Raw genomic sequence first — 144,179 nt, forward strand, 5'->3', positions numbered from 1 at the left:
GCGTATGGTCCCTAGAAATATGTTCTAGTCTGCCGTCCGGCGGCCGCGAAGGGGGCTCCTCCGTGATGCATGCAGCGGCGGCGCTGCTCGCAGTCGGAGCGCGGCCAGCCAGTGTCGGCCTGGGGAGCAATGCAGCGGACGGCGCTTCGCTGTGCGGCATTCGTAATTTCGTAGGTATGGGCGCTTTCAGCCAATTTTGAGGGCGCATTTTCGTCCTCTACGAAACAGATTAGCCAAATAAATTGGTTCCTACGAATACGAAGAGTTTGTGAATTGATGCCAGTACGTTTTTTGCGAATTGAGAACGATCGAGCCGCCAAACCATGAAATCGTGTCACTGCGCTCTATCCTCGATATCCTCTTCCAGGGAAAAGGTTTCTACACATTCTGGGGGGCATCGGAAACACTTTCGGCACGAAATCTTTTGCTAGCTGGGGCACATCACACGGCATTTCCTAACCTAACAAAGAAGCGGTTTTGTGTATACCCCCGCCGTACACTGCCGTGGATATATAATTGATTAATTGTAGGGTTTAACGCGCCCGCACAACGCAGGCGATGAGGCGCGCCGTTCTGGAGGGCTCCGGATTAATTTTTACCACCTGGGGATCTTTAATATGCGCCGAAATCACGTACACACGGGCGTTTTTGCTTTTCACCTCCATCAGAAAAGCGGCCGCCACGGCCCGGAATCGAACCCGCGACCTCGTGGATATATAAGAGCGTGAAAATATTTGTGCTGTAGTAGGGTGCTTCATAATTTTTTTTGAGGCGCTTTGGAACCCTCGTCACTTCTCTTTGCTTGCGAGTCAAATACAGTATTCCCTCGTTATGACGAGATCGCTTTATTCGAAATATCGCTTTATTCGAAATTTCTTCTGGTCCCAACCCAAACGCATGCTTTTTAGGCCGCATTACTCGAAGCGCTCGAAGAGCCTGACCCGCATAGAGCGAAGTGTCGAGCGGAGGCGTCGCCCATTGGCGGCGACCCATCGGCAAGTCAGGCGGTCAACACGGCCGGTCCACGCAAGCTTGTCTTTCCCCGCGATTTTCTGGAGTCAGTTCATGCTCGATTTGCGTCATCCGACTTTAGACAAACGATCCAACTGCGTGGTACGGTCCTTAAATTTTGTTCCTAGACATTGGTCAGCGGCGTGGCCGCAACGGTGTGCGAACACCGACACTCGAACCGTAGAATTAGCAGTGTCGTTGACAAGGGAACGCCGAAAAGGGCTTGTTTTGCAAACTTCACGGCTGCACACCTCGAGGGAAATTTTCCCAGTGATCATGCTAAGCCTCTGGTGCGAAAACCGTCAGTTTTTGTGATTGCGCTGTGTACCCAGAGTGAGCGGGTAATCGTTTTTTGAGCGCAACAAGCACAACTCTAGCCACGGCATTTGCGGCGGTTTCCAGCGCGAAATTCGCGTATCATTCCGTGACGCCCGCACGCCTCCCTATAAATTGGCCACAGCCACTGCCACTTTTATGGGCGACGACCACGGTCTCATGCATTGCTGGTCAAATCGGAGATGGGGTTGCTGGTGCCCGACAAAAACTTGAAACAGCCAAAACTCACTTCCCTTTTTGCAACCGAATAAAGTTGTTCTTCTCTGAATACATTGTGTTTTGGTTCCTTGCAGTTGTGGCGCAATTACAGCTCAATCGCTTAAGCTCTTCTCGAGCGGTTGCTTATATCAAAATACCCCTTATAACGAAATTTTCCGCCGTCCTGCTGACTTCGTTATAACGAGGAATTACTGTATACGCTTTGAAGCTTGAACGGAATCTGACCAATTCGCATCGATCATTAATTAGGCCCAATCGCACGTCGAGCGCTGCCTCCTCAGTTGGCAATATCTGTTAAATGTAAATGCCGAATAAAAGTAATAAGAATGTACGCACGCATATGATGTTTTTAGCACTTTCAATCAACATGCAGAAACTGGGGTACTAGCTTCTATTTTGCGCGCCTGTAATTTTTGTGAATTCCACGATTTGGGAAATTCGTTAACTTGAAGAGTGCGGGAAACTTTTTCACTAGAATCAGGCTGCCAAACAGTAACTGCGCTTGCATTCTTCATTACACAGGGCTTTCTTTTTTTTTTTTTTGATCTCCCGCATACTCGGAGTGAATCGCGAGACGCACGCAGGGAAAGCAACAAGGGAGAGCATCTGTGTTATGTCCAATCATTTTACTTGCGGCTGTTTGAAATAAAAAGATCAGCTCTTAAGGCTTATTTATTTCAATGACCATATGCCTTGCTTTAACATCCCCCCTCCCTAGGGGAAGTAGGAGGGCTCGGCCAGAAGTATTTAGGAACGGGTTTTTTGGTAAAGCATTTCACTACAGCTTTTTTTTTCTTTTTTCTCGAGTCAGCCAGGACGGGTACATGCAGACCACCTTCAATACATGACGTTCGGGCTTAACCACGCAGTTTTCACAATTAGCACAAACACTGCCCCAGACAACGCACATACATCCTAGGTAAGTTCGAGGGATGTCCCACCTGGGAGTTTGGGAACTCCCAGGGACATCCCACTTAAGTTCCAAAAACATCCCAAGTGATACAAAAAAAGACCTCGCTGGGATGTCCCAGACTAAGACTTCGCTGGGATGTCTGACATCCCATGTAGAACGAAAAAAGGAAACTTTTGGGATGTTCCAAAAAGGTGCTCGTAGGTCCTTTTGAGGACACGTTTGATTAATGCTTGTGGTTATAGCTCAACATTTCATTGCAATGGAGCTTTTCCTCCACTCAGGTGCACAATTAGAACTCTGCAAAACCTTGCAAAACCATTTTATTGGACGAATTTCGTACATAACAGCGATCAGTGGCAAAATCAAGCAGCACTCGTCTTAAAGGTGGACTATACTCTTCTCACACCACAAATAAAAGTTCTTTATAGCTTCACACATGACTTTGCTTCTGTTTCTGACAACAAATTTGACTAGCAGAAGTAAAATTTCACACGAAAAATGTCTAAAGGTAGCACGAGTTCTGTACAGAAAGATAAGAATCGTCTTTTCTCTTCTACATCAGAAATGCGCCATACACCTGAATAATTGATTTACAAAATAGGGTCAGCCTAATCCCTAAGCAATTTATAGCATAAAGAATGAGGTCTGAAAGTGCGGTACTTTCTGAAATACGAAAAGGTGAAACATGTTACACGACACAGGAAAAGCATATTAGTGCACAAAAAGTTACTGAAAACCATTAAAAGGGCCATGCAGACAAAACACAAGTTTGGTCCATTAGAAAGATTGCCTCGATATAATCATACTGACACGACTTTAAAGGGGCCATGAAGACAAAATACAAATTTATTTCATTCGAAAGATTTCGTGTTCTATAGTGCCCCCAGTGCTTGTCCAGAAGCAAACAATGCTTTATTCACTGTGAAATTTTTTTAAGCTAAAATTTTGATTCTCATGCCAAAACGTGTGTTTGATTGACGTTTAGAGATATAAAAACAGGTCTTTCAACTAAACTTGGTGTGGAGCGGAGACTTGTTTACTGTTAGTCAACCAAGATGGAACCACCACACCGCGGCAAGCAGTTTTCTGTTTTTGGTTTGTTTGTAACCGTATTAAAACCTGGCTTGTTTTTGTTCATTGAGAAAATAATCGTTTCATGAAACATCGTGCTCACTCGACTGATATGGTCACGCAAGACACATCGCTCGCGTCAATCGGCGAGTATAGTCTGAGACAACGCCAAAGCCCCGCAGTGCTGTGCATCTAAACCAAGCATACTGCGAGCAGTACTGACAGAAATGCGCATCGGTACTTCTTTGTTTACGTGTGCTTTCGTTGAAGTTGTTTGTCCCACCATTCTTACTGATATAAAAAGAATGTGCCCTAAATTTAAGCTCGAATAGCTCGTTCGGCAAGCTTATAAGTTCTGCCTAATTTGAGTTTGCTTTTGCCGGCCTCTGCCAATTGCACAGCTGGCTCGTATGACATCATCGGTTCTGTTGCGGGAAATGAGCTATTGGGTCGCATGGCCATTCTTTTTTTCCCCAATTATAAGCACATTTGAGTGAAGTTTACGTTAAAAGTGGTGTCTGCATGATTCTAACGAGGCAATCTTTTGAAAATGTAAACTTCGCTCAATAAGCTACATAATTAGGAAAAAAGGGAATTGCCGTGCGACTCACTAGCTCACTTCCCGCACTAGGACATATGACACCATACGCACAGCCGTGCGATTGACTGAGGCCAGCAAAAGCAGACTCAGGTTAGGCAGGGCTTATAAGCTTGCAATATGAGCTATTTTCGCTTAAGTTTAATGTATATTCATTTTATAGCAGTAAGAATGGTGGGGTGAAACAATGGAAGTTACGAAAGAAGAACCAGTGCATACTGTTTTTGGTACTGCACGCACTATGCTTGTTATAGCAGCACAGCAGTGCAGCACTGTTGGATTGTCTCAGACGACGCTGACCGATCGGTGTAAGCGACATTGTCTTATGTGACTAATAGTCAACGTACCTCATGTTTCGCGAAACAATTAGTACCTACCATAATAAACCAAGTCAGGTGCAAATACAGTAAAAAACAAAGCACAGGTGAAGAGCAGTGAGGAGCAGTACGGTGCGGACACTTAGGATTGATGGTAAACAAGGCTCCGCAGTCCGCTGCAGACGGGACGGCGCACTTGAAATTCGCTTGAAGACCCTTCCTTGTGTTGTCATGGCAGACGGCACAAAACATACGATTTGGTGGAAGAATCAAAATTTTAACTTGAATTGATTAATTTCTTGGCGAATAAAGCATCATTTGCTGCCCGACACGCGCTAAGGGCACTACAAAACCCCATATCTTTCGAATAAAACAAACTTGTATTTTGTCTGCATGGCCCCTTAATGTGGCAGTCACACTCCCTCAGGCTGTGCGGCCACTTTTGAACAATATGGGGCTACCGTGAGGCATCACTTTGCACCACACACATAGAAACCATTTGAAAGGCCAGCTGATCTAGTTCTGATTGACATAAAATACTATTTTTAAAATTTGCTGCAAATTAAAAAAAAGGTCATAATTTTAAACTTGTAAAATCAAATTTTGGATCACGTGTACCTACATTCGAAAAGAATTATGTAAAACTATTCAACGTAAACGGAGGCCATTTGCTGTGTGCTTAGAAGACATGCCAATTGGCCACATGATGATAAAATTGTTCTCAGCCAAATAGGTTTTCACCTGTCGGCTAAAAGGCAAATAAAAGCTAGCAGATGAAAATCGATGAACAGGTAACATTACACGACTTAGAGCAGAAGAATAACAGGATGCACGTGTTGGCTGTACGCATATTTTCCTACCTTTAAAATTTGGCTGCATTTTGTTACCATTTTCCGTACTGAGGTCTTAGTGTGGAAATATATGTGCATTGAAAAGTTAGCGCTGAAAATGTGGGACTGTGTAAGGATGTATATTGCAATATTTAACCTTCGCAATTGAAAAAAAATCGAAATAAATGCAGCCAAATTTTGATGGCAAAAAATTCAGTCTACAGCCAACGTGTACAAAATCTATCACTGCTATGCACTCAGTCATGTGAATATCAGGTAGACAATTCCCCTTTTTAGCAGAAATATGAAGAAATTTTGGAAACCAATTGAATTCCATCATGCAGCCACTAATCGGTATGTATTATGAATGCACATCAAACTATCCAATTTCTGTTTAATTGTTTTCTATAACTCTTCGAAAATACAGAGGCAAGTGAAGCAAAGTAAGATTTCTAGAGTTTGAAATTAGAATTTGTCTCTCATGCAATAAGATAAATAATATTGGTATCACTCAAAACCAGACAGGCTGCACTTTGTAATAGTACATTAGCCATATATCTGGTGCTAACTGACATACAGCAGAGACCATACAAACGTCCAAATGGACAACCACACCCTGAGAGAGTACTGGTGCCATACACCTTATTCTGGGATGACGCCCTGAATTCCATTTTTTTCCCCACACACAAAAAGCATAGTTTAGATTAGTGTCAGGAAAATATACATGAGCAATCAAGAAAATGAGATTAAACGACTTTCATATCATCCCTCGGCAGTGACAGCATTACAGCTCCAAGGGTTTTCTAGTGTGCCGCAGCTCTTTCTGCAGCACGTCAGAACCGTGTTGCTGTCTTATCCTTTGGAGTTCCGTGTGGCTGGGGAGGCTTTCCATGGTCCATGAAGCTGCCTGCACACAATTTATAAAACAACTTGTAATGAATTCAATGAACAGTGCAGACACCGGCTAGCTTGAACACTGCCAGTAAGGAAACACAACTCGGGCATAACCGAAGTGTACAGATAACAAGGCATGTTTAGCAAGGCTTTACTTACCATAATGTTAAGAACATGTAGCAGGCACAGCAACAACAAACACAATGTTAATGTGGTGATTTCACACCATGGGTAAAACGGCATGCTTACAAGTACAAGCTGAGCTTCGCTGATCTCTCACAATGCCCGTCCTGATTCATGCTCTCGTGATTGCACTAGTCAAAATAAACCCCGCAGCCAGAACTCTCACAACACTCCAGCAGCCCGCTGCCATGTGAAACCTTGAGGAGCTTGCGGGTTATTTTGTGCAAAGATTTGATGTGTGATAGAAATTTTGCTATTTGGATTTGTGAACGATCACTTTAGTTCTGTTTTATCGACATGACCTTTACATTCCGTGATTGCTCAAACATGTCACCTGCTTGAGATAGAAATGAACGTTTTCCTATATAATTTTCATTCAAGAGATTTTGAACTGGCTCTTACAATCACACTTGTTGGCACTCCGCATCAGACACACGCAAGCTACTGCAGCCATTTATCATTAAATATTTGTCAAATGCGCCATTACATTAGTCTTCCCTGGGATCCAATGGTGCAAAGCACAATGGAATATAACAGAGTAACAGTAACAAGGGCGACACTAGACATGGGAGTCGTAGTTTTCCGGTAATGCCCACCAGGTTTAAAGCTACCTGTAAAAAGTGCTAACTGCATCTCTGAGTCTCTGCTTGCCGACAAAAGACTACAGGAAACTGGCAAAAAAAATTGCTTGGCAGTTAAAGATTGACTGCAATACCTATATTCAGAGCATATCGTGCAATTTGAGAAAGATTACAAACAAAATGAGTGAAAGGTTGTTTTTAATGCTCATGAAAAATTGTTATGGCTTTTTAAGAGTAACCGCACCATGAAGCCAGCCTTGCAGCCCTTTAAACATGGTGCACAACTACCCCAACAGTGCCCAATTCTTTAAAACAGTCGTCAAAGCAGCCCAGATCTGGGTATTCAAAGCGGCCCAGATCGCGTTGCCATTTGTTGCATAGTTTGCCGGAATTCTCTTTGCTGAGGAGGTTGCGTAGTCACCAACATGCCCGTCCACAAACGGCCGCAAAGTTGCAGCAGCAAGCCACATTTATACACCGGCTACAATAGCGTCCGAATGTCATTTGACTCAAATGGGGTGCTTCGAATGCCATTCAGAATCCACCATGCTACACTACAATCCCAATGGCATTTGAAAGCTTTCACAATTGCTCGCCGTGCTGTAGTGGCCATGGAGTTTCATACTAAATATATTAGTATGAAACTCTATGGTAGTGGCACTGTTTGTTGTCGCCCCGTTGTATTTTCGTTCAATAACACAGCAATCAAATTTAGGAGCAGTCTAATGTAGTAAAATGATATCAAATTAGAAGAGACACCAGTTCTGACTCTAATGTGGTGGCTGTTTGCGAAGTTTTAGTTTTTTTTCTGCAACTGACCCACTGGTTTTGAGAGTACGAAAATTAAATATATTGATTACATATTTTAACTAAATGAACAGTGAACAAAGTTCCACAAACAAAAATATTTTGTTTGTTTTACGTACGGAAGTATTATATTTTTCATTGCCGATCGAACACGCTGCGTGCGAGAGTGCTAGAAATGGCATTTGAAATCCCAAATGTCTCTCTCGGTGCTCATTTGGCTCGAATGTCATTTGAGCCGATGGCATTTCAAAACCTAGTGTAGCAGCACAACTTGGCATGCGAGTGAAATGGTATTTGGTTCAAATGACATTCGGACGCTAGTGTAGCATGGGTATTAGATTGCAGCACAGTCATTACCACATACACGGGCAGGCGATCACGCGAGCTGAGTAAATTGAGCACATCACACACTGACATGCTACTCAGTGAAAACTGTTAAACGCGTAAATTATAACGCGTAATGCCTGCGCTATGCCGCTCTACCATTGCTGCAAAAAAGAAAAAAAGAAAAACGCAGTCAGTACCGAGGACTGTCACTGGACTGTCGCACGTGTTGACAAAACCCGAGACGGGGTTCCATCTAAATACATGCGAGAAATGAGTGATTTCGTTCCGGGTAGCGCGGGACTGATGATTGAGGCCTAGAACCAAGAACTAAGCTACGCTAGAAGTTTTAGTTAGTGTCTCTTTGTCTAGAGTTGTCCTTGCTCAGCTTTCCGGAACCTGCGGCGTTTTTTTTTATCTGTTGCAGTGATGCCCCTTCTACACTAGTTGTATTATAAAGTCATGTAAAAATAATCAACAGCTAGAGGTACGAAACAAGTTGAGCGACGCGAAAAAGTGCATCAAACGTTGCAACTTTTCCCGCCAGCCCGGGAGAAACCTTTCGACCGTTTCCGCAGTGCGTACCCACTTTCGACCACAGAGCAAGAAATCATGCATAATACACAAGAAGGGCATTGGAAAGGTTTACACACTGAGTGGTACTTATAAACAACTTGCAATAGTTACCTTGTGAAATGTCGTTCCAGCAGCACGGCGCGACGGCGAGACATTTGCCATCCGCGGGCGGCCATGTTTATAAAACTGCGATGGCTGAATCGGCTGAATCAGTTTCGTAGAAAGTACACAGACGTCTCTAATAAGCTTTAAAATGTATTGAGATATAATTAAAATAAAATAAAAAAATTAATTTTTAACTTATAGTTTTAAATATTGTACATAAATACGAAATAAAATAGCAACAAGGCAGACGGGCAGACCGAGCTGTGACCAAGCCAACCAAGCAGCAGGCCATCTGAGCGGGACGGTTCTTTCCTTCCTTAGCAGGTTGCGGTGCGCAAAAGCAGCGTTTTCAGTTGGTTTAATCAGTGCAATAGCCTGTCTCTGAAGCACATCCTGTAACAATCACGCGCTACCTACGGGTGTCCTTTATTTTATAGGTCGACGCGCGAGACATTTGCTGTACGGCTGTACCTCCTTCACGCGCATTATGCGCGCCTATGCGTTTTATTCTTCTATACCCAAAAATAAAACATTGGGCTGACCTAATCAACATAAAAGCACGCATGCGCTTCAGCGTACATCCTAATCGCAGCCATTCTTGGACATTTTTAGGACTCTCCCAGCGCGGAAGTCCCCGGGATGTCCATAGGCTGAGCTGTTCGGGACATGGGATTTAGGTCCTTTTTTGGGACGTCCTTAGGATGTTTGGTGTTGTCTGGGGCGTGTGGCGCCTCCAGGCTCCCCTGGAACGGATCTCACTGTCTCAACAATGCGCGAAATAATGGTACCAGCGGTTGTAGCGAAACGGCTACTCTCGTTGCTGCGGTTTCATCCTTCGGTCTCACTCGCGAAGGTAAGCGTCCGTAGGCTTTGTAGCCCGATTCGCGAAAAATTCGGGCCACCGAAATTAAAAGGACCTATAGTAGTTCTATCGCAGCTTCAATTGTGAGCTGATGTACCCCGAGCCGCTGGATTTCACCGCTCTAACTGGCCGTAAAACCCCCATGCGCGCCCGCTCTCCGCGGCAGTAGCGCGCGGCACAGGCCGGCCGGCGGCCGCTCTCGCTTTCGCCGCTCGGGCGCTCCGATTGCTGGCAGCGCCCTCTGCGCAGCGCTGCGCAGTGGCTAGAAGAGGGAAGTGTGATTACCGCCGGTGGGCTCCTATGGCCACCGCCGTCGCCGCTTTTCATGCATCCGCGAGATGGCGCTAGCGGTCGTTTACACGTCGATCTGAGCGCGCGATACATGGCCGCAAGCGCGTTTTGCGATCTTTTCGTTCTAAATTTTTATCGCGCTTCGTCAGAGTTATGCTAGATGTGGTGCTGAAATTTTGTCTGGGATAAGCCGCTGCCTTTAGAGTCACTGTTTTGTGCTTGGTTGCACGACGGGTAATAATTTGCATGGTTCCAGAAGTTGCTTTTCGGGGTGTCGGAAGGCGAGTAAACGTGGCTCAATGGCAGGGCAACACACCTCGAGCCAACAAGCCGCTCGAGCATTTCGATCCGCAGTTAGCGTCGCGCGTCAATTTGAACGCAACACCCAAGGTAAAATGCTGCGCTGGTGCACCATCTCACCTTGAATGTTGTGCATGCATGCCGTTTCTCCAGCCGGATGCGAGCCCAACGACAAACGTGCCACATTGCCTCTCAAAGCCAGTGCCCAAGAAGAGAAAACCGAAGGGAACGTTGGAAAAACAAATAAAGTTGCGCCTCCACAAAAATAAGCCGCAAATATGAAATTGTCACTGGACGAATTAAACGACGCCCCCGCGCATAATGCCATTATTGCCGCGCATAATGCCATAATGTCATTATTCAAGCACATTTTTAGAACATTTATTTCACCGCAGGGCATAACTGAAAGGGTTCGGTTAAATTAGGATGAGGAATTGAAGAGTAATTAGGTGAATATAAAATTTTAATGCTTTCTCTGAAAAACTGTGAGCGGTGAGGATTTGTCAAACTGACTTTTTGCTTATTGTTTGTGGTAATTATAAACGGAGAAGTATGCGAATAAACGAAACATTTATTGTTCTCATTATTACTTACATAACAATTAGCAGGCGTCAATTAAGCGTCGCCGTTGGTTTTATCATTTCTTCAATTACGTATCGTAATATGAATTTCTTCATTCTTCAGGCAAACCTATTTATAAAACAAATTGAATTTAAAGGGGTTTCTTTTGGTCTTGTCAATTATGCTTTCCTAATATGAATTTATTCAATCAAACCTTTTATGCTTGTCAAATAATCGTGTTTGACTTAATTAGTGTCTCAAAAAAGCGAAACGAGCACGAAACTAATATGTGTTTTCTTAGCTGAATGCAGCCACAACCGACAGTATGGAAAGTACAGTGATTGATAAAACATTCAGCCGTTGCTGTAACATTTCGATAACTACACCCGGTTTCATTAAATTTAATCGGCATAGAAAACTGTCCAATAAATTGTGCAGAAATGTAAATATTCAGTGAACTATCCATGCCAAAGAATTCAATATTCTAATTGCAACTTCCCTTTCACGGACCGCTTTTTGTTTCGGGGCTGTGCCTTCGCCTTCGCATGTGTGCGCGAAAAGCGACTGTAATGAAGCGAAACTCAGAAGTTTCCCGGCTGGCCGCTTGCGCGAGAGCCTGTCACGACAGCATATATTTCGAGACAAATAACGTGTTCTGTAATAGGAAGCGCATATTATCATATAGTTGCTGCAATTGTGAAATAATCTGAGGTAAAAAAAATGCGTCGCAAACCACGGAGCTTATCGGACTGCAACTGACGCGGCGTTGACCGGCACGTCGGGCGACGTGAAAACGAGCGTCAGCGCCACCGCGCGGTTGCATCCAAGAAGCGCACGCGAGCCGCGGCGCCTTCGTCACATTCCCTATTCTAGCCACTGCAGCGAGGCTCCGGAACGATCGCCGGGTGGCGCTGCACTCTCCCCGGAGGTAAAGCCCGGAGGGGGAGTACGCCGGGGCGGCGGCCTATTCGGCACGTGCTTTTTTCGCTGCGCGCGTGCTGCATTTCTCGCGCTAGGAAGAGGGCTGGGTAAAATTTTCTTTCGACTTATGAAAGCATACACATTAGCACGTGTCCAGCAAGTTCGGTTTACACGTAGAGTAGCTACTGGGTCCATTTTTGCCGGTGCTTGTCTTGTCGTCGGCTAGAGACGCGTCGTCTGCTACGTGCCAGTCTAACGGCCGAGCGCCCCGGTGGTTTCACGGGATAAAGAGTGCTCTTGTAGGCGACCATTGGTTGGTCTTACCACCTCAGCCATCGCGAAACGAATGCGCCTGGTGAACGGCTTTTCAGCGCCCTAAGCAGACGCCGCTCGGCCCGCTCCTCCGCGTCTGGCAAGTGCACGCGCAGCTCGCGCTGTCTCCCGCACCGCCTGAGGCATCCAGCCTCCTACTCACGAATGCGACAAAGAGACCGCCGGCTGCGCGAGCCACTTAAGCCAGCACGTACAAAGAGCGGCGGGAACACTCCTCAAGAGCCCGAAACGAAAAGATGAAACTGAAAGCGAAAAAAAAACCCATATTGTTGCATGGTCAGCTGCCACGACAGTAACAAGGCGAAAGAAGAGGATCCATTCGTTAAATTCTGCATATTCCCCGCGAAAGCGCACCAAAAGGATAGACGGTAAGCATGGATCACTGCAGTTCGAAAGGTGAAATAAGTTGACACATTTTTGTTTGTATCTTTGTGCTTTCAGTTTACATTACCCGGCTTTGAAAATGCGAACTAGTGTTCTAACGAGTCCTCCCCTCTACACTTTTTTTAATGCATGCTGCCAATGATTGTTTTCCGCTATAATAAATGAACTTCGGAGTTGTTTAGCTGGTGCCGTTCGATATCGTCCATATATAACACAATAGGTTGACATTTTGCATGGGTGAAGAAAAAAAATAGTTTCTAGCGATTTACCCGGCTGTAGTAGCTCTGGTCCATCTTGTCATTGTGACTTGTGTTCTGGACGGGATTGCTGCGTTGTTCGCTTTTTTCCCACATTTAGAAATACTGGTAATTAAAAGAGGTATACACCAAATTCTGTATATTATAGTAATTAAAAGTTATATGTCACAAGCTGTTCTGTTGTTTCCGCGAACTGTCACGCTAACCCATACTTGTACTCCAAGCGGGTGACAAACATTGCGAACAAAAATTTCTTCAAGGACAAGTAAAATGGAAATGCGGCGCTGTCAGCGCACGCCTTAATTAGCGTGTGCCTTTCTAATGCGTTTTTATAAGATGCAGCTGATTGTTTCAAGAGTAAGGAACAACCTATTAACCATAATCAATCACGTTTATCTTACAATTCTTGCAAGCGTCAGTGTTTCTGCAGTCCAGAAAGTCCGGATGTCAGAAGCGCGAGCACGCGAAGGGAGTAACAAACAAGAGAAAAGTACGCTGTGACCAGCTGAACAGCTGTCGCGTTGCAGAAGAAAAGAGCAACCGACGACCGCCGAACAACGCGTTTCCTCCCTTAAAATCGTCGGGGCAGTCTGCCGGTCGAGCGGCGGGAAGCAGGCGGCGCGTCTGTAGCAGACGACAAGACAAACGTCGACAAAAATGGACCAAGTAGCTACTCTACGTGTAAACCGAACTTGCTGGACACGTGCTAATGTGTATGCTTTCATAAGTCGAAAGAAAATTTTACCCAGCCCTCTTCCTAGCGCGAGAAATGCAGCACGCGCGCAGCGAAAAAAGCACGTGCCGAATAGGCCGCCGCCCCGGCGTACTCCCCCTCCGGGGAGAGGGCAGCGCTTCCCTCGCCCGGCAAACTTTAGCTTCGCCTAGCTCACATTCTAGGGACCATAACCGGCGGGTGAAATCCGGCGCGGTTGAGAGCGCATCGGATTGTACGATGGCTGCGTATATGCCGCCTGTGTTTGCAATTTTGTTGGAGCTGCTGGAGGAGGATCCCGTGCCTGAGCGTCGACTGAGCGACGGCGACTTTCAGCGCCGTTTCCGTGTCAACAAGGGCCCGACGCGGATGCTGTGACGAGCACGTTAGGCCTCGAGGTGCGACGGGGCCATCTACGGAAGCGAACGTGATGTGCGCGCTGAGGTTCTTCGCTACCGGCAGCTTTCAACAGATTGTCGGTAGCGGTGATACTCTCGGCGTGACGCAATCGTCTGTCAGCCGCAGTGATGCCAATTTAGCGGATTTTCCGCTAAATCTGGCGCATTTCATTTTGTTCTGACGGGGAAAAAATTAGTCTAGCGGCTAGTGGATTTTTTGGCGGGCCATTTTCATACATAGCGGATATCTGGCGGATACCTCACGCAGTGCACCGATTCAAAATCGCCCTGCAAGAAAGACCTTATGACTTTGCTTTCAAGCTTGGTTAAAAAAGTCGTAATTCCGACAGAGCAGATTGACGTTCTGACGTGCAGACTTGAGGACCACTTGAACCCCAAGCCATATCTGGGCTACGTGTTTGAGACGTACGTTAACGTGAAAGCTCAGAAGACCGACGGGTTCTCTCTCGCAGATGAAGCTGTGATGCGAGAAAGCTGCATAAGGTTTATCACCACGCTAGTAGATCAAATCAGACAGCGACTTCCCTGCAAGATCACAGTTCTCCAGGAAACATCACTCTTATCGATCGAAAACGCTTTGTGCGTCGTGAAGGAGCCGTTAATTCCTCTGCTGGAAGCAATGGCAGTGCCCCCTGAGACAATAGAAAAAATTTAAAACCAGTGGAGCAAAATCACCCTCCTGAATGGAGGCAAATATCATCCACGCAGTCGTTCTGGTGTGAAGTTCACTCCTGTAAGGACGCCTGCGGCGAAAACCTGTTCGCCGAGCTGGCCAGATTTGCCATGTCGATGCTCGTGCTGCCGTATTCAAATGCCGAAGTAGAGAGGACGTTTAGTCAGCTTAAAATACTAAAATCCAAGCTGCGGAACAAGATGAAGCCTGAAACTAGAAACGCCATCTTCGTCGTAAGAGCGGGGCTAAAGCGACACTAGAAACGTTGTTTTGATTACGAACTTCCCGCGGCAGTTCTTAGTGCCATCGGGACATCTGCAACGTATGTGCAACCAAGTCTCCTTTCTGGTCCCTGAACAAGTACCTGAACAAGTTCCTGTAGAGATGATATCAGACGACGACAGCGGCGACGAAGACCTCGATGTGTTTTCTGTTGACCTGTGAGTTCTTTTTTTCATCAGTGTGAACATTTATAACTTTTAGCCTCATCTGTGATGAGGTTGACAAATGACGACCACCGCCGCACTGAAGCTTCAAGTGTTCTAGTTAGACTCCTTGGAAGACTTTTATATGTTATTTCAGCTCTCGCAGTTTTGGGGAGATTCTAAGAATGATAAAGGTATTTATCATACGAAATTGCACTGTTTTTCTAATAAAATAGGCCCTAGCGGGAAATTTAGCGGATATGTTTTAGAATCTAGCGGAATCTGGCGGATTTCTTATGGCTTTTTAGTGGATATCGTACGCCCAGCGGTGGCAACACTGGTCAGCCGCACCATTCACGCCGTTGCCAAGGCGCTGAAATTGGAAGCCCTTATGGGCCATCGAGGTGCAGCGACGTGTCAACAGATACGAGGGTGCTGCGCGTGCTGTGTCCCTCTTCGCAACTGACAGTTTGCAAAGCGTTTTGTGCCACCATGAAACACTGTCGCACCCCGCCGCCAGTCGCATCGTTCACACTGTGGTGTCGGCACTGACGGAGCTCCGACACACGAGGGTTTTGGATACCCCGCCGACGTAAGCATGGTGTAAGTACTACTTGTTTCTGGCTACGTTTGTTAAGGAAGCAAAAAATGATGTAGCCTCATTGTTTTGCATCGAAGGGAAAAGGAGCGCGATGTCTGAAAAGCAGTCACTGAAATGCGTTTGTTTTGAGCGGTTTCGTGTGGTGGCAGTGATCTCCCATAAATTTCGCAATTGTGAATGATCAAATAGTGTATCAAAAAAAAAAACAACTTCGCAGATGCATGCATATGTAAATAATCTTTTAACTCTCCGGCCTATGTTCGCTTAAGTGAAATGATATCGAAAAGGTATGTCAATAAATGTAGCTAAAATGAACACGTTTAGAGGTATCGAATAGGGTGGCGTCTTGAAAGAAAAAATGCTTATAAAGAAAGATAAACAGGTGTATCGTGTTGGGCGTCTAACTGACTTCATAACGAACCGTGTAATATATGCTTAACGTATATCGCCCTAACCCCGCCCCCCATCGTGTGTCAACTGCTTCGGTGCCTTGTCACTTCGGCTGACATGTTTTCCCCTCCTTGACACCTAGTGAAAACGTGACAAGTTCAGCTTGTCGGCTCGTTTTAAGGGTTTATCGATTTCGAAATGCGGGGTGGGGAGGGTAGGGGTTGTATTTCGCAGTTGTACCGCATAGATGAGTGGGAGGGCCCTTATCTATAGTTGTAAGTAACCAATTTTCCTCTCAGGTTGCCTGCATGCTCTAATTCCCCTACTACGCGAAACAACGACGATTAAAGAAAAGGCACATACAACACGGCGACGTCATTCGTCGTTGCATGCAGTTGCAGAATGAATTAGTTCCAAGTAACCCAGTTCTTTGTATTCTTGCTCTTGTTTATTACCTTTTCTTTTTTTCAAACTGTGTACTTGTTTATTGCTTTAGTACATATTTGTGTTATGTATTTCTTTTAGGTGTGCGACGACAGTATGAAGGCCCTGACCGTGATTGCCGACTACAGTGCCTTTGTGTGACTGTTGCCCGTGACGTGTAAAGCTTGGCGAGTTCTGGGGTTGATGGTGGCCACCTGCTCGAGTCGTGGCTCATGACACCCCCTGCTCGTCATCCAGGCCCCAGACACTTGAAGAAAAGTACAATGCCGCACATGCTTCGATGTGGTCTGTCGTGAAGTGCAACATTGCATTTATCAAGAGCTGTTTTCCTTGCCTGCAGTAGCACCAGCATTTCTTCATAGGCCTCTCCTGGCAGCCAACATTGTCAGAGTGTGTTGTGTGGCTGCCTGTTGGAACGACTGACGACAATAGCTGCAGCAGCAGCAAGTGGACGAGGGCAGTGATGCAGACGACGCGGCTGAGGAGGTGCCTGCTCCCGGCACGTTGATTCTTGTTCCTGAAGGACAGGCAGGTGCAGAGCAGGGCAACCAACGCATCTTCAGACAGCTTGGTGGCACTGAACATGCATTTTTTACTTTCTTTTCTGATTGTGTGTGGTGTGCGGTGTTTGTTTTGTCGGGAGAAAGTTGTTTTGTTGTTGTTTCAAGCAGCATATACTATGCCCTGACGCGACATTGTTTCCTGTAGAGAAGCTTCTTGTCGTTTTGGGGTTGACATGGTTTTGCTTTCGACCACTATATACTATGTCTTGACACGGTGTTGCTTGATATGGGATAGCCAGTGACTACTGCTTTGATGGGTCGTGAGGCCTTGTTGTGATTATATAGACGGGGCAAGATTCTCTTCAGAAAATTCTGTTTATTACACTGTAAGCGTCATTCTGCTGTGAAGCAAAGAATGATGATGCATGTACCACAAAAAAAAAATCAGTATACTGCGGACTCTTCTGGACACATTTAGTTAAGTCCTGTCAAGAGTTATATTATGACATAGCACAACCATTGCACGTTGACTTTGTTTGGCAATCTCTGACAGATCATTTTACTTAAAGGAGCACTGACACGAAAATTTTATGTTACACTTTTATTGCCCTTATCGATGCTTAATGGTCTGGCCAACCTGAAACAGCACTTCAAATACTTCAGCGCGCGATAGTTAATTACATTGAACGGCCTGAAAATCGTTTGTTTCAAATTCCCGCGCTTTCATGCCGAACGGCGCATATGACAGACTCCCTGCCTGACCTCACCACTTTGTGCGGAAGTCACCGGCGCCCGCTTGAAAGGGTGTTGCGCCCGCTCGCCGCTCGTGGGGTCGCGCGCGTGAAGTGACGTCCCGAGTTTTTGACGAGCGCTTTCGCGTCACTTCTTTTTCCTCTCCTGGAGTGATGTCACGCTGATGTCCATTTGCTGAGTGCCGCTCCGCGCGCTGCTCCGTCGGCGCGATAAATGAGATCCAATTGAACTATGTTCTTCGCGTCGCAGGCCGCTCATATTTCAGCCAGGGTATTCTGTTGAGTGAAGGAAGCGAACTGTGCAATTATATTAACGCTAAAAATTGGTGTCAGTGCTCCTTTAAGAGAACACGATATGCCAGTATGCACCTCCACTGTTGATACAAAAAACTAAACATGCTTAAAATGTTGGAGGCTGTCTCTTAACACAGAGTTCACTGTCATGGTTTACTCTGACATTGTCATGATCAGTGGAAAAATGGCCACAAAAGTTTCATTTACCCCATAGTCGCCTGTATTCTAGCACTCAGTGCTTTGATGACTGCTTGCTTAGGTTTGTGAAGAGTGATATTGCGATTTTTCTATCATGTAGGGCACCTGCTTGTAAAAAAAAAATTATGTGCCAACAGCAGCATCTACAAAGGTGTATTGAATTTTTCCTCAATAAATAAGAGTGTGACAAGTTATGTTGAACTGTTTCCTTTTCCCCTGCATGCAGCAGCACCGTCCAAGAGTAACCAACACTGGGAAAAAATAATCGTGACAAAATCAACTATAGCATTTCTGTAGTGATGGTACACAGCCTTATTTAAAGTGCACAGAGACCAATGCTATCTTCATTGCAAAAATAAAGAAGGGCACATTGATGTGTGATGCAATGCCAAAACTGCTTTCTCTACTCCAGCTTGTTAAAGTGCTCATAGTTGGCACCTATTCTTGTCGATGCCCACAGTACTGCTTGCTCGTTCAGGGCCTTCCACGTCCAGCAGCTTTCCAGATGCAGTGTGTCTGAAAATGTGTTCATTATGAGCTTAACTCCCAAACAACAACAAAGGGTTGGAAATTTGGTCTCTATCTTAGTTACCGAAGCGTATTGCGATATGCTTTACCTATTTAACCCTCAAGGATAGCGGCATTAAATAGGGAAGTGGAATTACAAAATATGCAAAAGTAAGGATACAATGCAGGTGCTCAATTACAAAAATTACACCTCATTCCACAGTTGTACCTATGCTTGTAGAAAGAAGTGGTTATCGCGGATGAAAACAATACCTGCGGGAAGGCGGTTTGATTCTCGGGTGTTTTAAGAAAAAAAACTGAGCAAACTACTTCAAGTTGCATGATTAAACACAAAATTTGTGGGCGTGGTCAATGTGACGTGATACATGCTGAGGCTGTTAGAGCAGTTCGTCACGCAGAATAGCCTGTTAATATAGCTCATGAAACAAAGCTAGGCGGGTAACGTATCCTCGGGACGCTAAAGATTGGAGGTCAGTACTATTTTTCATTGACGTTGCACTTACAGCCCTGCTTTCATTAAAAAAATTAAAACGAGCTTGCCATGATATTGCTGCGAACCATGTATGGGTTTGTTTATTGTTTGTTTTTACCGCCCGGCCACGCCTGCCTCTGTTATCTGTGTCCGCGAAGCGCGTCTTCCATTCTTTATTTTTATGCCGCACGGGCTATCTCATTCAAATAAGCAGACTGTTTCGCCCTAACGTCACTAGCCCAGAATAATCTTCTCTGATATACAATGTCCTGGATTTCAATGGACGGTTCGAGAAACACTTGCGCCGAAAGATAAATGCGTGCAGAGCAGACGCCGCGGCATTCGATTCGACGACACTCGCCTGAGCAAGTCACTTTGTTGACCGCTGCTTCGCCGCTTCTGTATTCTTTTGAGTTGTTAGGGGGGCACAAGTTCACTACAATAAATTTGTTTCTCCTTCAAGACAACTGCGTCATCCTTGGCTTCGTGACAATATAAGTACGCAATCTGATCGTGCGCAAAACACGCACACATACGTTTTGAAAAACGGTTTTAATTCACCCCACAAGCGAGAGTGGCCGAACAATGACATGGCGTTAGAAAATCGATGAAAATATCGTACTCACGTCACAGTCTTCGTTTATATAACTGCCGGGCAACAGTTTTTTCTCCCACTCGGGAGTTGGCGCTGAAGTCTCTGAAAACGATGGAATGGCCCTCTACAAGCTGCACGAGAAAGCGCACTACCGTTACGTCGCTCTTCGTCCCACGAGAACGCCCTTGTGGGACATCTTTGTGCAGCAACTGTACTGAGCGTTCAAATTCCCTCCTTTAAAAACAGCTGTACCGTGCACAGCGCTCCCAGGCGCCTCATAACGAAACATAGTAAAAAAATAAATGCGTGTAAACCTGTTAAACTAGCATTAACAGCGACAAAACTACCCGTGAAAATACAGAAACAGAAGCGGCTTTGTTATGTCTAAACGATTTTATTAATTTCGCTGTAGCAGCATTTAAAAGTTATGAGATTGTCCCCGAAGGCGTTGACACGCACTTCCGGACATGACGTACTACCCGCGATCTCCGAGGCATGCTCCGAGGGCGGAGCGCTGGCTATTTTTTACGTCATTTTGACGTCACGAGCATCCGAGGCGCATCGGATCAGCAGAATACGGCCCCAGTCGAACATATGAACGCGCACTCGCCGTCTGGCTATCACCCACCGAAAGTTTGCTCAAGCGTCCGCGGGGCGGCCCTGGGTGTACTTTTTCGTCGCGCCCTCTCAGCAGTGACCGGTCCCTACAGATAGTACTCTTTCCACCGGGTGCCGGTTCACGGTGTTACAACTCAAAATGTAACGTTAGGCCTAACGTCCCAAACCTCCAGATGCGACGTTAGGCCTAACATCCTGGGGTTAATATCCTTAGGCACGCACAGAGCAGCGTCGTTCTCATCCTGCGTCGAGCTTTGGGTAACCGCTGTCGTCGTTCACCTCGGAACATGACGTTAGGCCTGCATACGTCGCGCCGTCGCACGCCTATGTCACCTTCTACCCCTGCGGCACATCAACCATTAGCGGAGAGGGCCTAACGGAGGTGTTGCCCAGCTTTGCAAGGAAGTGTTTTAATTTTTTTTGCACTTCACCCATAATCATCATCATTGTCGATAAAGTTGGCTTTCGTGAGTGCGTTTTCGCGCACGGACATCATCAGTGAGAGGCTGACAGCTTCTCACAAGCGTGCCAATACTGATGCTGGGTAAATCTACAGCCTTGAAGTCTTGACGCTACCTCTACGTCATTACTCTAACAAATATTGAGGTGATTATTTAGTCATTCGTTTACATATTTTAGACTCTGATATGTACCAATACATGTCGCCGCGTACGTGTGGTGACAGGGTCGTTAACTTTTCGCGTGATCTTTCCGCTTGGTGTGGAACCATAAACATCCACCCCATTTCTTCCATCAGCTTTTCCAGCCGTGAGCGGAGTGCAGGAATTATACGTAAAGTGGTGAAACAGCGGCCAAAACGGAACCCATAAGTCAGACGGGTGAGCCTAAAAACGTGAATGTCTTTGTGCTGCTCCCACTGACATCGCCTATCCTGCGCCATACAACTCCTTGTGTACAAGAACGGACACCATCAACGTTCTAAGTGCTCCTGGCATCGAAACTGGTACTTGGGTGGGCACTGCGGTTCCCACCGCCTTCTGCAACGAATGCCTTGCCTCGCCGCTTCAAGATCTGCGAACGCCGGCAGATATCTGCCGCTGGTGCACGTGCTACTAGTCCTACTCCACGAAGCTGGCTACTCTGGCATGCCGGCGGGCGCGCGTGGGCTAGCGCCCCTTTTACTGACTCCTTTGTCGGTGGAAAAGGGTTCGCCCATGGAACATGCCTCATCGATGTCGGGCCTGGCCCCGGAGTTTTTGACAGCACTGGAATTTGTGTCGTTGAATTCCGACCAGCTCCGAGGTACTCCAACGTTTCCTGCAACTAAGCCGCGTCCTATGGAGCCGATGCAACGTCCGCCGGTATCAGCATCCCACCTTAACTCCCAAGATCGCGAAGCCGAGCGCCAGTGCCAGACACTCCCATCAACTGGTCTCCTGACATCTGCAGGGTCGTACAAGGTAGTGGGCAAGCCACGCTGAGGCTATGTCGAAATTGGCAAGAAGTCACACAACGCAATCTGGATGCTTGTCTCGGCACCACAGGGTATAGTCGCTACACTTACCAGCGCACCACCAACACGATCTCTGTGTGGGTGCCTGCCCGATACGCTGCCGCCAAATTGCAGACCGTCCAATCAATACCGGTCACAGAAGCGTTTACACTCCCAGTCCAAGGCTACTTCACCTCCGGAAGCGACCTCAAACGGTACCTGGCAAATGGAGTAGATGTCAGGCAGGACCAAGCGACTCTAAGTGCGGACCTCAGCTGTCCCACTCGTGAGGTGGCGTCACGCGATACCTTGGGCATAACCGTACATGCCTCGTCACCCTGACCGCGGGAACCACCTTCGTGCCTTTATTACATTATATGCATACTTCGACTTCGCACGTACCGCCCGTCCGCGATATTCTGCTACCAGTGTTTACGTCCTCCACATATTAAAGCCTCTTGTATGCCTCCTCCAAACGACGCGGATATCGAGGCCCTGACAACGCCGGAATATTGCTGGTCATCGTGCCCCAGCAACAATGACGACATAACGTCTGTGAAGTGCCCAACAAAGTGCCGCGCAACCGAAAAGCCGCGGGAATCCCTACGGCAAACGCGTCGAAACCAAGCTACCATAGACACTGGCACTGCTCTAGCCCTGTCGAACAGGTTTGAAGGGCTAGCGGAAGACCAGGAATGCGATGAATCGACGGAACCAAATGGGAGCCAACCACTCGGCGATCACACCTACGCTAGTGCGGTGAACTGACACGTAATACCCGCGAGGAACCACCGCCTTAAACAACGAATTGCTCGAACAGCTCAGCCACTCTGGACCAGTGATGGGAAGAGTTACAAGCAGAAATCAAGCGTATTCGGAAACGTTGTGCAACACTTCAACACCTGTCACTTCAGTGCAACGTTGCTCGCTCTTTGTGCAACGGGTACAACACCAGAATGCAGCTGCACCTCCACCTGCAACTTCAGCGCCACTTCAGCAATTATCTCCTCATTCTTCTCGCATTACGGCCACGGATCGGCTGGCTTTTGTGGCTGAACAACTGCAACATCGGGCAACGGTTCTAGCGGCACACCTGCGTCCATGATGCCTTCAGTGGCCCCTCAAGGTGTGAATGCCTCCTCAGACCCCCCTGCGACACGACTGTGTACTTCAATGAAACTGCAAAGGTCTAGCGACCAAGGTAGGATAGCTCCAAACTCGCCTCCGCATAGGCCAACTTCAAGAAGTGGGCTGTGCTGTCGCAGTAGACCAGTTCTATGCCACGAATTACGGGATTCACTGCGTACTCTTCACCTACCATTCCGTACCGCCCTTGCAGCAATGCATCTGGTCCACCTGGTAAAGTGGCAGTGTAAGTAGCTCCCCTGTTACCCCCAGACGCAAGTGGCGTTGGTGTCTTGGTATAGTACGTCGCAAGAAGTGGTTGCCGTGTTGGTTCGCCTGCGCCGCACAGACGGGATTCTGGTGTCGTGTTATGTGCTTCCATATAGTGGCAGTGCACCCCGACTTGCTCACCTTCGCCGTACGTACCAGGATGCCCAGTGCAGGGGACTTTAATGCGCCTCATGAGGCATGGGGTTACCCTTCGTACAGTGTGGGTGGCATTGCAGTGTTAGACACACATTCACAAGTCAGTAGCTTGTGCTGCTCAATGCTCCGCAAACATCGACACGTTGCTGGGATCATCCTCGCGCGCCCCCTTATGCCATGGACCTCTCCTGGTCGACGGGCGTAAATCCTGTCTCATGGGACCGTGAGATAGACTGTTGGGGCAGTGACCACTATCCCCTACGTCTTGGTTTGACTGCAGAATCCCAATCATGCCTACTGTGCCGCTTTTGTGTGACTGACTGGGACTTGTTTAGGAGGGTGTTGGATACCTCCTACCCGGAATCCTATGCTACGCAGTGCGTGTTTTATGTGGCGTCCTTAAGGATGCAACGCGGACACCTTGGCTGACTGGTCAAGACTGGAAAATCTTGACCAGAATACAACATAATCACCTAGAATCCTGGACGTCTGCTCTCACCAAGGGATGATTTCGGCGCTGTCGCTGATGTGTCTTTTGAAACCACTACAGATTATTAGGTGTCTCCTCGGGGCAAAGTGGATTATAGCTAGCTATAGTCCACTCTGTTTCGATTAAACACCGCCATTATACGGTGCAACAAAAAAATCAACCCAGAAGTAATTGGAAGTTGCTCGGCGAGCCTGCATACGGCGGCCATATTGGCCCTTTTCGACATTGTTGCCAGTCTATATTACGAGTTTCAGTTGTGAACACAGAGGAACAGGACACAGTTGCGCAATTTAAAATTTTATATATCCATGGACGGCATCGATTTGTGCGCGTTTAAGTCCGTGATCTTGGGAGCGGTAGCCTTGCTTCCACGCTGTCGCCAGATGAAACGCTCCGCCGGCTGATCGCCGTTACCTGCGAAGACAGTTGCACATACATGCTTTAATTAACAATCCACACACGCGACACCTTCCAAAACGATGAGCGTTTGCGAAAAAGCGTCATGTGGTAAACGGGAGTCCCACTGCCGCACTTTGCTCATCACCAACACATCTCTCGTTGGTTCCTTGACAAAAACCAAGTGACAAGGCGAACTTCCTTGGTTACTTTGAACGGTGCCCGTAAAGACCTAACGGTAACGTTTTGGAGGCGCTACTTTCCTCGTTTAAGAAAGTATGCACCTTGAAAGAGCTACAGAAAACTGTCCATTGGAATTGAAGAAAAAATCCATGAACACTGTTTTTGAACAGTTAAAGAAAACTGTATGTCTGTGGGCATCGAACAAAACCTCCATGGACATTGTTTTTTTAGTTGAATACATTAAGTGGCTCGATCATTGAGTGAAAAAGCTCCCGTGCAACCGCAACAGATAAATTACGGTTGATTAGAAGAAACGCAGCTTCGATAATTAGGGCTGGGCGTAGGTTAAAATTTTAATTCCGATTAATCGGTAGGCTTTAATCGGTTAACAGGTCCATTAATCGGTTGCGTTGGCTTAGGAAGACAAAGATGAAAAACAATATTTCAATGATAATCATAGCAATGCAATATTAAAAAGCAATATCATTATGCTCCTCGGCCTGGTAAAAAGACATTTGAGATGAGGTAAGCAGATTCCCATAATGGCGCTGATGAGGGTAGGACGCTTATCGCTGCATTCGTCACTCGCGCTGTTTATAGAAACAGGAACATTGGCACTCGCCGTCATTTCAAAAATGCCTATTAATCCTGGTTTATTTACTCCTGAGTTAGTTTATGCAATGCTAAAACGGTGCTAGTTCCTGCTCGCCGTTCTTGCTACCACGTATATTTTTTAATTAAAAGTAGCCATTTTACCGTCTGTCTTGGCATACAGCTGGCAGTTTTACTCCCGATCATCTCTGAGCATATTTGCATCGTTTTCTGTTTAACGCAAGGCTGGTTATTTGAACATGAATAAGATCCGCGACACGCTTGTGCACAGTTTCAACAAAAATGTGACCCCTGTTTTATTTTGTTCACTCGACGGGAATGAATTAACCAGTAAAAAATGTGACTAATCGATTAATCGGAAGGTTAATCGACCAATCGCCCACCACGCCCCTTTTGCGCGAACAAAGCACAGCGGGGGATGGGCCGACGTGAGCATGCGACGGCCCGACGTTAGGCCTAACGTCACGTTTTGCGGTCTATATATATAATGTCGTAAACCGGTTCCAGGAGCTTGACGTGCTATGAGTGTGACGTCGCTCGGCATGTCATTAGGATCAGAGCTAAGGCTACCTAACATTAAGCATAAGATCAGGGTTAGCTGATTTTTACATTGATATGCTCCGCATGCACGCGCACGTGCACACAAACAAACAAAAAGGGCACTGTTTTTTGTTGGCTCCCCTTAAATTCCTTGGTTATTTTGTAAACGCATGTGAATACCACGCAGTATTATGGGCGACACGCCGTGAACGTGCCTATACTTGCCTTGTTGCCTCAGCAAACGTCATTCTCAGCACCTCTCTGCGCGACCAGCGCTATCTGAAACACACGCAGAGCAACAGGGGTCACTGATCACTGACGTCATTCCAACTCTCCCCAAGCAGCCACTCTTGCATGCCGCTGAACACCCCTGTACCTTGTCAGGGTTAAAGGGACACTGCAACACTTCCGATAAACGCTTTCACTCTTTCTTTCCCGTGTCGAAGCAGTGTGAAATTTGCCTGCGTAAGCACTACGTAATTTGCTCGTCGCAGCAAATGTGCCTTCCGTTTCTTCTTTGCTTTTGTGGCTTTCCTTCAAAGTGGATATGGAATTCACTCATTGCTGCAACTGAAGGAAATGCACCTTCTACTCCGAAGTGAAATTTCAGTGGTGCTCGACAGTGCAAGAGATACGTCTAAATAACAGGAATGTCTACATAGCGTTGTTACTGGGTAATTCGCTCCGCATTTCTACGGCTAATGGAACACAGGGAAACGAAAATGTGGCTAATTGTGTAACAACATTCTGATATAGTGAGTACGATTAGCTTCGCGTGAATGATGAGGCGGTAGCTGGGAGGCACACGTCCTTGCCCATGTTTACATCCAATTGTGATGGCGAATTCCCCCTCAACATTCCGCCATAATTCACGGTCAAGTACCTGTAGCTTTCCTGTACTCGCACAGTTAAGTGGTTAAGCACTCCCCCATTTATTTTATTGTATTTTTTATTTGAAAATACTGTGAGATCCTGTGACTACAATCTCAGTACTTTGGCTTATGTTACCAGCGCTTCTTCATAATGAGCCACTGTCATCAGGGGTAGCCCCAATGACCTAGGCATAATCATCACCTGTACATAGTAATCATCACCGCTTGTTTGGGTCCTTGGCCCGAGTACTGAAATAAACGGCCACGCCAAACGTCGTCTCTCAATACTTTAAAGGCCCAAATTCCAGGGCATTGAGTAACGCAGGTAACAAAATGCAGGCGTCGCAACAGAATTAGAAGGTAACATGAAATTCAGAATATATAAAAAATGGAGTACGTGATCACACGTTATATGTCAGCAAATTTATTATTAAATAAAGATAATGCACAAAAAACGTCATTACAAGTTACACATTGAAACAGTGGGGATAAACAGCATGAAGAAATAAGTATTCGAGTGAAGCGCCTACAATGCAACCTGTGCAAGTTTAGCAAACGCGGGATTTACGTTGGTAACATAACCTGTCGGTGCGGTAAGACACATTTTTTATTGCGCGAAGCAGGTGGAGATGATGATGAGAGACATACCCTAGCAGTGCCATCTGGAGACGAAGGCAACCAGGCAGGTGAGGCCCAGCAGCGACATCACCGTGAGAGGACTCATCCCGGCGCTGCCGCCCATGCCCGAGTCGCCGCCTCCTTGAACTGGATGATGAGAACAAATGCAATGTGGCACCTTCTAAATTTAGTCGCACTACGCGAATTACTCCCATGATGGGTACTCGTATCAGGCTAGTGTCACTGTCAGGCTAAGGCGCAAGACGGTGGTAGGAACGACAACAAACTTAGTAAGACATGATTACAAGAATTACTCGACAAAGGCGTGAAGAAGGAAGACTGAATGACGCTAGTACTGTGGCACTTAAGATAAGATAAGAAGTTTATTCGTCCAAATAAAATATACATGTGCATATCCAGCCAGCATAAGCCCTGAGGCTTGTGCACTTCTTAAAGGGACACTGAAGTGAATTTGTCAAGCTCCCGTTTTTGCTTGCATTGCGTAGACTGGCTCAAATTAGCACACTTTTCATCGTTTATCCGGTCGACAAATCGGTAATTATTTTACAAAGCGCGAAAGAAGAAAAACTACCATGCGCGGTTTGCGGCGGCCGCACCAACTAAGGCTGTGACGTTGAGAGGAGGGGCGCCGTGATTGGACGATGCCCAAGGTTAGCAATCACACAAGTTTCGGTTTCGGTTTCGGTTCTGTAAAACATAACCAATGGCTTTGTTGGATGGGCATTCTCAATATCTCAGTAATCATCGTACCGCGCTTCTGCCATGTTGTCGGCTGTAAAATGCACAAGATAAGCCTCCCAGGACGGCTTGTAGTCGTAGCATTCACTAGCCGATACCTACGCAGTGCATGAACGCCCTCCGCGTACCCGCAGACGCCCAAATGTCATGCGCTTTTTCCCCATATTTGGAGCTTGCCTCCCTCATGCCTGTATCGTAAAAAGCGTGTTCGCAGCAGGCCAAGGGTCTGTTCATTCTGGCCTGTGCCCACTGCCTGCAAGCAGTCGGTGCTTATGGCAACAGCACGCCAACGAGAACTCGCTAGCGCGGCACTGCCAGCCTGCGCGCGTTTTGTGAACTAGTTCGTGTAGCCATGAACGTTGTGGCCCCAAAAAAGGTGAACTCAATATAGAAAACATCGGCGGAAAACAAAAAAGTTAACTTACAAAAAAAAAAAAAGCACGTACCCGCGGGGATTCGAACTAGTGACTCACAAAACATTTGGGGTGATTTCCTAGCGCCCCAGACTGCTAGGCCACGGAGCGGGACGGGAATGCCTTGCTAATATAGGGTATATATTGTACAACCGGTTTACACTTTTATTTAGTTTTGGCATTTCAAGCCGCTTAGGTGACTATTTGTTGTACTGCGATCGTGCAGTAAGCGTCGCCCGAGTTTCCACAGTAGCTCACGCCTAGCAATTGCATTTCGTAGACGGAAAAGCGTTCGCAGATGCGTAGTCGTGCTGCTGACCGCTGTGCTTGTTCGCCCAGCGCAAAAACGTGCTTCCCGCGCCCTAGTTTTACGCTGTACGGTAAAAATATCAGTTGATTTTATTTGCTTAGTACCTATATTGACTTCGCTGACTCTTCTCCCGCCTTCAAGAGGCCTTATATTTTCCTACTGGCGTACCAGTCAGCGAAGCGTCGCATGTGCAGCGCTTGTGTGAAGCGACCTTGACTTGGAGCTAGATACAGTGTACAAACAAACCAACTAAAGAAAGACACATTCTTCCATTCACAAACGTGTCCTGGCTTCGTTTCAACTAAGCGAACGAATTGCGACCAAGCAATTTTTTTTTAACCTCCTTGATTGCGACGACCCGCCGGCGGCCGGCGGACGAAACGCTGGGCCGACTGACTCTGTCGGCCGGGGAGCCGTGCAGTAGCGCAGCCGTGGCGCAGCCAATTGCCAGCTCATCCCCTCCTGACGTCACACGAAAACGCCACAGAAAATGGGCGAGCGTAAAGAGAGGAGGACAGCGTTTTCGAATTAGTTTTTCTACTAAATAAAATCGCGTAAACGCGCCTAGAGTGGTCGAAACATGGCCTGGGGACTCCGGACTACAATTTGCGCTAGTAATCCCGCAATGTTTACATATCACTTCAGTGTCCCTTTAAGCCCTTGCTCGGCTTTCTGCCGTAAGCCTAGCTCGGCTTTCTGCCGTAACTTGCAAGCTAACTTAACCGCCACCAGTCGCCTGCTGTGCTCATTCTATGAGCGTGTTCCTCTTCACCCGACAAGGCCATGAGCTGGTGCACGGTCGCTCAAAGCGAGCAGGCTTCAATTCGAAGATTAAGGGGCTCTAATTAGCGTGAACTGGTCTGAGGCTAGTAGTCGAGCCTCTCGCGGCGGTGGTGCATGACGCCTCAAGCTCTCGCCCAATCTCCCAGCTGCAGGAAACAGAACGCCCGGTGCCTGCCGTTTTTCGCTCGGCCACCGTCAAAGCAGTCTGTCGGGTGAAACATGGTGTAGACCAAGGATGTGGTTGCAAGGTAAGAGTTTAGTTATTGCAGGAGGGGGGCGTGTAGCGAGTAGAGTTGCCACCGTCTGCTTCCTGCGCTGATTGCGTAGTTTGCAAGCAAAGTAACGGGGCGTGACGTCACTGACGGGGAATAGTTCATTGTAGTTTTAGGGGGCGTGGCCAGAAGGGATGTTTCGGTGTCAGAACAGCCACAGAAATTCCTTCGCTCCTTCCAGGTTTTTTTTCTGCCACGCAATGTGGACACGGCATTGATAAATTACAATATAAAAAACTGGAAATTAGAGCGTTGATTTTTTAACACTAATCAATCCTCAGAGCCCTGTGTGCACTTGTATTTTTAGCAGTTATTTTTAGTAGTAGCTTTAAAAAAGCCCAGTGACTTGAGAAGAAATATTGCTAAGATATTGTTTGGGTGCACACTCTTTTGGTTATTTTACGGGTGGCCTTATAACCCCTCCCTCCGAAAAATATTTCTGGCTACAGCACTGGTAGTCCTGGTTAGACTAAGGTCATGTGTCACGAGCTAAGCACACTAAATTAGAATGTCACGGCCGCAGAAGTATGCAGTTGACATGGGGAGATGGGCTAGTCATGAGAGATTGCGAAGGATGCGAAGATGGCTAAGACGATATTGTCTGTACTTGGCGAATTTCCCGTTTCCTTTTCACAGTAATGTTTCCGATCGCCAAGATGTGCGCCACATATAGTACACATGAGCGCGAGAAACACTACAAGCCAACTGCTGAACTATATACCTGATCAAGTTTTGTTTTTGTGGAGAGACAGGTTAATTGGCATAGAGTAGTATTTTCTGCGCTATTTCAGTTTCCCGGCTACAGTATGTTTCCAACGGCGGTCATTAAATGACCCGAAACATATTTGACATCTTCACAACGTGTGATTTACGAGGTGTCTTCACGCACACATTTGAAGAAATGCTGTTATATGCCAACGAAGTGCTCTTTTTTGTCATCAACGAGAACGTGTGTCATCAACGAGAACGCTCAGGGAAAACAGAAAAAAGAGCACACATTATTAAGGCCACGACTTTTTTTCCACATTTATATTAATGCGAAACTTTCTTTCGTACCCATTCTGAAAAGAAAAATGTTTTCATCCACAACGTATGTCTGGCTACTGCAGTGGCCGTGAGTGCAGTCAGGAAACACGTGGCGGGACTGTACGTACCGTTCCTCTTGGACACTTTGGACATTGGCGCGTGCACGGGAAGCTTCTCGGCCACGCTGGTGTCGACGTAGACGTCCCCGTAGCTCTCGCCGCTGCCGTCGAAGTTGTACACAGTGAACCACTTGTACTCGTTCCAGTGGTGCCCCTCCGGAAGCCTCAGCGTGATGGTCCTCGCTGGCTGGTACGCGCCAAGCCTGGAGTTCCTGCAAAGGTTAGGCGTACTCAGCGTTCGCGAAGCAAGTGGAGCCATTAAGCAAGTGAAGATACTGTCCCTTAATTACGTATCAAGCGCCGCTTCACAACACTGAACGGCACTGGCATCACTGGCAGTGTCGTGACACCCCACCGCAGCCCCAACATCATCCCTTCTTCTATATGTCGCTACCTTTCTATTATCCAACAGGAGAGCGCCAAGGGTTGGTGCTACAAATGAAGAGAAAAGAATCAGAGCACTCCCATCCTGTGAAGAGGGAAGCCAGCGAAGCTGATGCGCGGGTGGGATTTACATACAATGTTTAAGTTTAGCTATATTGGGGTTTACTATGTTGAATTATAAGGTCAGCGGCCCGATATGTACGTCGCAGACTAAGCCTGGAAACATCATCATTGGTGGGTAGGGACGACGACGTTCTATTGGTAGCGCGGCTTCGCCAATAACGCCACCGGCAAGGAGCGCGCGGCATTGCGCAATGTCAGATAGAGTGACGCCGTGTGTATCTAGCACTATACACGACTCGGGAACGAGGCGGCGGCTGTTGCGGATAGTATAAAAGGGGGGCTAAACGTATACTCCCTCCGAAGGTGGCCGTGCTTCGCTGGGCAACACGATGTGGGAAAGCCAGCGTACAAAGGCCAAGCTTTCGTCGATCCCGTTAAAGCAGGCTTAACATCTAAGCGCGAATGCATTGCCGGGAAGAGAATTTTCCAGGGACAATATAACCTGCATTTAATCAAAACATGTATGTCTTTAAACCTTCTTCTTCTTCCTTCTTTATTACATGGAAAAAAGAATAGAAGTGGTTGATGCCATGTATGAGCGCCGGCTTCTTGTCACGTAAGGTAAATGCTCTTATGAAGATACTGCAACACGGCCATAGACTTTGCACAGTTCTGCAAAGCTGAACGCTTCTGATAAAGTCAATGCAAAGTTCTTTGAGTTATGAACAGTCTTAGAGAGGAGAACAAGCTCCCGCAAAGCGCAAAAAATACACCGAAGACACCAATTTGACCATTGAAACAAGTAAGTGGATACAAGTTCAGATGGTAAGAGGAAGAAACGGGCCAGGACGAGTTCGTATAAAAATACGAATGGATTCAAAGTACAGACTACCCTCAAGAGAAGAGACGATATATAATACAGACGGAGGAGGGAAGGAAACCGAGGAGAAAATGTAGCTGCTCCCATCTGGTTTATGGTTAAATTCCCAGCTGGAGCCAGCTAAGACCAGCCAGGCCCAACTGGGAATTTAACCATAAACCAGCTGGGACCAGCTACCATTTTTTCTTGGGAACTGCACAATGACATACACTATACAAGACCTTTGTTTTTTTATGAACTTTCCCATACGCTGAACACACGCAGTAAATTTTTTTCCGCGGTGCGATAACCTGGGATTTTAACCAAAAACAGCTTCACTGAAATAAAGCATGGCAGAATTTTACCCTGTGTTTCACACGAAATACTGGAAGGCACAGCCACAACACGAGCCGAAAGGCGAGCTCCCGTACACAAGACGGTATCCAGCAGTAGCCGCGGGCACCCGGACGCGTGATTCCAAACACTTGGCTGCACAGAGCACTTACGTGACATGTGTGATGTCCCTGCGTGCGCTATTCTTTTGAGCGCATGCTAAAACAAGCCCCCCGTTCGCTCTATGTGGCCTCAACGTAAAGGGACCAGTACTGATGCTGAAGGTTTTGGTTCGAGCCCCAGCAGGACTATCTCTTCGTTTTTTTTTTCCATTGCCTAACTTTTTTTCTAAATTTCTAAACTCAAATCTACAGGTTGTTTTTGTTAATAATAGTGATTTGGTATGTTTTAGGTCGCTTTAGGTTTGGGGCGCAGCCAAAGACGACGTTTAATTACCGTTCTGCATCGCGCAAACAGACGTGTCCCGTGGGTGCCCTGTGAAGCGAAGCTTTTGGAAATACGCCACCCGGACAACGTTTGAAGATGCCGGTGCTTTGTCACCGAGGTTGCTGGCGCAAGCAAGCACGCCTAACTGCGAGTGTGCGTGCATGTCACCGCCCATTCTGTCGCCCTCAGCGGCCGTTTTGCGACTGGTTTAAGACAAACTTAATATTTAGCTCATTTACAGCGGTATCATAAAACGATATTGCGAAATAGCACCGTTCGATAATGAGGTGGAATTTCGTAAGTATCAGCAACGTTTTAAGTCGGCGCCGCGCACGGCGGAATTCAACGACAAAATTAAATGCACTTCTAGCCAATGAAGCGGCCTCGCAGCCGTCGGAAGGTTTTCTTTGAAACCTGGCGGAAATTGTTTTTTCAGTGTCGGTACCACTTGTACAGTAAAGAAAGACCGTAGGAGAACAGAGCAGTTACTATATCAGGCGTAGCCTTCAGCTAATCACAACATTTTTTGCGCGAATTAATAGACAAATAAAAGTTGAGAAAAGCTGCTATAAAGGCGCGGAGAAATGAATACATTAATATACGCGCAGGACGGGTCATGTCACGTAGGGTCTCTAACCAGAAATGGAAAAAGAAGTGCCAGCAAATAAGGCAGCCCGCACTGCTTGCGCCAAAGAAATTTATCTCCTTAGAAGGAGACAAACTTTTGTGTGCAATTGTATTGATTACTTGATACCTTTTGATATTTTCTGCCTGCTTTCTTATGAGGTATCGCACGAGCGTGCCAATAGTTTCCGTATCAGCAACTTCTCCATTCACAGCGCTCGTCCTGCGGTCTCGTTCCGTTCCGTAAGTGTTTTTGGCGCTGTTTCTCGAACACGCACCGTAGCGATAACGGTTACTCGCCACATTAGCACGCCTAACAAGTTTTCCAGCCTCCGGATTCTTTGTTGTTCCCGCAACTGTCGTTATCGCCCTCGTTCATGGATGAAGGCCAACAAGCCGCCACGCCCACTCTCGCGGTCTACACAGCCTCGCCCCGTCGGGTCACCTCGTCAGACAAGTCTCCACGCACGAGACGGCATCCAGACAGCCGCAGGTAGGTCGGTGCAGTGCAGCGCCCATGGAATGTTTTCCACTGGTGCGGGTGAGGATGTCGGAAAAACTTTCCGTGAGCGACCGGAGGCCGCTTTCGCTGTTCCGTTATTGCACTGGCGGTGTTGCCCACATCGAAAACATACGCCCATTTTGCGCGTAGTTTCTCCTTGGGCGGTATTTTGTGCGTACGCCCTGTTGTACATGCCGTACCTTAAAGCGCCTTGATTAGCCTTAACAGATATGCAAACGCGTAAATGTAACACGCACGTAAATATACCCAAGACGCTCGAAACATTGTGTGTTTTCTGCTCCAAGTATTTGTCACTTTGTGAAATCTTCAAGGTACCTTTGCCGCAGGGAGGAAATTTTGAGCGTTGTTCATTCTTTTTGTTAATTTCACGCCAGTTGCTTCGTCCGCTTCAAGAAAGCTCAGTGTGAAACTACAGCGCCTGTTTAAAGGGACGCGAAATGGACATTTTTTTTTATAAGTGATAGTATTATCTTTGGGTACCTAAGTCAAAAATTTGGGTCTGTCTCTCTGTTTGTCTGTGTGTATGCCTCTCAATTTAGCCACCCGGCCAAAAGAAAAAGGAATTCTCAAACCAGATTTATGCAGCAGATACTTCCAAAACTACTAAATCTGCTTGCATACTTTATTCGTGGCAACATTGTTTGAGCAAAAGGAAAACATTACGCATATGTGAAGCAAAACGAAAATTCATAATTTAAACTAGAGGCTTTATTTTAATTCAAAATAGGCCTGTTTTTTATTTTTGCGATAGCAAATTAACAAGAGGCGCCGAAAACGAAGTTTTGTCTTACTCTACAAAAAGGGGCCGCGCTATAGCCTAGACCTGGAGGCGTCATTCCAAGCGCAACTGTAACGGACGGTGTCAACAGACGGCACGAAAGCAGTCTGAACGCCCAAAATCGAATTGACTGGAGCGACCCTCCACCTTGTTAATCGTGAAACGAGCGAGACGGATGGGGGAGGACGTGATAGGTGGGCGGGTGAACTAAAAGGGGCATTTAACGCCATTCACGACGAAGTAAGCAGATACGCGGCCAGTTTTTTAAACGGGCCAAGTCGCATTACCGCCCCAGGACGCGGTGATTTTTCAGGCAGGCTGGCTATTTATACATTTCAACGAGGTGGTTCGGAGCCATCGGCGGGGCAAATGGGGGAAGATAAACCACTTTGAAGCGAGATAAAAGGGCACTTCCTGTTCCTCTTGTCTCCCATCTCCTCCGCGTCGTCGGAAGGGCGCAGTCAAAGCAAGGAGAAAACGAGCACAGGAGGAGGCCTCTCTGCTAAACTCTTTCTTCTTTGAGTACACCACAATACGGACACAAAAAAAGCATCCGGCCAGGCGAGTTTAGCAATTCACGCAGCGTAATCATCTTCGCGCGTAGTGTAGTTTCACTGTGGGTAAACATGCCTGCCTGATTCTACATCAAGTGATCGTCCTATACAACCAGTACCTGAAATTGACTAAAGGGTCCGTCGAGCCATACCCTGCATCCGGCATAAGTGCTTGTCCGTGTCATTTCTTGTCGCCCCCTGTTTAACCGTGGGGCTTTCCACGTCCTGCTATTGGTACCAATAGTAGCCAGAGCTTGTATTACTCACGACAAAGGAGTCTTTATATAACCCGCCGCGGTAGATCAAAGCCTCAGCCACAAGGACACGGTGTTTTGATTCCGTGCCGAGGCCGCGGTATTTATTTGTTGTGTGGTGAGGCGAACACCAAGCAATTACGCCAGCTTCACGGCCTTAACATAATGACCGCTACCATTAACAAAGCTGCCTGGCGTTCTCTAATCGCAGGGCTAAGGTTCATAGAACTTCTGGAAGCCAACAGATCAATTTCAATTGGCACCAACTCATTTTTGCCGTGTTCCGCTGCTCGCGCCATCACACGGAACATTTTTTTTTTTCACTTTTCAACTTGGAATGCTGCCACAAGGGGGCGCCGCTGGCGCTTGTTGTTTTCTCGCGGCGAACTTATTTATTTGCTGTAGCAAAAGCCCCAGAGGGATATATTTTTAATAAAAGAACAATGCAGATATCACTTAAGTAGAGATGTCTTACCTCAAATATGCTAAATGGCTTTCTTTTTTCTCAACAGTGCTCGTAGAAGCGTTGCCACGAAATTTTGTAGTTTGGAAAAACTTTCCCTATATGAGCGTCTCGGTCAAGAATTCTGGTAAGTTGCTGCACATGTGCTTGGCGCTTGCTGTTCGCCTCTGTAGGTTATAGCCTCTCCTCGTCACTGCGACAGCATTACCATATTTTGTCCCATGAAAGTTTTGACCAAGCCCAACTTCGCTGTTAAAAACTTTGTGCGTACAAATTTTCGAAGCAGGTGAGTCTCCCTTTGAGACACGATTCATAGCCCAGGTGTGGTGAGGATAAAAGCTCGACTTGTGAGTAAAGGTGTGGCAGGTTGTGAGAGATTGAAATGTAAGTACAACAGATACAACAGATGGCCTGTTTAGTCGTCTAATTTCACGCGAATAAAAAATAGAACGTGACAAGTGCAGCACCTGTAAGGTTGTGGGCCACGCGATGAGCAACAAGAAAGACGAATATTTCAACTACACCTGAAATTGACCGGTGAAGCGACAGCCAACAAAACACGAACTGCGTGATGAGGGCGAATGAAGTGCCACGATATATTGAAAAGGGGAAGCCAAGCGTTTTTACGGTACCATGCAGTGCCCCAATAAATCGCAGGTCTTTGACAAAGGCATACACATAAGATGTAACGAGCAGTGGGAGGCCGCATCGCTCAGCTCTCCTCGCGGGATGCAGGCTGCTATCATCCAACTGGCAAGGATACCGCCATGGACCATGGGTTGCTGACCGACTGCCGTCTGATGGGACGAAGACATCGGACATTCCCTATCGGTGCATTTGTCTTTAAAATGAATGACAACAATGCTTGTTCTCTCTCTCTCTCCGTCCCCCTCTCTCTCTCGAACTCTTTCTCTCTCTCTCTCCGTCCCCCTTTTTATCTCTCTCTCTCTCTGACCCTCTCTATCTCCATCTCCCTTATTCTCACTCTCTCTCTCTGTCCCTCTCCGTCCCTCTCTCTCTCATTCTCTCTCTGTGTCCATCTCTCTCTCATTCTCTCTCTATGTCCATCTCTCTCTCATCCTCTCTCATCCTATCTCTCTCTCTCTCTCTCTCTCTCTCCGGCGCACGTTAACGAGCCCCACGTGGTCTGTATTATTCCGCAGCCCTCCACTACGGCGCATATCATCGCATGTTAAACATCTATCAATCTCTCTCTAGTGGTCAGGCGAGTTTGATGAGCGAATGATCGCTTTACGACGAATAGCAAGAAGTTTCAGATTTTTTTCACTTTCTTAGCGCGTCACATTATGGTCAGTCCAGCAGCTTATAACTACAAATCCCCCTTACGCTTTGCTGATTTTGAACACCGGTCTGTTTAAGTTATGCCGCATTTCGAAAAGTGGCTTGGGAATAATACCATCGTTTTGCTTTCGTTTTCACACAAAAATGTTTTATGCCGGGGTACACAAACCTCACCGACGTCATATCCGTCACGGTAACGACATCACCAGAAAAAGTTCCATACGCCCGGCGGCGCCAGGATTCGAGCCCACGATCCCTCAGGCCGCAACGGGAAGTGTGAAGCGCTCTACCGACTGAGCCGCCATCAAGTCATGCCCTGGTAGCGGTACGAACGCGCCTTATGTCCTTCCCTCTAACTTGTCCATTCAGATGGTTCTGCCGTCTACGAGAGGGGAAGCGAAGTAGTGCGTCATTGACGCTAACGAGCGCCGATAGTTGGCGCCTCGATAGGGCAGCATGTAGCAGCAGAAGCTGCTGTGTTTACCCCTGTCCGCCGCCTATGTGAAACGCCGCACAGCTTGTGGAACAACGCCGCCGCCGCGTTCCACAAGCTGAGCTCGTCGCAACGCAAGCGTCTGGCGTACACGCCACGGAGCACGACCAATGTGGTCGTACCTTTGCCTAAGCGACCCGCCAGCAGGACGTCGCTCGCCAAGCACACCCACGAGACTGCTGCCGACCCACAAATCATGCTCCTTTCGCTGTGACGTACTGTGACTTAACCAAACGATTCGCCCTCAGTCCCTTAGGATTCGTTCGCACGGCTTGCGAGCGCCTGGAATTTCAATCGAATTTACGCGATGCTCCGGCGCGTGTAATGCAGTGTCTAATGTTGATGCGTCTAACGGTGCCATATATACCAACGAAATATAAAACAGCGACGTGAAAGTTCATATCTACGTACAATAAACATTCAAATGCTCCTGCGAAGGAACATTTCCCTTCGGTGTTTTACAGATTCCGATGAAAGAAGGATCAACCACATTTTTTTTCTGTTTCAATCACCCGAGAACGAAAAACTCGATCATAATGGAACGGACCAGGCAGGCAGGCAGCAATGAGTCCCACTTGCTCTCTCAAATCAGTTGCGTGCATGCACAAGTGAGGCAAAGTCAAGGTACCGATACTTTATGGGCTTCATGCGAATCAATGGGAGGTGGCGCATAAAAGTGACGAATAGACGAGTATCCACGATCTATTCACTCCTTTCAACTTGGAAGTGTGGGTTCCAAAGCCCCAGAATTTGTTAGGAGCCATACACAAAGCACCGTAAACTAATCACGTCAACATTCGATCGATCGATCTACGGATCAATCAATCAATCAATCAATCAATCAATCAATCAATCAATCAATCAATCAATCAATCAATCAATCAATCAATCAATCAATCAATCAATCAATCAATCAATCAATCAATCAATCAATCAATCAATTAAGCAATAATACCCGATTACGCACCAGACGTGGCTGTATACTGCTTTGAAACCCAGGGTAAGTCGTGTACAACTTAAGAACGGCAACGCAAGTTTCCTCTGTGCCTCGTCAACGCAGCCGGACGTTACTCCTCGCGGCGCAAGTAGTGCGTTACTGGGGAAATTTTTAACATGGCACGGGCCGTTTCCGTGATTCTTTGGACTTGATATGCTTATAAACTACTGCATTGACGACAAACTACGTGAGAAAAGGCAGACGATATCGCGCATTCATAGCAACCTCCTTTCAAAACGCACGCGCCCGTTGTAATCTGGGTCCATCGCTCGGGCGGGGGGATACCGTACATGAGCTAGTGCCGTTCGTAACTTGTTCCCGAGCATAGTGCTGTTTCTTTATATTTTTATAATCAAATGTACGGGGATCTGGTCCTGATACAGCTGACCTAGTTACATCACCTGTTGGTTTCTGTGTGGTGAAAGGACGCACGACTGGCGCTCCTACTCGCATTTTTACGAGCAGTACACCTCGCTTCAACTTCCTGGGAATACTGGGTCGTTGCTACCACCACATCCGGCAGCGGAGGTTCGAGTTCCTCAATTGCCAAACATTAGGGGCATGGTTCGCTTCCATGAGCATCCGCAACGCGGAACGCGCCCACCGGACGATGACGTTTTATATTCCACGCCAGGCTACGAGTGCGCCCAAAATAAGGAAATGAGGATTCAAAATAAAGTTGATCTCTCTTCCTTGATCTATGTCATTGGTTTGGGTGTTGGTAGACAGAGTTCCCGCATTATATGTGAAGGCCACCTTTTTGTAGGGACCATGATAAAAATATTGTTTGGTTCATTAAAACTACAGATTTACACAATAAAACTTATACCAACCTTAAGTAAAAATCGAAACAATTAGGCTAATGTGAAAAATGAGCTCAGCTTCAGTGACCTCACGTCGCGACCGGCTATACTAACAGCTAAGCTGCCTGGCATTCCATAATGGCAATGCTAAGCTTCATAGAACTTCTGAGCAGATCGATTCTCCTTCGTGCCAATTTAATTTTGCTGTGCTCCACTGCTGGCGCCATCTACTGGAAGCTTGTGTTAGTTTAGAACTTGGAACACTGCCACCAGGAGGCGCCTCGAGTGCGTTGCTTTTTTTTCACGGCATGACTTTTATTCGCTTTCGCAAAAATCGAGCAACCATGTATATTAATTAAAATAATAATATAAAAATCACTCCTGTATTATTGTCCTGCCTCAAATGTATTTAATTTTTTCTTTCTGCCCAACAATGTTGACAAGTATAAACATTGCCACCAGACCTAGTAGTTTAGAAAACCTTTGCTCATATAAAAGTGTCGCGTTCAAGCGTTCCTTTACCTTGCATGTGTGCTTGGCGCTTGCTTTCTTCCTCGCTAGGCTATGCCATCTCCACATCGCTGCGACATCATTACCACATTTCGTCCTACGGATGCCCCAACCGAGATGACGTAGTGCCGTCTCATCAGCCACTCTATCGGCTGGTGATCAGCCTTATGACTTTAAAAGGGCCCTGGAACACTTTTTTCAACTCTTTTTGACAAAACGTAGTCACCCAACACAACCAGTACTTAGATTAGGGGTCGCAAAATACTTAAGCCAGAAATTACTGCTCTGTGCCCATCAGATAGCTTGTAAGCCCCTGGAGGTACTACTTTACAAATTTATACAGACTCCACGGTGGCCATACGTAATTTACGTCGAGTGAATAACAACTCGGCTATCTCGAGGGACATTCATGACATACTGGATACGCACCCCTGCCCTCTGCGGCTCTCGTGGGTCCGGCGAAATACGCTTCCCACTCACATTGCGGCGGATGGTGCCTGCCACACTGCATTTGTTCCACGACCATTGCCTTTACTGACATTAGATACCCCAGGACAGTTTTTACAAAGGAAAGAAGATCTTCGTCGCGCCACACGAGCTCTAATTCCACCGTGTGGAACGGACCTCCCTAGCCGACTCGCTCGCTGGGAGGAGGTCTTGCTGCGAAGACTTCGTGTTGGTGTAGCCCTCTCTCCCGCTGTTACCCGGGAGTGGCCACCACGCTACCATGCCCCGTTCGACCAGAGCTGCCCCTTCTGCACGGCTCCTGCCGAAGATGCCGACACAGAACATTTGCTGTGGACGTGCCCTTCATTGCAAGCGGCCAGAACACGACACCTTCGAGGCACAGGCCTCCACCCTGGCAGACCACCTGACCTCCATCGGTGGATATCGGGACCCCACCACCGCTCCCTCCTTGCGTTTGTTCGCGAAACGGGAGTTAACCTATACTTGTAGCATAGTATTTATGCCAACGGGCATACTGTCGCAAAAAAAAAAAAAGCTTGTAAACTCGCTCAAAATATTTTTCTCTCTTTTCCGGTCTTGACGTTCTTCCACGGTTCGAATTGCGTCACTAAGGCCTGTTGGCCGGTTCTTCAGTTGCAGCAATGAACGATTTTTTATAGCAGCTTTAAAAAAAGCCACAAAAACAAAGCAGAAACGGAAGGCGTATCAGGTGCGACGACCAAATCCCGCAGTGCTACTCCGTGCTGGCGATAACTGTAGCTTTCGCAGTGGGTCCAGACGCGAAGGAAAGAATGAAAGCTCTTATCGAAAGTGTTGCAGGGTCCCTTAAGGCTGACTTTATCAAACTTATGACGTCGGAGGAACTTGTGCGGTTGACGGCAGCCAATCAAAGTCGCCACCAAGAAACATGACTGTGCGATTGCAGTGGTGCCCTCAGTTCCATTTGGTCGGGCCGCTTCAATGCTAACGTGCAGCTAATACACCAATGTTGGGTCACAGATTAAATCGTACCCACCGAAATTTCACAAAAGTGTTCAAAACAGAACAAAACCGTTCCGGGCGGCACTGGAGTTGAGTAAGTTGCCAATGGCGAGTTCTTTCCTCCAATAAGACAAGGTTGCATGTGGTCACTATGGACTTTTTAGGCTGGTAACTGCAACACTGCATGCTCTCTCCCACACTTCATCATCGTCATCAGCCTGTCTAAGCCCACTGCAGGGCAAAGGCATCTCCCATGAATCCGCAACTATCTCAGTCCTGTGCTAACTGCGACCAAATTATTCCCGCAAACTCACTGACGTCATCTGCCCGTCTAACTTTCTGCCGCCTCCTGCCACGTGCGCCTTTTTAGGGATCCACTCTGATGCCCTTAATGACCAACGGTTATCGTGCCTTGGCATTGCATGCCATACCGATTTATTCTTAATTTCTACTATTATGTCCTTAACACGCGTTTGTTCCCTGGCCCACTCCGCTCTCTTGTCCCGTAACGTTACACCTACCATCTTCCGTTTCATTGCTGGTTGAGTCCCACACTTGCTGTTGTTTAATTCCACAAGGAGGAAACCAGATTCGGACGTTCATAAACATACCTGGACTGATGAACCAAGGTACCTGTCTTCCCACCTTTGGTTCAAACGAAAGGTTTCGAGAGCCCAAGGTGCACCCAGCCAAATCATGCTCACCTGCCGTTCTCGTCTGCGAGCTTGGTGAGCCTGTCCTTGGAGTCGTCCCTGTTGGCTCCCACCGCGAAGTAGACGTCTGCCAAAGAAAGCAAGTCACCGCTTAGCGCGAAGCTCTCTACGGACGTCCACTACTGTGTTGGCACGCTTCATGTTCGGCTACGTACAAGACGAAAAAAAAAGGCAGGAAACAACGGTTGTTTTGTTATTACACCCCTCTGTGAGACACAAGTGTCATGAGAGTAAATAAAAGAATTAGTGATGCGGTAAAATAGTACGACCTGTATTTCGTTACCGTTCTGATTCCAATGGGGTCCGAGTTAACCTGGTGACCAGAAGGTATGACGGCTGTTACGAATCGAATGCTGTGCGTGCTCATCCACTGAAACAGCGCGCAGGCTTCAGTAGCGCTCAGCGCCCCGACGCGCCGTCTTGCTTTCCCTCGAAGCCTCATTGAAGTGACGCGAAGACCTCCTAAAGAACTGAACCGTGCAGGTCGGTACATGCTGAGGCTCTCATGCGACATCGAGAATGCGGCAAGGCCCGAACGACCCTGCGCATACGCGGTCTTGCCGTGGCGGCTGTTGAGGCGTCATGGCCACCTCGACTCCGCGAGAGTGCTTTTGCTTGTATGCTTTTGACTCGGCTTCGAACGTGTCGGCACTTATTTTAAGCGTTTCTTTGGAGACAAAGCTCTCTTTCTGACCAGCCACCCAGTCATCTTTAGCTCCGCGGAGTACGTTTCTCTGCCCATTCGAGTTATGATGTTTTGAGCGCACCAGTGAACCTGTACCGTCGCTTTTAGCTACTCGCGATGTATTAATCAATTTAAGTTTGGGCATTGGCCTCTTGGTCATCCGAACGGAGGCAGATATATGCTGCACGCAGCCGCTCATCAACCCCGCTGACACAACAGGAGGGTTCGTAGTCACACGCCTTCCCCGTGCAACACGGCATAAGCGACCGCGACCGCGATTGAGGCATGAGGATATCGTACATGAAGCGCAGTGTACCCACTTCTGCGCATGATAAGGGTATCAGCCAAATTATAAGTGCGAATCTTAGCAGTGTGCTTAAAAGTACTTTCTTTTTTTTTTTTTTTTGTCTAATTGCACAGAGGGAACGGCCGTGTACAACCGAGAGGAAAGGTTTCGAACACATTAGAACACCAGTTTCCAATTATTTATTTTCACCATTGGAGCTGAAATCCCTTGCTGCGCTTTGTGGTTGTTATCACCACAAGTATCCTAAGCACAGCCACATTAGCTGCCGCGCTGTCACGCGAAAGGGAAATTGCCCTTCACTGTGTCTCGCATGGTCCGTAAACTTCTGATCATAACTCTTCGGCAATGCACTGTTACCCTTATTCGCGGTGTAGTTCCATACGGGGAACAATTTTTAGGCTCTGCGTCATGCTTTAGTTCCACCCTACTTCTTTAAGTAATTCCGAAGCGAGATCGAAATGAAAATTATTTTTTGTGAGCGTCCGTGTCGCTCGTCCCTGTGACTTAATAATGCGTGCTTTTTCCTGCGGCTTCAAGTTCTTTGCAACGCAGTAGTGCCAGAAACGCTTCCGAATTCCAGCTTATTGTGGTGTGCGTCGCAAGGCTTCACCGAACCTCGGTGAAGCCTTCACCGAACCTCGGTTTTAGACCTCGGAATACTGTGCTTGACGATGTCGGGGAGCTTTAGGTACACTACCAGAAGTCCGGATTTTGGTATCGGTCCCATTTAGCCTCGGTAAAAACCAACGTAATTTTACTCGAACATCGTCTAAGGAGCGGTACCACCGGAGTTTTGTATCTGCTAGTTTATTGGCGTTGAGATGTTTGAGTGGCACCGCCTGGCTCTGACGTAGGCTTAGGGACTCGCGCCGCTGTCGTCTGCTACATTCCGGTTGTGACGTGCAGCAGTGCCTGTAATAGAAATCGCCCGCTTTTATGCTTCAGTCTATTAAAAAGGGCATTTCTAGTAATTCCATTATTTTGCCAGCCTCTGACGTAACAATTTCAGGCTGTATCCCCCACAAGTTTGCAACACACGAGGAGAGAGAGAGAACAACTCTCTTCAGAACATCGGTCAGAACATCGTGTGTAACTGTTCCTTTCTAGCTTATTCGCGAGGTTCAATGCTCAGAGCTCCTCCATAAGTATTCAGAATGCGTAGGCTTCCCTACAGTATTTTTGATATGCTCTTATGAAGACTCAACAGTCTAATGCTACGTACCAAGCAGCGGGCCCTTACACGCTCATCGCACGGCAGGAAATAAACCGGCTGTCTTCTATTTCTTTCATTGTTGCTGACTTGTATCCTATTAATGTTTTTTTTGTCTGCGCCCAACGGATTAATGCTTCTGCAACGTCATAAACGTGTTATTACCAGGTTTCGGGTTGTTTGGGAGGCTCAAAAAGATCGTTTGGATATTTTCGTCAGGCTTTATGGCGTAAATTCACTTCAAAAATTGGCTTTCGTTGTGGCTGCGTGCAAGAAGGTGCATATCCGCAGCAGGGGGATAAAGCGAGCTCCGAGACCGTACGAATCGTGGGCGCTGACATGATACAATTCCCATGGTTGCCAGTTCAATTGTATTCAGCCTGCTAAAAAGTTGTTCCGTAATTATTTAACTAAAACAAAGGACTGAAGCAAAATTGTTACAAATATTTGCTTCAGTAATTAACACTAGCTGTATTACAAACTTTTACTGTAATTAAGCTCAAATTAGCGAACGAAAAGTAATTGCGTAGTATAGTTTTGGTTTCGATTGGCAAGGCCCTTCCGCCTGCCTTATGCCTGCCTTGCGCAGTGTGTGTGTGTGTGTGTGTGTGTGTGTGTGTGTGTGCAGTCTCCAGCTCAGATCTGCGTGCGTGCAAAACGTGCAACTGGTAAAACTCGGATGCACGCGCTGAGCAAGTGCCTCCGCGGGCGCTTGCGAGGCTGTCATTCGTTTCTTCACGTTAAGCACCCTATCTATTGCCCCTGAACTGACGCCGGAACAGCGATTCCGATCTTACCTTGACTACCGCAAGTTCACTACAGGCTACGGAGTGGCAGCCAGCGATCGTTCCCGTTGGAAGAGAAATAAAAGGAGCTTTATAATCGTTCGGTTTCCGTTGTTTTATTCATGGTACTTCTTACAGCTCTTCGTGCTTCGAACTTTTGCACAAACGTTCGGGAAGGTAGAACGAAAAAATAGGTAACGAAATGCGGTTTCTTTTTTAATCACTCACAATAAGTCCATGTTCTCTCCTCGCGCGCTCTGTGCGGCAAATCACTGCCCATTCAGTCCCGCAAGCTTTCCCTTTGAAGTGGTGGAAAGCAGCTAAAACTTGACGAATACAGACAGAAAGGAAAACGGGACACGCCGCTGACTGTATTTCGCATACTCCCTTGGCATGCATTCTGCCACTCCGTTGGCCTGCGATCGACCGCGCTCTTTCGTTCCTGTGCTTCAAAGGGCCGCGACTCACCGGCAATATCAGCGTTGGCCCGTGCGATAACGTTTTGTGTGTTTGTGTGTGTGTGTGTGTGTGTGTGTGTGTGTGTGTGTGTGTGTGTGTGTGTGTGTGTGTGTGTGTGTGTGTGTGTGTGTGTGTGTGTGTGTGTGTGTGTGTGTGTGTGTGTGTGTGTGTGTGTGTGTGTGTGTGTGTGTGTGTGTGTGTGTGTGTGTGTGTGTGTGTGTGTGTGTGTGTGTGTGTGTGTGTGTGTGTGTGTGTGTGTGTGTCAATAAACGTTTCACATATTCAGCTAAAGACACAGTTCACTTCACTTCGTTTGAAAAGCATTGAGCGCCTCGCAAAAAGTCACAGAATGGCAAATAAAGCGGCACAGCGCAAAAATGCACGGATATCATGACGGAGATTCATTTTTCTGTGCGCCCCAGTACGGATCAGCTGATCCCTTGGCATCCTCCCGCATGCGATCAGTCGAATTCGAGCTTGCGCGAGCGTTGTGTGAGCGTTGCCACATCTTGCTCAAATAGTCTCAGTACATATAAGTCACACGCTAAACCGAAAACACGTCGGTTACCTACCCACAGGAGATAAACTACGCAATGCTGTCTACGCCGCCTAAACAGAATCCGCCTGGCCAGCGGTCCGCCATGTTACAATTAATCCCGGCATGCTTCGCTAGCCGGTCGCGGAAACGCCACAGTAGCACGTTGCCAGATTACAACCCATCGCTTTGGCCGTTTTCAGTAAGCAAAAGCTCAGCTGGCAACCTTCAAATCGTTGTATCATGTCTGCCACTATGTGTCGTACGGTTCCAATGCATTGGCTCAGCGGCGCGCTTTCCCTCTAGAGTCAGTATATTATCTCTATGATCCGCAGCGTGCGTTGTTTATTCACATGGAAATGCCATGAGAAGGTTTGTAAATGAGAAGGTTTGTGCTACACCATCGCGATCGTGCCCCAGACAAGATTGTCCAGAGCACTCGAAGCCGGCTTTTGTAACACGAATTTCCATCGCATCGTTATGATAAAGAACTTACTCTCAACTCGAACAGTAATGGCATGATTACGGGGTTAAAGGGTTCATATAACCGCTACCGAACGCAATAAATAGTATACGTGGATATATTAACAGAATCGAAACCGATGAACATTACCAATAGCAGCTCTTTATTGTTTTGCAACCCTTCCAGGCGTAAAGAACAAATCCTGGTCTACTCAGAATGGCTTTATATGAACTGAAGAGAATTACTCCTACTCTCTTGTCCTGGACTGAGGACCCGGCCCACTAATGAGCTCGATTTTATTGTTAAAGTTTTCTTCTCCTCCTAATCCTCCTTTTGCTGTTGAGTGCAGTTTTCCTACAATGCATATCTGAATATTGGGAAGATATGGCTGTGGGAAATGTACCGAAATATCCCTCCATGTCTGAACAAACATAGTGTTACTTCATCTTTACCGTAGACGTGACTCGTTTTGCTCCATTTGTTTGAAAGATTGCTTGATACAGAAGCTGACGCCTAGCTCTGACCCTTCGCGCTCCGCACAGGACCGGCTTCGCAAGGAATGGGGTGACACCGGCAATGTTTCTTCCGTAGCGGTATCCAGAACTATTGTTTAACTCATGCCTTGAGCTAGTGTATGCGATTTTAGGTCTATTACTATTATAAAAAGTTATGCACGAGCAAAATCTGGTGCTGACAAGCATCAGACGTCAACCGAGCGCGAAGAAACAACGGGGAGAGCGAACCCGAGTGAAGCAGACGAAAAATGTGAAAATCCCTCAGCCAACGTCACGGAGGCGCGCTTCGCAGCGCCGCCCGTGGTCGCGCTCACCGCCAAAAGACATCCTCTGCCGCAGTGGCTTAGAGCTGTGCAGTTTTGAACAAGCCACTTTAGTAATGCAAGGTGGTAGTAGCAATTTGTATAGATTGGCACACCAAAACCTTCCGCGCAGGGGCTGCGACGTAACCCGGTATTCGTTTTCTGCAGTCATTTCATTCCGCTTCGTGCCTGAGGATAGCACTCAGACTACCCTAGGACTGTCCAGTGCAGGCAAATAGGCGAGGTCCGGTGTTGGGGCTTATGTGCGAGGAAATGCTATGCGAAAGTAACACACACCTCCACTGTGACAACCGCGCCAGACAATACAAGTACAACAAAAGAGGAAACACAAAACAAGGTGATGGTTTATATTTTATCTTTTGTTAGCCTTAGATCTTAGTCTTTGTTTGCGCTGTTGTCACCAACATGAGCGCACACCAACACGCGAAGTTCATCGCACTCGTTGACACTCACCGCCGCCCTGACCGTCGTACTCGAAGTCCCTCAGCTCGATAGTGGCGCTGTCCTTGAGGATGACCTCGTTGGCTTTGACGCCGTTCTTCTTGGTCGGCATAGGCCCAAGCCTCTGCTCCATGGGAAGTTCTACGTTTCTAAACATCACGTGGCCGAAGTTGGCCTGTAAATAATGCCACACGAAATGTGATAACGATGCCTTGTGTTAAGGGACTAAGGGGTACTTTTGCGAAATAGTAATAAACTTCATTGTCGAAGGGAGTTTGTATACGTGTGAAGACATTACATTATATTACTGGACCAGAAGACCGACACCCCAACGCCCTCTCAGATCACTTCAAAAAACGAGCAAATTGCAGAACGAAAAGTTTAAACCGGCAGTTTCATACACCCCCTAAGAATGCATTTATTGTTCCAGTACAGCCAAATGCAAATTCTGCAATCGATAAGGCACGCCACGCCACATCATAGTTGACTGCAAGGAAAACCCAAAATCACTTCCAATTCCCCTCTTCCCTGAGCAGTGGAAGATACTGTTGATCAGACGTCGCCTGGAGGGCCAAACGCGTTTGGTAACCCGGGCTACTACGGTGCACCCGACGTGCAAAAGCTTTCTATTGGCCTCGAGGACATACCGTGGCGCCACCTACGAGTGACGTCACTTGTAGGACGCCGAATCGTGTTGTCGTCTGCTACAACACATTTCCCGTGCGTACGCGGAAGCGTGTTGTTTTGTTGTGACCACCGTCTCGCCCGCTCCTTGTGTATTTGATGCAAATTAACAAAAAAGTTGTATGTAAACCAAATAATTCGGGAAAGCAATCAGCGACTCGCGTGTTCCCGGCGACACCGCCGCGTTTTGGTAGTTGTTACCATCGCGACCCACAGCTCTTACATACGCAGCCAGCTAACGCCAAGGACGATGCAACTGATGCCGAGAAAAGTACGCTGTAAATTCATTCTGAAATACTTGTGACGGGACATGTGCAAAGGCGACGGAAACGCGTCGTAACCTTGTAACAGCGACAGAAACGCGTCGCTCACTTATGATCTCACCGCGCGAACTGCTCGTATTGCCTGGTAAATGAATGACGCGAGAACGGTGATCAGATTGCTTCGCCACTCATGCTTAAAAGTATTGTTATGGTCTACAGTTTGGCTTAATCAGTGCCTATTTCCCCTGCCGTAGCCTGTACTGCCGTAGCAGTACAGGCTGCCGTGGCCTGTACTCTGCACGGCTAATGTTTACTTTTTACGACTTGTCCGCAATGTATGAACGGTATGAACGCGAGTTTTCAATGCCTTCGAGCGGGTTCGGACAAGGCTATATTTAGTTTTCATTAGGTGCTCGGCGTGGTAATTTATAATTGCAGCGTGTTTTGTATGTTTACAGTGAGCCGGCATTTCTCAAACATCAATTTCGAAACTCACGACTGCTGACAGAAGGCCAGGCTGCGTACGAGGCGGAACACGTCGTTAATGATTTCGGGTAATGGGGATATTTAGAATAGGAGAACCGAGCGCTGGGGGCCCCCAAGAAGTTAGAGGAACCCAAACGCATCACGCGCGTGCGCGACGGGAGGGCCTTCACCAACAGCTCGCAGCCGGCTTCGGATGCACGTAATCGGATGTTGGGAACTTTAGGCTTGGCATCGCAGCAGATATTTCATCGCCGTTAGAGTTGCGAGTGACAGTCCCTAACAGGACGTTTCACCGCGCTGGAAACTCTGTAAGCGCGGTGATTTCCGTTGAAGCGATCGGCGATACCTGCGCGGCCTCCGCCGATTCTTGCGCGCAAGCATAGCCATCGTTCGGCCGCTCGCCGCAGCGTGCGTGAACGGGCCGGCGCTGCCGGGACCGACCTCCGCGGCCGGCCGGCGTAAATCGCGGCAGATATTTGAGCATCGCTTTGAAAACCACAGCTGATGACACTACCTATCAGAATTTTTCATCACACTAACATCCACTTTCACCAATCTGGAACTTCTTTTCCACGATTTGTGTGATTTTAAAAAGCGGCGACAAGTTGTTGCTGCCGCGACCTGCGTCGGTTCGAGCCGCACCGTCGGCTGTGCGGGCAGGCACGGCGGGTGCGTGTGCTTCTGCGAGCACTTAACGCTTCACGATTTTCTGCTTTATACATTTCTTGCAAACAAGGGAACTAGAAACTTCACTCGGCGATCGTCGCAGTCCACATTGTTGATCGGGGAAACAAGCCGCTGCTTACGCTTCGGTCGCATGCGTAATACACCACCACGCTCATGGTATTTGCGGATAATCTATCGCAGTTGATGCGGTTATAGTCACCATTAGGTCGAACTGCGCTTGACGCCCTGAGAATTAACTTCAAACGAAAGAAATTACCACGAAAATACTTTTAGAACGCGCTTCCTAAGCGAAGTGTCACGCGCTGCAAGCCAACTACGCAGCAAGATAGGAACGGTGATCCTATAAGTGACGTCAAAACGATCGCAGCGCCGGCCTCTCCAGTGGTGGGCCTCGCGGCCAATATAGAATAATGACCTACTCCTCTTTGTAAAGCTCAGTAAACATCGTCCCTCATTCCCTTCCGCTCCTTTGGGAAATCTGCTGCGTGGGTGCACAATGTAAGGTACCATCTTTGTTAGGAAGAAATACACCGCACAAGAATTGCTCGGTAAGTGGGGAAAAAAATTGAGGTTATGGAATAGTGCCCGAATGGCAAGTTTGAACTCAAACTTGGGCCTCTCGTGGAAACTATAGAAAACTGATTATAGAGAAAACATCAAGGGGCAGTGAAAGTGTAATACCGCAAACTTCTTGCAGTAAATGCCCAGGTAGTCGTACTCGGTGATCTTCTTCGGCAGACGCAGGAGCACGAGGGAGTTGTCGTACCTCTGCAGGACTTTTGAGCTGCAACGCGAGACGAACGATTCAGCTTCTCAACCACGCGTCTTTTGAAAAATCAGGCTTTGTTAGAGGTGCTCGGGAACCGCGAATCGATGCTACCTAGCTTACAACGGCAGCTTTTTTAAATGGATGCTAACAGTGAGGGCCCCCTTGTACAAGAGTTCGGCGCATGTTGAAAATTACAGAGTGGATTGAACTGAGGCGATCCCAAACACCAAGGTGCAGCGTCTAAACAATCTCTCACCTTCAAGTGCCTGTGATTGGAAGATCCATTAGTAGAAATTTCGCGCTTTCAGGACTCAAAGTGGCTGCTGAACTCAAATTGTTAGCTTAGGTTGCATTCGGAATACGGCAAACACTCGGTGAGGAATGGGTGCGGTAGAGAAAGAAAGGTTTAGGCGGCCAGTCCTTAAATCAAGACAGAGAAAAAAATCCCGGGGCACTTATTCGCTATGGATACTTGGCTGTGTACGAGCCCTAGATCGATAAAGCTTTGCACAGCCGAAATTACGCACGAACAACGTGGAAACTCTAGGATACTTTGATTAACAAGGCGTGGTTATTATGCAGAAATAGATTGAAGCAAGCAACAGGCCGTAACTTCACTTTCTTTTTACTGTTCCCTTAATTGCGGTATGTAGTGTGGGGGAAAATTTGGAATGGACACAAGGAATACGTGTGTGCATTGTATTCACCCTGACATGCACCGAAGAGGACTACGGTAGGCTTTAAGCGCATCAGTTTGTATCAGCAGCCAGGGACAGTTTTTAGTTATCAGTAGCGCATGCTCGGAATTTCAAGATCGCGCTTTTCATTTCACATAATAAAGACCACCCGTTCATGCAAAAGATAATGGCTGTAGGGGAACTAAATTTGTACCCGCCAAGAAAGAAGGAGGTGAGAACCCCAGGCTGATTTATTACATGGGGTTTTGATAACACACGGAACCAAACACACACACACACACACACACACACACACACACACACACACACACACACACACACACACACACACACACACACACACACACACACATGCACGCACATGCGCAGTGCACGCACGCGCACACATACACACCAACGCATGCACGCACGCACGCGCAAGCAATTTTTGTGGTCAGGTAAACCTTGCAGCGTCAAAACGCAGTGGCGCAGAGTGGAAAACGGACGTTGAACTTGGGCAGCCTTGAAACTATGCGAGGTTCAATACCTTTCTGAAGTATACAATAACTTAATCGAAGTGTGCGCAAGGTACACATTTGTCGCATTTGCAAACACTGAGAACCCCATTTTTATTGCCCTATTTGAGAGCGATGCATTGCCACACAACACTCTAAACAACACCACACTGGCAGTCTCAGCGAACACCTCGGAGGAATGCGTGTTCTCTCTCTCTCACCTGTTGTCTTCATCCGGCACGGCGCTGCCCTGGTTGTCAGGCTCGGCACCCTTGCCGGCCCAGAAATAGGCCGCTGGGTCAAAAAGAGACACAATCATCGACCCGCACGCTAACGGCGTATAAGAAGTGCCCAAAGAACAAGTGCCGTTCGGTTTTCTATGCTTCATTTCACAAGCTGCGTGCACCAATGCGGAGGCTACGGAGCAGCCGGCTGATGTGCCTCTAACTTACAGTCACATCCTACGGACGTCAGCTAGAGAGAAGGAGAAGATAACTTTTATTGCCAAAAGGATTAAGGCGTAGGGGGCGCTGCCCAGGTGGTCGCGACGACTTCAGCCACTCGAGTCATGAGCTCCTACTGGAGCTGGGGGTCCGAGTGACCCAACGCCTCCATGCACTGGCCAGGGGAAGTAATGGTATGAATGGGTCCTCTGAACGATGCCATTTTTGGTGTTGAACTGCGGCCATTGCAGCGGGGGCGGAGTGGCGATTTGGTGTTGTTGTTGTTTTTGATAAACTTCAAAGAACAAAAGAAAAGAGGGCTAAGCAGACGGCAGGGCCTGACGATTGTTAGCTACAGAAGCTCCGCCACTAGGCCGCCCTGTCCGTTCCCTCTGGCGGGGCACGCTAGTTTTGTAGAGAAGAAACCGGGGGGGAGGGGCTTCAAGTAGAGTTGAAGGTCACAGTTACGAACAAAAACAGTCCCAAAGGACATGCGGCGTATTTGGAAAGCCGGAACACTGGGGGCACCGTGCAGAGCTGCGATGGCCTTCTAATCGATGTAGTAGGGTAGGTGGGCTGTCCGTTTGCTTTTGCCAGATGACGCAAGCATCTGCCTGTAGTAAAAAGTGTAAGCGAAAAGGAAATCCTGCTGATGCTTGACTAACTCTCGTAGTCTGGCATTGAAGTAGACGGCATCGCCGCGCCTGCGTGGGCGGGTGGAAAGCTATTGCTATACCAGGTGGTGTCCGAGTCTTCCGGTTGGGCGGAGCACGGGAGAGCTGACTGGCCAGCTCGTTGCCCGGGATTCCTGCGTGACCATTGACCCCGCCTAGCACATAGCTAGTACCGGGGCGTTGGGCCAGATGAGTGTGGAGTAGTGCAGTACACGCAGCCTATCGATGGGAAGCAACTATTGCTGGAACACGGGGAGAGCATCCTGACTGTCCCTGACTGTCATTAGACTGGTAAACTGACTGTTTACCAGGGACTAATGATAAGATTGCGTCAGTGACTACCTGTGTCTCGAGTGGGCGTTACTAGAGATAAGGGCGTAAAGGATGCAGGACAACTCTTTAAGGCAGAGCTTCTGTTTATAGTTGACGCCAGATGTGTTTCTCCTCATGTGTGAGGGACTAGTGTGCTTGCAAAAGGAGAGGCGGCAATGCTGTGTGAGCTCTCTAAGGGTGAAGGGACTATACCTGGTGGATGTGGCCCTATGGATGGAAGAGTCCACATAGCACCCCCGGATAGGAAAGGAGGACATGAACGATGGGCCTTGGGAGGTCATTTCCACGCCCCAACTTACAGGTGGAACTGCTTCACTACGCTGGTCTCCGTAGAAATTGTCACGGTGAGTTAGAAAAGCATTTTCTCATCGCGCTGTAGCCGTTTCAGTGGTGCACTCAGTTTTTGAAATGAACCTTAGCATTAGTAAATGTGGTTCACTGAGGAGGAGTTACCCTGGCATAAAATCGGCGATTCCCGTGTTCCCGTCACACCATACGGTATCATTTTTTACACCGCATCAAAAACTAAGATGCACTTGGCACTATACTTTTGCAAGAAATCCTTGATTGGTGGGATCATACCAATTCACACTTAACTTTTGCAAGAAATACCTGACTGGTGCGGTCACACACGGAGAGAGTACTTGTATGCCGATGAGGTTGACAAAATGACAGGCACAAAAACGAAGTCAGATTTTGTGCGCTCGCCGTAACGACGCCCCTCACAGCTCCATTTAAAAAAAATGAGGTGTGGCAGTTGATGAATGACCCTGGTAGGCACTTTTATATTGTTTCAGGCGCACATAGAAGACTGTTTAAACTTTAAACGACATGAGGCTAACTTTCACGCACGCGGATAGGCCCAGCTTCACAACTAAACCATCTTGGTTAGTAAACAGAATACGGCGGTATTTGAATGCACACCTTGTCGTCTTCCTTGCGCTCACTTTCAGATGCTTTAAAAAATCCGGACCAGCGCTGGGGATTGCTTTAAATTCTTAAAACATTTCTTTCTCTGTTTATTAAGAGCCCTGCGTACAAAACGAACAAGAAGTGCCCGTACAAAATTATTCCTGATTTTTTTTGCTTTCTCTCCTTCTTGTGGATACGGTTAATTTATTTGATTGGTTATGAGGTTTAACGCGCCGAACCTACACAGGCAATGAGGCACGCCGTAGTGGATGGTTCGGGTATAATTTTGACCATTTGGGAGCTTTAATGTACGCCGAAACCACAGTTAAATGATCAGGCACACGTATCAAGCCAGCAGCAAGTCTCTGACAATATTTGAAGTCTTTAAATGCCACCGTGAACATGGCTTGTAGCTAGAAACCGGACGCACGGCACACGTTACTGAAAGACAGTAACCGATTCCAATTAAACTTACAGCCTTAAAAAGTAATCGATAAATTACTCTAGAGTAATCGATTATTTCTCACATAATTTTCATACAACATCTTTATGACGGTACCCCATATTACCAACACAGCGTGGCATAAACAGAGAGGCACTCTAACATGGACGCAGTCTAATTCTAATTTCAATCCAGTCTAATTCCAAGTCTAATCCCTCAAAAAAAAAAAAGAGCGTTGTTTGTAGACGGTAATAACAAAAGGTGGGATAAGGTAAGTTTTTTTGTTCCCGGAGGTAGTATCAGGTGTACCGAAAAACAAGATATCAGGAAACAAACCATAGTGATGTGGCGTACTATTCTTCTACGTTCCGGGCTTAGTGGTTTCCCAAATGAAAAAAAAAAAGTCGGCCGCGTATAAGCTTCTTTGACCGCAAACGACGTCGAAGGATAATAGTTGTCTGCCGTGCCTGCCACGTAACCCCTTTCCCGTTTTGCGCTTCCTGCCCTCGTGCTTCACTGCTCCCCTCTCGCACTTCTCGGTATAAATTGAATTGGGGTTGTTCAATAAAGTTCAATTTTCCCGCCTTCGCATTGTTCGCGCGCCATGCGCTGCAATAGCGCGCATCTTTTTTTCTTTGTTTTGCTTCTTGTTCTACGTGGAACACGAGGGGCGAGAGTACTGCTTTCTTGTGCTTGCGTTCATCTCGCACGTGCTGCAGCCGTTATGCGCCATTTTTAAAGCGCCGCTTTTCTAACTTGCAATCGCAAAATTCAACCATCGTATATTCCTTACAAAAAGAACTCTGGGACTACAGGTTGTGAACTTACATTCTGCCTCAAGTGGGCCTGACGTTTTGTAATTACGGTGAATAATTCGGACATGTATGACCAAAAAACAGCAGTTTCCAGAGTTTTGAACTGGTTCTGACAGTGTATATATGTGTTTATAACGAATTATTCCAAATTTTGGCCGGAAGGCTGAATCGAGGGACAGACCGACAGACACATCAAAATTTCGTCGTTTGAGTGGCCTAAGAAAGACTTCATTCTATAAAAGAAAGTGGCACAGCTTCCACTATTGGTTCAAGGCTGAGAAAAAAGCGGCTCTGTCGGCCCCTCCCCCTTCATCGGATGCTTGGCTGTTGCACCTTACATGGGTTTGTAAGCTCGACGCTCAAAGTTCTCCATGACTGGCAGGCCAGAATAGTCTTCTGCGGAGGCTTTCACATCTCTGCCAAAGTGGATCGCATTAGCACGCGCTAGAACCGGCGGCAACCAGCTTCGCGAAATCGGCGTCTGTAGTGCGAACTCCGCGTCTGTGCTCACCCCTCCAGGCGGGAACGCACGTGAACTGCCGAGGATAAAACCACGCGAGAGATCACGCCACGAACGCTGGCCAGAGTGTTCTCGAAGGTCGACCGGTTCCGTCGTGCGCGATGTCGTCATAGCTAGGCTCTGCTTGGCCCTGCTTACGCGGCTGGGCGAAGGTCGACCTAGTCTTGGAGGAGTTTTTTGTAGCGTAAGCTACACTGGACGAGGTTGAGCGGTTTCGCGTGTGCCGTGAAGGGCCGTTCTGAGCAAGCGCGAGAAGCATTGGATTGGTTTGGATCGGATCGGATCGGATTGGCGTGGATTGCATTTGATTTGGAATAAATTGGATTGTGTTGAATTGAAATCCAATCCAATCGGAGTACGGGAGCTGAACCTTAGCTCACGCTACGTATATCCTGGCATAGCCGAGCTAAGCCACTGCTAATTATTTTGGGGTACTTTTTTGGGAACGCCAACGGACCAGAGTCAATCTTAAACGGCTTTGCTGTTAAAAAGCATTGACTTTTTTCTCCCAGAACTGAGTGGTTACAGCACATCTAACTCCCCTCGCAAAACACAATAAGAGTGGAGAAAAATAGTAATGGATAACACAGGAGGAAATTGCATTGCAAGGATGATGATTACACCTTCACGGAATTGAAGCATTACAAAATTACTGTAAAATGTAATCAACTACACGCACTCCATTGCTCGTAGCGAGTTATGCAGAATTCCGGTATATAGTTGAGCGAGAGCCCGTATACGCACCCGGTCCCTGGCCGTCGTAGCTCATTTCGGCGATGTAGACCTGATTTTCGCTGACAGCGTACACTTTGCCTTTGAAGTCGTGTGCGTTGGTCTTGATGTTGCCGATAAATTTGCCGTAGTATTCGGCCAGAATGCCTGCAAGCAGAAAAGAAGAGCGCCACTGTGAATGTTGCGCCAGGTCTGGGCTAGCCCTATTATGTAGCATGTATTCACCGTAACCCTTCATTGTGCAATACCGGAACATTAGGCAACAATACAGGCTCGAACATATAACTTATCTACCGTAAAAACCGCAATAAAAAAGGCCAAACACTTCGCTTACCAGCACGTTTCGTCACCAAGTCCGGTTCCATATGGAGTATACCCGCAATCAGCATTCACCTCAATGCAAGCACTGTGGAAGTTCAGGCTCCCTTTACCCACAGTCTAAGAGTGTAGCCAAAACCAGGACCCGCCCCGCTCTTCCCTAACCTCGAGGAATGGAAGACCGCGCTGACCAACGCACGCCTCGCTCACAGGGTTATGCTGACGGTGAGGCCAGGACTTGCGAAAACGACTCTCGGAGTTCTTTACCGTGAAGCCACCAGTACGCATAGAAATGTTCAATATTACAGCGAAACTGTATATGTCTTGGTTCACCCATTAGGGCGCGGGGAGAAATCCGCGTAAAATAGAGATTTTCACGTAGGAAGTATGGTTAGAGAAGAAGGTTGTAACTCGCGTTTCGTCAAAACTATTATACCACAATTGGCAGCTAAGACGACTCTATTAATACAGCGAGTTTCGTTTACTCTTCTTAATTACCTTTTTCGTAATAAAGTTGTAAGTATTGTGGAATGCCCATCTGCTGCCAATATATTGGAACCTACGGGAGGACAACGGACAACCCCACGTTTTTGCGCTAGAATAAAGATCTACCCATTCAAGTTTTATCCATCTCGTTAACTTTAAAGTGGCATCATCATCATAATCACCATCATAATCATCATCATCTTCTTCAGCCTATCTACGCCCAATGAAGGGCAAAGGCCTCTCCCATAGATATCCAATTATTCCGGTCCTGTGCTAACTGCGACCAATTGATCCCTGCAAACTTCTTGATCTCATCTGCCCACCTAACTTTCTACCCCGCCCCCTTCCGCGCTTGCCTTCTCTAGGGATCTTTAATATGTGCTCATTGGAAAATCAGAAACAAACATGTTTTGCTTAGCCCACTTTATGGACTGCGCCCTGCTTCGCCAATAGTCTTTCTTCACAGAGTGGAAGGACACTGAAATATTTTGAGGTCTCTTTTTCTCCAGGGCTGCAAATTTGACGCAACCGCAAGACCGGAAAGAAAATTTTTGCTACCGGATGTACATTCCACTGAGTGAGAGATTTGTTACATTCATTGGTATACAACATACTTAACCAAACTTTTGGAACTAATTCTCTCTCTCTCGCTCTCTCTTCTTCTCTCTCCCCCACCCTTTCACATTTGTGGAAAACGTCAGAAAAGCTTCAGAAATTAGAAAAATCTTTAGTAGCAGCTTCATGTTCTCCAATTTCCCGCTTATGTTTAAGATCACCCGACCGCGAAGCATAGAAATTAATTGGTAATGGTGGACAGAGGTTTTCCCTAATCGGCTGCTCTATTTACTCCATGCTTCGGGTGAACGAACGTCACCAGTCGGGTATTCCAGTTAGATGAAATCTTGAATCTAACCAAAACACATTTCTGGCAAAAGTTATCAATTTCTTATTTGGTAGCGGCCTAAGAGTTTTGCAAAAGCGACCGGCTGATAATTTCTAATTATCGCCCCATCTCCATTCTTACCACCATTAGTAAATTAATTGAGCATTTATTCGCTAAACGCCTTAATAGCTGTTTATCTAAATTCAGTCTCCGGAGTGATTGACAGTTTGGTCTCCGATCGCGGCGTTTCGCTAACCTAGCCTTACTTTACTTAACAGATTATATAAAAAAAAAATCAATCGACACCAGAAATTTTGTGGGTTCAGTTTTTTTAGATTTCAGTAACGCATTTTATACGATTAATCACGATGTTTTGTTCCAGAATTTTTTTTTAATTGCGACAGTATGCCCTTTGGCATAAGTTCCTACAGGTACAAGTTTGCACCCGTTTCCCGGATGAAGTCCAGAAGAGAAATTAGAAGCATATGGGGTAACAGGGTCACCTCTAAGATTATTAAAAAGCTATTTTCTCAACAGGCAGTACTAAGTATATGTGGCTGATACCTTCTCTGAAACCATAACATTTAACCTAGGCATACGCCAGGGTTCGATTTTGGGCCTGCTGCTCTTTATTTTATATAATAATAACCTTACAAATTTACTTCATTCCTTTCATTGTGTCCTGTATGCTGATGATACCACAATATCTTCTTCATGCGATACAGCAATAACTTTTCTCGCCTCCAAGCTGAATACTGTGCTCAATAACGTCATTAACCCACAATAAAGTTATTAACCCACAAAAAGCTAAATTCATGATTTTCAGGACTTCCAATATGCAGACCAGCATCCTCCCCATCATAATGCTCGGATCCCACACCAGTTTATCCGAACATTCATATTTTTTTGGCATCGAACTCGACACTCACGTTTTGTTGTTTTGCCTTACGTTTTGCTTTCATTTTTGACAACTTAAAGGAGCCATGAAGAGAAAACACAAGTTTGGTTCATTCAAAAGATTGTCCCGTTAGAATCATACTGACACCACTTTTAACGTAAACTTCGCTCAAATAAGCTACATAATTAGGAAAAACGGGAATGGTCATGCGACCCACCAGCTCATCTCCCGCAACAGAACCTATGATGTCACATCAGCTAAGCTCTGCGATTGGCGGAGGCTGGCAGAAGCTGACGCAAATTAGGTAGAGCTTACAAACTAGGCGAACGAGCGATTTGCGCTTAAATTTAGGGCACATTCTTTACAAAGCAATAAGAATGATGGGACAAACAGTGGAAGTTACGAAAGCACATGTAAACATAGAAGTACTGATGCGTTCTGCTGTTCGTACTGCGCACAGCATGCTTGGTTTAGCTGCACAGCACTACGGGGCTGTCTCAGACGACACTGGCCGATTGACGCAAGCAACGGTGTCTTACGTGACCCCATTTGTCGAGCGAGCACTGTTTCAGGGAACGAATATTTTCTCCCAGAACAAAAACAAGCCAGGTTTAAATGCGGGCAAAAACAAACCAAACGCTTGCCACGGTATGGTGGCGCCATCTAGGTTACGGAACGTAAAGAAACGCGGGAACAAACCAACACCGCTGTACAGGGTGGAGACAACCTTTGAACGGTCCCGTGCCGCCGCAATTGGGCCAACGGGCTCAACGCGTTATTCTGTTCGTTTCCCACGAGACCTAGCAACGCGAAACAGACAATATGATTCAAACTTCTTCAGTAAACCGCGTTGCGGCGATAATTTTAGCGCGGTTTTGACACAATGACTTGCTTCGGCGGCGAGCGAGCAACCGAAAATGGCGGCGCCAGCGTATACGTGTCTCTACCCTGTACGGCGGATGCGTGGATGAAGGTATTCTAGGCTGCAGAGCGGTCGGTTCCTGTGATGTCATTTGGGACCACGAAAACGCAAGATTGAGCGGGAAAATCAAAATTTTAACCTAAATTGTTTAATTTCTCAGCGAATAAAGCACCGGCTGTATCCGGACAAGCGCTGGGGGCACTATAAAACACGAAATCTTTCGAATAAAACCAACTTGCATTTTCTCTTCATGGCTCCTTTAAGCAGAAAGCCACATTTGGCATCCGCAAATTATTGCATCCGCGAATTGCATCCGCGAAGGCGCGCTTCGAAGAAAACGTCAATTTCACCGCTTGTTTAAGGCCCACAATGACCCGTCTGCTCTCGCTAGCTTCAGAGAATGGCGCTACTCAGTGAAAAAGCTCCTTGCCCGGGATAAAAAGATGTTTACGGACTACTCTTAAACATCTCTTACCCACTCCCCTCGGGAGTTTTGGCGGTACGTCAAATTCCGCACACGTCATGCACGCGAAAGCATAACCCTTCATGATGGTGACAAGATTGTGTCTGACCCTGAAGGCGTGTGTGAACTTTTCGCACGTCATTTTTCTTCGACATACTCGATCTCTCACGACAGCGGCAGCGAACTGGATTTCGATTCTCACGGTCCTGTATTGCCAATCCCCAACGTAACCGAAAACGATGTTGTGTCCGCCATCCGCAAACTCCCATCGAAAAAGTCGGCAGGTTGTGACAGCACCCCTTGCTTCATCGTGAAGGGTTGTTGCACTGTTTTTGCCCCTTTGCTCTGTCACATCATACGTATGTCACTGGTTGAGCAACATTTTCCAACTGACTGGAAAATTGGTTCCGTCTTCCCCTTGCACAAATCCGGAAGGGCCACAATCCCAGCAAACTATAGGCCAATCTCTCTTCTGTCTTCATTTTCCAAAGTCTTCGAAAAGATCTTGCATCGATACCTTTTATCAGCTATGCATCCACTAATTCATTTCAACCAACACGGCTTCATGCCCGGAAGGTCGGTAGATTCAAATCTTGCCTGTTTTCTAAACGACATCGGCCCTCCAGTACTGTCTCGCCAACAGGTAGATACAGTATATTTTGACTGTAGCAAGGCCTTCGACATGGTTAATCACGATCTACTACTTCGCAAATTGTCCGCATACGGTCTTTCCCTTGAGTTCTGCCAGTGGTTCGGCAGCTACTTAAGAGGCAGGTCCAATTGTGTTAGTTACGAAGGCGCTACTTCCCGGCCCTTCCCGATGACCTCAGGGGTACCTCAAGGCTCGACACTGGGCCCTCTCCTTTTTAACATTTTTGTTAATGACATACACCCCGCTATTAAGTACTGTTCGCTCTCCCAGTATGCCGACGATATGAAGCTCTATCGCACTATTTCTTCACCTTATGATCGTGTACTGCTGCAAAATGACATCAACGCAGTTTCTGCATGGTGTGACTGCAACTATTTAAAACTTAACCTCTCGAAAACCATCGTAATATCATACACTCGCAAGTCTTCCCCGCTCACTTTTACGTACTTGCTGCTCGGTGAACCTGTAAAACGCGCTACCGTAGTGCGCGATTTGGGCGTAATGATGGATGCGAAACTGCTTTTTAACGCGCATGTGAACTATCTGACCAACTCCTGTCTCCGTACGCTTGGCGTAATTTCCCTCGCGACCAGAGATTTCACCGACCGATCATGCTTTGTTCCACTGTATCGCGCTCTCATTTTGCCCAAGCTCGACTTTGCTAGTGCAATTTGGAATTGTTTAAGCCCTTCGTCCTCCCTTCGACTAGAAAGGATTCAGAAGCGCTTTACTAGAACCGTATTTTCTCGCCACGCACCTATGAGCCGATATGAGCACGGTGGGCTTCTGAAGATCTTGAATTTAGATGAGCTATCAGCGAGGCGCTCCAGGCGCGACCTGGCTTTTCTGTTTAATTGTATTCACTCGAAGTTCGACTGCCCTTGCCTCGTAACCTCTGTCCATCTGCGAGTGCCAAGCAGACCACTACAGCCGCATGGATGCTTTGATGTAGACAGATCAATGAGTTTTGCACCAGCCAGCCGGTGCCAGCTCACCTATAACAGTCTGTTTCTATCTCCTACAGACGTTTTATGCAGCGATTTGGTACTGTTTAAGCGCTCTCTGAAATGTATGATATTTTGAATACGCATGCTGTGGAGAGGTCGCTCCTGCACTTCTCTCCCTGCTCTCGTGTTTCCTCACATACAGCGCTACCTTGTCTATGTTCGTACGTGTTCTCCTGTGCATACTCCAGACACGTCCTCCGACTTTACCGTTCAAAAATGTTTGTGTCTCCTTCGATAACACTACACTTTTGTATATATTTATCTGCACTTCCACATTTACAATTTTAAGTGCAATGCACTTCTTAAGCGACCTGAACCTGCGTCCACCGGCGATGTCCACGCACGTGGAGATGGGCGCGCGCAGCCTGGCCGCTGACATAGCACATACCCACGTGGGGGATTGGCCAGGAATCTCCTCGTCTTCCTTGGCAACGGGGGGAGATGGGCGCGCGCTGCCTGGCCGCTGACATGGCACATACCCACGTGGGAGATTGGCCAAGAATCGGGCGTGAGAAGGGCTAATGCACCTGCTTAAAGGAGTACTGACACGAAATTTCAAAGCTGAGATCCGCTCTAGCAATCAAGTACAACGACAACACAAATAGGTGTCTGTGAATAAATGCATCTTTCTTTCTTTGTAGTTGTGTGTGTGTGTGTGTGATCTCTCTTTCGCGAACATTACCGAAGCGCGCAAATTCAACTCGTGCATTCGCATTTTCACATTCTTCCCCTCGGGGAAATGCGGGGATTTTTTTTATTTATACGCTGCCCATATTTGTACTGTTTGTATTCCTTGTATCCATGCATCTATGTATGTTGCCTGTTCGTATTCTTTGTACCTATGTATGCGGTGCATCACCCGAGAAGGCCCTGTGCTGTTGGTGAGCACTTCAAATAAATAAATAAATGGTCGTCATGCATTGCTATCATTGTATTCGCTTTCATTCATAGTCATATCAGTTTTGTCATTGCCTCCTGGGGTAACGCATATTCTTCCCATATCAGATATGGGAAGGCGAAAGTTCAATGCGTCACTAGCCTCCGTAGCTTCCCAAACCGCGTGCTTGCTCCGCGTACACTGAAGCAGCTGGCATAATTAAACCACCCGGCCTCGCTTCGGGTGCTTGCGGGGGCGCGGTCCTTTTCTTTCTCCCGCGGGCGCTGTCTTCTTTGTTTCTTTCTTTTTTTCCAAAGACGGGAAAGACGAGACAATGGGACCAGTCAGGGGTGCGCGCTCGCCGACGGCGCGTGTGAAACAGACAATTGCAGGCGTTGCTACTTTCGCACTACGGATCATAATCTGGAAGTGTTCGCCTGGCTCTTCGGGTTTGCACCACGAACCACAGCGCGTAATTATTCAAAGTGCGTTCCGAAGGACGTGCAATGCCATCTACTTTATGGCGCATGCGTTTCTAATACTGGTAGCTGTACTGCCAATCAAACATGTACACCCGCTACTTCTAACTCCGGCTACTTCGAACAGATTTTCTAATCCCTGGGAGTCTGAATTAACGAAAATAAATATACGTATATATTCTAACGAAGACCGTAGGACGTTTCGCTCATACTACCCTGTCTGCAAATAAGACGTAGCAAGGACCGGACGTCCTCCATGGATGGGCAGATGCCAACACGCGAGTAGCAATCATTCCCGTCAGCACCACCTTATTCCGAGGTCGGTGAAGAGGCAACAATCCACGGCAGCCGCGTCGCGAACGCTAGAAGCGAGAAAGACGCAGCTGTTGTCTCGACCGGCCTTGGAGGGCGACCTCGGTTACGGGGCGGGCCTTGGCCGAAGAATAAAGTTGGTATAGCGTCGCTAGTGGGTGGCTATCATTTGCGGACACCGGGACAACAATGGCGCTCGCTATGGTCTACACCGTACAACAAGCACACACACGCAAGCACGCATACACGCGCGCACAAACACTGTGCGAACGGTAGCTTCCGCTCCGCGGAGCGTCACAGGGGTAGGGGCTCACAACCATAGCTGGCCGCGTGCGGTGGTGCTCGCCCTTTGCGGCGCTATCTTCGTGCTGTGAAACTGGCATGGATACATCGCATAGTGCCTGGGTCTGTCACTGCATGCCGCATTAACGAATTGACTGCACATTTTTATGCCCTATCACGCTCGCTCAAGTCATGCGGTGGCTCCTATCTCCACCGTTTAGAGGAGTATTCAAGCGGTTTCTTTTGCAGAACCTAGCCCAGCACCAAGCTTGAAATATTTGAACTCTTAAACGCAACAAATATGAAAAGGTAAGCAGTGGGGGGGGGGAGCATTCATCAGTCTCTCCACTGTGATGATAATGGCGGTGATTATAAATACGAGACGCCGGTATGTATGCACAAATGCACGCACATGCTTATGGGCGCATCCTACGTGTAATATGTCACAAAGCATCTCCTATGGTGCTTGAAATAGACTGGAGAAGTGATCCTTCCGCGCCAGCCGTGTATCTTTTCATCACGGGCATCTCTGCACATCAACCTAACAGTGTTTCCATGGGATCATAAATATCGCTTTGTTTTTAGGAACCAAGAAGATAGCAAACTAACTGCAAACTAAAGGAAGGAATTGTTGACGAATATGGTGTAACGAGTTTGAAGATAGGGATTACAGGCAAAAAATGCCCCTTGTTTGCAGCAACCACCCAAGCTCAAGAGGAACGCACGCCGCCGAGTCCACACTGCCCGTTCTTTTTTTCCCCGCTTATTTTTCTTGTGGCGGCCGAGAAAACTTTCCGACGCCGCCGTCTTCAAAGCAGGCAGGGTCGCCCTCCCCACAGAATCTCTTTTTGTTGACCCTCCCCCCACGCCAAACGTTGACCCTCGCACGCCTCCGTAGGTCATTACGGGTGGGCGTCGGACAGCGTGTTTGTGTCGCTTGGGGCCAAATCGTCCTTTCCCTTTCTTCTTCTTTGTTGCTCCCGGCTTGCCGAAACATTCCGAGAAAACATCAGACGACCACAGTCTGCATGGAGCCGCTGCTTTTCTAGCGCTGGTTTTCCCCCCGTCGGTTTCTGCCTGGCCGCATGACAACGGCTCTTCTGTGATGAAAATGCTCCCGCCGCAACGATTTCATCTGACCCTCATATTGACACAATGAAAGGTTTTAACCTTAGGTTATTCAGTGGTTAAACAATGCTTATCGCGGACGCGCCTAAATAGCGATACATGTGCATTTTCTCGCCTGGGTGAGCGAGTCTGACTAGAGCCACTAGATGAGGTTTCAGAGCATCGGCACTCTTTTCTGTCATTGTTCTATGCCGCCGACAGCGGCCATCGGTCGACCCGCGTCACGTGACATTTGTTTACCTCGGAAGACCTATGGGCGCTGACATTTTGGTGCCTCTGTGTTGCCGCGCGCGCTTTTCGATAAGTCGCGATTTTCGGAGCGCAGCGCGGCTGCATGACACGCTGGGTGTGAGTTTTTTAAGCCCTCAGACAGAGTAGCTATGCCGTGCTGCCCTGTACTGGGCTGTTTCGACCGGCCGGAAGGTGGAAAACACCTGCATCGCTTCCCGCTGGGAAAGAACGACAGTGGCCCAGCGTAACCTAGAGGGACTAAATGAGCTACGCTAACGTAACCGAGCCTGACCCCATCGCCCCGGCGCGCTGTCTCTAAATCTTCGAAAAGTAAACACAGCTGCCATGGTTGCCAGGCGGCGCCCGGACCGATTCCGCCTGTCAACGTCAGCCGCAGTAGGTGGCATAAAGCTGGCCACCCTGGCGTCAGGCACCAAAATGGCTGCCGCCGTTTGTCAGTGCCGTTACTCTTAGGCGTAGCTTATTTAGTGTCTTTAAGTCTGACTATTATACGACGCATACCCCGCGTTTTTGAGGGGTTGTGTTCGCAGTCTTCTCCACTAAGTGGGCTGTTAGGGACCATTCGAATCAGCAGAAACGTCGATCCAATCCTAAGACGTGTTTTGAAGTGTCACCCACCAGGCGGATGACCAGGGTGATTAGATTAGGATGAGTAAACGGACGCCTCTACGCTTCGAATTCCTGTTCTGGTTTGTTCGGGGTCCCAACGAATCTCCAGTTTAGTCATTTCTGTTAGTTACTCCGCTGCTCCACTTAAGCATATGTATGGATGGACCCAAAATTTGGGAAGTTTCTTGGGGTACTTCTATACAGTACGTTATTCGCGAACATCATGTTTTGTCGTCCTTTTCGTGCCAACCTGCGGTTTCTCCCCAGAGAACCACGGAACGAAACATCTGACGTTCCGTGTGGCATGCCGCGGGCTTTTCAAAGACTATCGTATCGCAAACGCTGCCACTTGGAGGCCTCGGTTCGGAAACATTACTGTCGCTGTTGCCGGAAGCCTGACGCCTACAGGCACCTTTCGCCAAGATCTAATGGAAGTAAGTGTTAACTGCAAGTCGTCAATCATAATGACTAGCGCAGTGATAGTCACCTGCTTTCACAATGGGGTGCTGTGCATGTAGGTAACAAACGGAGGAATATGTGAAAACATTGAATTGATCAGGAAAAGCAAATACAGTCAAACCCGTTTATAGCGAACTGCAATATGCACCGCGATTAGTTCGATATATCCAATAGTTCGATATAGCCGAACCCGCCTATAACGAGCTTATTGTTACGAGTTCGCAATCCGCGGGAGCCCCCCGGCCCCTCCCCAACTCCGCCATCCACGTATGCAGAAACGAACACAGTACAGTAGCCATTACCAGACCAGAATAATCCATTTATTGCAAGCTACATTCCGCCTTCACTGCCCACGTTGCAAAAAAAAAAAAAACGGTGATTTTTGTTTTCTCTTTCGTTTTGGCGGCTTCAACTAGCATAGCATTCTCTACACGAAACATTGTTTGCACCAGTTCGAGTCCGCGTCCTCAAAAATCTAAGAAGCATTGGCGGAGCACATCGACTGCCGAAAGAGCTTCATTATAAGCGTCGGACGGCTTTCACTCGTGATATCATCGGAAATGGGGGGGAGCTCTTCCCACAGTTCAACGATGCTGCTGTCTTGGTCCGGACTCGCTGACTGGGAGGGTTCCGTCGCGAGTCCCGCGCATCGGAAACAGTTCCGGAAAGTATTGGGCGTCACGTCGCTCCGTGCGAGGCGCAATGTCTCAGTCGCGGCTCTTGCTCCGTGGTCGCGGCCAATCAACATCTCAATCGCCGCTCCGAGATCATGCATTTCGGCGGCCATTCTAGGCGCCCAGAGTTAGATATATCGGATGTGAACTTCGTTACAAGGAATATGTTTCCCATGTATTTCCGTAACTTAATTATTTTTGTTCGACATATAGCATAATTCGCTCTATCCAGGTTCGTTATAGCCGGGTTTGACTGTAACTGGCTAGTCTGTATCATGGTAACATGTTTTAGTACAAACCACTTCCGTTTATCAAGTGGGATAGGAAGATATTGTAGAATATGCGAATCAAAATTAGCCCGAAATCAAGCTCCCAATGAGATATTGGTTACGACAGGATTCGTAGTTGATGGGTACGTTATGAGCATGAATAGCTTTTACAGCAACAAAACAATGCGACGTTATAAGAACAGTAAAAAAATCTAGAGGTCTTCGGGAAAACTGGTGTTAAGACGTTAGTTATCTTACACGTACAAATTTCGAAAAACGCTCCATTAAGTTCTGAGATATTTCCGGGTAACCTATGCAAGCAAAAACGAATTATATGTACAGTAAAAGCTCGTTAATTCAAAAACTTGGCTAATTCGAACTTCCGGTTAATTCGAACGCACGCCCTTGTCCCGGCACATCCCTGTATATTTCAATGGGGGAAAACTTCGGGTAATTCCAACGCGTCGGTATCCACAACGGTTAATTCGAACTATGATCCCCTGATTTCCATCGCTCCTCGCAGAAGAAGTCGGCCCAGAGTTGTTACAATGTGTTGCAAATCGAAACTAAATCAAATTTACTATACTCGGTTACAACTCAAGAACGGCACCACCTCATGTAGTGTATCACTCCGCCAAAGCGCCAGACCCGTGACGTCAGTGCGCGCGCGTTTTGAAAGGGGTTTGCTATGAATGCGTGATATCGCCTGCCTTGTCTCACGCAGTTTGTTTGTCGTCACTGGAGTCGTTTATAAGCATATTAAGTCCAAAAAATCGCGGGAACGGCTCACGCCATGTTCAAAATATTCCCAGTAACGCCCTACTTGCGCCGCGCGGAGAAACATCTCGCTACGGTGATAAGGCACAGCGGCAACTTCCGGTGCCGTTCTTAAGTTGTCACCGAGTATGGAGATGCAAAACAACGAAAGAGAAAAAACAACAGCGTGGCGGCCGCGCAACGCTCCTGGAACAACTTATTTCGCTTATACAGAGGGCGCCGCGCTACCGGCGCCAGTGTTCAGGCGCATGCCATTGTTATTTACGAAATCACCTGCCACAAACCTGTAGTGGTGCCTAATTAGCGATAACGAGACCAGAGGTGGCTTGTTCGTGTTCTGCCAGTGCAGCGTGGCTTGATTTCCATTCATTCTAGCACCCGCCCGCTAATTCGAACTTCGCTTAATTCGAACAATTTTATGGTTCCCTTCGAGTGCGAATTAACCAGCTTTTACCGTAGTACCATGTGTAGGATATGTATGGAACTGGTTAAAAAAATTACAGAAATTCCGATTCGCACTTTGGCTAACTATGGTTCTGTTTGTAGGCTGCTGAAAGGATGACCCCGACAGTCGAGAACAAGTATTACATCCCGGCGTGCTACAAAGACGACGAGAAATCTTAGTAAAAATGCATGCACCTCCTTTTCGCAACCCCGTGTGCGCACTTTCAAAGCAATCCCGCTTCACTGGCCTCCCAGGTCCCGAAAGCAAGGCACTCCTCTCATTCAAGGCCTCTGGCCCCCAACCATGTTGAAAAGCGTTGTGATGTCTATAGCCTCATCAGAAATGTAATTAGGAAGACTCCTGAAAGATGTTTTAGATTTTGAGGGTACACACCACGCGTGAAACAAACTTGATATCATATCTTTCTGCGAAAGACGAACCAGTCCACATACAAAAACACCATTTTATTTCTAATCCATGCTTTCCCTACGGCTACTGTGCAGGCTAAAATTCTGAAGTTACTTTTAGGCATGCGTGAGGATATACCTTCAGTGAGCCCAATCCCAATCCCGCATTATTTTGGGCTTAAAAGATATTGAAGGGACAGTGAAAACGCCGTTTCTTCGGGGGTGTAATTACGAAAAAAGAAATCAATATTTTTGCTAGAAATTACCATGAGAAGCCTATACGCGCAAATACTATTCTTGCTATCTTAAGCTGTCTCAGTTACTAAAACAATGTAAGAGAAGCACATTTCCCGCTTTGAACTTCATTACGAGTGCAATTTCCGCAAATCTGGAAGTATAAGTGCCCAGCAGTTGAGCACGACAGCAGTTAAAATGCCCACTACTGGCGCCATGTAGATGTACACTAGCCGACCGATTTTTCGGACTTAAAGGGAAACAAAAAATAGTCCGAATAAAAGAGCAGTCCCAAAAGTCTGTGAGCCATTACTCCCATGGACAACTGGTGATTCCTCGAGAAAGTCCGGAATATCCAGCAAGTCCGAATTTTCCGAGTCCGACAAAAAAAAAAAAAGTCGGTCCGCTAGTGTAGATCAATGTGTACTCGTATTTGGTAATCTGTTCAGTTGTCTCTTTGTTTTTCGATTCCAGAAGAAGACTCCGAGTGGAGGAGCTCACCTTGAGGGACCAGACAGAGCAGCAAAGCTGCGTACAGGCAGGAAGCCATGGCGGTCCACACAGAAGCTGCCGAAAGTAGTTATGCCTGCGAGGAGAGATGGGACAATTCTGTTTATTACAATAGAAAAATTAAAGGTATCGAAACCGTGTTGTCTCCAGAATGTTATCTCAGCTGTTCCGGCTGCTATAAGTTGGTGTATCAAATGGTAAAATATTTAATTAAATTATATATGGATAATGACCACTAGCGTTGATACTGTATGTGCCTCCTTAATGTGACTGTATACCCGTTCCTTTTTTTTTTCTCATCGGAGATGGAAATGTTCATGATTTCCAATATACGTAACATATCCGCTACAAATTTTTGCCCAGAGAAAAACATATTCTGCTTCCGCTTTTTCGCGGACTACTGGTGCTTTAGCGCCTGCTGGAAGTGCTTGTTCGGCGGCCTTTTTTGGATATCGGAGATATGCAACTGGTACACACGAGTTGACATCTTGCACGAATATACTAGCAACGTCTGACAAAAATATGCGGCCAAGAAGTGGCTAGAGCGGAGCTTACTTATTCCTTCTAAACTGTGAGGCGTTTTACAATTTAAAATTTGAACAACAGCTTCACTTAAAAATGCAAAAAGCGAAAAGCTTTATGAGCAAAGAACGAATTTGCATAACTGGCTGTAGTAATGTTCGTCATCTACCAATAATCATCCTGCTTATCGAGGTTATTTTTTATGAACTGATCGAGAGATTGAATGTAATACCTTCGGTATTATTTCGGTCTTAAAGCTCGTATACTCAGCCATTCAATCCGCCCAATATTAGGGGCGAAGCTCGTTAGGCGCTGCAGCCTTTGGCGTCTCCTGTCGTCGTCATAATCGTCGTGTCATGTAGTCACAGTACTAAAACACTGGGAAACTCGTTTACTCCTCGCGCAAGACCGTAACGCGACTAAGAAAACAACAACGGGACACTCGTTTACGCCTCGTGCTAGAGAGCTTCGTGCTTGAAAGACAAGAGACTTTTTCAGCAAAGCTGTATACCTCTACACCCCAACGGTTTCATTTCCGTAGGCCAAAACACCAAGGCGTCAAGAGTACACCTATCCACTGCATGCTTCGCCCCTCCCCAGGTTTCATCTTAGTGGAGATGGGCCGTGATTTTTGTCTTTTTGCACGCAGGGTCGCAGTCCATTACGTGATGTCGAAGGGAATGAGTAATTCTAGGAAACTTCACGTTTTGGTTTTGCGCAGCGAACAAACGCACGTGTTACATGAGTTGCGCGTGTATTTTTGAAGGTTGCGAAACAATCTGCTCCACCCAAGGATTTCCACAAGAGCTCTAAATGTTCGCCTAAGTACACCGCGCTGTCTGTCAGTAAACTGGCTATCTCGTCGCGGCGCTGCTTTTCATGCGCTGCTCTGCATTAAAAAAGCGGAATGTTTTTATGAAGAATTCAAGAACGCACGCTGATAATGTGTAAACAGCGGTGCCGACCAGAGCGAACTCGCAGGGTACATATATGGCTGGGAGACAAAACATTTCCTGCCGACACACCAGAGTGAAACCAAAGTTTATGGCACTCAAAGAAGCAACGAAGTGAAGACCGGTCCAGACTTTCTCGGCATACGTGTCTGCCCAGGTAGCAATGAAAATCTGCGATACGAGAAACTCCTAAAAAGCAATTTGGAGACTACGAGGGAAAACTAAATCACGGGTAACAGGCAAGACTCCGAGCGGATTCATAGAACTTGCGGAAATATTAGGGCCCGTATGAATCTGCTTTAAGCAGGTAAAGTACTTAAAATTTGCACCATACCATGTGGACACCACGAAAAGCTTTTACGCCACCATTTCACATGAGATAACGTTGTCGCGAGCACGGTGCTGAAATAGTGCATACAATTCGTCGAATAAATGCCGAAGTAAAGTTGAGGTCAGGTTCGGCTAATGCATGTGCTCATTTCGAAACAACACATCACATTGAACAAAATTAACCAGATTATATAATTAGTTTGCCGCAGATCAGCTTCGCCTAAATACCATATTCTAGCTGCGCTTCACTTCACCACGAGGACGCGGTTTCGATTTCGGGCCCCGGCGGCCGCTTTTCTGATGGAGGCGAAAAGCAGAAGCGCCCGTTCGTTCGAGATTTCGGGGCACGTTAAAGATCCCCAGGTGGATAAAATTAATGCGGAGCCCTCCACTACGCGCGCCTCATCGCCTGCGTTGCGTCGGCGCTTTAAACCCTATACAATCAATCAGAACTTCTTCACAACCCACATCTGGTACAAGGGTGCGAACCTAAGCCTTTTGTTAGCGACAGGGTACGGTCCTTCACATAGACACATAGGAAATTGACGAGCGACAGGCACAACGCAGGTTGTAATGTTCCTTCTAAGATTTCACATAAAATTAACGCAGTCAAGGACGATGCCCGACGCACGCATACACACGTGCCGGTAATGTCGTACACATACCTCTGCCAAAACCGATAGATGTAGCCGCTCCGAATTATGTACGAGTCCCCTGCCTCGTCTATTTCACAGCGGTCGTACCGAAGAATGCAGGCGCGCTAAAAGCTCGGGCTCTCTTAGCTACGACTGCGTCGATGCACCGACCTGATAAGCTTCTGAGCAATGCTTCCGGGTGAAACGAGCAGCAAAACTTTGTATCCTGTCTGAGGTTGACCCTCGCTGGCGGCTGGAGGCTTGGGCGGGACCGATTGCCGCTTCCTTTCAGCGGCGCCCAGTTTGCTGAGCAAACGTGAGTCAGGAATGCGTCGGTGGACGGAAAATGTGCGGTCGCACGCGAAACTATAAAAAGATGTGATTTCATAGGCACGCCGTTGCGCCTGTACGAATGTCTACGCAAGGAACTTGCAAAGAAAAGCTCGTTGTTGCAGCCGCGGTGGCATGGAAAGAAGTCACGTGCCCGCTTATTGAACTGGCTACGGAGAAAAATTAGAAGTTTGGTTTATTCGAAAGACTGCGTTGTCCGAGTAACAATGACACGAATTCTAGCGCAAACTTTTGACAACTGAGACACTAACGAAAACGGACAAAAAAACAGTGGTGACTCACCATCTACTTTGACCCCGAACCTGTTTGCGCTTATTCAGATTCAAACTACACGTGGTCTGTGAGACGCGCCGTAGTCGAGGAGTCTGGATTAATTTCTACCAACCCGGGATCTTTGCGTATATAGAAATCTCGAACACACGAGCGTTTCCGCTTTCCGCCTCCACCAGAAAAGTGGCCACCGTGGCCGGGAGTCGAACCCCCGTTCTTTTGCTCAGAAGTATACAACGACTTAACTACTGAGCCACCGCGCCAAGTCCTGGTTCTGCTATTGGCGATCCCTGACCAACAACACCACAACAAATAAAAAGAAAAAGAAAAGAAAGAAACATTACAATGATTAATTTCCCTTTGTCGTATCACGCGAATGTAAGGTGGAGTTACTGCAACTGGTAACTACGTTTTTGGCATTTCTCCCATTACATCACTCCTAGGTCGCGTCATGTAGCACGAAATTTGAATTTTTCCAATAGGCCCATCTCTCTGGTTACGAACACGCCTTTCGGGGATAGAATAAAGTTGAGCGAGGAACCATAATCTTGTTTCTTTTTTTTTTAATTAAGTAAGGCAGTATTTCACGCTCATGGCCCCCTTTTAAATGAGTGTGAAGTTCCCGGCTAAGGCTCACCCCGAATACGAAGCGCCGGATAGAAATGGCGCACATTCACTTCTGTTCAAATGATGGACCGGTGAAGTTGACCATCGCTTGGTCACATAATGGCAGCAGCTCGATGGGGAAATCATAGTGACGGTCTCCTCACTTCCTCTTGAGATGAGAAGCCGTAAGCCCTTCCCTTGTTGTAGTAGTAGTAGAACTTTTATTGTGAGAAGAAAGGGGAAGGGGGCAGGGGTGAAAAGTTGAAAGGGAGTTCATGGGTGGGGCCCAACGTCGAGGGCTCCAGATGCAACGGCTCCCACCTTGGCTCTCTGGATCAGACGTAGCTGATCGTCGAGAGATGAGCTGGTAAGGGCTGCCTCCCATGTCTCGATAGGATTAATCTGTATACTATTGTTTTCCTGGGGCCAGATGCGCGGGCACGCCCAGGTTGCGTGAAATAGCGTGGCTATCTCGCCGCATTTTGTGCACGTTTCTTGGAAGGAATTGGGGAACATTTTTGCCAGTCGTGACTTATGTGGGTACGTGTTTGTTTGTATTTGCCTCAGGATTTGAGCTTCTATAGCATTTAATTCCTTGTGTGGAGTAGGAAAGTTACTTCTCTTTTGCCTAATGAGCGAGAGTCTTTCTCCATATTTTTCAGGGAGGGGGGTGTGATAAGCGTGATCGTCAGGTGTGAGGTGTGTGACTTCACGCACTGCCTTGTCCGCTGCTTCAAATACACCACGCCGCGTCACCTATCGTGCATGTCCCTAGAACATGAAGAAGAGCGACGAACTGATGATGATGATAATTCATCTTGCCCAAAACTGGGTGAAAGCCTCCCTTAATTCAGTTCCCTCAGATGGCGGATGAGGCGTGCACTTGGGATCCGTTGAAGGCAGTAATAGCCATTCTGCTATTGTTAAAGGGACAATGCAACACTTCCTTCAACTTTTTTTTTAAATCTTGAAAGCTTGCAGAACGTACTCAACGAACACATTCAGTACTTAGATTAGGGGGTCGCACAGTACCCCAGCCAAAAATTACTTTTCTATGCACATTAGATAACTTAGAAACTGGCCGAAAATATTTTTATCTTTTTCCCCTAACGTTCTTCCTAACGTTCTTCGACCGCTGGAATTGCGTCATTGCGTTGTGCTGCTGAGCAGAGGACGCGGGTTCGGTTCGCGGCAGCGGGGGCCGCTTTTCTGATGGAGACGAAAGGCAAATACGCCCGTATGTACGAGATTTCGGCGCACGTTGAATATCCCAAGGTGGTCAAAATTAATCCGGAGCCCTCCGCTACGGCGCGCTTCATCGCCTGCGTTGCGTCGGCGCGTTAAATCAATCAATCAATCAATCAATCAATCAATCAATCAATCAATCAATCAATCAATCAATCAATCAATCAATCAATCAATCAATCAATCAATCGAATTGCGTATATCCCTAGGTGGTCAAAATTAATCCGGAGCCCTCCGCTACGGCGCGCTTCATCGCCTGCGTTGCGTCGGTGCGTTAAACCTTACAATCAATCAATCAATCAATCAATCAATCAATCAATCAATCAATCAATCAATCAATCAATCAATCAATCAATCAATCGAATCGCGGCATTACAGCGGTGTAGCGGCTGCTGGCCGACTTTCCTTCAGTTGCAGTAATGAACCCATTTGACAGCCACTTCAAAAGGAAAGCCCCAAAAGCAACGCAGAAACGGACGGCTTATCTGCTCCGACGACCACATTACGTAGTGACGCTCCGTGCTGGCGATAACTATAGCTTTCGCAGTGCTTCCACACGGGAAGGAAAGAAGTGTTGCAGGGTCCCTTTAATGCATCCCTAGTAATCTCTTGGGGACATAAATAACAACTTACGTGCCTATAGATGAAGGGACAATGCTGTGCCATTGTACCTACAGTGTTTTCGCGTAATGGGGAGCGACGGATTGAAAACTGCAAAATGGATTTCTTTTAGATTTACGAGGGCGAGGACGGGAAGGAACCTTAACAGCTTCGCCGGAGAAAAAAATATAACAGTAAGGAAGAGTTCCTTTCAAACGGCAAATACAAAGATAACACAGCACATGTGCGCGCATCAGCAGCTGGTTTTGCTGTTTTTCACCCATGGTTTATTATTCTCCACCCAACACAAAAATACCCTAGATTAGGGATCGGCAACCCGCGGGCCGCACGCGGGCAAGAAGTATTATATGAGGCCCCCGGAACGACGTCAGAACCTCCTTCCTTTCCTTGTCACTTCCTATCTGAAGGCTCATATGGCAATTTAACCTCAAATTGGGTTAGACAGGAACAAAGCAAGATCGTTTCCACTTGGCGTTGCCCCCCCCCCATCTTCACACTTGGCCATTGACGTCTTCGCTTCCTTTCTTTGCATCGGTTCACAAAAAGCCCCACTGCCACCCGCCTCCGTCCCGCCCCTATTTGCCGTCCGGCCCTTGCCGTGCCGGCTTCATGCAACACAGCCCTCCATCTCAACAAGATTGCTGAAGATCGTCCTCAAAAATTAAAAATGAAGAAATGTGTAGGCAATAATCCGATGGACTCAAGTGACGGGTCTGCAAAAGCAGCGCGCTCCAGCCTTGTGACCGATATATGTGTTTGCTTAAACGGGTGGACTTTTTCCCGCTACCCCCACTTTCTCACTTATCTTTTCGAAGTGTTACTTTTCGAAAAAGACTTCATCATGATCATCCTTTTCAATCCCAATGCAGAATAGAGTCGTCTCCCACAGACTTCAAACTGTTCCGATACTGCACTGTACGAAATCCATTCTTTGCAACCATTTTTTTTTCTATTTCAGCCCTTCAAAGAGCTATCGGCCTTCTCCTACACTTACTCGTGTCTGGTGGCTCCGTACACAATCGAAAAACTTCAGCTACCCCCTCGAACGCGCGCCTTCCTCCACATAGGCGAGCACGGTCTCCAGCGCCTACTTCGGCTGGAGGAGCCGCGCGCACAACGGCCTATTTTATAACGGGCCTCTACGATTAAAGCACGCCCAAACAAACACCAATCTGGCGCTCCTTTCGGAAGGACCGTTGTGTTAACCCGACCACGCTCCAACGGTGCGGCGGTACGTGGGAAGACAGATACGAGCGGAGAAGCAACCTCTCGTCGCGTTCCCTTTCGCGCCGACCGTACCGTAGCAGCAGGCCGGTCAGCGGGTCGTCCGCGCCGAAGGGCGGAACGCACGGGGGGAACCGGTTTCACAGCCTTGCGCACGCTTGCGCGCAGGTGCAAGGCGAGCTTTGTCTTTTGGCTTCGGCAGGACCCCGCTGCTTACCATTTATAGCGTGCTATGTATGCAAAGCGCGTTGGCGCGTCGCTATGGTGGCCGTCATAGCGCATCGCTCTTTTCGGGCTTACGTCGGCTAGTGTTGGTCTCACTCCGGATTTTGGGCTAAGTGGCGGGGCGCACGGCTAGTGCTGGCACAGGGAATAATTTTGCAACAGAATAACAACGTTGCAGTATTGTAGGATGTTAATCGTTAAATTACCGCTTAGTTTTATGTTGCAACACAGCATCCCAGCTAAGTTTTCTGCTACAATACAGCATCCCAATGAAGTAAAATAGCGCCTCTGGACGCTCCAACATTTATTTGGTGGCCCCTGAGGCAAGGTGTCGCAGAAAAAAAACAAAAAAATAAAAAAACAACTCCGCGTGTCTCCTCACTTTGCTGCACTTGTTGTCCAAAGACAAAAAGTATTCTTTTAATCTTTTAATCTTCTTCTTAATCTTATAGCCTTCTTCTAATCTTCTGTCGCTCCTGCCGCCTAAATTCCTATTCCCTTTTTCCGGCCCAGCCTTCATGCACTTACCCTCCACTTTCGCTCCTCACATGATAAACACGGATGAGGTTTGATGAAGTCAATTCAATTTTTTTTCTCTCTTTAGCACTGCTCGCACGCCACCTATAGGAATATTGTGTTACTGCTGACCATGAAATGCCGCCACGAGGCGTAGGCTTGAGCACGAGGCCTTTTCTATTCTTGGTCAAACATTGTTTTCAACGCGCGTTTTAATTTGCTGTCGCCAAAACAAAGCGTCCACCTATTTTCAGTAAAAGAAACACTGCCTAGGGCCCGTTATGCGTTGATATTATGCCTCAAATATGCCTAATGTTAGTTTTATTCTTGCTCAAACAATTTTGAAGGCTACTAAGTGGGGTACAATATTGAATGGTTTGAAAATGTTTTGCCTATATAAGTTTGTCGCTTAAGAATTCCGTCATGTTTTGGCCGGGTGGCTTAAAGGAGCCATGAAGACAAAATACAAGTTAGGTTTATTAGAAAAACTGCTTAATCCCGATAACAATGATACCAATATCATCGCAATCTTCGAACAAATAACGGAGATATTAAAGAAAACGTTTGAAGCAGTCGCGACCCCCTAGCCAATTTCCCGCAACTTTTCTATGACGTCACGGAACCTTGTTTGTGCGATTGGCGGCCGCCAAACTCACCTTTCGCGACGACACATGACTGGACGTCTGTAATGGGGCATCTAGTTCCATTTGACTGCATCACTTGAATGCTAACGTGCAGTTAACGCACTGAAAATTGTGTTTTATTGTTGGCCCGTATGACGTCATTCTTGCTCATAACACGTCACTGTGGCGCAAAATTTGAAAGTTTTTAAATACTTCTTGCTTTTTTTTCGTTAAAAAACGTCTTTTGTGACTGTAATGGAGCTGAGTGAGATACTGAATCCTAGTTCTTTCAAATTAAACGAAGTTGTATTTTCTCTTCATGGCTCCTTTAATCGAGGCACAGAAGGGCTAAAGTTTCTGGTTTAAGTTGTCCAAGAAAGGCTATCGTCTTTAATACCGCTATTCCAAAACACCCAACCCTTGTATACAAATGCACAGCAATGCACAACGGTACACACTCATCATAAGCCCGTATATATCTTCTTCTAAGACTCAAGCGAAGGTATGGTTAACTACCGACTCTCGCTTACCCGGCAAAACTGTGACAAGGTGATATGTCAGCCAAGTTTGAAGGGCATCTGACTTAGAAGGGACGACGTTAATACGCGAAAAATCTGCACGCCAATCCGCTCTTTCCTCTGCGTCTATACGGCCCACAAAACCTCCGCTCCTCTAACTTTATGCAGCCCACGTAACTTGTTTCTGCCCACGGCTGGGCTGGAAGTCGCTTAGTGGGGTGGGTGGCTGTCTGCCGCCTGGTTTTCTTTTTCCCATTTATTGAGACTGAAAACATCGGTGTATGCGTCAGCCCGTCACCGACCGCTCAACCAAACCTGGAGGCGGGCCCAAGCAAACACGGCAATTATCTGCCCCAAGGGCAGATGGCATACCCGAATGCGTGAAATAAAATGGAAGGGTTACACAAAAGCAACCTGCCGTGTGGAACCTCCCTACGTTGTCGTAAAAAAAGACAAAACAACACAAAAAACAGCAGGGATGTAGTTACGGCTCATATCGTCGCTGTATTAACCTCTAGATTGGACACAACTCGGTTACAACTCAAGAACGGCACCACCTCATGTGTATCACTCCGCCAAAGGGCCGGAGCTGTGACGTCAGTGCGCGCGCGTTTTGAAAGGGGTTTGCTATGAATGCGTGATATCGTCTGCCTTGTCTCACGCAGTTTGTTTGTCGTCACTGGAGTGGTTGATAAGCATATTAGGTCCAAAATATCACGGCGACGGCTTACGCCATGTTCAAAATATTCCCAGTAACGCCCTACTTGCGCCGCGCGAAGAAACATCCGGCTACGGTTAAAGGCACAGCGGCAACTTCCGGTGCCGTTCCTAAGTTGTCACCGAGTATAGACTGAACCAAGATTATATTATTCCTATCTGAAATACTTAAATCTCGTGACGATAATCTGGCATCATACGCATACGAAAGTAAGCTTACAAACGCAATGCAAGCGAGCGGGCTTCTGCTTACCAAATCGACCGAGGTAGCGCCGCTGTCGAGGTCACGCGTTAAGGCATAAGAGAAGTTGAAAGTGTAATTCAAGAGCATTTCACAGAGGATTGATCTAGTGAAGTGATTGCTGGAAGTCGAAACTCGGTACTTGCCGGATAAATTTGCTGCGACCTTCTGCGTCTTCGTCCGCTGACTGTTCAGCAGCAGGTTGTGTAACTGGTGTTATCTATAGCGGTGTGAAAAGGCTTACTTACGAGCAGGAAATGACGGCTTTCCTCGCTTACCGCACACCGCGTGAACGCTTTAAACGCCATTACCGCAACGAATGGATGCCGAAGCGCGCCACTTACTGGCCGTACTGCTCGAGTTACTTGAGTACGAATGACAGGTATTGTCAATATTTCAACGATTGAATGCAGCCATTTTTTGCTTTCTTTCAGTTTTTCAGCGCCGCAGAACGGCCAGGAATGAATCAGCCAGATTAGGGGTAATTTCCAAGGTGGAGTAAGTATCCGCGCAAGAAAAAAAAAAAAAAAAAGATATCCACCTGCAATGCAGCCACGCGGCTACAGAGGAAAGCTATAGGAGTTTTCACGGAAACTCCGGAGTCGAAGATAAATTCGCATGGCTGACCTTTTTGAGCGCGAGAGCGAAATAAGCAACAACTCGAAGTGAGCACCAATTAATTATCCACCAGTTTAGCGCAATTGGCAGAGCGATCCGGTTGATTAGCTCAGTATGTAGAACAGGTACCCTGGATATCAAGCAGTCCCGGGTTCGAATCCTGAAACAGGGCGAACTTTTCTTCACTAGCAAGTTTCTGTGAAGGCTCTATAGGTTTCCTTTTTAGCACTGTATACGGTTGCATCTCAGGTGGGCATCAAATATTCCTTTCGCAATGGTCAAGACAGCGTGCAATTGAACGAAAGGCTTCCCCATTCGTTCGCGCTTGTGTGCACGAGATTTCGGCGCACGTTAAAGGTCCCCAGGTGGTCAACATTAATTCGGAGCCCTCCACTATGGCGCGCCTCATCGCCTGCGCTGCGTCGGCGCGTTGAACACTACAATCAATCAAAATTAATGGTACGAAAGAAGACGAAAGTGCGGCTGAAAGTGGCCGCTGATATGCGCGCGTTCTTTTCTGACGGAGCGGAAAAAAGAAAACAAAAATCGCATGCATCTAGACTTAGGGGGACGCTAAACGTTCATGGGTGATCGAACTTAATCCATAGCTCTCAGATAAAGACGAAATTGAGGCTGTGAATTCTATCTGGCAGTTGGCGTGTTCACGGTGGTACGACGGAATTACAAGAGCCACAACGCTGCCTGAATGACTTTCTCCTGACCGATCATTTCAATTTGAAGAGCTTTTTTTTCCCCCAAAGCATCGAATACTCTGAATACAATTTCAGCGAACCGGATTGGCGCTCTTTTTATGCGCACCACAATTATATAGTTCGAAACTGCCTATGTAAATATATCTTCCATCCTTTAACGTCAATGACTCCACGGCGTACGTTGTTGACGAACGTGGCATAACGGGAACGAGGGAGCGGCCTGGGAAAAACACGCGGATATCCCCGAACAGCGCCTTGAGAAGTAAAACCGTCTCTCGCATACGGGCTAAATGACACATTTCCCGGCCGGGACCTTGTGGAGTCAACGGAAGCGCCCGCGCGACCCAGCCCTACCTGCCTGAGCAGAGGCGGACGCGCCTACTTTTTTCTTGTTCTTTAAAAGCGCGGACGGTTTCTCTTTCGCAGAAGGCGCGGACACGACGGGCCACCGACCAGGACGTGAGGAGACTGTTTCCCCCTCGCCAGAAGCCGTCGTGGTGTTCTTATTCTGTTGCAAGCGAACGAGACAAACCACTTTGCTATGGACCCGTTTCCCCCCCTTCTCTCTCTCCTTCTCACAATTGTTTCACCACCCTTTCCCATCAAGCGGCGCAGCCGTCTACCCCGTTAATCTGGGTAATCCCACACCAACTCCGACGAAAGCGATTTGCATGCAGTTTGTTCTGAGGTGTTTCCGCGCGTAACGCCTCAACTGCCTCGCGCTTACAAAGAACTGGCAACTGAAAGCGAGGATTTGCGAGAGAATGAAACTATATTCACGGGTGGTTAGCCATCCGGAAAGTAATAACCGATCTAAACAAGGCAGCATATGTTGAACCGCGCCGACTTTTGAATGCAAGAGTAGTCACGGACACGGAGGCGATGAGATCCCAATGGAAAGCTCCAAAAACGCGGGAAATTTGACATCTGACAACGCGCTCGCTTAGAATCTGGCCCCTTTAAGCAACCCCGCGGTGAAGGAGCGCTTAACTCGGCCGCTGAAACCAACGGAACGGAATCTCAGCGCACGGGGCGATGGGGCAGGTGTCCCAAAGCGCGGTTGTGAGACCGTAATACAAGCGGCCCAGATTCGCCGACGCCAATTAAGAAGCGCACGTCTTCCGTCGGATGTAGCGCTTGTTCGCTTTCAAATGTTCCGGTTATTGTGTCCCCGTAGCCCCGTTCCGAGCCGCGCTCGCGCACCTAACACTGTCCGGCACAGGCCGATTTCTTATTTCGCCGTACAAAGTGTACACGTACAACGACGCGTCACACAACAATGAACACACACGATTAAACTACCCGTCCGATAGATGGCACAAATTTTACTATCAGTGAATACAGCGCGGCGATGATGGGACTCACCTTGTTAGTCGGCGGAATCCACCGGAGTGTGACACAATAAGAAATGTAGACAGTGAGTGTGCGCAGTGGTAGCGCCATCTATCGGGAGAGAAAGTAAAGATTCCGTGGTTTACCGTTTCGTCTGTTTCCCGTTAGGTGGGCGGCTCGCTGGACGCTCTCGTTCAAGCGTGAAGCCGCCGCCGTAATTTACTTTGCTATGAATTTTGCTCTATCCGAATGGGAAAGACAGTGTAACAAAACAAGCAAGCAGGGGACCTTATGGCCGCTGAGCAGTTCAAGCGCGCGAAATATGAACGGCTGCGCGGACGTCCGGTCGCAATCTACAATTGGAAAGGGCTTCATCCATTCAAGGCTAGGTTTTTAGTCTTTGTTAGGACACCAACACAAAACCTGTGGGCAGTAATCACGTGTCGTGTCAGGGTTTACTGTGCCATTTACATGCCATTTACATGGTAGTGGAATAGTTTACAGGCTAACATCATTCAGTTTAAAGGGAATATTGGGTCCAACGCTCAGTTAATTTGAAATGCGCATTGGATTGCTGTGTACAGAAAGGAATGAACAAGAAAAAGGGGCTGAGGAACGGCGTGAGATTAACACGGTTAACGGCGTGCGTTAACCGTTAACCCCACATCATTTCGGCGGCTCGGGCGCATCTTTCCCAGCTTCCGTGTTTCCTACTTGTTCAAGCGTCCTCGATCGCTTAGCGCCAACATTACGAAGATGAGGCTTGAGGAAGTAAACTCATTGCAACCACATCACACAGACTCGGTTTACCAATATAGCTAATGGCGACACACGGAGGAGGGCTTGCCCGATTGATTATTTATATGGTTCGCATCCTCTGGCAATCCATTTGAGACGTCTCTTCTTATTGGCGTACGCAATGCGGAGGTGGTCGGAGGCCTCCGCGTCCTTCTCCCGCGGAGTGTCCAGCTTGAAAATAAAAGGGGGGGGGGGGTGGATAAGGCCACTAAAGTAGCCTATTATCAAATTACTACTACGGATAACTCTTTTCTCTTGAAAGCGTGCACAGATTTTCGGCGTCTTCTTTGCCTAATGTTTGCACGCCGATGAGTGAAGAATGAGGAAATAAAGGTGAAGTTAAGTCACGAAAATGAAGAAATGATGGCAGGTTGACGTGGAAAACTGCACGACATCCTCAAAATCTCCAGCTGTATTTTGAATTGAGTCCCCTGTTATAATTACTGTTTTTTGTCTGTTCCTTTTGTTCTTTCTGTTTTTATTTCATGTGCTCCCTGTAAATTTTATTTTCAAGATATGCCCCCCCCCCCCACCAGTGAAATCCTGCTTGCGCCACTCTCTCTCTCTCTCTCTCTCTCTCTCTCTCTCTCTCTCTCTCTCTCTCTCTCTCTCTCTCTCTCTCTCTCTCTCTCTCTCTCTCTCTCTCTCTCTCTCTCTCTCTCTCTCTCTCTTTCTTCGTGATTTTGTTACTTTGTTTTGAATTTTACATGCTGAAGACCGGCTCGTGAACCGGTTCGACGCTCGCGAACCTGTTTTGGGAAAAAGCGAAATGTTCGCGATTCCAATTGACTTGCTGTAACCGCAGCCGAACCCGAACGAGGTTTTTGTAGCGTGAGCTACAGTGCCCGAGGTTGAGCAGTTTCGCGTGTCTCCTGGAGAGCCGTGCTGTGCATGCGCGAGGAGCACAGACGTCTCACGGCGCACAGAAGAACGTTGCTCGCTGCCCGGCATCTCTCACACACCCCATGCGCCCAGCGTCTTCGCCGACCTCCGTTCCGTATTTGGCGGCCCGGTCCACTTGATGATCACGCGAGGGGTGGCCGGGTGTGGAACCGATGGCTCGTGCGTCGCAGCAACACCGGCGTGCGCATATGTGGACCAGTTTAGCTCTCGGGTGATTGGTGACGCTGCGCCAGAACCTCTTGATAAATACACGTGTCACATAATGCGTATACCGTGTGTGTGTCGTTGAAGCAGCAGTAAACATTATAATCAAGCTAGTCCTAGACAACCAGGAAAGGTAAGAATAACCAGCTGAACCTTCGCTCACGCTACGTAGATCCTGGCATAGCCGAGTTAAGCCACTGCTAATTTTTTTCGTTCCAGGGATCCAGTATCTAGCGGCGGTAGTTCGTATACAGTACGCTGGTATCCATTTCTTTAAATAAGTCGTGCTTGCGAAAGACTGGTAGGTGTCTTGATATAGTCGTAAGGATGGCCAAGTGGTCCAAGGCGCCAGAAACGTAGCATCAGCCAACAGGAAATCCCCAACTGCCGTGTTTTTTATACAAAAGTTTTCTTATTCCTCAATATAAAAGCCGTTCGAATGAAATTCTGCAAATAATGCAGTTCACCGCACCGAAGCTCCACCTGATTACGGTGTACTAGAAGGCAGAGGTGTGTCGTTCGGGGGAAAAATTCGCCGCGTATCTGCTCCTTTCGTTGCAAATGTCGTCAAAAGACGATAGTCTTTGTAGACATTTGCCAAGGAAATGCCCCCCCCCCCCCTTGCTCTCCCGCTCACCTCTCATGCTGTTCCTGTACTGTCGCTCTCATCCCAAGGTAAACACACTAAAGGTTTGCTGAAGGTGATTTGCATTTACCGCGTTCCACTGCTACAGGCAGGGTTCCTCGAAGCCATCGCTGCAGTACGGCGGAGACGCGCGTGAATCGAGGAAGCAGACTTGAATGTTTATAGAACCGCGTGGCCGGGCTCCGCGTGCGTTACAAGCAGAACGTGGAGCTTAGCTAGAGGAACCTTTCGTTGCTTCTGCCGCGTGATTTTTCAGATGCCGTCAGGAGGGGGCGCGGGCAACAGCAGGCGGTTTTCTTCAGTAGATGTAGAATATCATTTGCTATAAAAAAACCAAGCATCCATGAACTTTTTAATAAAGGAGCACTGTAAATATCTCTTGTGTACTAATTTGCTGTCTTATATTTGCGCAATGTCTTGTTCTTATTCAACAAAGTTGACAAGTATGAACATATAAACCGGGTTAAGACGTTTACATTTGGATGTGAGTATATAAAACTATTGCGCAATGTCCATTTTACTTCGGCCGGGTGGCTGAATCGAGTCACCAACAGACAGACAGACAGGCAGACAGACCGAAATTTCTGGGTTTAAATAGGTTTAGAAAGACTATCGTCTTTAAAAACCAATGGAGAGCGCGGGTGCCTTTTGCTATGAAAAAATTGTATGGAGCGCAGGCGTTCTCCAGACAATTCCTGTTGCAACCAGCGCCACCTATAAGTTTTTAAATCTTATTTGACGGGTTTTATACAACTTTATATCATGAAATAAAGATATAAGACTAATTATGGCAATAAATAACCATTAATTTAACAAACAAAACTTCTGAAACCAGCTAGCAAGCAGCGGCCGACAGCGGCGCTGCTTACAACAGGAGTGCCTCAGCAGTAATTTTTATCGTGGTAGGCACCCCCCTAATTCCCCCGAACGATACACCCCTCTTTACTAGTGCACTGAAACCTAGCTATTAGGCACGTGGCAGTGGAGGGCTAGAAAATAACTTAGACTACCCGAGGATGTGGAACGTCAGCTGAAATGTCGACACGCTGGTGGTTTGTCTGTGCTTCCATGAGAAAAATGGCCGTCCCAGACGAAGATCGAAACCACGGCCTCGGGGTCAGCGGCATGACTCCTTAGCAATTGAGCCGCCGGGGCGGGTAATGGAAGCTGCTGCCCCGTAGCCGTAACCTCGCCGCAATAACCCGGCCAGTAATATCCTCACACTGCGCATCTGCAGCCTAATCGTCCGCACGCGTATTTCCCTAAGGCGGCTGCTGCACACATCGCCGACTAAGCGTCAATCTATACACGCCTACGACGTCGTCGCTCGGCAGCTTTGGCGCGTGGTACTGCATCGCGTGCACCTCATTACAATTCACGAGCAAAGAAGGGAAGTCATTTCCCGCCGCAGGCTCATCGGAAGCTACGTTATATTTCCTTGCACGAAGCCGTACAGCGACCACCACACCTATGTCTGCACCGCCGGCTGGATAACATCGCGATTCTGGAGGCGCCCTTAATTGTTTATACCGGTAATGTCGCTATCTATATAATTCAACATTGCCGACTGCACCCATCACCCTCCCTGGCGCTTTTCAGGGCACAGAATGCAGTTTATCTAGAAAATGAGCATTTTCGTGCGAATCAAAGCCTGCCCTTTAGTCCACAGGCGTACACAGGGGGAGGGGGGTATCGATGAAACGGACGAGGTCACCAACTCTGCATCAGATAAGGACTATCATTAATCACCTTTGTGTCACAAGGTGCACACTAACCATATGCGGGTATGGTCTCAACACAATTAGCCAGTATGCGATCTCACTAGAGGAAAAAAAATGAATAAAACATTGGGAAATTTATATAGAATCCAGCATCTCGAAGTTATTTATTTTTAATTGGAACTACTACTCGCTTTGCATTTTGCCGCCTTTTTCGTTGTCTTTAATTTTCCTCTTTTCAAGTTCTCTGTTTTTTTTTTCGTTCGCCCTGCCCCCTCCCCCTCCCTCTCCATCTCTTCGCCCGAAACGAAATTTTACGTACCACATTGCTTCATTCACTGTAGTTATCCTCATAAAGCAGCTACTTGAAGCCAAAATACTAAGTGCTTTCAGAACGTATCGAACCTTTGGTGGGAAGAGATACACAAGGAGCTATTTTTTCGAAATGAGCAAGATCCAGAAACCGAATCTAAGTCGGGTAAAACATCAGCGACAAGAAAAAATCGGGAACTTTCCCATAAAAAAGAGGTGGCGGGAAAATAGTTCATATAACGCCCTGAAAACGTTAACGCAGATCGTAGTTCGCATTGAAAATTAGCAAGATCCTGCTGTTTCACGGATCAAAATGAGCCAAATCCATTTGCCCAATAAAGGTTTGCTTTGGGCTTGGCTGTTGAGACTGTTTCGTTGGTGTTATCGGAAGTTTTTCTTTTTTTGCCCTTCGGAGCTGAATTATTATGATTTCAGCCGGCAATAAGGAGATCGGCGAAAGGTCTGTCCCCAGATGTCAACGACGAAGTGAACGCGAGAAGGGAACGAAAGGAAACTGAGAGATGTCACACAAAAATTCCATTTCGTCTCACCCATCCCGACGAAATAATTATGGTTATATTTATTTTTGTATTCTCATATTTATCGTCTTAGTGCTTAACTAAATAGCCGCTGCTTACAAGCCCTACATGTCCTCGAAAATCTAACCCCTCTCCCCGCTCTGAGAGTAGGAACCACTTCATTACGATGAAGAAGGTATGAGCGGCGTTCTTGTGAAGCGTTTGGGAAATTCATGGCAACGCAATGAAGAGCTTGCTTACTTTGTGAGTGCCTTGAGGCGTGCCCAAAATATATCCTTTGGGGAAGGATTCGAAAAAACCCGCTAATGATGCCAAGAGGACGGACCTTTTCTCCATGGATGGTTCTAGTGTTCTTGAAGTCCTGTTGCATAGTTTTAATATCTTTTCCACCAAAATTCAATGGCACCCTGTTTGAAAATGGAACTAAATAAAATTTTCAAAGTATGTTGCATCAACTTGTGCTTCAATTCAATATGAGCCAAATTCAAACTTATCACCTCAATATTGCTCAAATTTCCGGCATAACTCTTAATTACTCGTGGGCACTTCCACGAACTGACAAGTAAAATATATCATGTAATACCTTTGACGGCGTTCCACTTAGGTCCGCTGGCAAACTTCCGCTTGTTTTTCAAATTTGCGTTGGGTGGATTTGGCTCATTTCGAAAAAAAAAAACTCCTAACATTTGGTATGTTAGAGGCATAGAAGAGTAGAAGTTTTTTGAGTGTACACACAGTACTTCCAAAGCTCGTGCCACTATAACGAACACCTGAGAAACTCGTCTTCGAAATTGGCGATCAGTCAGGTCGTAGCATTGTGTGTGTTGTCGTCTCTGACTCTAATCGGGTTGCTTGCAGAGCGTTTCCTGCCTAATGAAACAGTCAAAATTCACGCGGAGCAGTAAAGTATGAACCAGATGTTCTTTATCATAACGGTGAGACGTTTTGCGTACTTAGTTTTAGGACACCCTCCAAATGCTCAAATTGTAAGTCGAACTTTGAAGCACCCATGCAATACTCGCTCCATGTTGTTGCCAAGTTCTCGGAGTGTGCTACAATGGCCCCCATGACTTCCATCTAAGTACTGCCGTGCCTCGGGCAAAATGTGATTGAATTCTCCTCTCCGCTCAAGTTGTCGTATCGTTTCTACGAGTGCTGACTACCTGTCCTTACTGATAGGCCGGCCCACCGTGAATTTACGTTATCTGAGGATAGGCATGCGCGATTAGCCTTCCTTCTATCTCTCTAAGGGACAATCAGCCTCCTTGATTTATTAATGTGAGGATAAGGCAGAGGAAGGTTCGATACCTTTTCAGCGCACGTCGTCCTCCAGCACTGTGATGCCCTAGGGGGCGTCGATATTACGTTATGTGGCTCTCGGCAGTGCGGCAGTGTCGCAAAGTGCGATGGATGCCACCCGTTTTGCACAAAAAATACTTGCTGCTTTCTGCACACATTCGGTCACGTGTTGCTGATGATCTATGTTTAGCCAGAGGACGATAATGCCGCAATGGGGCGAACAAGATTTCGCCAACGCGTGTCGCAGTTAGCGCCCGTGAACTGCATTCGTTCGACATTCCCAAAACCTGACATGACCCACCTCTAGTGGAATTTTGGTTGGAGCTCGGCCGGCATCTATGGACAATTGTGATAAAAACAATAACTTTTACTTTCTAGAAAAAGACATTCAATACATTTGCGGCAAGAGCATCGGGATGGTTAGCCGAATTCGCTAAAGGAAAAAAAAAGTGTCTTAGATTGCAATTTATGCTATAAATGAGTAACAGAAAATCATTGCTGCGTAATGCACACCATTAGGAATCACGTGAGAAATTTACGTTGTGCATTTATTATTTCGCAAGTATGTGGTATCGAAATTTACTTGGTACCAAATTTTTTGGTGCATAGAACTAAATATGCCAGCGTCCATAACATTTCAGGAAAAATAAGTTGTCGCATAATGCTTCCCTGGTACCAAGTATTGGAGTAAGATTAGATATTTTCGAAGCATATGGCGTAGTTTTGGTAACTATACTCTTCGCACCGTAAGTGTTGTTCCGCGGTACCTACCGAATGCCTATTCTTACCTGACTGAAGCGTCCAAAAGTGCGGCGTGAGAAGTCAGGGGCAAGCCAGAGACCATACGTGTTTTAAGGTAACGTTCCTGCATTTCATGCAAGGACGACAGCTGCCGTCAACACTGTAAGACCACCACACTCCGCGGCCGTTCCCCGCGGAGATGGTCGTCGGATATTAGCCCGCGCCGTCATTCCCCGAAATTATGAGAACGTTCTCGTGCCTCTGCGATCGGCTGGACAAAACACGTGACAGTCAAAATAGAGGACGGGATCTTTCTGGTTTCGCATCACGGGCTCGACCGGCAGAGGCAAAGTGTCTGCCAGAGCCTATAGCGCATGCCTCCTTCGGCAGCAGTGGCCTACAAACAAACAAACAAACAAACAAACAAACAAACAAACAAACAAACAAACAAACAAACAAACAAACAAACAAACAAACAAACAAACAAACAAACAAACAAACAAACAAACAAACAAACAAACAAACAAACAAGTCTTCTTCAGTTAGTGCGCTGTTTTCATTATGAATTGTATCGAACTAGCCCAACTTTCTGCGCTTTCCTAGTAAACGAACAAACACACGAAAGTCTCGCGGTGTCTGTCTAATGCCCCGCGTCTTTTAAAGACTTGCGTATAGCCGGCTTTGCCGGCAGGCGTCTTTTGACGCCGCTGAACAAAACTGGAAGGGGATCCTAGGCAAAACAGCTTCGCCCTAACGTGAGTTCGGGCATCACAAAAAAGGAATGGCCGGTGGCTGCAGTTGACACAAAACAGCCTGATGATGATGATTGTGATGGTCACTGCACTTTTTTAATGCCAGGCGTACTCACTAGGGGGTTGGCCACGGCCTAGTTGAAATTTGTTATCAAGATTATGTAGAAAGAATAAATGATGTACAAAATAGAAATTGAATGAAAATTAGGAAATGGGTGAAAACCTGCCTTTTACAGATAAGGCCAGTTGTCCAAACAGAGACCTGGAAATATGAACATGTATCTTTGCGGACCCAGCTACTCGTTAAACTTCCAAAAACAAAGCAACAGCCGAGACAGCGACAGGCAGGTTGAAATTTATCCCAAGCATCGGGTTAGGGTGGCGTTGGGCGATTCCGACTTAAAGGGCAGTTAAATGTTTTGTAAACATTGCGGGATTACTTGCGCATATTGTAGTCTGGAGCCTCTAGGCCATGCTCGACCACTCTCGCAACGTTAATGCGACTTCATTTAGTAGAAAAATCTATTTGGAAGGGCTGTCCTCCTCTCTGCATCCTCATTTGGATTTCATAGAACGTTTCCTAAGAAGCTAATTCGAGATGGCTTGGCTTGACTGCGCCACTGCACAGCTCGCCGACCCCCCGACACATAGAGTTTCTTACTATATACACTAGAGAGGAATCTGGCTCTAGCGTCTATGTGGCTCATATATCAACGCCGTCTGTGCCGTCGTGGGTCGCCATTATACGAGGCGCTCGCCTTAGCTTTTGAAACGGTTTAGTGGTGGCCGTACATTTGAATATTGTGCCAAAAAAACGCAAAGAGTGGTATGTTATTATATAAGTGGAAAATACAACAGGCCGTTTTAAAACTAAGAAAATAATTAAAGCGTAGTTTTGCCGGAACGGTTGTGCGTACTATTCTGCAGGCTTAAACAAAAATGTCAATATGTTAGGGGAAGTTCACCAGAGACTCCTGTTTTATTATTTTGTCTTTACTTGAAGTTCTATGTTGTTTGAAGAGATTGGAAATGTTTTTCAGCGTTCCTATAAAAACGTCGTCTTCTTGGTGCGATGAGGGGATGCACCGACCATCAGCTACAGTTTAACCAAGCTTGTTGCTGAGCCAGTTGGTTCGCGCTTGAAGAAAAAAAGAAAACGGGGCGTCCAACGGTAGTAGACGAGGACAAGATAGGACGGATACAGATGCCCGTATCTGCCCTATCTTGTCTTCGGCGAAGTGCGTTTGGTTTCTTTTTTTTTTTCGTCACCTATAACTTTCGCGGCGGCATATTACCCGCTCAGTCATACGCTCCTTCGACTCCGGCATGATTAACGTTAGGTATACTATCACGCATTGCCTGCTCTTTCACCGAACGCGCAGTTGCCACGGCTCAAGGCTACCACAGAACGAGGAGGGTTTCGGCTACCTCGTAGCTCGTAGTCGTATTAATGCATAGTGAAAAAAGCAAATTCCCAAAACCGGTTAAAGATCCACTTGTCATGCCAAGCCCAAGTCAGAAGCGGGGGGTCTTCGCAAAGCCCTTTTTGCGCTTAGGGAAGTAGCGCAGCGGTCAACAGCACGACCACCTATCGCTTTGCTTCTTATGGAATGCGGTCGCTACAGATGAGATAGTTGAGGGAATTCGGGGGGGACGCTTACTGGGTTACCATTATTCAAAAAAAAAATCATCTAAGCTGCTTGGAATGGTGAAAATAAATAAAAATAAACAGAGTATATAATGTATAGTTTATATTTCCGTTACCGACAGCGCTGGCTTATACAGCCGATGACCTGGCGTATTCTTTTGTAATTCGCAAGTTCGAATCCGCCATAGCGCATGTTTTTTTTTGTTACTTGGAGTAATTTGTTTTGTTATTTTTGTGTACTGAATTCACATTTTTTGCGCTGTAACGTTAATTGCTCCAGTAGCAAGTCAGCAGAACGCGTGTAGGCTGAAACTGACGTGATGGCGAGTTCTTGTTGGCGTGGTGGGGCCGTAAGCACCGCCTGCATGCGGGCAATATGCCGAGTCAGCGGACGCTTGGTCTCGTGCGAGCACACCTCTTACGATACATGCAGGAGCCAGGCAAACTCCAAAGGTGGGAGGCAAATCTCATCGCATTTGAGCCTCTGAGGTGACGCGGAGGACGTTCATCCACTGCGTGCGGCTCGATTAGTGATCTTTACGATTCCAAGTCGTGCTGACAGGCTTATCTGACGCATTTTACAGACATAAACATGGCAGAAGCAAGGTATGCCGATTACGGAGATATCGAGACTGCCAACGAAACGATAACATCGGGTGCCAGTCATGTTGTCTCCAAGAACCGAAGCCGAAACTGGATTGAATTCTAATGTTGGACATCGTCCAATCACCATCGCCTCTTGTATGCGCGTCACTGCTGCTAGTTGTAGCGGCCGCCGCAAATGCCGCATGGTATTATTTGTTCTCTCAAGCTTTATAAATTACTTGCAGCTTTATATGCCGGATAAATAATGAAAAGTGTGTTCATTTTAGCCAGTCTATGCAACGCAAACAAAAGCTGAATTGTGGCACATTCACTTAAATGTCCCTTCAACAATTTCTCTGAAAATATAAATACCTCATGGATTTTATGCGTGGCTCCTGAAAAAAAAAGTAATTGCATGCATCCGTAGGAACATGCCTTCCAAGGTTGCGTACGCCGCGTATATTTTACCATCTTCCCTTACTTTCCCTTTTCTACATAAATTCAGTCAGTCAGTCAGTCAGTCAGTCAGTCAGTCAGTCAGTCAGTCAGTCAGTCAGTCAGTCAGTCAGTCAGTCAGTCAGTCAGCCAGCCAGTCACGGAAGCAAAGTCGAGGCGATGTTTGCTGCTCGACAAGTTTCTCATACATCCCCTTTCTCATACAAAGATTTTATCTTGTTCATCCCAATCATTACTGCGACCGATTACTCCCAAAAAATAAATAAACTTGATATCTCTATATCACGGTTTCACCAAGAGTGGCGAATCCCTCTGTGTTGGTATACGGCACTGTGAAAAAAAGAAGTGCGACAAGGCTGAAGCGCGGAAGCTTTCTGGGACGGCATGGACGCCTTCGCTAATCCTTGGGATTCCGAGTCCGACGAGGAAGCAAGTTTTTCCTCTGAGGAGGTTGATGATGAAACCTACAGTGGAACGGAAGACGAAGGTTCAGAACACTACGAAGGTCGAGACGAGCCGAGTGCTGATGGGGACGGTATCGACGGTAAAGAACGCCTCGTGTCAAATCTGCTTTCGCGTATAGTCATGATGATTGTGCATATGGCGTCCATGGGAGGTTCTTCTCTAGACCTTATCATCCGCTACAAACTGGAAGGTCTGGCTGAACTGGCATCCATGGAGGTGAGTGGCTTCAGTATTAACCCTTGCTTCCTCAAAAGGCTGCGTCAATAGTGGCATCTGACGGTACTGTAAGCACTCCACTAAAGCGACGTCCACCGTCTTTTTGTTAACGTTTGCCGTACCTGACACTACTTCGTCCTCCCTATCTGAACGTGACGTAACCCAACAAGCCCTGACATAAACCAAACATTTAAACGAGCGACGTCTAACCTAAGCCACCACGAAGTATAATTTTGAATTTGAGGATTTAAAAAATAAAAACAATCTGATAGTAGTTGCGGGATTCGAACCGCCGCACTTGGAACGAGGAAGCTAATACCTCTACGTCCAACAGTAGCCGCGCAGCCCTGTGCCCGAGTAGTTTGATGCCTGTGCTACACGTCAACCTTAAATTGAGAGTTTAACTCTTGTTTACAGGTACGTGTAACAGATGGTCAATGCACCACCCTATAGGCAATTCATGTGACGGCCCTGGGAAAGCCTTTGAAACGGCCTTATAGCAGGGTTATTAAAACATTTGAATGTCGTTGGACTGCACTGTAGTCATCACTGCATTCATTGCAGCGCTGAAGTGGGGCGCCGTCGTACGGAATTCTACACACCGCGTTCCCACAAACGTCTGGTAGAACGACAGGGCTATTCGCAAGAAATCGTTTAGTTTGCGTGATAACCCGTCGCGGTAGCTCAGTGGTTTTCACACGCTGACACACATCTTGTCCTGGCCCTGCACTGTATAGGGATCGGTACGAAGGAGTCGGCAAAATGACTGTCCCGCCTTATGTAAAGTCTTTTTTCTTTAAATTACACGTGGGAGTATTACCTGTTAAAACTTGGATGATTGAAAAAGGTTTGTTTGTTCCCTGGGGGCCTGACTGCTTGGTTTGTAAAAAGCCAGAAACAGTAGAGCACGCATTCATAGACTGTTGGGACGGGGTATTCCTGCGGGACGTTTTGCAGAGAACACTAAAAAAGGATTTCCCGTTGGATAGCCATGGAATCAGGTTCTTGGCCGTTGAAAACTACGGCGGCGTCCCGTATGATCTTTTGATGTTGCTGGCCCTGCATAGTATATGGAAAGCTCGAATGGCAGTTCGCCATAATGATGTCGATGTGAAACCGAGCAGAGAGTTGTTCTGCCAGAGTGTACGGGAGATCTTAGAAGTGTGTAAAGCCCAACCATCTTCACCTGACTGGTTAAATGTGTTGGAAAGTGTGGCATGGCTTCGGCCTTTTTAACAAGCGCGCACTAGCAAGTGGCGTGCTGATGTCTTTTCGCGCTTTGTAATCCTTTTTTTTTGTTCCTATTGTGTATACCGAAGACAGGCAATAAAGAAAAAAAAGCGGTAGCTCAGTGGCTAAGGCGTTGCGCTGCTGAGCACGAGGTCGCGGGTTCGATTCCCGGCCGCGGAGGCCGCTTTTCTGATGAAGGCGAAAATCAAAAACGCCCGTGTGCACGAGATTTCGGCGCACGTTAAAGATCCCCAGGTGATCAAAATTAATCCAGAGCCCTCCACTACGGCGCGCCTCATCGCCTGCGTTGCGTCGGCGCGTTAAACCCTACAATCAATCATAGGTCGGCAAAACAGAAAGAACTCACTCAAACTCAATCACAATTTTTTTCATTCACGCTGTACTCAATCAAACTCAGACTCACAAACTTTGTCTGTTTACAAAATCACTCGTACTCACTCATCAAATACTCATTTGTAATCGTACTCACTTGTACTCAAACTCATTTGTCCTCACGAGTATTCGTACTCAATCTGTACTCATGAGTACTGAATCTGTACTCATGAGTACTCACTCTGTACTCATGAGTACTCAATCTGTACTCATGAATACTCAATAAGTACTACTCATGAGTACTACTCATTCTTCACTCATGAGTACTACTAATTCTGCACTCATGAGTACTACTCATTCTGCACTCATGAGTACTCAATCTGTACTCATGAGTACTCAATTTGTATTACTCACGAATAATCAACTTATCTGCACTGTTAGCTATGTCGTAGTTCGAATGAAAGACTAAGTAGAAAAAATAAATTGTTTATTTGATTATAAAAACACAGGTTACATATAAATCAGGACAGAGGAAGAAAACGTCTGACGCGGTGCACTGTCGTTGAGCGACTTACTGCACGAAGGCAAGTACATGTGAGAAAGCGAACCGGAATGTAAGCACTCGCGTTGTGATTCTGGCGTCTCCTCTTGTTCTCAGGCCGGGTCAGGCTCAGGGGAGCTCGGGGATTGTCGGTGCAGCCGTGGCCGTAAACTGCGTTTTTCTGTGTGTCTTCGGGTGGCAGCTTTTGTCGTCCGTTTTCTTGTTTGCACTACTGTTTGCACTACTGTACTCAGGAGTGCATATACTCAAGAGCGCAAGCACTCGCAAAAACAGTATTCATGAGTATTGTACTCATGAGTGCTGTGTACTCACGAGTGCTGTGTACTCACGAGTGCTGTGTACTCATGAGTGCTGTGTACTCACGAGTACTGTGTACTCATGAGTACTCATATTCATTAGTACTCAAACTCATGAGTACTCATACTCATGAATACTGTACTCATGAGTACTCATACTCATGAGTAGTGTACTCATGAGTATTGTACTCATGAGTAGTGGACTTACCCCTGTACTCACTCGTCATCGTAATCACTGTTTTTTTCTGGGTGTGTGATCACTCATCATCGTACTCACTCGTGAGTTTGAGTACAAATGAGTACAAATGAGTGTACTCACGAGTGAGTACGCCGACCTATGCAATCAATCAATCAAATCTATTTTGCGGGATAGGGTTTGCTTCATGACAGGACATATTCTGCGGCACCGATTTGGAAGGCGTAGTGCCCCTTTGCCTGTATGGTGTCATCAAAACGCCTCCGCCTTGCGAACAGAGGCTCAGTGTTGGAATCCTATCTCCTTCCTACGTCTATTTTTTTAGAACGACCAGCTTTTTAAAACAAAGCTTTCTACCTACACCAGCCAACGGTTCCTCCGTGGCGTGCGCGACAAGAAACTCCCAACGCAGCTGGGGAGGGGGGGGCAGTTTTCACTCACGGAGCACAGTGTAGATGGTGCGGCGAATGGTTACCCAGCGTTCCCCGCGCGCAGGAGCCTGCTAACACCGGTGGGTGTGTCGGCGGGACGGCTGTGTCGTCTGATTTAGCGACGGTTGTTTTGGGCCTGTTTTGGCGCAGCTTCGTGTCTATTGTGCGCTTCCTTCGCACGGCTTGGTTAACTTGTTCGACTGCACCTCGTGGGTAATCCGGACCCGACGGAATGAAGTGGTCGTACGGCAAAGATACGTTAAGGATTGGTTTTAAAGGCGGGAAAACAAAATGTAGAGACAACATACAGACATCTGGCCGCTAGAAAAACGCTACCTTTCGCGCACTGCTTGCCACGAATGGGATGCCGTTTTCTAAATTGATGAAAACCAGTTCGGTTCTGTTTTAAGAGGTATTACAAAAGACGCAAGTAGCAACTGGTTCTGATAAATAGGGATTATAAAAGTTGCCTCTGCTTTCTCGCAATTCTCAACCTTGCTAAGCTAACTAGTTCAAATCGGTATAAATTGGAATCACTAAGCTCACATGCCGAATTATTTCGGTGCCTGAGCTTGTGTCGCGCGGTAGTGTAGCCCCGAGCTAGCACGTCAGGATGGCTAGGTCTCGCTGTATGACCTTTGGAATGACGCTGCTCTCCGTTTTCTTTGTGCCGATGCAGTGCCGGGCTGCAGCGGCGGCGTCCGCCGCTCTAGCCTGGCCGTGGCCGACGCTGCTGTGTTCGGGAAGCCGCCCCAAGAATTCTAAGTAATGGCTAGCAGAATCTCCGCTTTCACTCTTTGTAGAGCCACGTGTGTGAATTCAAGTGACGTCGCATGAGCAATTGTTGTGGGTGTACATGTTGTTTAAAGATTTGCTTTCCGACTACCTTCACAGCGTGGATTAGAGCCAATCTTTTAATAACTAACCAATCAATTTGTTATATTTCTGGCTTCTCTATGATCCTATCTGATACGGTAAGCTGGACGCTTATATACAGTACGGCCGTCTCCGAACAGCGTTATAAGAAGAGACGATGACTGTCAGCCGAAGAAGTAGATGAAGTTTTCTTGAAGTGTTTGATGATGGAGATAATGTGAAGGTCAAATAAATGAACTTCCTCGCTTCGTAACTTCGCGCTCACAGTAATATTTTTCTTGGTTGGAGAAGAGGTGTACGTTTTAGGCCTCTTTCGGCACAGTGCACCTAAAGCCCTGCCCCGCTCTCGGGGAACTCCCATGACCAGGCAATCACTCAACGATTACACGTATGCACAGTTGGTTTGGCATGCTGATATGGAGTGGTACCTCCTACGTCACTGTCGACACGGGTGTCAACGAATCCAAAATGGAATATCCGCCCGTGATGTGTAACTGCCTCTTCTCTTTCCCCCTTTCCTACCTCCCGCTCTTTCTCTCTCTTATCGCCTTTCTCACGTGGAATACAATGTAGGCGATTGCTCTGGCGACTGGTTTATCTTCGCAGGCACCCCGTGTGTTTGCGCAAGTGTTGAATGGTATTTTCAGGAGAAAAAACGCGTCTTTCTGCTACCGGGGTAGGTTGGCGGTGTTGGAGCACTTGGCTGTGAGGATTAGAGCGGTGTTATTGAAGTAGTTGTGTGGGCTTTAGTTTGATTGGAAGTTACGGGTTTGAGAGCGTGTGGGGCTAGTTTGGATCTATGTAAGCTCGTTGGAAAAGAGATTATATAAAGAACAAAAAATGTGTCAGTTACTATTCGCAGGCTGAGTCTGGGGATTAAGCTGTCGCTGGGTTGCTAATTACATGGCGGTTAATGTACCCCTTCGTCGATATCAACAGACGGGCTAGTGGGAGCAGTGCCGGATTAGGAAACTTTGGGGCCCGGGGCTACTGCGTCCTTGGGGCCCTAATGATTATGATGATGATTATAATGACGACGATGATGATAATGATTCCGCTTTAATATGCGAAAATTTTCGAAGCCCATGTTATGCTCTCTGATCAGTGGTAAATTATACATAATTTTGCGCATTCCGGAAACTAATTTCTTGGCTTGACGTCTAGTATTATAGAACCGATTTTATAAGGCATAAAAGTTAGTATGGTTTGATTGCCGGTGCATCACAGATTCACATTTAATCGAAGCGCCGTGTCAGTCTACACACGCCATGGTACAGAAGAGTATTTTCTTACAAGAAGCATATTTTATTAAGCCTGTATGGTTGTAGTTCTATTGTAAAGTTATCCACCTGCATATACGGGAGGGCTCAAAGTCCGCGCAGGCAGCTGTCACTCCAAGACACCTGCCAAACAGTTAGCCGCCATGGCTTGCGGACCAAAATCCTGTAGGTTACCCGCGCAGACGAGAAAGCACGCGGCGCTTAGAACACGCGCCGCCTTTGAAGGAGGTTGGGGAATTGGGGGGTGCTCAGACGTGTCGCTCAACGCAACCTTCCTATCGCAGCACGATTAGAACAAACACGATAAGCAGAAAAATGTCGCTTTTTGGGCTTGGGAGCGGTCCGCTTTGTGCGTGGGTTCGCGCATGGCCGTCGAACTTTCAGCGGCGATGAGCTCCTGTTGCGCAGCTGTGATGGTCTTGCTAGTCGGCCAGCCGTTGCACATTAGCGGGTCCCCTTTGGGTTGGAGAGCGACAGGTGGGCACGAGAGATGGCACCAGACAATAGTGTAATGTCTCTGCTCACTCCCGCGCTGCTGCTCCTGTCGGTGCCGTGCAATAGTTCCTGCAGTCAGTAGTTCGTTGTCGATTGGTCGGGTCGTTGTTCGGTTGTAACTGGCAGTGGAAACACGCTGAAGCTTCTGGTCTAGATTCAGGGTCTACGACGGAGGCGAGTATGGTTGGACCTTTCGTTTTCGAGTACTCAACACGTCTGCCGTATCCACTGTTTTCCCGCGCTCCTTCGGGGGTTCCTCTCCTGCCGCCGCGCCCAAGCGGGACCAGATGTGCCGGCCGCCCTTTGGTCCGTGCCGTCCGCCGGCTCATTCCAAAGCGAAATGCGCCCACGGGGACAAACAGCTTACCGTCCCCTAGTCACATCGAAGGGGCCGCACGCAGGATGCGTTTTTAAGTGGACACAGATTTCATCATCCCGAAAGGAAACAGACGTTGTTGTTGCTTTGACGTCCACGCCTGAGCTCTTCACACCGCCTAGGCCTGCTGATTCCCCAGCTCGAAGGGAGCCGCTAGGGTCGGGCTGGCCCGGCGGCGTCTGCGTCCACACGGAGTGGCGCCTAGAGACTTACACTATCGAATGGAGTCGCGCGGACATTTATCTTCCGCAACGCTTGTTGCTCAGACAGCCTGCAGAGGCTATAGCACAGAGGCGCGGGCTGAAGCCGAACGACCCCGCGAGTGGCCTACACAACCTTTCAGCATTTAAATAACCATATATACGCTGACCATTCAGCGAGAAATATCTCATCGATATCAATGACGTTTATGCGATAAAACTAATCCACTAGCTTTATGAACGGGTCGTCGTCGCAATTGACTTCCTTGTCAAGCGCTATACATTGAAATTTGTGGCACAAACTGTGTATGAGCCTGTAGGGCAGTGCTTAAGTTGTCAATAATTACATATAACATCCCTCAAACTTAAACAATTTACAATGTTCTTCGGACATTATTTCGTCATTCGCGTGCCTGACCTTTTCTTATACCGAAACGTGCGCGCGCCGAAACGTCCGCGTACGTAGATATCCGTGTAGCGAAAAGACTATCGAAATGACCTGTGCCGAAAAAGACCGGTGCCGAGCTCGGGTCCTTTTTTAAGTGGCTTCTTAGGCCCGTCAAGCTGTGTACCCACGACTTTTGGTCCAAGATGTCTTCTCATAAACCTCGGGAAAACAAGGAAGAGGAGTAGGAATAACTAAATTAAATTGAAATGGACTTGAAGGTTGTCAACCATAACGTGAGGGGCCCCCCACTCCTCCCCACCTGTCACGAGTTCGTGAGCTTCGGTGTGAATGTGAGGTTAAAGCTCCTACCTTCAACTTTCAATGCAGGCAGCGAGCACACTCAAGATATATATATTTTTTTCATATGATCGAGCGGGGCCCCTGACAGCTGGGGGCCCGCGGCTGCAGCCCCCGTAGCCCCCCCGTTAATACGGCCCTGAGTGGGAGGAGTTTTCATTCTCCAAATGGGAAGGTTTTGTTTTCTGGGTGTGGCGCTTACTGGAAAAGCAAATGTTCGATTTAAATGAAAAATATGGCCCACATGGCCTCCCGCAGCTGCTTGTGGCCAAGGTCCAAGCGTTTATTCCCACGTCCAAGGCATGCAAAGGCCCGAGGATGCTTGCACCCTCCAAAAAACCCGTGGGTATCCGGTGAACCTGGTACTTCCCGATTACAATGCGAGTGTTTTACCACTGGACCAGCGCTGTCCGTTATCGGAAGACGTCTTTCGAAAGACGTTCAAAGTGTCGAAACGTTTTCCACGCGTACGGGTGTGCGGGGTCACAAAAAAAAAACGCAAAAGTTTTCGCGTGAATGGCACGTTTCCAGCTCGCGCAAAGCTCGGTTTCAGAAGGAGAGCGAAATGGCGACACTTCGTTTCTTCTCACCAGATCGGCAGCCAGAAACGCAAGTGACGTTGTGACCGTTCACGGAACACTTTTGAGCAATAAAAATAATTCGCGCAATTCAGCTGTACACTACAGGTGAAGCGAACGAGCCCTGCTAATAGCACCGGGAGCGTCTGCTCCGCGCCGCAGTCTCTTCGGACCACTTGCCGGAATGCCCTACTATGAACGCAGCCACTACGGCAGGGCCCCTTTGGGCAAACCACGGATTTCTCCAATAGGGTGACGATGGCGTTTCAACACCAGAAAAGCCTTGAAGGTCATTGGTTACAGTAACGGACAGACAGACAGACAGACAGACAGACACGTACATAGGGACATTTCAGAAAACATCGAATAAAGTGTGGTTGGTCGACCTCTTCAATTTGCTTGATAATTTTTTATGTCGTTCCCTGATTATTCTAAGGTTGGGATTCAGCAATATTGTTTCCGGGAACAATTTTGTCTAACTGTAAAAAAATTTGAAACATAACAAGGTCGACCTCCACCGCTACATGCCCGTGCGCAGACGCCACCTTTAGTGACGTCTAGCGACGAAAATATTTACGAGGGGCAATACGTAAATTTTCTTCACCATGTAGGCCTGGTGTACATTATCTAAACAAATTTCGCTACTGTCAAAGATATAAGCGTTTCGCAATAAAATGTGAAATTCGGCTCACAGCGCTATTTTGCTCGCACTTTTAGCCCAGATATTTAGTACTTACCGTATTTACTCGCGTAATGTTTGCACGTTTTTTCCAAAAGAATTAATGCAAATTTAGGGGTGTGGTCATTACGCGGGGTAAAATTTTCGCAAAAAATGTTTGAGCACAGGAAACGCAAACAAGTTGTGGGTCAATTTTTTTACGATAGGTATAAGGGACATAATTAAACATAAAGGTAAATAATGCTTAGTTTTGTAATAAACGCACGCATCACATGGACAACACACAGACATTTTATTAATTATTTCTCGTTCAATGTCGACGTCTCATTTCGAACTGCACACACAGACGGTACAGAAAAATGAATGAAGTGACAGAAAAGGGCGAAGAAAAAAAAAGTCATTAGACGAGCCCGTCAGAACCGCTGACTTTACTCCATGTCTGTGTCGTAGCTGTCTTCACCGCAAAATTCAATGTGTGAACCAGTAGTGTCGTCGTTGGAGTCACCCTCGCAGCCCCACAGAAAGTCGTCTTCTGTGCCGTCCAGCGCGTTGGAGATATCGGTCTTTTTGAAGCTCTTGGCCATTAGCTCGTCGGGGATGCCGCTCCAAGCTTCGACGATCCAAGAGCAAAGCACCTCCACTGATGGTCTTTTGATTTTACCGCACGGCGTGAAGTCAAGTTGGCCCTCCGCCATTCACGCTACGTACAGCCTCCGCACTTAGTCTTTGGACGGTTTATTCAAGGACGCATCGAGGGGCTGCAGCAGCGACGTTATCCCCAGGGATAACAGCCTTCTCCGTGCGCAGCTCTTTGAGTTCAGCACGAACGCTGTCGACGAGGTGGACTCGGAAGCTATCCACCACAAGCCGCGAGGGTAACCGAAGCGCTCCAGGTCTCCGCCCCCCAAACAGTGCTGATCCAGTCGACCATCAGTTCCGAGGTCATCCACCCTTTGGCTTGAGCGCAGATGTGGATGCCTCGGGGAAAGTTTCCCTTCGGTATGGTCTTTCCTTTCAGTACAACTTATGGTGCAGCTTCCGCCGTCCGCCGTCACTGCGAGCATAACGGTGCATGGTTGCTTCTCTGCACCAGACGTCCTTACCAAGACACTCCGAGTACCCTTCTCGTTCACTGCCGTGTTTCGGGGCATGTCGAAAGAAAGTGGCGCCTGATCGGCGTTCCCTATTTGCGACAATAGAAAGCCGTTCTTTCCGCGGATCCTCGTCACGAAGCGATGAACGTCTATCACCTTGTCTTCGAACGCAGATGGAAGCCGCTGGCACGACGACGTCCACCGCCTCAGTAATAGTCCGTTTCGTCGCATGGAGCGAGTCGTCCAACCGGAGCTGGCACAGAAGTCTGTTGCGGCGATTCTCATCTTCCTGGCAACTGCGTGCCTGTGTCTGTATCATTTCCAACGATACTGCACAGGCATCCTTGCGCAGGTCTCTAACGTATTCAAGGACCGCTTCCTCAGCTTGAGGGAACTTGCCTGTTTTAGTTTAAGCGCGGCGCTTTTTACAGTACCGTATGCAGATCTCATCGGCGCCGAAATGCCTGCCCGCAGCGCGGTTGCCGTGTTGTAGCGCGTAGTCAACAGCCCGAACATTAAACGCAGCCGTGAAACTCGCATACCGCCCATGGCGAAACAACACCGCAACAAGCAAGTACAAATGACTCCGCACACCGCCGCCAGCCGCTTTGAAAAGTGGCGTGGAACGCGGTGTTTCAAGAATTATAGGAACGCGCCGGAACGGGTTTGCTGCGGGGTGACAACAGGCCGACCAATAAAGCGGCGGCCACTGTCACAGTTCGGGACATCAAAACAAACACGGCAGCCTACGCAGCAATCCAAGCGATTTTTTTTCTTTCAATCATGAGTACATTACGGGCATTTAGGTAGGGTGTCTTCATTATCAATAATGAACACGGGCTCATCGATATTGCTAATATCGGCAAGTCTTGCGGGAGTAACGTGGCCTTGTATGCTTTGAAAGGGAACTAAACAGAGGTAAGCACAGTCATCGTCTCCTAAGCTTGGCACACGTACTACCTACGCTCCGGCAAGTTCGGGGTGCGATCAATGCGCGGGAAATAAAAAAAAAAATTTGAATTTTGGCAGCAAACTTCAGGGTTGCGATCATTACGGGAGTGCAATCATTATTCGAGTAAATACGGTTCGTTAAAAGCTTAAAATTTTATTCACGTGGGCTCCGTGCAGTTTTTAACAAACACACCGAATATTATAGTTGTATACTGTACGGTCAAGACGCAACAAGCACGCAAATTTGAAAAAAAAGGAACGGAAAACACAAATTATAAAGTATACAAACTCATCGGTTTTTCTCAAATTATTCCTAAATGTAGGCCTTTATATTGACTTGCATCATTCTCAAAACATGTTGTATCATTTTGTTCCTGGAGCACGTACAGTTCGGCCGAGGAACCCCATTCGCTCGGTTTGTTGTGACAGCAACAAGTGAAACAAAACTTTGCGTATAAAAAAATTGGCCGCGTATCTGCTCCTTTCGTTGCAAATGTCGTCAAAAGACGATAGTCTTTATCGACTTTTACCAAGTAAATGCCTCCCTTCGCTTTACCGCTCACCTCTCATGTTGTTCCTCTCAGAGGTCGGCAAACTCACTCATGAGTCCACTCACTCAGACTCATTTGGACTCAAACTCACGCGTGAGTTTGAGTTTGAGTGAGCGCGAGGCTAGTGTGGCATGGTGAGTTTGAGCTTGAGTGAGTTTGAGCCGAGTGATCACGACTGAGTTTGAGTCCGATTGAGTTTGAGTCCATTTTGAGTTCTGAGTACATTTTGAGTTTGAGTCCATTTTGAGTTCTGAGTACATCTTGAGTTTGAGTCCATTTTGAGTTCTGAGTACATTTTGAGTTTGAGTCCATTTTGAGTTCTGAGTACATTTTGAGTTTGAGTCCATTTTGAGTTCTGAGTACAATTTGAGTTTGAGTCCATTTTGAGTTCTGAGTACATTTTGAGTTTGAGTCCATTTTGAGTTCTGAGTACACTTTGAGTTTGAGTCCATTTTGAGTTTGAGTCCATTTTGAGTTTGAGTTCATTTTGAGTTCTGAGTACAATTTGAGTTTGAGCTCATTTTGAGTTCTGAGTACATTTTGAGTTTGAGTCCATTTTGAGTTCTGAGTACATTTTGAGTTTGAGTCCATTTTGAGTTCTGAGTACATTTTGAGTTTGAGCACATTTTGAGTTTGATTACATATTGAGTTTTGAGTACATTTTGAGTTCTGAGTAAATAGGAGTTTTAAGTCCATTTGGAGTTTGAGTACATATGAGTAGCCTAGCAGGCAGCTATGGTTGGCTGTTAAGTTTCATGTGTCACTGTGGGCTCGGAATTCAAGTTACCTGCGGGTATGGCACCAATCGCGATCTGCATGATCGGTTGGGAGGGAGGTGGTGTCTGATTTTTTTTTAGTTTCTTGTTGAATTTTTATGGCCATAAGCACTTGCTGTATACCTAATTTTTGCGGCTGGGCGCGTGAGTGATAATTGACTGGTGAGGTCATAAAAAAGGGTTGTCTTAACTTTTCCTCCTGACGGATCCACTAAGAGCGTGGGAAAGGGTGGTGGGAAAGCACACGGCGGCGCTGGCGTGCTAGTTGTTCGCCTGCTACTGTTAACGGCTTGATGTACTAGGGGTCACAAAGGAAGAGGTGAGAGCCGGGGCGAAATGGGGGCGGGGGCTGTCCTTTCTACTGTTTCAAATGAATTAGCTGAATTGACTGGGCAGCGCCCCTTAAGACAGAATAATGACCACATTAGATTGGGTGAAAAGTGAAACTGATGAGGCTAAGGCGTGTAAGGTATCAAATGAAACGTCCGGATTAACGGAATCACGCGGGGTAAATAAAAAAAATGCTCCCTGATTGTAGTCATCAGGCAGTCATAATGAGTCATAGATTGGGTTAAAATTCAAAATGACGCTGCGAGGGCATGTGGGGAATCAAACTCAAGGTCTCGATGTGGGGAATCATTCGGGACGAACATGAGATATGGATATATCATGACGTAGTCATGGTAAATCAAAGATTCGGATAAAATTCAGGTTCATGACGCTAGGGCGTATCAAATTAAAGGTCTCGATGAGGGCAATCACGTGCTTCCTGATTATTATCATGACATAGTCAAAATGGGCCATAAATTAGGTTAAAATTCACAATGATGCCACTGGGTGTCCGGGGTATCAAATTGAAGGTTCCGATAAGGAAAATCACGTGGGACAAAAATGTGGTAGGGCTATATCATGAGATAGTCATGGTTAGTCATTGATTGGTTTAACGTTCAAATTGATTCCGCTAGGATGTGATGGGTATCAAATCAATGGTCTTGATGAGCCGAATCACGTGGGAGAAATACAAAAATGCTTCCTGGTTATAACCATTAGATTGTCATGGCGAGTCTTATATTGGGGTAAAATTCGAAGTGACCCCGCTAGGGAGTGTAGGGTATCAAATCTACGGTCTTGAAGAGGGGAATCACGTGGTACAAATAAAAAAAGGCTTCGTAGTTAGTATCATGAGATGGGGGCGTCAAATTGAAGGTTCCAGTTAGGGGAATCATGTCGGACACCTAAATAATGCGTCCTGGTTACAGTCATGAGTCATGGTTAGTTTGACTGGTATGAATTCCATATGACCCTGCTAGGGTGTGTGGGGTATCAAATTAAAGGTCTCGTCGAGGGGGTCACGTGGGACAAATATGAAAATGCTTTCTGGTTATAATTATGAGGATATCGCAAAAGGTATACAGCAAAAGGTACACACTCACACTCACACTCACACTCACACTCTCACTCTCACTCGCACTCTCACTCGCACTCGCACTCGCACTCGCACTCGCACTCTCACTCTCACTCACACTCACACTCTCACTCTCACTCTCACTCTCACTCTCACTCTCACTCACACTCACACTCTCACTCTCACTCTCACTCTCACTCTCACTCACACTCACACTCACACTCTCACTCTCACTCTCACTCTCGCTCTCGCTCTCACTCACACTCACACTCACACTCACACTCACACTCACACTCTCACTCTCACTCTCACTCACACTCTCACTCTCACTCTCACTCTCACTCACTCTCACTCCCACTCCCACTCCCACTCTCACTCTCACTCTCACTCTCACTCTCACTCACACTCACTCACACTCACACTCACACTCACACTCTCACTCTCACTCTCACTCTCACTCATTCACACTCACACTCACACTCTCACTCTCACTCACACTCTCACTCACACTCACACTCGCACTCTCACTCTCACTCTCAAACTCTCACTCTCACACTCTCACACTCTCAATCTCACACTCTCAAACTCTCACTCTCACTCTCTGACTGTCTCAATCTCTGTGAGGCCATGTGAGTTCTGAAATCATTTTGAGTTCTCAGCCCATTTTGAGTTCGGAGTTCATTTTGAGTTTTGAGTACATTTTGAGTTTTGAGTCCATTTTGAGTTTGAGTACATTTTGAGTTTTGAGTACATTTTGAGTTCGAGTACATTTTGAGGTTTGAGTACATTTTGAGTATTGAGTTCACTTTGAGTTTGAGTACATTTTGAGTTTTGAGTCCATTTTGAGTTTTGAGTTCATTTTGAGTTTGAGTACATTTTGAGTTTTGAGTCCATTTTGAGTTTGAGTTCACTTTGAGTTTGAGTACATTTTGAATTTTGAGTCAATTTTGAGTTTTGAGTTCATTTTGAGTTTGAGTACATTTTGAGTTTTGAGTCCATTTTGAGTTGAGTACACTTTGAGTTTGAGTACATTTTGAGTTTTGAGTACATTTTGAGTTTTGAGTCCAAATTGAGTTTGAGTACATTTTGAGTTTGAGTACATTTTGAGTTTTGATTACATTTTGAGTTTGAGTACATTTTGAGTTCTGAGTACATTTTGAGTTTTGAGTCCGAGTGAGTTCTGAGTTTTGAGCTCAATGTGAGTTTGAGTTTGAGTGAGCGCAGATGTGCTGCTCAGCATTGAGTCTGAGTTTGAGTGAGTGGGGATTCGAAAAAAAAAATTGTGAGTGAGTTTGAGTGAGCCGCGCCAACTTTGCCGAGGTATGCGAACTGCGTCGCGCTCCTCCCAAGGTAAAGACACCAAAGGTTTGCTTAAATCATTTTAAATTTCCCGCGTTCCACTGCTCCAAACCGGGTGTCTCGATGTGAACGCTGCCGTACGGCGAAGACGCGCGTTAATCGAGGCACCCTACTTCAACGTTTATAGAACCGCGTTTCCCTACTCCACGTGCGTTGCAAGCAGAACGTGGAAACTATCTTGTGGAACCTTGCGTAACTGTTGCCGGTTGATTTCTTAAAATGGCGCCAGAAGCTATAGTGGCGCTGGCGACAGCAGGCGACGGCGGAGTAAATTCTTTTTCTGCAGTTGATGAAGTATTTAATTTCGCAAAAGTCAAGCATGTTTGAATTTTTGTAAAGGAACACTGCAAATATCACTTCTGTATTGATTTGTTGTCTCATATTTACGTAATGTCTTGTTCTTCTTCAACAATGTTGACAAGTATGAACATTACACCGGACCAAGACGGGTAGATTTAGCTGTGACTATATAAGACTATTGCGCAGGCATTGTTTTGCTTTGGCCGGGTGGCTGAATCGAGTCACAGACAGACAGACGGACAGACATACAGACACACAGACATACAGACAGACCAAAATTTCTGGGTTTAAGTAGCCCAAGAAAGACTATCGTCTTTAATAAATGAGGATGCAACAAAAATTGCGTTTTTAATGTCCGCATTACCCCTTGCGCCCAATTTGCGTGTATTTCAGGGTCTACGGATTGGTTGAAAAACAACAAAACTTTTAGGTTCAGCCCCATATTTAAAAAGAGCGCTCTTTCAATTTTTGTGTAACTCTCCAACATGTTGACGGCTAAATTTAGTTTTGTTCGTAAAATAACCACCTTGTATCATATCGGTACTGGAGTGCGTACAGCTCCCCATTCCTAAAGGCTATCAACTATATGGCTATCAACTTTAGCTAGACAGGTGCTGCACAGAAGTATATAATTTTGATAGGGTGACGATTGTTTATCGCGCCAAACGTTAACTTTCTGTACGGTAATCTGTTTAATTTCATGTCCGCTGTAACATTTAGCCTTTTGTACAAAGCAATCAGATATATAACAACGTAGCTATTATACTGTGTACTTTCTCAGTACCCCTCCAGGTCCATGGCTGCCAGAACTGCCTTCTCGCGCTGTACACAGTCTAGTAGCAATACGATACAAGGCGTTTCTACTTCTAACCAAAGTAAAGTTAGTGGCAAACAGGTCCAGAAAGTTTCATAAAAATTGAGGGAGCCCTTTTTTTAAATATTGGGCTGAACCTAAAAGTCTTGTTGTTTTTTCTCCCCAATCCATAGGCTTTGAATTGGGCGCAGATTGGTTGGTATGGTGGCAACGTGGACATTAAAAATGCATTTTCTTTCTGTTGCACTCTCTTATTGTATCCGTGAAGGGTTCATTTGCCTTTTATAATAACCATTAATGTGATACAATTCTGAGGGAACTCGCTATCACTACAGTACGTTGTGGAGAGCCGGGCGGATGGAGCTCCTCTCTCGCACTGTACGTGCTCCGTGAACAAAATGATGCAACATGTTATTGGCGATAGTACAAGTACATATAAAGAGCTACATTTGGAAACAATTTGAGAAAAATCGAAGATGTGTTTTCTTTTATATTAGCTTTTATGTTAAATTGTGCTTATCAGTTTTTTCTCTATACCCACCTGCGCGGTGTATCTTAACGTGCAGTACGGGATTCTAACATTCGGTGTGTTTGTTAAGTACTGTAATTGCCACACGTGAGTACATTATCAATTTTATAACTGAAGCACTTTTTCTAATATTTAGGCTCAAAGGTCGAACAAAATTGCGCTCTGAGGCAAATTTGACACTTTGTTGCAAAACATTTGTATCCTTGACAGTAGCAAACTCAGTTTAGATCAATCTATACCAGGAGTAAATGGTGCACAAAGTTTACGAATGCCCCTCATAAATATTTTTGTAGCTAGACGTCGCTAAAGTTGGCCGAGGCGCACGGGCATGTATCTGTGGGTGTTCTCCTTGTCATGTTCCAAAATTTTTTACACGAAGACAAAATTTTCGCCGCGAGAAATATTGCTGAATCTGAACATTGGAATAATAAGGGAATGATATAAAGAAAATTTAAAGCAAACTGAATAGGTCGACCAGTAACACTTTGTTCGATCTTTTGTGAAATCGCCCTATACATACATACATACATACATACATACATACATACATACATACATACATACATACATACATACATACATACATACATACCCGCCGCGGTGGCTCAGTGGCTAAGGCGTTGTGCTCATGAGCACGAGGTCGCGGGCTCGATTCCCGGCCGCCGCGGCTGCTTTTCTAATGGAGGCGAAAAGCAAAAAACGCTCGTGTGTACGAGATTTCGGCGCATGTTAAAGATCCCCAGGTTGATAAAATTAATCCGGAGCCCTCCACTACGGCGCGCCTCATCGCCTGCGTTGCGTCGGCGCGTTGAACCATACAATCACATACATACATACATACATACATACGTACATACGTATATCCATACATACATACATACATAATACATACCGTACTTACCCGATTCTAACGCACACTTTTTTTTCGGAAAAATAGGTCGAAAAATCGCATGCGCGTTATAATCGGATACGAAACCGAAATTGCCGCAGCAGCGGAAATTTTGTCCCACCCATCGTCATCGTCATCTCAAGATGGCACCAAAGTTTTTAGCAACAATTTTTCGGACGCATGAAGCATAGGCGCCTGGGCTTTTCGGCGTTCACACAAATCGTCAAATCGTTCCACTTGCGCGCTTGATAACAGCGATGGCAGCAGCGGCTCTCTCGCATTCAAAACGAGCGGTCGGCTGAAGCGTGCGCCTCTGGAGAATCTCGCGGGATGGGCTTGCGAGGCGTGGGCCACGATCCCATCGACCATGGTTGTACGTTCGTTCGGAAGTGTGGCATCGCGAACGCGCTTGACGGCACCGAGTACGAGATGTTGTGGTCAGCGGAGAGCGACGAGGAGTGAGACGAGGAGTGAGACGAGTGAGATTACTTTGGGAAATAAATCGCCGGTTTCTCTCGCATCCGTTATTCTTGCTCACAAAGTTCCGTGCGCGTTACAATCGGAGGTGTAAGTTTTTTCGTTTTTTTTTTGCCAGGAAAATCGGGTGCGCGTTAGAATCGGGGGCGCGTTAGAACCGGGTAATTACGCTACATACATACAGATTTTGAGTGTTGGGTGACCAAAGAAAGTCTTGCGTGTTGAATGCTCTCCTAATAATCACGAATGAATCACGCACGCGTCCGTCCCTTGCTAGCCAGCTCAACTTCACGCGCTATGATTTCGAGCAATGGCGAAGCTGCAAGTATTTACGAGAATGAGACGCTTCGCACTGCGCAAGCCGAGGGAAATCAATAGTGTAAACGGCCAACGGAGGTATCAAGGCAACTGACCAAGGCGCACGTGCGGGAGCAAAACACATGCAGTGACAATGCAGCTTTACGCAGCGATCGGCGTTAATGGCTGCGACTCTTGGGGGCACGGGTGGACGGGTCTGCACTGCTACGCTGCGGACGGTGGCGGCCTTTGTCCTTCAAAACGGCTGCTGACCCATAACGGTCTACTCCAAAGCCCCATTGTCTCAGCAGGTATTGATTTAAAATCGTTGATCAGTCTGGTAATAAGTTTGTGCACACGTGCAAGCACGAATACAAAAATTTCAGGAAGGTCGGGGGCTGTGAAAGCAGGTCAGGCCTGTTGTCAGCAGATAAGGTTTCGTACTATCGGAACTTTTTTCTCCTGTTGTTACGTGCCACCGCCATGATCATTAGTAAAACTGTATCACGTGACATTTGTTTACACTGCGGCGGTTAGTGGGCGCCGCCACTTCATTGGTTATGCGTGTGTGTCGGTTTACTATGATAGTCTTAGCCAGCCGTCGCCAATCTGCTGCTGCGCGCGACTGACGTCATTGCGAACGCGAATGGAAGATACCGCGTTTCGCAGCATTTCAGCTGCTCAAGTGTGTCGAAAAATAACAATTCGCTGTGTCTTCGGCAATATTGTTTACAAACGACCCAATCGAAGTTAGCGGCGAGGCCGTAGAAGTGGCAATCTGGCAACATTGATAAACATCAAAACGGCCACCGCTGCTCGCTTCCTTGTCTCAGTGGCGGTACACTGAAAGCTTATTTAGTAAGTCTAGTCAGGCCTAGTTATCAGAGGCGTTTTAATGAAAGTAGTTGCGTGTTTCCCGTTTTTCAAGGAACCTTTTGCTCTTGACGACGTGAGTACTCTCTCAAGTATGTGAGTGTTGTTTGGTAATAACGGCACAGATTGCTCATCCCCAGGCTAAGGTCTGCAATAAAAAAATTCTAGTTAGCAGTATCTGGGCAAGGCGAACGATGTTTCCGTTTGATTTAAATAATTTGGGTTCTTTGATGCCTAACCGGCAGTCTTGGCTGGTACAATTTTGGCACGCGCTTTTCGCGAGGAAGTGGTATTTTGTACTGCGAAAAACTACTAGCTCTATTTGGGTGCGCTTCAAAACATCGAGGCGGAAGAGCAGGTCGAAAAAGGCAGGACCTTTGCAAACAAGGTCCACTGGTGGTGGAGATTAAACTTTGTGCACAGGTTGCTTTATCAGATCGGAAGGAGAACATATACATTTAAACGAAAACTCCAGCGTTATTTTTAATTAACCTCACGTCGCCTGGGCGTTTACAAAAATGAGTAACAAACGTTGGTTAAAACGGAGTGGAAGACAGGAGGCTGGTCAGCGCAAGAACACGAAGAAAGAAAAATGTACCCGTATTTGATCTCTTCGTTGCCAAATTACTTCGAAAGGCGGCAGCGTTACAGGTGGTAGCTGTACTGGACTATATTAAAGCCTCTACTTTTTTTTTTTGCCAGCATTCCAAACCACTTTTGGGTGACCAATGTCGCCTGACTGTTCACATTCCCTGGGATACTGTTAAATCACGGTGCTACGGCAAGGGAAACATTTAAAAACCCGCGTATTGGAATAGATAGAATAGTATTCTAAAGGAACGCGCTGAATAGTTTTTGTTGCGTATCCGGAGACCGGGCATAGGCCCCATCATTTTGATTGTTCTTGCCCACAAAGCTCTTAATCTTCAAGGAAGGTGCTTTAGCTAAAAAATCAAAACACTGCCCTTAGAATGGTTGTAATGATGTTATTTCCAAATGTCAGACTTCTCTGGTCTCTATATGTGTAGTCTCGTTTTACAATTATATTGCCATTTTGTTTGTTTTTCGTTGTCTTGCTTTCTTTGTTTGGCTGGCTGTCCTTCTTTCTATTATATTTTAATATGTGTTAGCCTACTGGTTTTTGTTAGTCAGTACAAGTTCACTCTTTTAATATCTGCTTTGTATATTAGTTGTGTGTATAATTTACGTGAATTCGAATAATTTAGGCAAATAATATATACACCTAAATGCTTTACATATCCGCTTATACCTGGGTCGGTTGCATGAAACTATGCCGCACTGCATATTTTACTCTGGGGTTCTTGAACTTCCCCAGCGCCCTCTCCTCCCCAGATCCTCCCCATAGCTATTCCCTTTTTTTTTCTGCAGCGCTGAGTCATTTCCCGTCGTTCCCACAAGGGAACACAAAACGAAGCGCTCTCCTCATTCTTACCATCCGTACTCTGTTTCAACTTAAGTTAGCAATATCGAATTATGGTCCTCAAATTTACACTTTCTCGACGCATCCTTCAATATTTCTCCTCTTCAACCCTCGAGTCCGTGTTCCCAGCTCAACTCCTGCTGCACCAGCCCGCCTGCCCTCTTACGTCCATTTGACCCTTCCCATTACTTCCTACTCATCCCTCCCATCACTCCCTACCATCTTCGCTCCTCAACCCATTTCCCTCTATATCCCAATTATTCTCGCACCACCATTTTACTTATTCCTGCTGCTGCCTTCCTTGTCCTGAAATCCCCCCACTCCCACTGGCGTGACTACCTCGGCCTCTCCATCCGCATGCTTCCGTTAGCTATATTTCGGCCTTCTCTTAGGGTTCCTAATACTCCCTAGGTTCATCGGTGTCAGTTGGAATAGGAAAGTTGATTTAAAAGCTGTCAGACTTTGGACACAGGTACAGTATCCTCAAGTAATTTAAAATGCTTTGCCGAAGCCCCTTTCCCCGTCTTCCACAAAACTACCTAATTTTATACACGAGATGTTCGTGTTTGAGGGTAATTGGTATAATTATTGCAGCTTTTTATACTTTTTCCAACAGGTCTCAGACACTAACGGTCTTGTCTAAAAGCGGTTCCACCTGATTTGATTTACTGGCAACTATTTTACAATTTACCCTTTACCCTGACGCATGTTAAGCGTAAGCCATGTATAATGTACATCTGTAATTACCCTGGTTTGTAAACAGGTGTTACCAACTAGCCCACCTGTTACCAACTAGCCCCACTCGTTTTGTATGAAAGGGGATGAGGCAGTGGTTTTTCCCCGCGTAACGGCGCAGGGAAATTAATATTTTGAAAAAGATGATTGGCTTAAGAAAACGCTTTGGAACGATCCAAAATATAGGAAATATTTCATGTAGCGTTTTTGGTTTAGGATTGCTTGTACAGCATTGCCTATAACTACTGCGACTGCACTAGGCACTGTAAAAGAGTCGAAAGTTGGGCGAGTTGGTATTGACGCATCTTAGAAATCAAACTGCGCGCAAATTAACGAGGACGTGAACGAGATTTAAAGACACCACTGCGCTTGTGGTGTCTTTAGTGTGTTCACGTCCTCGTTAATTTGCGCGCAGTTTGATTTCTAAGATGCACTAGGCACACAGTGCCTGCAAAGATTCAGAATGACTGGTTGAAGTTTGAATCAGAAATGTTACGGGAGGGTTTACTGTAGGCGTTGATTTTGAAAATTTTCTCCGTATGATTTGTTCTGCATGTTTCGTTTTTCTCTAGCTTCAACATTATGTCCCAAGCCTGCAAAGAAATTTTATCTGCGCAATTAGATTCTTGTAATTGAGTTATTACTTTTTGTTTGCAGAAGAACAGATTTATGATAGCATTAACCGTCGTGCTACCAAGAACATGCCTGAACTTCTTCCGTGTTTCCATGATGATGGTAATACTTTCGCCGTGTGTGGCACTAGCGGCTTTAGTGTGGCTTACGTCGAGATCCTTTCCTTCCTTGAAGAGTGCGTCACAACACGTGAGTTTCTGCTTTTTCTGAAACCAGTGCTTTTGAAGTGTGGAAATCACGCTTCGATCGTGAATTAGCTACACCAAAACGAAACAGTCATAAACTTTGTACGGGTAGTTTTGTTCGGTTAGCAAGTGGCGTTTTTGGTGGCGTAAAATGTCTGTTGCGGGAAATAAGTCCTTATGGTTAAAGATAAATACCTTGAAGTTTGTTTAAATACCTTCAGTACCGCTTGGGGCTGTAAATTGCCCCATCCGCGGAAGTAGTTATCGACGAAATTGTTTGTTAATTGTATATAAATACACTGTTTCTTGCGGGTAGTAATTGTAACAAAAAAAATGAAATAAATAATCAGGGTAAGCTTACCATCAAGCCTATGTAACTCGCTTCGTGTTGATTATCCCATTTGCTGGAAGGTAGAAATAAGCAATGCGCTTCTGCATTTATTGTAATCCAGGCGGTAAATTTTTTATTGAATTTGCTGTTTTATCAAGCCCTTTCGGGCAATACGCGGCTTCGTGGTAGGGTTAAATTGATGCTATGCTGGACTTGCGGGAGATATGGTCTGAATATCAACAAAGTTCGAGGTGTAGTGCCCCCAAGGTACACCAAAATAATCCAAAATTGTCGTTTATATGCGGACAACCCGACAGTTGCTTTTATGAATAAAATTGATGTCGCGTACTAAAGAAGCTAGCACCACCAAATTGATTGTCGCGTAAACTGAACGGGACATGTATTGTTTGAGCTATATTACTAGTCTGAGAAAATGGCACTCTTTTAAGGGCATAACAAGAATTTGTTGCGCGCATAGATTTAAAATTCTGAAAACTTCCCAAAAAATGCTAAATCATTGCTAACCAATTCGAGCCAATAGCAGTTATTGTGCTTGAACAGAACTGCGTATTAGTTTTTATATGCAGAGCATTTCAGTAACTCACGATGTAACCCGCGTTGACGTCCGTAGTCCGCACCATCGTTGTCCCTACTAAATAAAAAAATTTCTATCTGGCGCCCGGTTTCAATCCCTCGACCCTGCGGGCAGAACGCAATGTATACCCACTGCGCCACAAAGCCGACACAGAATGGGACACTACGAACGCGCCTTATATCGTTGACTCATTCAAATTACTGCTGACGAGCGCTCTCTCGTCAGCAGTTGCCACAAGTGCAACAACATTAACGTAACGCAAACTACTTAACGTCGTGCGCCCCCGGAAATGCTCTGCATTTGATCGTGCCCCTCGCGAGGGGGATGTTTCACTGCGTCTTCTCTCGGTCGCGGGACCCGTGGCGCCATCTGGCGGAGGCGCGGCACAACTCGTAGCACTTTGAAAAGATGCGGCGCCAGCCAGCTGTGTGTGCGCGTGCCGCACTTGTACAAATGGCGAGTGCATTTAATCTTGCTTTGCTGAGTGTGGTAAGAGAAGAAAGTGAAAAAAAAACTTTGCTGACATTATACAAGTTTGTGTAAAATATGCTTTTATGGGGTGACCGACGCGTTTCTGTGCGTAACTCCGAGCCCGCTCGTGGGGTGAACACAAGCGCGGCGAATAACAAAGAAGCCTCCGAGGTTTCTTTTTTATGATGTATTTAGTGGCCCGCAAGGAACGAGCTTGTTCCACACGTAGTTCGCTTTACCCGTATAACAAACATTTACCGGAGCTTCAGTTTTCTGCACTTGTTTAACACGCTTCCCATCTGCCAACTCTTCTGGTACATCAAACTTTCAACTGATTGATTGATTGTAGGGTTTAACGCGCCGACGCAACGCAGGCGATGAGGCGCGCCGTAGTGGAGGGTTCAGGATTAATTTTGACCACCTGGGGATCTTTATCGTGCGCCGAAATCTCGTACACACGGGCGTTTTTGCTTTTCGCCTCCATCAGAAAAGCGGCCGCCGCGGCCAAGAATCGAACCCACGACCTCGTGCTCAGCACGAGGTCGTGGGTTCACGAGGTCGAGATCGTGGCCACTGAGCCACCGCGGCGGGTCAAACTTTCAACTGATGACGAACGATTGTCATGGGTAGAGAGTTTTTTAAATGCAGAGCATTTCTTTAACTCACAATGTTATGCGTCCGTAACTCGGCGTCCGCACCACGGCAGATGCGCCCTCTCCCCCACTCCTCGCTCTCAACAACAGGTGCGGGCGCGCATGCGGATGCTCCGGCGCTGAAAGAGGCGTTGCAGCAGCGGGTGCTGCCTCCTCTCCCTCTACTGCGCGCGCTACGAATATACTCGTTGCCCGAGCGAAGGATCAGCGGCGCGACGTTGACGTTTGGCCGCGGCTTCTCGTGCACGAAGTTCGGCGTCGGCAGCGCGCTTCAGACGCTTGCGTCCGGCGTCGGCAGCGCGCCGTCTCGCCGCCTTGTCTTCTGCCGCCGTCGATGAAGAGGATGGCACGATGTCTTGAACTGGTACTGCAACGCTGACGTTGGCTCGCGTCGCGGTTCTGGTTGAAGGTGTTGCTTGCGTCGCTTATGAACTTCGACGATGGCGCACTGCCCTCCCGAGAGGGATAATAAGAAAGAAAAGACAAGAAAGAAAAGAATAATAATAAAGATCCAACCGATTGCCCCGCAGAGAGGGTGGGGTGCAAACGATGGCAATAAATAACACGTTACGTACTTACGTCTCTCGTCTCTCTCTCTCTCTCTCTCTCTCTCTCTCTCTCTCTCTCTCTCTCTCTCTCTCGTCTCACAACCCAACTACCCAACCCCTACGACAACATCTACAACTACCACCGCCAACTACCACAACCTACGCCACGTGACCACCCCCAATGCTCTGCATTTACTCGTGTCCCTCACGCGGGGGCATGCGACGGAGGGTTTTTGAAATGTTTAGCTAATGTTATCAAAAACGTTACAATAATGTTTTGTCAAACATTATTTAAACTTCCACAAAACATTTTGTATAAAGCTACTGGGATTGACAAGAAGGACTAGAGCTAGAATTCCCTAGTGAGTTTTAAGGCATAAACAGTTGTTAAATTCTTTACTACGGCGATGAATAGTACAATAACAGTGTGATGAAAATTTCGTAATGCATAGTAAACAATCAGAGGGATTATAGCCCATTGTGCTTCACTAATTGCACGGGCTTTGAGGCAATATCAGCAACTGGTTTCTTTTTAAGCTGTGCGTGGAGAGAAAACACAAAAGCATATCGTGCGTGGCGACGTCTCAGTTGAAATTTTTTGGCGGGGGGGGGGGGTGTATTTATTTATTTATTTATTCGCAATACTGTAAGCCCTGTCGGGCTGTTCATCAATCAATCAGTTCAGACCCTTTCAAAGATACTATCAGAATAATTGATCTTCATCAGCCATAAATAAGTCCAAAACGTTTAGAGCAACGTTTGAACGCAGGATATACGTGCAGAGCAGGTCGAGCGATTAGAGAAATGCACACAAGCCCAACAACAATGGCTCGAGTAGCCTGAGCAATAACATAGGATAACACTTTCGGGGCTATTGGCCCCACTCATTTCTATCGCGGTAAGCAGCTTGACCACTATGCAGTTGAATTGCTTCGGTATGCGCTGTTTTCATACGGTTTTGTACTATGTAAAACCTTGCAATAATGGGTGGAACAGAATTTTATGGTTGAAAGTCACGTAAGCAGGAAAAGGGATGTTTGAATGGGAACAGATGCTACGCGTAATGTACGCGCTGCTATACACGTAATCATAGTGCGAGGACTTTACAATGGTGTTCCGCAATCGAGAGAGCAAACCATTTCATGTACTTACCTTATTGACCAAAACCAGAAGACGTTGGGAAGAAGTGATGGTTCGATTGTCCGAACGACTGAATAACTGAAAAGGGGGCACTCTGGAACAAGTCTATTTTACCCAGCAATGAAGCCAAGTGGGTAGAAGTTACTACACAGAAAACATTGTATTTAATCCGACTATCTTCTTATCAGGAAAAGGTGAAGCAGCAGTCGTGACAATACGGAGGTTGGCAATGAGAAAGCCGGCACAAAATATCGGCGTCGAAAACAGTGCATGTATTTTTTGTCCCTGGTGGCGGAAACATTTAGTGGGGTGTTTCGCGAGATGGCTAGCTCAGTCCCGGGATCCAGCGTACAACCAGGGCGTCTTCGCGCCAGGCGTCCTAAACTCGTCACATACACTGGGCGCAAGGAAAATGAAAGGGGACAGATTGTTCTCTCACGTACCAAGGTGATGGTACGTGAGAGATATTTTTCGTTAGTGAGAGATATATAAAGCTAGTATACCCATCTACAGGGTATACTAGCTAAATGTTTACGGACGGGCGAGAAAACACACCTGAGGAGGTATTTCGATGAAATGGTTGAAGGTGTTGTGGGTCACTGGTAAGACTACGTAGGGGGCACTAATTAGAAGAAGCGACCCCATACAGGAACTGATGTGAAGGTGTCTGCTGATGACCTACACCGTGTGCACTCTGTGGTTTTTTGTCTCATTATGTTGGAGGAATCGCTCTTGCTGGCGCTTTTAGGAATAGTTCCCCGCACATTCATGGATTGCGTCACGCTATTTTTAAAAATGAGGCTACGAAACTTCTGTGTTTACGTGCTAGCAGCCAGGGAAACTCCGCCGCGTCTCCGCTCGTGCTTGTTAGCGTAGGTACAAAGCTATCGTCCCGGACGATGCTGCGTGGCTGCTTCGCGCTTGCTTTGGAGGCTACGAAAAACTGTGTTCCACAGATAAGGGCGACACGTCGAGACGTCTCTAGCCTCCGCCCATATACATTCGCACGCCTCGCCCTCGGAAGGAAGGTAACTGCACTGCGCGCGCTAAACCACACATTAACAGGGGTTCGCTACGTTAGCGTTGTACATCCGAAAAGTAGGATCTGAAAAATGACGCTACGGAGCGCCAGTGGAAGCGGAAGTATCTAGGGTGGGAAAAAGGGGCGGGGCGAAGCGCCTGAAAGGGCCATGAAGCAAAATACAACTGCGTTTTTTATTTTTTTATTTTTATTTGAGTATTTGATTTTTATTTCTTTGCAAAACCAAGGGGAGGCTGAGACTAAAGGCGGACGTGGCCTGACAGGGGCCTCAGCCACCCGATTTACAGCGTACATAATAACACGTATGTTCCCAAATTTAAGCATAATAGCACAATCGTAATAGAGAAATAGCACAAAGCAAAGTCGCTACTACATTTCCTATGTATTATACAAACCATAGGGCTAAATTTCACAGAAGGATCCCAGTGTGCACATAAACGCAGTAATTCGTACGCATGAAGTTTGAAAGAACTAGACTTTTGCCACTCACTTAGCTCAATTGCATGCAGGAAAAACACTTTTTAACCGAAGAAAACTGAGAATACTATGAAGCTCTAAATTTTGTGCTACAGTGAGGTAACATGCGCAAGAGTGACACAATATGTAAGCACTCAAAATGGATCAAATGAAGCTCGGGGCCCAACTACCGTCACATAGTTTTGTTCCGCGGAGGGGATTCAGGTCGGCGGCAGCCAATCGTACACACAATATTATGTGACGTCATAGACATATTGCCGGAATGTGGCTGGCTGGGCAGTGGCTATTGCTTCATGTATTTTCGTCAGTATCTGAATAACGTCTTGGGCGTTTGCGAGAACATTGGTGTGATTGCCCTAATCCTAAAAATACTAATTCCTCAGCAGTACTGATTTTTCCTAACAGCTTGTATAATTGCATCACCGCCTTCTTTCCTCGAGCTGTTCGAAAGCGCTGCTAAACAATTTGCGCAGTTAATTTTTGACAGTTCTTTTGTAGGTAACTCATTAAATAAAAGTGGCCATACCTGCGTACTTGGCAGCAGCTGGTACCCAGGTCCGGGCTCGCGTTTTCGTGTACACGGAAGCCCGCAGGTTTGCACCATTGTCATTTTTTTATTGCAGATGAACTCTACAATGCGGGGCTGGGTCAAAATTTCCGGTTGCTTTCTGCGTCAATGCGTTGTTCATATCTGTTTGGCCATCTGCCATGTCATCGTAAGTACAACATCAAATTGAGAAAATGTACCTTTTCAGCCCCTATTCTTTCATGTCTCTAAAAATTGCCCCGTCTTGTACATGCTTTTTCACTCTATTGAATTACAAGAGGTTCACGATAAAAAATGCTGCAATGGTCGTGTACGGGCATATCTATTTCATCGGGAACACTCTATTAGTATCATCCACAAAACTTGCTGGCAAGAATTTTTTTTATAGTATCTTAAGTTCCATAGTCTAGCGCTGGAATATATAATGGCGGCCCGCTGAAGTTAGCAATATCAATTTATACGTTCAGGATGCCAGTCGTCGCACATAGAGTGAGAAGTGTATAAAATATCTTCTGTGTTGAAAACATTTCTAGAAAAAGAAAACAAGTAAAAGAGTCGGTGTGGGTTAAAGCCAAAAACCACATGTGTGAAAGCCAGACACGGTACAAAAAACGAGCAGAAATGGAATCATTTTTTTTTGTTTTACAGCTATCCCTTGGAATAGACAATATTTAAAAAAGTTGTGTACATTTATTCACCCTTTATCTTTACTCTGAGCGCGTTGATGTTGCATTTTTTGAGGAAATTAAAAGTTTTGAAGTGTTGTTGAGCCTTGCTTGCTATAATAAACCGACATCTTTGCTAGAGAGAGGCAAAGAAGGCACTTACGAACACAACTGAAAGCCGTAAATACGCTAGACGGAGTTGTTGGAAATTAAAGCTCAAACAAGACTGGACGCTTATGGAGTAAGGCGCGGCTGTGGGCTGGAGAGAACTCGCTACACTCAGATTGTGTTATAAACCTTTACACTAGCCTCGCCAAGCCGTGATTGCGGGACAGAAGGGGAATTAGTCCATCTTCAGTGTGACGTAACCAAGATGCGTCTTGCCGAGCTCAGTGCCGGTACGCGGCTAAAATATGCGAGCTGATACGGGCCTTCTGAAAACGGTAGTTCCGTATGCGCGAAGTATAGAGTAAAGTCAGAGTCCTTCAATGCTTTTCTGGTCACGAAACTTCTCCGTAACGCTATGGGAGAGCTTCATATGGGGACCAACGCTCCCGCACAGTGGCGCTACGAGTCTGGTGAAGGCGGCTTGGACGGTGGCGGCCGTATTTGCCGCGCGTTGGAGCGCGAGCTTGCTAGTGTTTGTTGTGTGATACTATAGCTTTCTAAACTCATCACGATGGGCAAACTATGTGAACCACCATGCCTCTGACGTGCTGTGTACCTGGTTGCCGCTCTGGCTATCGGAATACAACGGAAAAGGCTTCGTTGTTCTGCCTCCCAAGCGACCGCGAACAACGCGACAGGTGGAAGCGAGCCATTCCACGACAGGAGACGGACGCTTTCAGCTTCGAGTGGAAGGCCGTTCGTGTGTTCGGGAAATATTTCGACCCCGCGGACATTATTCGAGCCGATGAGTGCAAAATAAGTGGACAACCTGTGCTTCTGCAGCGAGAAGCTCAAGGTCCGCGTTGCCCCGGATATTTGAAAACCTGGCGGCGTATCTTACGAAGTCCAAGCCGATCGCGCTCACAACGAGAAAATCCGTCTGCTAAACGTCGTCGCGTTTCGTCGCCGCACAAAGATCGGACTGCAGCTACTGTGATTTTGGTTATCCAACCAGATATTTTGAATTTGGAAAGCGGAGCATGGCTATCTTTGCCTGCATATATTTTTTTTTTACTTGCCCGCCGCGCTTGCCCAGGGACTAAGGCGTTGTGCTTATCCTGATAAGCCCAAGGACGCGGGTTCCCAGCCGCTTTCCTGATGGAGGTGAAAAAAGAAAACGCTTGTGTGTTCGATATTTCGGCGCAAGTTAAAGATACCTGAGTGGTTAAAATTAATCCGGAGCACTACACTACGGCGCGCGCCCCATTGCCTGTGTAGCGTCGGCACGTTAAACATCATAATCAATCAATCAATGTTTTTTAACTTGCCGTTTGGGTGGGAGGGGTGTGACAGGCACTGAGCGGGCGAGTTTTTATCTGTTGACACCCTATGCCTATGAGAACAGCCGAGAAAGTAGCTCAAAACTGTAGCATTTACTCCTAGCCTGGCCCCTCCGCGCGCCCATTATTCTGCTTCCATTTCGTGAGCGTTTTTTCCCTGCTGTCCACGCTAACTTTCCGAATCTCGATTATAGTTTTATATTATTAGCGCGCTATAAAATTGCGCAAACACAGCGCTAACCCAACGTGCTGTACGTTTGCACACCTATTTGCTCAGCGCAGCATGTCGCGCCCAGGGGTAAATACAGATTTAATTCTGGCGCTAGTTCACTCAAATCATGCAGGCGGCTGCAAAGGTCATGCAGGCGGCTGCAAAGGCTAGTCAAAAATTGAAAACGCCAGATGACCGCCTTTTCGAAGCGAGAATGTAGCGGTGCTTGCCGGAATGAACGAACACTGCAACATATGTGCCTCAGTAACACCCGTGGTCTTGCCTCTGTTTCACAGCTGAGCTACGGGACAACAAATGACTCAAAAACAACAACTGACTGACTCAAAAGCTGACTCAAAAACTTCGTTCGCATTTTTACTGGTGGAAATGAAGAGCAGATGAAAGTAGGCGCGTGCCGGCGGGGAAACAGCCGGCCAGGAAGCATCATCGACCGCCGGCGAAGCCTTCACGTTAACAGGGGCGATCCTAGCGGCAGCTTTTGTCCCTGAATGAAGCTTCGGCCGGAGTTTCGTGACCAGAAAAGCATTGAAGGACTCTGGTAAAGTATAAAAAAAATTGTAGGCAAGCTGCGCCCACGTGTCGTTCTCTGCAGATGTTGAGCTGGCGTAGTTGTTGAAGGAGGCCATCGAGCACGTGATGTGGTGCTGGCATTCACTGAAGGCCTGTGACCTACCGGCAGGTGTGTTGAGTATGGCCAGAGTACTTCAAAGCATTTAAGGACTCTGGTATGGCTAACTGTGATTGCGCAAATCCGTAGCAATGGCCAGGTTAGACATTTTTATAAATAAGTTGAAGACAGGTTCACGCCATCGAAGCCAGAAGCCGGGGTAGAAACCAAGTGGTGTCTGTTTCTGCGGCATCGTTCCCGTGTTCTACGCAACAGGAAGGTTACTCGTGCATTGTACTACGGGCGAGATTGATATAACGTCTTGTGCATCTCGCGTAAACAGCGACACAGCAAGGAAGGGGATGTTACACTCACCACCAATGCCATATGCCCAACTCTGTTCTAGTGTACACTTCGTTTTGAGCGATTTATTTTAAATTTTCAAGAGCCAACAATTAACTAAACAAAATACATACTTTACTGTAAATGAAGCGCTTGCAAGAGTCTCGATAAAGAGTTTGTTTTAAACTTGGTTGATAAAGTATGCATTAAAAATTGTATCATGGTTGCTGTTCCTATGAATGAACGAAAATGTTTTGACGCAATAGTCGATTTAACACCAGCCTGCGCCAGGGTGCGGGATGTCGGCTGGGAATATCAAGGGCACCAGCTTGCGGCGTAAATGCGCAGGCAACAAGGTCTTTCAATAAATATGGAAGTCTGTGAAATGTACACGTGGCGCCAAACCAAGGGCTCGCCCTTACAGCGCCATATTTTAATAAACGGCATAGGAGTACCCGTGGCTCAAACGCCCCTAGGCATGGGAGGAGTACGGACATAGTGAACGTTTGGTATCTGGAATCTAAAGCAATGTGTTTCGGGGGTGTACTTTCACAGATACGCAAGAGAATAAATGAAGCGAAGTAATAGTATTTATTATGCTACTACTATTAGGTAAACAACTTCTAGCGGTTGTCCTTAATTATTCGGAAGCAAATCGCTGAATAGACATTTTTATTCGTACGTATACCGCCTCCAAACAAGAGTGATTAGGTAGAAGAGAAACATCATTACAGAGGGAAACATCGTTCGCACGTTTCTTAAAATGGTTTATTGTCTGTACCCCCAGCTTTTCATGGCAAAACACGGAAGTTAACACTAACAAACATGAGGTGCTAGTGGTAAAAAACATTAAAGAACAAAAATTTTTTTTGTATTATTGTCAAACAAAAAAATATTATTTTACAAAAATAAATTTAAAAGTTCATGCGCAATAAACAAGAAAACTTAACTTCTGGAAGTTAACTACAAAATAGTAAGCCAAACAATTTGTTTAAAAATATTTTTTTACTGTTTTCTAAAAAGTTTAGACACAGTGCAACATCTAGATTAATCATTGAACCGATTGTTTTACCTCTGTTACGTCATCGAGTATCTAATTCTGTTGTGTGTTGAACTGCAATTGGTACGAACAAATGTATAGAAGAGGCGAGTCTCTAAAGGACACACAGAATGTTGGACTGGTTTGGCGAGAAGGAAAAAGTAAGCTGGAAGAGAGAGAGAGGTCGTACGTGCTTTTATTACCCCAAATTTGCGGAGTGGTGTACTCCATACAGGACCCCATTCGCGGTGCTAGCCCCGACAGCCATTTCCACGAACAGAAGCTGGTATTCTAGACTGGAACTCGTTAGCACGTTCTCCCACTGCTTGTGAGATGGTCTCGGTTCTCTTTAAGATGAGTTCTTTTAGGGGCAAAGCCACTTAGGGGGTTGGGGCTGTTGGCGTCTCCTGTCGTCGTCGTCGTCTCATCGTCGTTCGTCTCATGTAGTAAGGGATCTACAACACCGCAAAACTCGTTAACGCCTCGCGGTGGAAAGTAACCAGTACTAAAAAAACACCGGGACACTCATTTACTCCTCGCGCTGAAGCGCTTCGTCATGCTTACTAAAAAATCACGGGGACACTCGTTTACGCCTCACGCAAGGGAGGTTCGTGCTTCAAGGCAAGAGACTTTTACAGCAAAGCTGTATACCCGAACCCCCCCCTCTCCCCCCCAATGGTGTCATATGCGTTGGCAAAAATGCCAAGGCGCCGAGCATACACTTATACACAGCATGCCTCCCCTTCACCGGATTTCACGTTAGTGGAGATTGCGGAGTTTTTTTCACAACTCCACACCATATGATTGGGAGTGCAATGCTAGCTACCAGACATACATAGAGCGGAGTAATTGGGGGGTATATTACGGGCATTTTTTTCGAGTGAGGACAAGGAGTTGCTTAACGAAGCCTAAATTACCACTCCTGGGCTTTCGGTAAGAATTCATGGGCCGGGGGTAATCCTTGCGCTCGGGCTTGTAATGCTGAGGGATCTTGTTGGTCGTTGGCGGTGGGCTCGCAGTCTTTATCCCACGTGGTGCGCGATGAATTAGCCCTTGAGCACATTATGGGTGGTTGCCCGGAAGAATCGAATGGGCTGGCGTTTAATATATTTTGAATCGTCGGTGAAGCGGACGTTGAAGGAGAATGTTCAGTGAAGATTCTGATATTGATAGAGAAAGACAACGACGTTTACCACATGTTAGTGGAGTTTTAAAAGAAATTAATGTTTCGGCTCCCACAAGCAAGCCTTGGTCTCAATAAAATCTTGAAGGGAAGTAATCGCTTTATGTACGTTTCACAACGCTGCGTAGGCAACTTGCGTAGATTGGCGGCAGCTTTTTAGCGTTCCGATTCAGCGTGTGTTCCGTCGTCTGTATGTGAAGTGGTTCTAGTAACAGGCGTGCGGTAGCATTCCTTTCTTTGGCGAGGACGCGTGCAGCAGACCACTCGAATGTGTGCGATGTGGTATCGCCGTGCTCGGCAAGGGCACTGAACGACACATGGTTCTTGTTTACATCGTTTTGATGTTGCTGCAGGCACTTCTCAAATTTTCCCGACTCACCAAAATACACAAACTGGCAGCCTGCTCAAGGAATGACGTACGCAACTCCCTGATACCTCTTTTTTTGCAAGTTTGTACTTTACGTTCACAAGTTCACGCCTTGTTTGCGAGACCGCACATGTGCAGTTTGCAAAATGCATGAGAGGAGTATGCGTGAAAGAGCCTCTATTATGCCGGGCTCGTACAGAATTGCCACGCGATTTTTAAGTCCGACGTCGGCAAAGTGCGCAGGGCAAGTTCGCTGACACTGTGCAGAGTTGATGAAGGCCTCAGGGTAAGAGCCTGATGAAAGCTCGTAGCGTACTCGCGTATTGTCCGCCACTCGGTCCTCTGGCTTGCTGGAGATCCTGTCAGCTCTGCAGAGAAGGGAGGGAACCACAGGCCGCTTCTGTGCTGCCGGATGCACCGAAGTAAGGTGTACGTACCGGCCAGTGTGAGTCTTCTTTCTCAACACCTTAAAGGACAGGGCCACACCATCAGGCTTCACCGGGACTCCTAGCAATGCCAGATGCACTCGATTTTATTTTGTCCAAGGCATCCTCGTAGGGGCCGAAACATTATTTTCTTTAAGCTTTACTAACTTGTGGTAGGCGTACTTCTTCATCAAAACACATACCGACCAGACGGGCTTCTGTGACATCCTTGAGTTCAAGATTATGATATTATTCCGTCGAGGTTGTTTCGGTGTTCATTTTGGGAATTTTTCATATGAATAATGGATTCGTCTGAGATAATGTCAGTGCAGTGGAAGCTTGTTCTGCTTGTGCTGTGGTCATGCAAGTCAGGCGAATGCTGATGATGTGCTAGGTAGCGGGTATCATAAAGGCAGTCAGAGATACCCTTCTGGAGTAATCTTCCGCATCAGTGTAGACGGTGGAATTTGCATTGTATTTGGCCTTTGCGGGGGCACGGGCTTTTGCCTCTATTGTGCTTGCAAGGTGGACTGAATGCATCATTTTGCTTAGTATGGGAGTTACTTCATCTCACAAGCTTCGTAATTAACATATCAATAGTGTCTTTCTTTAGGGGACGTAGCTGCTATTCCAAATTGGATTCTTCTTGCAGTAGGAGGTGACCCCTATTTGTGACGGTGGTTTGAGGAATGAGCCTCGATCACCTCAACAAGAAAGTGTTGTAGACTCCCAGCATTAATGGTTTTCAATTTTGACGCTTTCTGGAATTCCCAGTTTGTCCTATATGCCGTGCTGATTATTGCCACCAGTTTATTGTTTTTTCTTGTTGAGTATGACGTATGAAATGTCATATGCCAGCAAGAATATTACAAATGTCTCGACGAGCCAAAGTTTGCCCCCGTATTTAATATCCGTAGACTTTGTAGTTTTGCTTTTGGGCTTGGCGGTAGTGCGCTTGCGCCGGTTGCGGGCTTTTAGGAGGAATGTGTTTCTGTAGTCTACACGGAAGAACAATCCTAAGATCTTAATTTAAAGGGATGGTATGAAAGTACTGCCCTTCATGACGATCTTGATGCTTGGGGCAAGCCTCCTTTTGTGCACCATCAGGAACTCTAAATTTTGCTGTGAGCCTACATTTTTCTTTGGCAAACTCATAGATACCTCGGCAGCCAGTTGGCGGATGTCCTGTATCTCTCCTGGGTAGCCGTTGCCGTAGCAGACCGTTATATGGATGGCGTATAAGCGGCGGCGCTGATCTGGAATGTCCGCAGTTTAGTAAGGAGTTCAACGAGGGCGATATTGAGCCGTAGTGAAAACAAGACCGCTAAATTTGGCTAACCCCGGGACTAGGCTGGTCGTTAAATTCATATATTTTTTACGTAACAGGATATTATGATTTGGAAAGTGAGTCTTAAGACAAACATGGTGAATGGTACTTTCTGGGTGTTTTCTGGGTATTTCTTAATCCTCGTGAGTAGAAAGGTCTTTATAAGCTTTCCCCCAAATGAATTCAGAGAGATTGGATAAAAGTTTTCAATGTGCGGCTCCTTTCCAGGCTCCGGAGCGAAACACACTTTAGTCGCTTTCCTTTCCACTAGAATTGTTTTGTTTTTTTTGGGCAGGGGTTCATGTACCAGGTGAGACCAGTCACGGATGAAGACTCGAACTTGCACGCTAGGCACTTAAGTGGTTGTGTTTACATTCTATATCGAGCAATTTTTATGCACTTCTGCCGATGTGTCTCATTCCACTGGGCTTTATCTCGTTTAGGAGTTGCGCTTCCGTTGTCCACAAAATTTCTGTCAATAAGTTATTCTTGCGTTATCTAGCTGGGCTTAGTTTTCGGGTCTCGGATGAACGTGGATATTATATTGGGGTTGGACCACAAATTTTCCGCCCTGTTGGTCCAGCGGACCTCATTATTATTCTTCACTAGCGTGACGTCATGGTATGTAGTCCTGGTGAACCTGTTTCCCATTGTTGTCGAGGCCAGTGGCCCATGACGAGGGTGACTACGTTTCTCCACAAGGCAAGGCTGACTTGTTGGCTTCTAATATTCTTTGTAACTATATCCCCACAGTGGCTAAGCGGCGTTAAGTTTGCCTTCATTAAAGAGCAGGTTATCAGCCGCTACTCGCGCAGAAGTTTGGATATTTCTCTTCTCCGCCATTGCTTTCTCTAAGGATGGCAGTACACGTTGAGAATGAACAAGCTGTCATATATTCCAGTCTTCTCTAGATCAGTACGGATGATACTGTGATTGTTCGTGCCGGGTTACTGGATGCTTTATGGCGGTGATTCCCTTCTTGATAAGGGTGGTTGACATATCGTTTTAAGAATCTCGGTGTATGACGTAGCCTGTAGTTAAACCTACGCATTGGTTTCTTCGAGCGATAACACGTTTTGTAGAATTCTGAAGGCTCCTATATACGGTTTGAGGAATCCGACTTTAAGCTGAATACTTCTGGACTTCCGTGGCCATACTGTGTTCTCTGCATCGAGCTGTGGTCATGGATCGTGACTATTGCTGACGCCTTCCGGACTACCTTGGGTGGCTTGTCTGTCGTGAGCCTTCTCCCGATGCCTACCCTGTAACTGTTTAATCCTCACGAGCGTTTAATGCAGGGCACCTCATTCTTTGTACTCTGACTCTACCCCTACGAGTAGAGTGGAAGCACTGCTTTGTAGTATGCGCGGAAGCCTGTCTCAGTTGCACGTAATCGTCTTTGTGAATATTTCAACGAGCAGTGCCACTTTTCTGACGGTAGCTGTGACTCAACCGGGCGTTCTATTTATAGCAGAATCGTTCTGCGTTTCTGGGAGTTTGTCTGGTTAGCCACTGCTTTCGTTGCACTTGGAGGGAAGGTTGCGGGTCACTCAAAGTTCGTAGGATGTCCGGCCCTTGGGCCGTACTTGAAACTATGTGGTTAAAAATTAAATTACTTGTAAGAGAACGTATGTTTTTGTCTATACAAAAAAGGTTTTTCGACACAGACCTATAAACGCTTTTTCACCCATACCTAAACACATCCGTTCGTCGACCGAGTTTTAAAGCAGTAGGTTAAACGGTCCATTGTCAGCGTAATATAACAGAGAATCATCCATCTCAGCTCAATTGCGTTATGTGGTGGCGATGCGAGCTTATAAATGTGTGTTACAAACCGTACTGTGGTTTTGGCATGGCACAAGATAAAATATGAGTAAAACGCTCCTAGTATATTTACGAAACATTTCGCCGGAGGTGGAGTGCGATGGCGGGCGAAAGTCTGGGTTCAGCTGGATAGGAGAAAGAAGCGGGAACGTTGCGTTATTGGTGCGCTGGCGTTTGGGCGCGACCATGATGGTTGAGATGAGGGTAGGTCGGTTTTGCTACATGCCCGGCAGGACGGTCGGAGTTGAGGGACTGTGTCTGTCATATTGTAAGTAAAGGAGTGCTGTACAAATTGGCAGTGCGCCTCACTCTATAGCATGCCTTTGGGAGCAAGTTCATAAATTATAAAAAGTTTCGTAGACAGTCTGCGCCTTGATATTGTTCTCTTCCGATGTGGAGCGGCCAAAGCCGTTCAAGGAGCCTATCAAGGACGTCCAGTGGTACTTGCGCTTTGCCTGTGAAACACCCGTCGTTTTGCGTAGTATCGCTGAGTGCCGTTTTGCTTACGACAATTTCGACCAGGTTAGAGAGCACATAAGTGACTTAGGACGAGGTTCACGCTTTCAAGTTATGCGGCCATGATAGAAACCAAGTGGTATGTTTTTTTTGCACGCTGGTTTTCCTATTTCTGAGAACTAAGAAGGTTATACGCGCACCATACAAGTATAAGAGCCAACGAAAGTTGTCGAACATTGTTTGGCAAACATCGCAAAACTATACAGGCACGAGGTGGAAGCCAGCACCGTGATTTTACTAACTTCGTTCTCGTGTGCCCGTCCTATCTTTTGCGGTTACATGGTGGATGTGAAGTGCAGGTGTTCATGCCAAGAACGGGGAAACGGTCCTACATTGGTAGCTGCTTTCCAGGTAGAGGCCAACATCGAAAAAACGCGTGTTTCGAGAGTTCCGCGCAAGTAAAAAATCCTCAGGTATTATAAATATATTCAAAGCCTTTCTCTACAGCGTGGCTCATATCCCGGTTGTTTGTGTCTGCGCGTTAAACAGCAAGAAATTAAAAACTGAGTTTGTGTTGCTCCATTTTTTTGTGGTGTTTATTTATCATGCCTAATAAAAACTATCACCGGGCAAAAGTTTGCATTTTTCTGCAAGTGCATGAAGGCTTCACTGCTCGTAGATTGTTAGGTCTTCTCAGACAAAGTGAAGGAAATAATGATAATACTGGCACATCTAGGTGAGGAGGAGGGCAAAGGGTGGTGCGAAAATGCTCTTTTGTGTCGGTATCTTAAATATCATGACGAAGCAGATTAAGAAGAAATTTCATGCATGATTTATCCTCGGGGAGGGCGCTTAGAACGAATGGAAGAGGATAACGGGAAGCAGTGTTCGACGGACAACTGGAACAAGTGTTGGCACAAAAAAATGCAGAAAGAATGCCTGGAGGTGATTGTCATTTTTTATGGGTGATGCCAGCAGTTGGAAGTGTGCTTTAAACTTGATGGTGATGAGAGGGTACTGACATAAGAAGACTACAGAGGAATCAGGTCAAACTCAAACGCAGCAAATGCAAATGTTCAGGTGGGTGGGCAAACGAAGGAAAGTAACATATCGTGACTTGAATATGACACATCACAAAGTGTGGACAAGGGCTTACGGCAGAAGACAGGTAGTTCCGATACTGGGTAAATTTTACTAGCGCAAAAGAAGGACTACAACAGTAAGAAAATCACAGGACGAACGCTAAACATCCACTCAAGTGCCGGTTGTTGTGTGTCCATGTAGAGACCAGAACAATGGTAGCGTCACGCGGACTGTGAAAGGCGAGAGAGGAAAGCTGTGGAAGCGAACGTAGGGGCGAAACCTATAAAATACTTTTAGTGGGGTCATTCCATGACTCCCGACGTGGATAGGGATGGAAGAGAGGAAAACCAGGAAGGGAGTTGAGGACGCTGTGCCTTGTGCGAATATTGTAGAGGCCACCGGCACCCCAATTCTTTAGGGGAGGAATACATGTGAACCGCTGTTTTAGAGGTGGAGAGAAGCGAGCCCTGAAACGTCTCAGTAGTGCGCTGCATGGACCCGGGTTGCCCGAAAAACCCATCCCAGCCCGGCATGACCCCCTGGCCGGGCTCGTGCCAGGTAGAACGCATTTTCTGGGGCCCACACCGGGCGCGGGCTTGATGTAAAATTTCTTCGGGCGTTGCCGGCACGAACCGTCCCGGGCAGTCCCGTGCCAGAGATTCTGAATTGTTGACATCAAAAAGTTTTCTTGCTGATATTTGAGGTTCAGTGTAAACAAAAAAAAAAGCGAGGTGTAAAGCTATCACAGCGACGTTAAAAGATATGATAAAAAAGGTGATTGCGTTTAGAAAGCCTTCACATAAATAAAAAAAACGTCTTCGCCCCATCAGCATATAGAGAGAGAGGGTCAAAAAAGGAGGGCATTCCAGTCACAGAGTGCGACATTATCGTCTTTTCCCCCTGCTTTTAAAAGTAAAACAAACAGAAGAAACGTGACCCGGTCTTTGCACTGTGTGCAGAGTTTGAAGAACCAATTTTCGAAGTACAGCGCATGATTTTTTCAGGTAAGGAGTCTTTATGAACACTGATTAAAGCAAGAAAGAAAATAAGCGCAGAAGAAATAATTCTACCAACATAACTAGAGGGAAAGAACAAAATAAAGTGAAGGAACCGGATGCATCATCTGCTCAAATTTCACAAACGAATGAAACAACGAAAGGGCCAAAGGTGCAATATCTGTTCAACAGTTGCAAAAATAAAAAAAAATGTCTACTTTTCTTGGAACCGTTTAAGGCACCTTCGATGCGCCTTGATTTCGATGAGTGTGGCAAATAAAGTGGCAAATGAAGTGCCGCTATTCTCCGAAATACAGTTTCTATGTGAGGATATACTGTACGAAGCTCGTCCGAGTTCAAAGAAAATTTAGATTCAAAGTAGTCATATTCGCTTTGTGCTTACGTCTTTTAGGTTCACAGAAAACTTCTAGTTCATTGTTACAGCCTGTCGCACTCGGCAGGACATTTACTACAGTCTCGAACAGGCTGGGGCTTTTTTTATTAAATTCTGCCGGGTTCAGGCTCATGTATTTTAAGTTTTCTGGTCGGGCCGGGCTGAGGCTCATATTTTAAAAGTTTGGGGGGCTCGGGCCGGGCAGGGCCGTTTGTTTATCGGACCGGGTCGCTCCGGGACTAGAAATTGCACCTCGTGCAGTGCTGTACTTCTCAGTGGTCGACATTAACAGCAGTGTGCGCGTCAAGATGGGGGAGATATCAAGCATGATGGTGTCTAGTGAATTATGAAGCGGGCTTGATGAACGATCTAACGGCGACATATCAAGCGCGGGAGATTTTCGAAAGCGGTTGTCTCTGGCCGGGTAACAACGTAAATTTAACCGCGTTTTAGGAAGTTTTGCCCACATAGCCCATTGTTTCTCAGTCGGCGGTGTTGAACGGTCAGCCCCTGATCCAAGGGGAATGCACGTGCCACTCGTTACCCAACAAAAATTATCTTGTGGGTCACTGGCAGTTTCTCTATGTCATACAAATTGCTAGTGATACATGGGAGACCCTGTATGACCTACAACAGAATATGCTATGGTAACCTGTCTATCACATGACGATCTGGAAGTCCCGTAACCGAAGAAAACACTGGGGAGCAGGAAGAAGAGGCGACAGGACCTATGTTGCTTATGAGTATATTTTTGTCTTACACTACCGCGATAAGCAGGATAGGAACATTCTTCTCAATTGACAGCTCCCCCTTCCTGCAGCCCATTAGAGCGTGCCCCATGAGAAACATCTATGGGCACCAAGATGCAAGGGTTGGGTAAATACTCGAAAAACACATGTACTAACGAGGTCTATACGTGATATATTTGCATGACCACTGTGACCCCATCCAGTTGTAAAGCAGGGTTTTATGAAATCGACATACTGAACAGAAGCAAGAACAGGGAGGCATGGGTTGAAGCAAGGAGCTGAAGTCTACTACATCGGAAAAAGAGCAGGTGATTGTGCCAGCAATTCCTCTATTGCACCGTGCAATAGCGAAATGGGCTTTCTCAAAGACATGCCATGAACAATTTTTTTTAAATCCCCTGTGCATGTGTCTTCTCGCCGTCTCGCTTCAAAGTACAGGAATATATGTGCATTTCAAGTGCAATTAAGCAGTTGTCTGTTTGCACATTCGCAGTGCACTCTGCGATGGCCATCCGTGTTTGTCGTCACATTTCAAACCATGGGAACCTTGAGATAGGTTAAGAAAATTTCAGAAGGACCTTGACTTCTGAAAGCATGAAGTAGGCTGGGTAAACGCCTAGAGTCGACGCGATAAAAATGCGGTTCTTTCATTGAACTGCATCCTTTCTACTTCCATTGCCCTTATACTATGACAGTAGGTACCATTGGTATTTAGCATGTCGCCGGTCCTGGTTACAGCTAGAATCCCCTCTAACCAAGTGAGGGGAACCGCTAAATGTTAAGTTAATGTCGAGAACCTCGTAAGATGGGGAAAGGGATTTTACAGGCAGTTGACTCCACAAATTCGATGTTTAAAGGCAGGCGTTTCGCCGTAGCTACCTTTCAGTCGTAATTGGGATAGCTGCGGCCCTGGCATGCCGAAATTTGAGCAATGCTCAAAATTCCCACGAAGGAAGTAATAAATGGGGAAAAAGGGGAAACGAAATAATTTCCTCGCACAGCGCCTGTGATTTTCGCCTTCGTGCATTCGGTGAACAGACATTTTCCAGCACAGAAGCGTGTTTAAGGCGTCCTTGGTCTTTTCGCTAGCTCCAGAAAAGCACATGGGCAAGTCGATAGCGTCCACTATCTGTCCCAGACTGGCCTGAGGGCCTTCAACAGTTAGTGGGTCGTGAGCATCCTCTGGCACTTCTTTTGTGCCGTGAACTAGCTGTACAATCGCTGGGACTGATGAGTGATGTCTTAGAGACTAGATGCCTCTGGATGCCTGTTTTTTTCTGACGTGGCGCAATCATCTTCACGCGATTCTTACTCAATACATTCAAATGTCTCCCGTTTTAAATGTTTGTCTTTCGAAACACTGAAATCGCGAATGGCACTGAATCTGTTTCGTTATTTCGAATTAAAAAAAAAGTTGAACCATATATTCTCTTATGGGGTATCCAAAATTTTTCCCTTGATGAGGAAATTCGAGAAATCTGGTTTAGTTAGATAAAGGTTCGACTGTATACACCTCCGTGGATTACTACGAGCAGCAAGAAGAGAACTTTGTATGCTACGACAGTGCCGGAGAAACGTAGTGCATGCTGTGAAGGGGCGTTGCGCTGCTGAGCACGAGGTCGCGGGTTCGATTCCCGGCCGCGGCAGCCGCTTTTCTGATGGAGGCGAAAAGCAAAAACGCCCGTGTGTACGAGATTTTGGCGCACGATAAAGATCCCCAGATGGTCAAAATTAATCCGGAGCCCTCCACTACGGCGCGCCTCATCGCCTGCGTTGCGTCGGCGCGTTAAACCCCAGAATCAGAATCAGAATGCTGTGAAGGGTTTTGGAGATACCCAACCAGCGCCAAGGGAAGGATGGGAAGGCTCGTTAACTGAAACTCTGGGAGTCGTTGAAAGGCAATAAAATAAAGAAAGAAAAGTCAAATAATTTATAAGGGATGGGTGGAAACCTGTAATGTAGAATAGGGAAAGCAGTATTTCAACCGCCACATTCGTAGAGAAAGAAAAATTGTAATCCTCACCACTATCACCAACGTGAGCTTAATACTTTTTTGAAGACCGGTGACGAGTTCGAAAATACAATAGTGGTTTGAAATCATATCGATTGTCTGGAGAGGGTTCCTATTGGGGGGAGGTTGACGTAGTTACAACATGACTCGTGCTTAAGTTGCGCTAATTCATGAGAGCTTTCAGCACGCAGTTTTCATCAGATGGAACATGCGGCCGGTTTATTTAAGAAATGGAAGTGTTTAGGCTCTTTGGTGCATTCTTCATACAAATAAACCTTGCTCAAGACGGGACCCAAAGAAGGAGGCTATGCGTGTGTATCCTTCTCCTCTGTGTCCCGTCTTGAGCGCTGCTCTTTTATAAGACGGTTTACTCAGCCGTGTTGTATAAAATAGGTTGACCTTAGAATATTTCATGGACGGTATAGGATTGGAATTCATAAACGTGTACTGCCATTTGGGACAAGGGCAAAATTAGGGGTGAATACTGCTCCAGAAATGTATGTGCGAAATGCGGCTTCCCATAAACGTATCCCAAAAATATTTTTCAGAGAAGGGCTTTTTGTCTCTGGGCCAGGGCATATAGACTGGAGGAGGATTCTTAATATTGACTTCAGGGGAATCTTTCGCGTATACAGGAAATAATAAATTGAATAATTACAATATATTCCTTCTTTATTTGTAGAAGTGTTTTCTGAATCCGTTTTTATCCAGTTGAAACAGAGGATAAATCATTTTGCTATATGAGTGCTGACATTGATGACATTTCTTTTCGAAAATCCCGGCTTCTTTGAACGCGCAGTTTGCAGGTTTATGGGCAGCCGAAACTCTGTTGGCCGACACTTCGCGGAGCCTGCAATATTTGGTGAACGTGTTTTATGGACCAGATGGTGATGAAGAAGGGTTCTCGAGCCCCCGTCGCCCGATCGACTTCGTCAGAGGTTGAACACAACTTTATTCACGTCGAAGTCTCGTAAGAAATTCAGTTGAAGTACCCACACTAATAAAGATAATGGCGTAGTAGCAAACAAGAATTATCATTCAAACGAATCTATATTTTCTCTAGGGGGAAGCCGGTACGTGCCTTGGGCCGTGGTAGGAAGAAAAAGCGAAAATATGTCAGGCTGCCATGGTTACGCCACTATCATGTCATGTACGAGCTGAGGATTCCGATTGCGGGAGGATTGTCGACCTAGATGTTGCGGACCCGAGGGAAATAGGGCACGTGGGTGGTAAGGTCCTTGCAGGGCTGGGATTTTCTTCAAAGGTCACAGAGGTTACTTGAGTGGGGGCAAAAATATACCATTAAAACAAATATTATTATAACAAATTTATAATATGAATACGGTGCTAGTAAATGCTATTACTTATAGCTTATTGTTGATTGGTATTTACACTCTTATATTGGGAATATTTTTGTAATACTCTGCTTAAAGGAACGTAGCCGATTTCGGATCTTTGAAATAATGTTCAAGCATATGGTCGACCCCGTTGCATCCCGTTAATCTATTTTGGACGCAGTGTTGAGGTAACGTATGTTGACATGGAATATAAAATGCCATTTCTGCTGGCGATCAGTCCTGTAAGAAACTGCGTCAGGAGACCGCTATCCGTGCTTTAGAATACAATGTAAAAGGTTAGAGATAATTCTGTTGAAAATAAAAAAATTGCAATATGAAAATGTACTTTTACTTTCACACTTGTTCACTCCAACACCACGTCGACTCAGCAAAACCTCTTTAGTGAGAGCGAGTACCTTAGGCAGCCCTGTTTCACACGGTGGGAGGACAGCGCGTGTGGTGCTATGCGATGCAGATCTTCCTTTTGCCAGGGCACTTATTCTTGTGGACCGGTTCTCAGCAATTATGATGTTTGTGAAACAGATATAAGGGGCCAGTTACTATTTAATACAGTGTTGGGAGCTGCAGGATTTATGCAGTAGATAAACAGGTAAGGAGAATGTTATGAGGACCAAAAGCGAGCCACAAAATCGGGAAAGTGAAGTGAAACTGCGGCGAATACCACGCATGGTTCTGGATAATTACTTTCTCCGTAATCGTGGATGACTTACTCCCTGTGTGTCATGCTGGGAGATCCCATCCTAGATTCTTTTGTGAGGCGCTGTACAGGTGGCACCAACCCTTGTCCAGAATGGAAGGCCGAACACCCAGCATTGTGACGTCTTCGCTTTTGGGCGTAGCAACGTTGTCCGGAACCCAGATGGCGTAGTTCATACTGTGCGTCTAACACCCGTAAGAAATGACTAGGTGCAGTTTTCGCTTGTATTCATTGTGTAAATCTTTTAGCTTGATTTTTATTTTTTTAAGAGTAGAGCTAACTGCACCTATGATCTAGAAGTCTGTAGAGTATAAAGCTTTGTCGGGATAATGCGAGGCATTCAACAACAGCAAAATGAGTTAGGGCCCTAAATCTGAAACTCGAAATGAGAGCGATTCGTTGGGCTTACACGGGCAGGGTGACTTGCGTGGCGCGAACTATTTATGCGTTTATAATGGGTGGCTTGATCAGTAAATGCTTACACTACCACGTCTCTTGTAACTTCAAAAAATCGCACCCTTGCGAGGCCGCGACCCTGTGGTAGCCGTCCTCGTCTTGCTTCAATGCCGGCGTTCCATGCGCTCTGTCGTTCCTTGGACGGCGTGGGGTCCACGTGCTGGAGTTTCCTGTGCGGCTACCCTGTGGTAGTCGCTGCTGCTGGAGGTCTTAGGTATGTCTCGGCATGGACGTAGCATTTCGAGGCCGTAGAAGCGAAGGTCGACGGAGCGTGGACGTTGGCCGCTGGGGCCCAACCGCTGCCGCTGGGGCCACGAAGACATAAGTTCGTGGTGCGCCTAAGATGCCGCCGCCGATACAAAGTAGGCACGCTGCTGCCCAGGCTTGGTAGGCATAGGTGGTGGCGTGGCCGCGTCCCCCTGGCTCGTTCCTTGACGCTCACGTGCTCCTTCCGCCCCCTGGTTTCTTGCCTATCCCCGTTCTCTTTGTGCGTCCTGCTTTTAACCCATCTGGGCTTCAGCAAGACACACTGATTGGCTTCTTGCCTTTTCGTGTCCATATATGGTCATCACGCCACCTGTCTCTTGCGCGGCGTTCTCTGATTGGCTGACCAGCGCGCTGCCATGTTTGCCTATGATGCCTTCGTGTGTCGGCGCGGCTTCGTTCATTGGTGCGTTCCTGGCGCGCACTTCAAATGGCCGTTTCATTGTTCTTTCTTATTTTCCTTTTCGGAGGTTTTGTATACAACCATTCTACGGGTACCCTAGAGAAATGTCAGCTGCAAACGGGAGAAAATTTGAAAGCAATTAAGCGGAAGCTCGCCATCGGCAAAGACGGCATGTACCCACTCACAAGCGAGCAGGGTAACCCTACGGACAACATGAAAAAGGTAATATAGGGAGCAGTACGATTATTCACCGGAAACGTTATCAGCGACGTTAGATGAAAAAATACTGCTTAAGCACAAGCTGAACTCCGGTTGTCTGATAAGTTTATGGTGTTGAAGCAGGAAATGCTCTCAACAGCATCAATAGCATATGGAGAGTAATTGACAGTTTTCGGCCAATTGAGCACAATCACATCAGTGGCACCAGGTACAAAATACTGTTGCCCGTGTTATTATTGGTTGGAGCGTCGCTGGCATCAGTCCGTAAGCGTAGAAATACCGACTTTGGTATTATTACGACAAAAGTAACAAAAAATAGGGCCAATTTTATGTAGAAAGTAATTGAATTTTGTTTCGTAAGCGAAGGTGCAAATAGACTAGTATTGCCCGGTTAGTAGGCTTTGATTCCAGCCTCAATCATTTTGGGCTACAATTAAATTTTCAATATGTTGCCGCGAACCACGCATTGGGTTTGTTTATTTGTGTCTTGCTTTTACCGCCGGGCTGCACCGGTCCATGTTATCTCTGTGCCAAGGGAAGCGCGTGTTCCATTCTTTCTTTCTGTGCCGCATGTGTTATCTGTTCTGATAGAGAGAGCATTCCGATCTAACGTGAACAGCCCGAATAATCTTCTTGGATCTACAATGTTCTCGATGCGAATCGACGGTTCGAGCACCACGCGCGCCGAAAGATAAAAAAATCCTCCGTCGCATGCCCCCGCGCGAGGGACACGAGTAAATGCAGAGCATTGGGGTCGTTTACGTGGCGTAGGGTTGTTGGTGGTGGTGGTGGTACTGCCGTCCTTGCCGTACTGCCCCGTCGCCCGCGTCAACCGCCGGATGAACATGAACGGCAGTCGAGGCGAGATCAGCCGCTCTTCCACCGCGTTGAGCTCGGGCAGGTGCTCAAGACGCGGAGGGTACCTGTAGCCGTAGGCGACGCACATCGAAGGGATGACGCCGCGGACCAACGAGTCCTTGCACGACGCGCACACCGCGAACGCCCGGCACCGTTCCAGCGAAGCGGCGTCCGCGTCGTCGATGTCGCTCACCACGGGGATGACGCGCGCCAACGCGACGGTGCCGTCCAGGCAGCCGCTGCCGGCGTTGTTGTTGCCGGTGCCGTTGTCGCCGCCACCGTTGACGACGAAGCCGTCGAAGCCACCGTTATTGTTGACGCCGTCGTTGATGCTGGCGTTATCGGCTTATCAACTGCGACCGCCGACGACCGCAAGAGAGCGCAGGAGTTGACTGGAGTGGAGCCCGCGCCAACCCGCTTTATAGGGGGTGGTTGTATTGCGGTAACCTTTAGTGTTTGGGGGGTTGGTGCTATCACGCGTACACCACGCAGCAATCACGCCGCTAGCACACCGCTGAGTCGCCAACGCACGCCGCTGCCGACGTAGTTTGAATGAGTCAAGGATATAAGGCGCGTTCATAGCCTTTGATTCTGTGTCGTTCTGTGGCGCAGTGGGTAGAGCACCATGTACCTTGCGTTCCGCCAGCAGGGTCGTGGGATCGAAACCAGGCGCCGGTAACTGTTATTTCTTTTTCTTTTTATAGTGTACGGGGAGGCTGGCTGCTGTGGACACCGACGCACGGGTGACATCGTGAGTTATACAAATGCTCTGCATTTAAAAGCCGGCAGAGCAGGCGCCGGGGTATTCGATTCTGCGACATTCGCCGACGCACGTCACTTTGTTGACCGCTGTTTCGCCACCTATGTATTCTTTTGAGTTGTTAGGGGAGCACAAGTTCGCTCCAATAAACTTGTTTCTTTTCCAAAACAACTGCGTCGTCCCTGGCTTCGTGACATCTGGTGGAGGTGCGGGGTAGCATCGTTCATGCCAACTACAACCTCTGAAAGCCGCCAAGCCAGTCCAACAAGAGCCAGCCTCCGTCGGCGAGATTTACCACCCGAGTTCGGTCTGCTACCGGAGAAAGCGAAGAAGAATGAAGTCGCAACCAGCACCATGGTCAACCAAGCCGATCGTCCCGTCGTTCTGCAGCGGCCACGGGATCCGCCATCATTCCGAGGAGCCCCCGCAGAAGACCCAGAAGAATGGTTGGAGAAACTGGAGCTCGTCCGGAAATTCAACAGGTGGGACGACGCAGAAACGTTCCGGCATGTTTTTTTTTACTTGGAAGATTCGGCTCGCACTTGGTTCGAGAACCACGAGAGCTCCATGACAAACTGGGCTCAGTTCAAAAGCGAGTTCCTGAAGACCTTTACTACCGTGGTCAGAAAAGAACGCGCAGCGCTCTTGCTGGAAACTCGAACGCAGCACCCCAACGAAGGGGTCATGATCTTCGTCGAGTAGATGAAGCGACTTTTTCGCCGTGCAGACCCAGAAATGACGGAAGAAAAGAAACTACGGTTTCTGATGCGAGGTGTGAAGCAAAAGCTCTTCGTGTGCCTTGTTCGCAACCCCCTCAAGACGGTGTCCGAATTCGCGTCTGAGGCCGCCGCGATGGAGAAGACGCTCGAAATCCCAATGATGCAGTACGACCGCCCAATAAATTCGCTGGTTTCGGAGACGATTGGTGCCGGCGCTATTAACTCCGACTCACTACGCGACACCATCAGTGCAGTGGTGAGGGAGGAGCTGCGGAAACTTTTCCCGACGATGACGCCACACCCTCAAGTCTCTTCCCTAACTGACGTGATTCGGGAAGAAGTACAGCAGGCTTTGGGAAATTCTATGCCGTCCGAAGCCCCCCGCGAGCCAGAGGCTATGATCTACTCCGCGGCTGTTCGTCGACACCGCCCTGTTCCAACACGTCGTCAAGAGGCTCCGCCCTACCACCGCCCACTGTCACCCGCCCGACCCCCTGTAGTACGAAACCAGACGCCGAGGAAGACTTACGTATGGCGAACACCGGATAATCGTCCTCTGTGCTACCACTGCGGAGAGGCCGACCACGTCTACCGTCGCTGCCCATACAAGAGACTCAGACTTCGTGGTTTCTCCGTCGACGCACCACGCCCCCAACCCGGCTAGCGCCCATCTGACATTGAAGAATACCTTTCCAACACCAGCCGTGGACCAACCCGTACCAGTCGCCGGACCGCCGTAGCAGTGCTGACTTCGCACGTGGAAGGTCCCCCAGCCCACGCGGAGGAAACAAAGGCGGCAACTTCTGGAGGCGAAGTTGCACAACGGCGGAAAACCGAAAACCCTCCAACGACGCAACGATTCACCGATGACTGTGACTTACGACATGCCCTCATCCCGACAACCCGACCTAACCCTGACGTGACTCCTGAACACGACGACAACCACACGGCGCGACGCGTACTTGACATGACCAAACCTGCCGCTGAGGCGACGACAGCGACGACGCACAGTACCCGATCGTCAACACGCACGAGCCGAGATAAGACGCCCCGACGCACCCGGAACTCGAGGAAGGCGGCGTCCGACGTCCAGTTGTCCATCGACGGCTTTGACGTAGTCGCGCTCATCGACACGGGAGCCGACTACTCGGTGATGAGCGGGTCATTCGCGTCTAAGCCGAAGAAAGTTACGACAAGATGGGACGGTCCGCATATTCGCACAGCAGGAGGCCATCTCGTAACGCCAAATGGAACGTGCACATCCCACGTCACAATAGACGGCATCACGTACCCTGCTGCGTTCGTAATTTTACCTAACTGCTCCCGCGACGTAATAGTCGGAATTGACTTTTTGACGGACAACGGCGCAATAATTGATCTCCAGACAAAGTCGATAACTTTTTCCTCTGATCACTCCACGACGCCTCTACTGAACCCCGATCAATCACCGTGCTGCTGTAAGGATCGCCGCGCAAGCGCAAGCTTGATGATCGCCGTCTGCTGTGAGGATGCTGCTCCTAACATCGACGCTATCGTAGAGGGTGACCAAAGGTTGCCTCTCAACCGCGGTGTCTCCGTCGTAAGAGGCATTGCGCGCTTTAAGCATTGCGAATCCCACGTTTTGGTCACCAATTTCACCGAGGAGTACCAGCATCTAGAGAAGGGCGCTGCAATTCCGTTCCTCCAAGAAACGCAAGAAGCAAGTCAAGTGATCGTGGTCGCTAACTTTGAATGCGCACGCGCAGATGCTTCCAAGCCGCCGCAACCTTTCGACGTGAACCCGGCGCTGCCGCAAGAAAATCGGGACAGATTACTGGATTTGTTCCATCGCTACAGCGAGTGTTTTTCCGCAAACTCAAAATTACGTCAGACACCCCTAGCGAAGCACCGAATTATAACCGAAGATGAAGCTTTACCTACCCGACAGTCACCGTACCGCGGCTCTTCACACGAGCGGGAAGCCATCCGGACTCAAGTCGACGACATGCTCAGTGATGACATAATACAGCCATCGAAAAGTCCGTGGGCTGCGACGGTGTACTCGTGAAGAAAAAAGACGGCACATTATGGTTCTGCATTGACTACCGGCGACTGAACAAAATCA

The 144,179-nt window shown here is 47.0% G+C and overlaps 1 protein-coding gene across 4 annotated transcripts; it reads right to left on the reverse strand.

The window, feature by feature from the left end:
* Window positions 1-24,073: 24,073 nt before the first annotated feature.
* LOC144148163 (protein Skeletor, isoforms B/C-like) lies at window positions 24,074-82,625 on the reverse strand. Of its 4 annotated transcripts, none has more exons than XR_013317984.1 (11): window positions 82,556-82,625; window positions 70,254-70,338; window positions 56,932-57,066; window positions 52,270-52,342; window positions 50,769-50,871; window positions 47,980-48,142; window positions 42,236-42,311; window positions 30,705-30,907; window positions 27,044-27,160; window positions 25,749-25,802; window positions 24,074-24,206 (listed from the first exon to the last, which is right to left on the reverse strand). XR_013317984.1 is itself a non-coding variant. In XM_077679744.1 (10 exons), the coding sequence occupies exons 2-9, from the start codon at window positions 70,300-70,302 to the stop codon at window positions 27,045-27,047; spliced, it is 918 nt and encodes a 305-aa protein (XP_077535870.1). In that variant the 5' UTR covers window positions 70,303-70,338; window positions 82,556-82,625; the 3' UTR covers window positions 24,074-24,206; window position 27,044. The 4 variants fall into 4 exon arrangements, 1 of the variants encoding a protein (XP_077535870.1); XR_013317986.1 differs by lacking the exon at window positions 82,556-82,625 and adding an exon at window positions 72,874-72,939; XR_013317985.1 differs by lacking the exon at window positions 82,556-82,625 and adding an exon at window positions 72,733-72,867.
* Window positions 82,626-144,179: the final 61,554 nt, after the last annotated feature.

This window comes from Haemaphysalis longicornis, unplaced genomic scaffold, assembly GCF_048455015.1.
Source record: "Haemaphysalis longicornis isolate Haplotype H1 unplaced genomic scaffold, Haemaphysalis longicornis Haplotype H1 scaffold_8, whole genome shotgun sequence".
NCBI classification, from domain to species: Eukaryota; Metazoa; Arthropoda; class Arachnida; order Ixodida; family Ixodidae; genus Haemaphysalis; species Haemaphysalis longicornis.

Coding starts and splice junctions, on each gene's coding strand:
- LOC144148163 (XM_077679744.1), bottom strand. CDS start 70,302: ATGGCTTCCTGCCTGTACGCAGCTTTGCTGCTCTGTCTGGTCCCTCAA. Junction 48,143..50,768: donor TTTACTGCAAGAAGTTTGCG/GTATTACACTTT, acceptor CATTATTTACAG/GCCAACTTCGGCCACGTGAT. Junction 42,312..47,979: donor GTACGACGGTCAGGGCGGCG/GTGAGTGTCAAC, acceptor TTTCTTTGGCAG/ACGTCTACTTCGCGGTGGGA.